Raw genomic sequence first — 144179 nt, 5'->3', positions numbered from 1 at the left:
GTTGTGGTCAGAAAAGATATTGATATGATATCAATTTTTGTAAATTTACCAAGGCTTGATTTGTGACCCAAGATATGATCTATCCTGTTCCATAAGCACTTGAAAAGAAAGTGTATTCTGTTGTTTTTGGATGGAATGTCCTATAAATATCAATTAAGTCCATCTTGTATAATGTGTCATTTAAAGCTTGTGTCTCCTTATTTATTTTCATTTTGGATGATCATTCCATTGGGAAAGTGGGGTGTTAAAATCCCCTACTACGATTGTGTTACTGTCAATTTCCCCTTTCATGGCTGTTAGCATTTGCCTTATGTATTGAGGTGCTCCTATGTTAAGTGCATAAATATTTACAATTGTTATATCTTCGTCTTGGACTGATCCCTTGATCATTATGTGGTGTCCTTCTTTGTCTCTTGTAATAGTCTTTATTTGAAAGTCTAGTTTGTCTGATATGAGAATTGCTACTCCAGCTTTCTTTTGCTTTCCATTTGCATGGAATATCTTTTTCCATCCCCTCACTTTCAGTCTGTGTGTGTCCCTAGGTCTGCAGTGGGTCTCTTGTAGACAGTATATATATGGGTCTTGTTTTTGTATCCATTCAGCCAGTTTACCACTTTTGGTGGGAGCATTTAATCCATTTACATTTAAGTAATTATCTATTATATATTCCTATTACCATTTTCTTAACTGTTTGGGGTTTGTTATTGTGGGTCTTTTCCTTCTCTTATATTTCCTGCCTAGAGAAGTTCCTTTAGCATTTGTTGTAAGGCTGGTTTGGTAGTGCTGAATTCTCTTAGCTTTTGCTTGTCTGTAAAGGTTTTAATTTCTTCATCAAATACGAATGAGATTCTTGCTGGTTAGAGTAATCTTGGTTGTAGGTTTTTCCCTTTCATCACTTTAAATATGTCCTGCCACTCCCTTCTGCCTTGTAGAGTTTCTGCTGAAAGATCAGCTGTTAACCTTATCAGGATTCCCTTGCATGTTATTTGTTGCTTTTCCCTTGATGCTTTTAATATTTTTTGTTTGAATTTACATTTTGATAGTTTGATTAACATGTGTCTTGGTGTGTTTCTCCTTGGTTTTATCCTGTATGGGACTCTCTGTGCTTCCTCGACTTGATTGACTATTTCCTTTCCCATATTAGGGAAGTTTTCAACTATAATCTCTTCAAATATTTTCTCAGTCCCTTTCTTTTTTGTCTTCTTCTGAGACCCCTATAATTCGAATGTTGGTGTGATTAATGTTGTCCCAGAGGTCTCTGAGACTGTCCTCAAATCTTTCCATTCTTTTTTCTTTATTCTGCTCTGAGGTAGTTATTTCCACTCTTTTATCTTCCACGCACTTATCCGTTCTTCTGCCTCAGTTATTCTGCTATTTATTCCTTCTAGAGAATTTTTAATTTCATTTATTGTTTTGTTCATCATTGTTTGTTTGCTCTTTGGTTCTTCTAGGTCCTTGTTAAAAGTTTCTTGTATTTTCTCCATTCTATTTCCAAGACTTTGGATCATCTTCACTATCAGTACTCTGAATTCTTTTTCAGGTAGACTGCCTATTTCCTCTTCATTTGTTTGGTCATTTGTTTTTAACTTGACCTTTCATCTGCTGCATATCTCTCTGTCTTCTCATTTTGCTTAACTTACTGTGTTTGGGGTCTCTTTTTCGTAGGTTGCAGGTTTGTAGTTCCCATTGTTTTTTGGTATCTGCCCGCAGTGGGTAAGGTTGGTTCAGTGGGTTGTGTAGGCTTCCTGGTGGAGGGGACTGGTGCCTGTGTTCTGGTGGATGAGGCTGGATCTGGTCTTTCTAGTGGGCAGGACTGTGCCTGGTGGTGTGTTTTGGGGTGTCTGTGAACTTATTATGATTTTAGGCAGCCTCTCTGCTAATGGATGAAGTTGTATTCCTGTCCTTCTAGTTGTTTGGCATAGGGTGTCCAGCACTGTAGTTTGCTGGTCGTTGAGTGGAGCGGGGTCTTAATGTTGAGATGGAGATTTCTGGGAGAGCTTTCACCATTTGATATTACGTGGGGATGAGAGGTCTCTGGTGGACCAGTGTCTTAAATTTGGCTCTCCCACCTCACAGGCTCAGGCCTGACATCTGGCCAGAGCACCAAGACCCTGTCAGCCACATGACTCAGAAGAAATAGGAGAAAAAAGAAAGAAAGAAAATAAATAAATAAAATTATTAAAAAGTAAAAAATATTAAAAATAAAAGAATAAAAAAGTACTAAAAAAAAGAAAAGAGAGCAACCAAACCAAAAAACAAATCCACCAATGATAACAAGCACTAAAAACTATACTGAAAAAAAAAAAGAAAAAAAAACCGGACAGACAGATCCCTAGGACAAATGGTAAAAGCAAAGTTATACAGACAAAATCACACAAAGAAACATACGCACTCACAAAAAGAGAAAAAAGAAAAGAAAAAATATATATATTAAATAAGAAAACAAAGGAAGAAAGCAACCAAATCAATAAACGTATCTACCTATGATAATAAGCTCTAAATACTAAACTAGGATAAACATAAAACCAAAACAAATTAGAAGCAGAAAGCAAACCCCAAGTCTACAGTTGCGCCCAAAGTCCACCACCTCAATTTTGGGATGATTTGTTGTCTATTCATGTATTCCAGAGATGCAGGGTACATCAAGTTGGTTGTGGAGATTTAATCCACTGCTCCTGAGCCTGCTGGGAGAAATTTCCCTTTCTCTTCTTTGTTCACACAGCTCCTGGAGTTCAGCTTTGGATTTGGCCCCACCTCTGCATGTAGGTCACCTAAGGGCGTCTGTTCTTCTCTCAGACAGGACGGGGTTAAAGTAGCAGCTGATTAGGGGGCTCTGGCTCACTCAGGCCGGGGGGAGGGAGGGGTACGGAATGCGGGCCAAGCCTGCAGCAGCAGAGGCTGGCATGTTGCATCAGCCTGAGGTGTACCGTGTGTTCTCCTGGGGAAGTTTTCCCTGGATCACAGGACTCTGGCAGTTGTGGGCTGAACAGTCTCCCGGAAGGTGTGGTGTGAATAGTGACCTGTGCTTGCACACAGGCTTCTTGGTGGCTGCAGCTTCAGCCTTAGCATTTAATGCCCATCTCTGGGGTCTGCGCTGATAGCCGCGGCTCACACCTGTCTCTGGAACTCCTTTAGGTGGTGCTCTGAATCCCCTCTCCTCACGTAGCCCAAAACAAAGGTCTCTTGACTCTTACGCAGTTCCAGACTTTTTCCCGGACTCCCTCTCGGCTAGCTGTGGCACACTAGCTCCCTTCAGGCTGTGTTCACGCAGCCAACTCCAGTCCTCTCCCTGGGATCTGACCTCTGAAGCCAGAGCTTCAGCTCCCAGCCCCCACCCGCCCTGGCGGGTGAGCAGACAAGCCTCTCCGGCTGGTGAGTGCTGGTTGGCACCGATCCTCTGTGCGGGAATCTCTCTGCTTTGCCTTCTGCACCACTGTTGCTGCACTCTCCTCCTTGGCTCTGACACTTTCCTCCCTCCCACCCCCAGTCTCTGCCAGTGAAGGGGCTTCCTAGTGTGTGGAAACTTTTCCTCCTTCACTGCTTCCTCCGAGAGGGACAGGTCCCGTCCCTATTCTTTTGTCTCTGTTTTTTTCTTTTGCCATACCCAGGTACATGGGGAGTTCCTTGCCTTTTGGGAGGTCTGAGGTCTTCTGCCAGCGTTCAGTAGGTGTTCTGTAGAAGTTGTTCCACCTGTAGATGTATTTTTGATGTATCTGTGGGGAGGAAGGTGATCTCCACATCTTACTCCTCTGTCATCTTGAAGGTCTCCCCCAGGAGAACTCTCTGTTGCTGCTTCACGTTACGGACTCTCAGTGCCTTCTTTACGACTTTACAGATGAATTGCACAGGCTGCTGGACCCAGCTGGCTTTCTAAACAGTAGCAACCCAGACGTAGCTGACAGTCTCTTGGCTCTTGGGGTGTGAAGGGTTCGGAGAGGCAGAACAGGAAGGAAGATCACACCCTCAGCAAGTACACATGCACAAAGATGAGTGCTTGACCTTAAGCTTTGCACAAGGTGAATTATAAGTTCCATCTTGATTTTGGCTATTTCACAACTTTGCAAGCCATCTGAAGGTGCCCAAAGAAAGTAGTCTTTGATGTCTTTAAATAAAACTCAATTCAGTGAAAAAATAACATATTCAAATTGTTGAAATCTTTTCAGTTATCTCACTCTAAGCTTTTATACCTTACTTTACCAATCTAAGGCATTTATTATCATTTAGAGCTATATTTTAGCTCATTAGTATCAAGACAAGATTTCATATCTTTTTTTCATTTTTTTTGAATCTTATTTTATTTTTTTATACAGCAGGTTCTTATTAGTTGTCTATTATATATATATTAGTGTATATATGTCAATCCCAATTTCCCAGTTCATCCTACCAGTACCACCCCCCGCCCCCACTTTCCCCCCTTGGTGTCCATACCTTTGTTCTCTACATCTGTGTCTCTATTTCTGCCTTGCAAACTGGTTCATCTGTACCATTTTTCTAGATTCCACATAGATGTGTTAATATATGATATTTGTTTTTCTCTTTCTGACTTATTTCACTGTGTATGACAGTCTCTAGGTCCATCCACATCTCCACAAATGACCCAATTTCATTCCTTTTTACGGGTGAGTAATATTCCACTGTATATATATACCACATCTTCTTTATCCATTCGTCTGTCAGTGGGCTTGCTTCCATGTCCTGGCTATTGTAAATAGTGCTGCAATGACCATTGGGGTGCATGTGTCTTTTTGAAATATGGTTTTCTCTCGGTATATGCCCAGTAGTGGGATTGCTGGGTCATATGGTAGCTCTAATTTTAGTTTTTTAAGGAACCTCCATCCTGTTCTCCATAGTGGCTGTATCAATTTACATTCCCACCAACAGTGCAAGAGTGTTCCCTGTTCTCCACACCCTCTCCAGCATTTGTTGTATGTAGATTTTCTGATGATGGCCATTCTGACCGATGTGAGGTGATACCTCATTGTAGTTTTGATTTGCATTTCCCTAATAATTAGTGATGTTGAGCAGCTTTTCATGTGCCTCTTGGCCATCTGTATGTCTTCTTTGGAGAAATATCTATTTAGGTCTTCTGCCCATTTGTTGACGGGGTTGTTTGTTTTTTTTAATATTGCACTGCATGAGCTGTTTATATATTTTGGAGATTAATCCTTTGTCTGTTGATTCAGTTGCAAATATTTTCTCCCATTCTGTGGGTTGTCTTTTCATCTTGTTTACAGTTTTCTTTGTTGTGCAAAAGCTTTTAAAGATTTCATATATTGCATGAAGTCATACCAAGGTGGAACAAAGGTCTCCCTCATTCCATTAAAAGTGATCTTACCAAACTGCTTCTCATACCTGCTCCAAAGCTACCCCAAACCAGAGCAAATTCCCTCAAACCAATTAAACAACCAAACAACCCACCCAATATCATACACACAAAACAAAACTCTCCTAATTCAAACCATCCAACAAATCCACACAATATCCACACACCCAAAACAAAGCCACCAGAGCAGACATGAAATGTCCCCAAACCAACCAACCAACCAATTAACCCAATACACTGCCATCCACACATATACAAAGCAACTAAAATACTATCTGGAACAAATAATACAAAAGAACTAGATGAATTCCCAAGAATAAATATGAATCAAGAGAAGAATGACCAATAGATTAGCTATTTTAAATTTAATATTAGAAAACCAACCCCTCCAAAAAAAGGTCATAAAATAAAAGTGTATGTTTTAGAACCTGTTGTTTTCCTGATTGAGTTTGATTCTATCATACCAAGTCATTAATATGAAATTTACCTTAATTTCATATTAATTGCCTGGAAGAAATCTGAAATCTTCATTATGTCTGATTTATTATTGATCCTCATAAGATACTGTAAAGCTTTACGATTTCCTGTACATCCGTTTCCACAATCTATAAAATCCAAATAGGGTCAGAATGAATAAATTAACATTTATAATTTTTGCTTTCTGCCTCAGCAAAAAAAAGATACAAAGCATAGAGATTATAAAGGAAAACACATATATAAGAAAAATTTGTATGGAATATTTAATAAGTTTAATTTCTAAAGTGTCCCCAAATATTATTCTCAACAAATGTCTGAAACAGACTTAAAAAGAAAACAACAATAATAAAGACTATTTGAATCTATATTCTTTCCTATTTAACCACCATATAAAAAACTGATAGCTCCTCATCTAAATTAACTAAGTTGATCATCTTATAGCAATTTGAAACCTAGCAAATTTGTGATTTAAAGCACAAGCCATATTAACTGTCCTTAGTGGGTAATTTATTAGTGGTTACCCCAGCTAACATATGAAAAACAGGTGAAATAATAAATGAATTTTATTTACAACCTGATGCACATTTAAAAAACAAAAGAACACCATCCTTGCATATATTCCCATATTACACAAGGTTAGCACAGCCAGTAGCTTGTACTGTATCTGTTTAAAATACAGCATGTATGAGAAAAACCTCTAGGAATGGCCACTGAAATGTTTTCTGTTTTCCAGACAAAAGCCAAGATGTATTTTTAAGAACTCAACAATGGATGATTACTTTGCTAAATTTGATTACTTTGCCTTTTCCCTTTCCTTTCTTCCTTCCTTTATTTAAAGGAGAAATTTACCTGTATTGTACAACCAGATAGTTACACATTGGTGTACTCCCATGATGCGTCTAAACAGAATATAGAAGAATTATAATAGAATCACCAGCAGCAGTAATAAGACTCTGGTCATTTTCTTTTTTCTTTGCGACTGTTACCTTGGATGCTGAATCCCTCCATAATTTCTGATAGTTTTAGAGATGGGAATGCTGGCATATCAAGGAGAAATTAAATTTCGTCATTTTGGCTTTAACACGTACGCTATAAAAGTGACAGCTTGGTGCACTGTAGCTGACAGCTCCCATTAACTAGAAGCTAATGTTGCAGAGTCAGTCCAAACACTGAGTCACGGCCTCTGGCTACAGGAAGGTCCCCTTCATACTAGGATTCTCACACACACCCCCCCATGGGAAAGAAAAGCTATAAATATTTTCCACTCGTTTCCTCCTCAAAGTGATATAATGAATATTTACACATTGGGACCTTTTTCCTATCCTGAATCTTCTTGGATAAACCCCTCCACTGACACATTTTATTGGTCTGAGCAGTTGACTCAAACTGGCCCTCCTTCCCTTCAGAGTAAAGAATAAGCATGTATCGGGATTTAAGTTTTTGAACCACTGGTAAAACAATAAATAAAACGTTAGGAAACATGTTTTGAACCTTTACACAGGTTTTTTTTTTTTTTAATGAATTGGTGGAAAAGTAACAAGTATCAAGAAAAATTAACTAAAATATTTTTAAAATGTTAGAAAATGGATGTGGCTTAAGGAATATTTTGAATGAGACTTCAAAAATAAGATAAATGCTAAATTGACTTACTGGAAATTGTACTGTACTGGATAGTACAGGAGACTATCAAAAGAAAGAAAACTAAATCCATTTTTTGAGTACATTTACGTTCATTTAACAAGTTCTTTTGAGTATTAGTTGTTGGCCATGGGTGCTGTGAGTTTGTATGTGTATATAGTGGGAGGGGAGGGAGAGGCAGATGGTACAAAGAACCTGCCAGTGTTTACAAAGTGCTCACATTATAATTAAGGAAGCTTGCAAATCACAAGTTTTCCAGAACAGAGCACAGACATTAAAAGCAGAAGCACGAGAGCTAGACTGCCTACGGTCAATTCTAGCAATGCCATTTACCAAGTGGGCAACCTTGAATAATAAGTTATTTAACTTCTGGGTACTTTAGTTTCTTCCTCTGTAAAATGGGAATAATAGGACCCAGGTGAGTTTGAGAACTAAATGAGTTAGTATTTGTAAAATGTTTAGAATAGTGCAAATAGTGGCACAATATGATATTTAATAATGTTATTAGGGAAACATATAGGAATATAGTGATAAATAAAAGATAGCTCTTGCCTTCATGGACCCCATTGCCTACTCAGGAGGAGAAAGATAAATAACTTTTAAATTTCCAAAAACATAGGTAATTGCAATATCCAAGCTATGCATACAGTACCATGGGAACACAAAGAAGAGATGTACCCAACTAGAATAAACTGAGGGGTTTGAGGAGTGTCCAAAAAGGGTGGGACAAATTAATAATAAATATCATTATTTAAGCACCTTGTATGGAAGAGTTAAAGTAATCAATAAAATATTTATTAAATAAAATATACTTCTATTGGGGATACAGAGATGGTATAAATATGACTCATTCTCAACACCTGGTGAAGAGATACATCTTATATATGCAAAGATAAATAACAAGGTGACCAATTATGAGATGTTTGTTTGTGAGTCGGGTTATTGGGCAACTATTTGAAGAGGGCTTTGAAAAGAAGGGGAGTGGACAGAGATTCCAGGCAGGAAAGGCTACAGCTGTAGAAATACATGTTAAGATGCTGACACGTGGACTGCACAAATGGTGAAGACAATTCAAACAGGAGGCCTGTGTGAGCTTATCCTGGAAAAGTGACCTGTGCCAGACTGTGGAGTGTTTTGAATGTCCAACCAAGGAGAGAAGAGCATGTTGTCTAAGCACTTGAATATGACCACATGATAATTTCAGTGGGAATTTAAAGGGACTGAGGAGGCCATTGTCGTTTTTCTAGGAAGAATCTGTAGGATTCAGTGACTGAAGGAGAGGATAATGGAATAAAGAGGGTCAAGGATGACATCAAGGTTTTTAGTATGATTGACTGGGAAAATAAAGACATCATTTCTCTGTAAAAAAAATCTTAAGAATATTTCCCCCAATGTACAGCTAGGAGGAGAAGTTTCAATAGAAAACTCACTTAAAATTCAGAGTGAAAAAAAAATCACTCTAGTCACACCAGTGATTATGTGAAAACAATCACAACTGTTAATTTATAAATACTGACAATGACGGCCCTCAGGGGTATAGTGACAGTGTACATGAATTGCGTTTCTGAGTGTACATTTACTTAGCCCTCTTGTAATTAAGTTTAGAATTTCTACATGTAATGTTAAACATGTGCACTTACACTGCATTTTATATAATGCACAAAAGTATTTATAAGAATTCTATGCATTTCTGAGAGCTTACCTAAGCATATAATTTAAACTACTTTTGAGCACTTAAAAGTTTGAAAGTTTTAAAAGAATAAAGACCGCTGAACCATAATTAAAAATTCTAAGAAACCTACAAGGAATACTTATTAAACATTAAAGGAGGAGTAAAATAACTCTAGGACCATGATCAAGAAGAACAGAGAACAGTGAAGAAAGGAAGAACAAATGGAGATTTAAAGAGTGAAATGCCTTAAGATCAATCAAATAGCAATACCAGATGTGAACAGTCATCAAGCTCAAACAAACGTGAAAGGGCAGAACTCAGGAAATAAGTGTTAAACCCATGAGCACTGCACGATAAGGTATTGGGGACAAGAGTTAAAGACATCAAATAAAGCCAATCAGATTTAAATAATAACTATCAATAAGGTGTTCCAGAATAACATGTTACCCCAAGTGTAACTAGTTAAGCTTTAGCAGGCCATCCAACCTGAATAAAGATAAAATGGCTTGTCTTTGGATATAATTTAAAAGATTACACAAGAGAAACTACCATGAGAAAAATGAGTTTCATTTAAAATATGGTTGAAGAATTCCATACTCCTTTTTCTTACGAAGAACAAGTCTACTACCATTAAGAACTCTTTGCCCTGAATTTGCTCAAAGCCAAAATTTATCCTGGACTTACGTACACATACATGAAATATTCTCTGCATACTGCTTGAATACAGAAATAAACACCCTGCACTGTTCTAAAATTCTCAAGGGTAAATAATAAACCTATATAACACCATGAAATAACTTAGGCACTGGTTGTTAATGTGAGTAAAATATATGCAAAATAAGTAGATATCATATATCTAGGAGATACTGTACATGACTAGTAGCTCAGACAGACAGCCTCAAAAGTAGGTAAGTCTGGCTTTTTTGAGCTTTATTTTACTAAGTACTTCTGCTCTTGATCACAAATTGCCTTACAAACTGTCTAATATGAAGAAGGCATATGGTAAATGTTATAAAGTGACTTATTATATATGTGACTCAGATTTGGAGAAGCAGTGAAGATGGTTGTAATCTTAAAAACTAAAAAAAAAAAATTTTTTTTGACTCTTGCATTTGGTAGAGTACATTACATTTTCCTGAAGGGGCTGACAATTTGAGAAGCCCTTGTAGGGGTTAAATGGAAATAACTTTGTCACCATTTCTATATTCTGACATATCTGAACTTATGAAGCTATTATAAGTCAGCTTCATAATTTCATTTTAATTCACACATCCTAAGGACAGGTAATTTTTCTTTATGCCAACTATTGTTGAGTTCTTGTTTTAAGAGTCTATGACTAACGGCTAACTTCTACTTTAATTTTTTTTCGCAAACCTCAGCCTTCTGGAGAGCTAGCTTCCCTAACACAAGGAATTGAAACCCAATCTCAGCCATCTTCTTTTTTGTTCCTGAGCTTTTTAAATATGATGGACAAAGTCATCTTTTATATATTTCACATTACTGCATTTTCATTTAGCCCTTTACTAGCAGGATCATGTTTTAACTTTAGAGAAGAAAAGAGAATGCTGATGGCCCTGTAGAGCCCCAGACAATTGAAAGTATTTCTAGAAAAGTGTGTGTGTGTTTAATAGCAAGAGGCAGACATCATCCTGGTTCACAATACACTATACACATTATAGACATATTTATGAAAGTAGAAAGTAGAAAACTTGCCATGAGGAATACCAGATATTCCACAGTATGTCGATGTTACATATTTAAATATACTTTATTGAACAAATCAACAGAAGGTAATTTTAAATAATATGTTTTGATCTCTCTTGGGCTGTAATCAGGAGGTTCATGTGAAAAGAAAAACAGAGCCAAGGTGTAAGGGCAGAAACAACCACTCTGTAACCAGAATATGGTACTTACTCCTGATCTGCGATCATTTAAGCACTTGTATAAGTCAGTCTTGTTTTTCCATTTATTTTAAGCAACATTAGTGCATAAAGATTTATGCAAGTATTTTACTGGAAGTTTCCCATATGAAAGTATGACAGAATTAGACCTATAACTATTGCCTTCTTCAAGGTCAATTCCAGTAACCACCACAAGAAAAGGAAAGCCTACACATTACCTAAGGGAAGAAAACAAGTGAGTATTAGCTTCATTGGTTAATGTAGCTACTGGCATTCCTAAAATATACAATCAAACTATTGGTTTAAATTAGCTACATTTTTGTTTTCAGAAGTTTTATTTACCAGAAAATCTATGACCTAAAAATTTTATTCTAAATTTTCATGCCCCCAAATTCTAAAATCAACCATAATATAATTGTACATATCTTTCCTTTGCAAATGCTCAATTAGTAGTAAGATATAAAAATAATACAGGCAAAAAAGTATAACATAAATAAATTATATGTCAAATACTGTGAGAAGATTTGAATCAGAAATATAGTAAGGGTGCATTTTCACTCTTTTACCACATGAAATATTTTTGATACTTCATATGTGAACCTGGACAGCTAAAACACAGGTAAATGTAGCAAAACACATCAGGAAAATAAAAGTGCTTATAGAATTTACCAAATAAATGATTTTCTTAGATGCATGCAAAATAATTGAGGCTAATTAAAGCCACTGCAAGAAAAGCTAAGTATTATATTTATCAATTATTCACACAGCAGAATTTGTGGTTGTTTCTAGTTTATACTTTATAAAAATCAGCCTGGATTTTCTATAGTACCATTTTAAATTAATGAGGATAATTTATGTAATGAAATTCACAGTTCTTAAATATTACTGCTCTTTGACATAAGAATGAAAAATTATAGTAACAATTATTAAGCCCCTTATAAAAATTCATTTTATATGGTAGCTAATACAATAAATACGATATCTTTATATTGTAAAAACTATTAAAAAAAACTCTTTGGGATATTTTTAGTGGCATAGATTAAAAGCAATACAGATTTTTAAATTAAATTTATAGTGTGGCATAATCAAGAGTAACTCCTGGATCAGCTATTTTTAATTTGTATTCCTGTGCACCCTTTCAATTGAGTGATGAAAAATAAACGGCTAATAAAACTTTTTGTAACGTTGGCCTCTGAAATAATATGCAATCCCATTTTCTTTTATCTCAAAAGTCTTTATTTTTTTGCCTTTCATTTCCAAACTCGGGAAAGCGATTCCTTCTTCCTCCCTGACCCCCAACATCTAACATGAAAGATCTGGTATTGCCAAGAGTAACTTTTTTCTAAGAAAGGGCAGCACTGCCCTCTAGTGGACATACAATATACTAAAATAGTTTCGCAAAAGGGAGAAATACGAAGTTTTAAATAGAACAATTCAACAGCCGAAGTTTTACTGCACTGATAGCTCAGTTTTAGAATTGTGCCTGGATGCCATCCACCTTTCAAGTAATAGTGGTCTGCTACCAATATCATTATTGGTAGTCACACATGATTTCTTAGAGCAAATGAAATCAAAATGTCAATGAAGTTTTTTCAACTTCAGTACAGATATAAAATGTATGTTACTGTTGCCATTGCTGTGAGCACCAGAAATGTCAGTCACTTCATGGCCTGCTGCTTGGTGACAATCATTTAAATGTAAGCTCAAATAGCTAATCCCACACCCACCACTAGATCATATATTCTTATATGTTCTTACAGCATTGCTCCTTTTCCTTCATAGTACTTGTCACAGTTCATAATTATATTACTGTGATAATTTGCTTAATATCTGTTTCAGAGGGCAGAAATGACCTCTTAATATTCATTACTATATCCTTAGTACTTAGCACTGTGCCTGGCACAGGGAAGGGACACTGTATAGTCTTATGAATTAATAAATAGGCCAGAGAAATAATTTATTAAGAATAGAGGATCAAAGTATAGTGTCATAGTTTCATGCTAATTTCCCACTTAATAAGGTACTCCTGTACCCACTCAAGTAACGATGAAGCACCAAAACAACACACTCTCAGGTCTCTCTTTACTTTTTCAGGTTTCTGCTCTTAACAATATGTTTCTCCCTGATTTTCTTAGTATACTTGTCCTTCAATACAACATCATCATTTAGCTTTTGCTTTACCCCTCTTATTAGGCTTTGAAGTATTACTGTTTTGGGTGAGACCTCTGTTACTGGTGACTTGATTTCATAAGTTATATTCTACCTCTTTTAGAGGGAATACAGTCCCAATTTTTTTTGCCGTGATGACTTCACAGTATCCATGGTTATTTAAAATTCTGCAATGACTTCATGGTGTTTCCTTACAAAATACTTCCTTTTTTGGAGTATGCATAAGATAACACCAAAAGTTCAGTTGTCCCCTTCCGTGAAATATGTTCTGCCCATAATGACTGGCTCACAGTCATGAGTCATTGTCAATGACAGTAAATTGACATTCTCTTGGGACTTCCAGGTAACCTTGACTTAGGTTATGACGCTGAGCTGGCTTTGCACTAAGTTTAAGCACTGCAACACCATCTGCTTTTGGAAATACTAAAGGATTCATTCAAATGCAGTTGGTAAACAGGGGAGATTTTGGTATAGCACAAAAATCCCTTTGATTCTTACACAATTTTCTCAGCATATTAATGGTTTCACCTACCAAGTAACAAAAACCAAACACTAAATGACAACACAACTGAATATAGAAAGCAGTAGTGGTGATAATAAAGTATTCTACGCATGACTTTTTTGAGCCATCATTCTTCTTGGTTCAGCTGGGCCACATTCTGTGTGACTACTGGAAGTGTTTATTATGTGATTTTCCTTGTTTTTCCCACATTTTGCTTTGCCTTCATAAATCAGCAACTTCACCAATTCCTTACACCTGCTTCCATCAAGATACATCTCTCCCAACCCTGATTTTTAAAATAAGTCCTTTATTTAAAGTAGTGTATATTTATCGATATTAGAAATTCAGTATGTCATTTAAACTGGTACTTTATAGGATTATTATTTTTGTTAGTGTTCACTAAATTGCATAGGTTTTGCATTGTCTGTTCCAACCCTGTATTTTTTTCCTACATGCCCTATTATTTTTTGTGTGTTACTTAATATAACATGAGGTTTTTTTCAGGAATGCACATATCCTATGTAATAGACTATGGTAAATTTTGAGGAACTATTGGCTCCCCAAAGACGTCCATGCCCTAATCCCTAGAACTTATAAATATGTTATTTTACATGGCAAAAGAGAATCTTGATACAATCAAGATTACTAATCAACTGACCTTGAGATGGGGAGATTATTCTGAATTATCAGTGAGTCCAATCTAATTTTTGAGTCCTTAAAAGTAGAAGAAGGGTCAGGAAGAAAAGGACTCAATCCACCATTCTTGGCTTTAAAGATGGAAGAAGGGGGCAATGAACCAAAAAAAATGTAGCCAGCTTCTAGAAGCTGAAAAAGGCAAGAAAATGGATTCTCCCTTAGGGCCTCTAGAAAGGAATGCAGCCCTACCAAAGTTTGATTTTAGCCTAGAGAGACCCATGTCAGACTTCTGACCTACATAACTGTAAGATAATAAATTTGTATTGTTTAAGACACCACATTTGTGGTAATTAGCTTACAGCAGCAATAGAAAACAAATACTTAGATACATATTTAAATTGCTGCTTTTATTGTTATTATTAATACAAAATATCTAATATTATATACTTGCATCTGAAAAAATTAAGTTAGAATTGATTTTATTAATTTAGTAGGAAACAGATATTTAAAAATCTCATTTACAGGTTTAGTTTGATTCAGGGATTACAAATAACAATTAGATCTAAATTGTCATTAATACAATATGAACACTCCTTTAGAGTAATGAGGACTAACCTAGGTGAAATGATTTTATATATGCATTTATAGACACACACACACACACACACACACACACACACACACACACACACTTGAAGATAAGCTAAAGCCCCTCCGCTAAAAAGAAATGAACAGCAAGCTTATCATGTTAGTTACCATCACCAGCTCATACCCTGACATCTGCACAGGGGCCCCATAAAATTTCCCACCTGAAGTTCCCCTCAGGCAACAAACTGAAGGGAATGTGTGAAATTCCTCTCCATACTCCTCTAGATAAAAACTCTTCTGTCCTCTATTCACTTTTCTCCAAATCCTGATAAGGAATCAATTGCTGTTAATGAATTAATGGGAGATGATATATTTCCCCTAAATTAAATAATTTAATTTTAATGAGATTTTTCAGGGGATAATCACTTAACCCTTAGCTTTAATTGATATGAATTTCAGTAGATAATATTGAGCAGGTGGGATTTTTTCATCCTTCAAATCACATGTGTTCAACCTTAATTATAAGGCTGGGTCCCGTGCATCTAACAAACTCACTGTGAAACCCCAGCTAATTAGAAGTATTTTTTCTGTGTCTAAAACATGATAAATGGGATATAAATGGGATTACTGTTGAAGTTCATTGTTATTAAAAGAAAGTACAAATCTCACAGTTTTGGGGGGATGATTTAACTGGAAGACTTACATATTTATTTATAATCTCCTTAACTGTAGCTGTTTTACCTATAAAATAAAAGACACAGAGGATAGATACTATATGTATTTGATGAGCTGCCACATAAAAGAGATATTAGATTTATTTGGTTTATCACCAGAAAGCAAAGATAGAATCAAAGGAGAAACTAAAAAGGAAGCAATTCTATGTTCACTACAATAAAATTTCTAAAACACATTAATGCTGAAAATGGCACTGGTTTCCTTACAAGGTCCAAAGCTCTTGTAGTTTGAAGTATTTAATCAGATATCAGATTGCACTAAACAGGAATAAATATTGCAGAACTTCAGTTTTCAGTGGCCCTTATGTGTAGAGCTCAAAGAGTTCTATCCTGGGACTCAGACAACTTTATCCAGACTTGATCTCTTTCCAACTTTTGACTCTGCTTTCCAAAGCACTGGCCTTATTCGCATAAACTCTCTCAGACTGAGGTTGGCAAGATAGATACCAACAGTTTAAAGCTAACATCTAATCTTCACAACCACTCCCACTGAGATAGAAGTTCACTTTCCCAGCAACAGTTCTGAAATTGAATCTGCTTGAGCTGGTATGAATCATATGACCTGAATCAGTCATGGCCAGGAGCATTCGACTGAGGAGTCCCAGATCCCATACTGAAACAAGGGGTTGAGAGATCAGTCCCACCCAATCACAAGGACTGAGAGTGGGCAGTAGGAAAGTCCCTAAGTAAACCAGAGTGTTATTAGCAGAGGAGAGAATGGATGTTGGGCAGCCAAAACCAAAAGATACTGTTTATAGTGAAACTTTGATTTCTAAAGTTTCTTTCAGTTCAAAGATTCTATGGTTTATACATTTATTTCCTTCTCAACATGCAATTGATGTAAATAAGTATTCTCTGAGGACTTCAAATTATTTTTAATTTTGAAAAAAAAGTTATTGTCCTTTTTCCAAATTTTCATTGATAAGAGATTTCTAAAGCACTCAATACTAGTAAGGATAATTTAGATGCATCATCTTCAGAAAGGAGATACTCTAGTAACATTATTTGTTATATCTTAATAAGCAATATTGCACAACATCTATTTTGTATCAGGTGGAAAATATTCATAATATTTCTCCAAATTTGTATTTGTGCTTCTTTCACAGAAAACCATGAATACTGCAAAAAAGAAAGTGATAATCCTTCGGGCTTCTATTTGTCAAAATAAAATCCCTTTTCAAACACCTAATAGAAAGGACTTAAAAATCTTGTTACAGGGTTCAGTTGGGACGACGTGACATGGGTTGTTTAACTAGATTCAGAAATGGCCTCCAGGAAGTCTCAAGATGTTATATTCCTTATCGAAAGAGCTATGCCAATGAAAGAAAACATTAATACTGAGAAAGTCAAAGACTTCCACTACTTTCCCTAGTCCCACACCAAAATAGTCATCCTGAACAATTGATGTTTAATGTTAGATAATTGTTAAGACATCTATAAACACTGCTGAAAACTTTAAAGGTCATTGATTTCCCTTTTAGACTAACATTGCACAGAGGCAGCATAGTGTAGAGATTAAGAGTACAGAGCCTGGTGCCCAACTGTCTAGGTTCAGATCCCAGCTCTAACACCTACCAGCTGGCTAACCTCCAGCTGATGATGATAATAAAAGAAATGCGTGAAGATTAAATAAACCAAAATTAAAATTCATAAAGCATTTACAATAATGTATATTACATAATAAGTGTGAAATGAAACTAGTTCATTTTCTCTTTCCAACTGTCTTTCTGTGGTTTGTGAAGAAATAGGTAGCATTTACCTGATCAGTGATTAGCTCAATTTTGTCATCCTTATTGTCCCTTTAACAAATGACCACTTAATGTAGGACATGGTCTGCTCATGATAGTCTGCCTCTGGGGGTTAATTGATACATATGATATGACATGACATAACATGACAGAATTTATAAGGAAAAGAATATAGAACTCTAAAAAGAGTTCTTTTATTTCTTGTACTTCATTGCCTCTTCAAATAGATCTGCTTTGCAGATTAGATTATTCATTGAATACATTATACTCAATGCTTTGAAGTATGAAAGTAAAATAATTGACTATATCCATCTTGCCTTTTTGTGTGTGACTCTGGTTTTATAAATAAGTACTCTGTCACCCTAGAATGAAGAACTCAACAAATTCAATTTCACAGCAAGAAAATATGTTTTTAACATTAGATGCCATTTTTAAATTAAGTATTGTTTTAGCCTACTTTTTAAAATATTAGCTGAGAAAATCAGGAAGTAAAAGAAAAAAATTATATTTGATGTGCATAGGTTTACCTATTCTTGTATAGATAAAACCAAGTTAGGAATTATCAGTAGATTTTTTCGCAATTCTCTTGATTCTCATCAGTCTAATTGCATTGCAATCATTGGTCTAGTCTATATGAGTAATTTGGGAGTAGAGGTTGGCACACAACTTGGTGAGGAGGGGCAGAACAGGTGTCGGTATGTATTCATGAGATGAGCTGTGAAGTTAACTGCATTCACATCGTTTTATCAATGCTTATAATCAGAATTATTATACAGAATCCTGGCTATTTGTTATTCATAAAAGCTGTTAACTCCTGCCAATCTTAAATCATAGAATACCTTACCCATTAAAATTTAACAAACAAACTAATAGAGCAGCCAATGTTTTATTGTCTGTTTTATAGTTGTTTGATTTACATTAATTAGTCAGGATTCATTCTTGGATTTGATAGGTCTTGTTTAAAAATAGGGATAACCAATCCAATCCTACTTTCATACAAGTCCTAAAAGAAATTCAGCTCCTGGAAGAATAAAGAAAATCTCATGATGCAAAAGGGAGCACATTACCTGCAAATTACATATTAAATTGTAATTGAGACTAAATAGTACTTCAAATATATAGTTTAACATTTTTCTTTTAAAATATTCTTATATTTAAAATAAATATTGCTCTAAAAATTGCTCCTTTTGAATATTGCTAAAACACCTAGGCCAAAAACGCTTAATTAGTTTGAAAATTGAGTTAAAATACATTTTGTTTTCTCAATGTAGGTAATAACAATGGTATAGCAAAAAAGGAAACTTTGACTAAATTATAACAACACATAAATATATTTACATAACACATATTATAAAACATATTTGCTTATATAAAATGTATTAATCCCTTACACTCAATTGTGCACTAAACTGTGCATATTACCTATTATAGTTTGATACTTAAGTATTTGCAATCAAAAGTCAATGCTTAGATATTAAAATTTATTTTACAATGTAGTCTGAATGGTACAATAAAAAAACTGTTATTTTTAAAAGTAAATGAACACATATGTATATAAAAAATGACAAGAAAATATGAAACGTAACAACATCTGAATAAGTTCTAAAAATATGGTTTAACTATTTTATAAAATAATTTTTAATGATGTAAGTGACATTTACAGAAATTTCAAATAATGTTTTTAGTCTAACCAAGATTTTGTATACCAAGTTTCAGTCAAGGAGAAAAATTTTCATAACTGAATTATAATCTCCAAAATATAGGAATTTAACATGAAAACTGCAAGAAACTCCTTAGTGACAACATCATAAATAGAAATCTATAAAAACTTGATGGTTGTATATGAATTAGAGTTGAGTGTACTATGCAATTATCTCAAACTGCCCTGCTGCTTTCTGAGTTTCTGTCAAGAGTAGGACAACTGCTCAGAAAAACTAAGCACAGCTAAATACTCAAGAATTCAGATATATAAAACATTGCATTTCCTGCCTTGTGATCCAACCAATTTAGTATGTGTATTTTGGGTTCTAATTTTTTCTTTTGAAAAATGAGCTATTTTTCTGAAATTATTTAATATCTTGCACCATAGTGTAAAATAAGCAAAAATTTGAAAGACAGATGAAAACTTACCTCAGCTGGCCACCACGTATTCAGGAAAAAAGGCCTTCAAAAAATTCAATTGACATGTTCATATTGCTGTTAGATAAAAGAAAAATTATTTAGCTTGGAGAATACACAGTTTAGAAAAGAAAGACTACAGGATCATTTGCTTGGCTCAGGAATCATTATTTTTATTTATTTTTTATTTTTTTTATTTTATTATCATTATTGTTATTTATATGTAAGTTCTCTCTATCCAACTGGGTTGAAAGACCTTATAAGATGAAACAACCTTATGTACAGCTCTGTTTATACAATCAATAACTGCTGGTGATAACAGCCTTAGGGACACTAGTCACCCACTCTGTCAAGTTTTTTCATCTGTTAATTGTAGACAACTTCTATCTGTATTTTTGTGCTTTCATAATATTTTTCTAACAAATTTTTTCTTTATTTGTTTTCCTGAGATGTCTGTATAGGGTTCTATTCTCATTTATATGTCTCCCTTCTAATTTAGATTTAATTGTGAGAGGAAAATACTGATTTCTTCCCAACTTGGCATTTATGGACCCAAAATATGATTTCCTTTGCTTTTGCTCACCTGTGTTTCATATCTCAGGTTTATTAGAAAATCAGATATAGCAGTAACAAGAGAGTAAAAAAAATGAATCTAGTATACTAAATGCAGATTTTTTTTTTAGATTAAGGGAAAATGCTATTCTATTTTTATGGGTTGAAATTTTATTTCTAAAAAACTGTTAGACAATATCAGTTTAATTTTGTAAATAAATCTCTTTGATAGCTCAAAAGGCTAACCTGATACATTTTTTAACAGAACTAAATATATCCTTCTGTACACTGAATCTTCAAATTGAGAGGAGCAACATTTTTTTTTAATGTTTGTACAGAAAATACATTGTACACTAAATAGTGAAGCAATTCTTACCTGGGTCACTGTCATAGAAAGCTATGCATGAAGAGCAAAGAGAGGTCTTCAGTAATGATTACTATTTGATCTATAAGCAATAATTTTTCAATAGTCTACATGACGTGTACCTAGAAATATCGTTCATCAGTAAATCACTGGTGGCATAATAATCTGTTATGTGGGTTAAACAATCCTTGCCATTTTTTAGTTACTGACATTAACATTTTATTGGGAAAAGGCAATTGAAACCTGTTTCCTGTTTAGAGAACAATTAATCAGTCAAGTCCTCTATCTGTATATATAACACGAAGTGATGGAGTTGATCTCTGTAATTCCTTGTCGATCTTTAAAATCCTGTAATTCTCATAACTGAGCAATTCCTATGTGCTCTGCAGTCCTAGATGTCTCAGAGAATCTACTTTTATTGAGTACTCATGATGGATTAGGCTTATAAATGGAAATCTAGCTGGCATGATTAATACCTATGAAACAATTAGTGAGCAAAATGGCACAGTTTAGCCTATAAAAATCTTTACATTTACAATATAATGAGCTAAATTAAATGGACTGCTGCTCACTAAAGCTATGCGTGCACAACTTTGAGTTTGTAAACATACCTTTGAAGAGGAAAAAATAAATTTGAAAATGTGTACCTATTATGACTATGAGATGGCCCTTAAACATGTTTCCCCAACTACTAACCATTTAACACAGGCCTTTAAAAAGCTAGGAAGTAAGGTGAAAGAGTGTTTTTCTAAACTTGAGCCATTTAGATTTTTTGTTTTATTTTTAACTATAAGATACTAAGAACTATCAGAAATGATGCTCCTAATACCTGGTCACAGGCGGACATGTACCTATGTATCTTCTCCAACCAAAGTGTTTGCGCTTGTTTTTGTTTGCTGATGAGAATAAGACTGATCAATGAGAGTTCAAGTCCTTAAGGCTTCAATCCTACACCAAATAAGCCACAAGAAAGATGATGCTACACAGCTATTCAACTGGTTACAAAAAATAAATAAATACTGTGTCTTCAATAGAAAGGGGAGGGCTGTAGGTAGGAATCTTTAGAGCCCCAAACAAAATCTGCCGACTCCAAAAACTCGTTAGGCAAACCTGCTGTGCTTGTCTAGGTAAAAGCAAAGTATCAGTTGCTAGCATACTGAGAATTTATGTGCATGGTAAACTGGGAGCAGCCAACTCTTGTCTGGGTAGTAATATAATCTTTAAAAAGGAAAGGAAATTTTAAAAATTTAAATCTCCTTTGGCAATCCATTTCAACCTAGCATTTTCCTTCTCTTAGTTATTAGGATGGCAATAAAAAATTTAAAATCTTATTTTTTTTTAAAGCTTGTAGTAAAGTAGGAATAGAAGGAAATTGCCTTAATGTGATTAATAATTATTATTTCTTTATAAGAATAAACATAATCCTAATGTTTTATTAGTATTATGGTATTTAGTATTAGTGTTAGTATAATGGCACTAAAGGCATTCTCACTAAAGGAATAAGAAAGGAATAAGAAAAAGATAGCATGCGTTGCCAAAACATGCATATTATTTTGGAGATTCTAAACAATATGGCAAGAAAAGAATTAGGAGTGGTAAGTTTTATAAAGGATGGGACAAAACTGTCATTGTTTGCCACACGTGTATTTTTTTAATTACAAACATCAACTGAAGAGCTTTAAGAAGCAATAAAAAGTTTAGTTAAGATGTTCAGAATCAATCAGTCAAAAACATGCATACACACACATAATGTGTGTGGGTATATTTCTCCTAACAGCAGTAAAAGCAAGTTAAAAAGTATAAAAAATAAAGGCCCTATTCATGGTAGCAATGAATAAGCAATAAATGAAGTCTGAGAACAAATAAGCAATATGAAAGAATCTAAGTGAAGAAACCTCTTCGGCTTTGTTGGAATATGTAAGGAAGACATAAATAAATTATAATAGTGAACATTACAAAGACATTTGTCCTAATGTATTACAACATACTAAAAATATAATTATTCAAACAAAGTATCACTAGTGCAGGAATAGAAAACTACATAAAAGAAACACAGGAGGGAGTCAAAAATAGACCCACATATGTATGATAAAGGCATCATATCAAATCATTGTGAATGTACAAATTACTCAAAATATGGTATTGGGATATTGACTATTTTTATATATAAAAAAGATTTAGTTAAAGCCCTAGCTTTCAACATACGCAAAAATAAATTCCAGAAGGATTAAAAGGTGAAAAGTAATAAATCTTAAAAGGGGAAAAGTAATAAATCTTAAAAATTATAGAATAGGGCTTCCCTGGTGGCGCAGTGGTTGAGAGTCCGCCTGCCGATGCAGGGGACACAGGTTTGTGCCCCGGTCCAGGAAGATCCAACATGCCACAGAGCGGCTGGGCCCGTGAGCCATGGCCACCGAGCCTGTGCATCCGGAGCCTGTGCTCCACAACGGGGGAGGCCACAACAGTGAGAGGCCCGCGTACTGCAAAAAAAAAAAAAAAAAATTATAGAATAAACCATAGAATTCCATCTTAAGAATGAAAAACTTTTCTAATCATGTTACTAATTTAGAAACCATAAAATAGAGGAAGGCCAGACTTGGAAAAATAAGGACTTTAAGACTTAGGCACAAGAAAAGACACTAAATGCAAGGTCAAAAAGACAGTGTCAAACTGGGAAAAATAGTACTACCTGTATAAAACATTAAAACCTTTCAAATACATATTTCTCTTACAAATAAATAACATCAATTTTGTTGAGTAGGATGCTTGGGCAATTTCAATTTTATATACTTTAAAATATTTTAATTTTTTAAAATAATTATTGATAAATGCTTAAAGACCTGAAGATTCTGTGAAGGCTAGCTGTTAAATAAAAGAAAATTCATGAACAGGGCAGAAAAGAGAGGATTGGGCTTTGAGATTTTGCAGTGTTGATCTTGATCTTCCTTCCCCAACTCTCTGACTTTCTCTACTTGTCCTTGATATCACTCTCACGCCCTGTCCTCTGCCATGGTCATTACAAAATATTGAGATATACACCTTTTCAGTAATAATTTAATTGAAACATGTATATTTCTTACTTTACATTTAAAAATATGTTATTCATCCAGATAGTCTATGCTTAGCTATAGTAACAATGAATCCTGAAATCTAAGTGTCTTTATATATAAAGGTTTCTTTTTTAAAAAATATCTTTATTGGGAGTATAATTGCTTTACAATGGTGTGTTAGTTTCTGTTTTATAACAAAGTGAATCAGCTATACATATACATATGTCCCCATATCTCCTTCTTCTTGCATCTCCCTCCCACCCCCCCATCCCACCCCTCTAGGTGGTCACAAAGCACCGAGTTGATCTCCCTGTGCTATGTGGCTGCTTCCCACTAGCTATTTTACATTTGGTAGGGTATATATGTCCATGCTACTCTCTCACTTTGTCCCAGCTTACCCTTCCCCTCGCAGTGTCCTCAAGTCCATTCTCTACGACTGTATCTTTATTTCTGTACTGCCACTAAGTTCTTTAGAATCTTTTTTTTTTTTAGATTCCATATATATGTGTTAGCATACGGTATTTGTTTTTCTCTTTCTGACTTACTTCACTCTGTATGACAAACTCTAGGTCCATCCACCTCATGACAAATAGCTCAATTTCGTTTCTTTTTATGGCTGAGTAATATTCCACTGTATATATATGCCACATCTTCTTTATCCATTCATCTGCCAATGGACACGTAGGTTGTTTCCATGTCCTGGCTATTGTAAATAGAGCTGCAATGAGTATTTTGGAACATGACACTTTTTGAATTATGGTTTTCTCAGGGTATATGCCCAGTAGTGGGACTGCTGGGTCATATGGTAGTTCTATTTTTAGTTTTTTAAGAAACCTCCATATAGTTCTCCATACTAGCTGTATCAATTTACATTCCCACCAACAGTGCAAGAGAATTCCCTTTTCTCCACACCCTCTCCAGCATTTACTGTTCATAGATTTTTTGATGATGGCCATTTGACTGGTGTGAGGTGATACCTCATTGTAGTTTTGATTTGCATTTCTCTAATAATTAGTGATGTTGAGCATTCTTTTATGTGTTTGTTGGCAATCTGTATATCCTCTTTGGAGAAATGTCTATTTAGATCTTCTGTCCATTTTTGGATTGGGTTGTTTGTTTTTTTGATATTGAGCTGCATGAGCTGCCTATATATTTTGGAGATTAATCCTTTGTCAGTTGCTTCGTTTGCAAATATTTTCTCCCATTCTGAGGGTTGTCTTTTCGTCTTGTTTACGGTCTCCTTTGCTGTGCAAAGGCTTTTAAGTTTCATTAGATTCCATTTGGTTATTTTTGTTTTTATTTCCATTTCTCTAGGAGGTGGATTAAAAACGATCTTGCTGTGATGTATGCCATAGAGTATTCTGCCTACGTTTTCCTCTAAGAGTTTTATAGTGTCTGGCCTTACATTTAGGTCTTTAATACACTTTGAGTTTATTTTTGTGTATGGTGTTAGGGAGTGATCTAATCTCATACTTTTACATGTACCTGTCCAGTTTTCCCAGCACCACTTATTGAAGAGGCTGTCCTTTCTCCACTGTACATTCCTGCCTCCTTTATCAAAGATAAGGTGACCATATGTGCGTGGGTTTATCTCTGGGCTTTCTATCCTGTTCCATTGATCTATATTTCTGTTTTTGTGCCAGTACCATAGCGTCTTGATTACTGTAGCTTTGTAGTATAGTCTGAGGCCCAGGAGCCTGATTCCTCCAGCTCTGTTTTTCTTTCTCAATATTGCTTTGGCTGTTTGGTGTCTTTTGTGTTTCCATACAAATGGTGAAAATTTTTATCCTAGTTCTGTGAAAAATGCCATTGATAGTTTGATAGGGATTGCATTGAATCTGTAGATTGCTTTGGGTAGTATAGTCATTTTCACAATGTTGATTATTCTAATCCAAGAACATGGTCTATCTCTCCATCTGTTTGTATCACCTTTAATTTCTTTCATCAGTGTCTTATACATTTCTGCATACAGATCTTTTGTCTCCTTAGGTAGGTTTATTCCTAGGTATTTTATTCTTTTTGTTGCAATGGTAAATGGGAGTGTTTCCTTAATTTCTCTTTCAGATTTTTCATCATTAGTGTATAAGAATGCAAGAGATTTCTGTGCATTAATTTTATATCCTGCTACTTTTCCAAATTCATTGATTAGCACTAGTAGTTTTATGGTAGCACCTTTGGGATTCTCTATGTATAGTATCATGACATCTGCAAACAGTGACAGTTTTACTTCTTTTCCAATTTGGATTCCATTTATTTATTTTTCATCTCTGATTGCTGTGGCTAAAACTTTCCAAACTATGTTGAATAACAGTGGTGTGAGTGGGCAACCTTGTCTTGTTCCTGATCTTAGTGGAGATGGTTTCAGTTTTTCACCACTGAGAACAATGTTGGCTGTGCGTTTGTCATATATGGCCTTTATTATGTTGAGGTAAATTCCCACTGTGCCTACTTCTGGAGAGTTTTTATCATAAATGGGTGCTGAATTGTGTTGAAAGCTTTTTCTGCATCTATTGAGATGATCATATGGTTTTTCTCCTTCAGTTTGTTAATATGGTTTATCACATGGATTGATTTGTGTATATTGAAGAATCCTTGCATTCCTGGGATAAACCCCACTTGATCATGGTGTATGATCCTTTTAATGTGCTGTTGGTTTCTGTTTGCTAGTATTTTGTTGAGGATTTTTGCATCTATGTTCATCAGGGATATCGGTCTGTAGTTTTCTTTTTTTGTGACATCTTTGTCTGGTTTTGGTATCAGGATGATGGTGGCCTCGCAGAATAAGTTTGGGAGTGTTCCTCCCTCTGCTATATTTTGGAAGAGTTTGAGAAGGATAGGTGTTAGCTCTTCACTAAATGTTTCATAGAATTCGCCTGTGAAGCCATCTCGTCCTGGGCTTTTGTTTGTTGGAAGACTTTTAATCACAGTTTCAATTTCAGTGCTTGTTACTGGTCTGTTTACATTTTCTATTTTGTCCTGGTTCAGTCTTGGGAGGTTGTGCTTTTCTAAGAATTTGTCCATTTCTTCCAGGATGTCCATTTTATTGGCATATAGTTGCTTGTAGTAATCTCTCATGATCCTTTGTATTTCTGCAGTGCCAGCTGTTATTTCTCCTTTTTCCTTTCTATTTCTGTTGATTTGTGTCTTCTCCCTTTTTCTCTTGATGAGTCTGACTAGTGGTTTATCAATTTTGTTTATCTTCTCAAATAACCAGCTTTTAGTTTTATTGATCTTAGCTACTGTTTCCTTCATTTCATTTTCATTTATTTCTGATCGGATCTTATGATTTCTTTCCTTCTGCTAACTTTGGGGTTTTTTTTTTGTTCTTCTTTCTCTAATTGCTTTAGGTGTAAGGTTAGGTTGTTTATTTGAGATCTGTCTTGTTTCTTGAGGTAGGATTGTAGTACTATAAAGTTCCCTCTTAAAACTGCTTTTTTTTTTTTTTTTTTTTTTTGTGGTACGTGGGCCTCTCACTGCCATGGCCTCTCCCATTGTGGAGCACAGACTCCGGACACACAGGCCCAGTGGCCATGGCCCACGAGCCCAGCCACTCCGCTGCATGTGGGATCCTCCTGGACCGGGGCACAAACCCGTGTCTCCCGCATCGGCAGGCAGACTCCTAAACACTGCACCACCAGGGAAGCCCTAGAACTGCTTTTGCTGCATCCCATAGGTTTGGGGTCATCGTGTTTTCATTGTCATTTGTTTCTAGGTATTTTTTGCTTTCCTCTTTGATTTCTTCAGTGATCTCTTGGTTATTTAGTAGTGTACTGTTTAGCCTCCATGTATTTGTATTTTTTACAGATTTTTTCCTGTAACTGATATCTAGTCTCATAGCGTTGTGGTTGGAAAAGATACTTGATATGATTTCAGTTTTCTTAAATTTACAAAGGCTTGATTTGTGACCCAAGATATGATCTGTCCTGGAGAATGTTCCATGAGCACTTGAAAAGAAAGTGTATTCTGTTGTTTTTGGATGAAATGTCCTATAAATATCAATTAAGTCCATCTTGTATAATGTATCATTTAAAGCTTGTGTCTCCTTATTTATTTTCATTTTGGATGATCTGTCCATTGGTGAAAATGGGGTGTTAACGTCCCCTACTATGATTGTGTTACTGTCAAGTTTCCCTTTTATGGTTGTTAGCATTTGCCTTATGTATTGAGGTGCTCCTATGTTGGGTGCATAAATATTTACAATTGTTGTATCTTCTTCTTGGATTGTTCCCTTGATCATTATGTAGTGTCCTTCTTTGTCTCTTGTAATAGTCTTTATTTTAAAGTCTAGCTTGTCTTATATGAGAATTGCTACTCCAGCTTTCTTTTGATTTGCATTTGCATGGAGTATCTTTTTCCATCCCCTCACTTTCAGTCTGTATGTGTCCCTAGGTCTGAAGTGTGTCTCTTGTAGACAGCATATATACGGGTCTTGTTTTTGTATCCACTCAGCTAGTCTATGTCTTTTGGTTGGAGCATTTAATCCATTTACATTTAAGGCAGTTGTTGATATGTGTGTTCCTATTACCATTTTCTTAACTGTTTTGAGTTTGTTATTGTAGGTCTTTTCCTTCTCTTGTTTTTCCTGCCTAGAGAAAGAAGTTCCTTTAGCATTTGTTGTAAAGCTGGTTTGGTGGTGCTGAATCTCTTAGCTTTTGCTTGTCTGTAAAGGTCTTAATTTCTCCATTGAATCTGAATGAGATCCTTGCAGGGTAGAGTAATCTTAGTTGTAGGTTTTTCTCTTTCATCACTTTAAATATATCCTGACACTCCCTTTTGGCGTGCAGAGTTTCTGCTGAAAGATCAGCTGTTAACCTTATAGGGATTCCCTTGTATATTATTTGTTGTTTTCCCTGCTGCTTTTAATATTTTTTCTTTGTATTTAATTTTTAATAGTTTGATTAATATGTGTCTTGGTATGCTTCTCCTTGGATTTATCCTGTATGGGACTGTCTGTGCTTCCTGGACTTGACTATTTCCTTTCCCATATTAGGGAAGTTTTCAACTATAATCTCTTCAAATATTTTCTCAGTCCCTTTCTTTTTCTCTTCTTCCCTGGGGCCCCTATAATTTGAATGTTGGTGCCCTTAATGTTGTCCCAGAGGCCTCTGAGACTGCCCTCAAATCTTTTCATTCTTTTTTCTTTATTCTGCTCTGCAGTAGTTATTTCTACTCTTCTATCTTCAAGGTCACTTATGCGTTCTTCTGTCTCAGTTATTCTGCTATTGATTCCTTCCTGAGAATTTTTTTTTTTTTTTTTTTTTTTTTGTGGTACCCAGGCCTCTCACTGCCGTGTCCTCTCCCATTGTGGAGCACAGGCTCCGGATGCGCAGGCTCAGCAGCCATGGCCCATGGGCCCAGCCCTCCACAGCACGTGGGATCCTCCCAGACTGGGGCATGAACCCACGTCCCCTGCATCAGCAAGCAGACTCTCAACCACTGCGCCACCAAGGAAGCCCCCTGAGAATTTTTAATTTATTTTGTTGTTCATCACTGTTTGCTCTTTAGTTCTTCTAGGTCCTTGTTACACATTTCTTGTATTTTTCTCCATTCTATTTCCAAGATTTTGCATCATCTTTACTATCATTACTCTGAATTCTTTTTCAGGCAGACTGCCTATTTCCTCTTCATTTTTTTGTTCTGGTGGGTTTTTACCTTGCTCCTTCATCTGCTGTGTGTTTCTCTGTCTTCTCATTTTGCCTAACTTACTGTCTTTGGGGTCTCCTTTTTGCATGCTGCAGTTCTGTAGTTCCTGTTGTGTTTGGTGTTTTCCCCCAGTGGCTAAGATTGGTTCAGTGGGTTGTGTAGGTTTCCTGGTGGAGGGGACTGCTGCCTGTGTTCGGGTGGTTGAGGTTGTATCTTGCGTTTCTGTTGGGCAGGACCACGTCCGGTCGTGTGTTTTGGGGGTGTCTGTGACATTATTATGATTCTAGGCAGCCTCTCTGCCAATGGGTGGGGTTGTGTTCCTGTCTTGCCAGTTGTTTGGCATAAGGTGTCCAGCACTGTAGCTTGCTGGTTGTTTAATGGAGGTGGGTGTTAGCACTGAGATGGAGATCTCTGGGAGAGCTTACACCGTTTGATATTACATGGAGCTGGGAGGTCTCTGGTGGATCAATATCCTGAACTCATCTGTCCCACCTCAGAGGCACAGGCCTGACACCTGCATGGAGCACAAAGACACTGTCAGCCACATGGCTCAGAAGATAAGGGAGAAAAAAAAAAGAAAGAAAGAAAGAAAAAGAAAAGAATAAAATAAATTTATTAAAATATTTTTTTTTTAAATTTTAATAAAAAAAATAGAAATAAAAAAAGAAAAAAAAAGAAAGAAGAGAGCAACCAAACAAAAAAAATCCACTAATAATAACAAGTGCTAAAAACTATACTAAAAAAAAAAAGAAAAAAGAAAAAAAAATGGACAGACAGTACCCTAGGACAAATGGTAAAAGCAAAGCTATACAGAGAAAAGCATACACATACACACCCACAAAAAGAGAAAAGGGGAAAAAAAAAAAATATATATATATATATAAAGAAAAAGGAACAGAGCAACCAAATCAGTAAACAAATCTACCAATGATAAGAAACTCTAAATACTAAACTAAGATAAACATAAAACCAGAAACATATTAGATGCAGAAAGCAAGCCCCAAGTCTACAGTTGCTCCCAATGTCCACTTCCTCAATTTGGGGATGATTCATTGTCTATTCAGGTATTCCAGAGATGCTGGCTACATCAAGTTGACTGTGGAGATTTAATCTGCTGCTCCTGAGGCTGCTGGGAGAGATTTCCCTTTCTCTTCTTTGTTCTCACAGCTCCTGGGGTTCAGCTTCGGATTTGGCCCCACCTCTGTCTGTAGATCATCTGAGAGCATCTGTTCTCAACTCAGACAGGACAGGGTTAAAGGAGCAACTGATTAGGGGGCTCTGGCTCACTCAGGGCGAGGGGAGGGAGGGGTATGGAATGTGGGGCGAGCCTGTGGCGGCAGAGGCTGGTGTGACGTTGCAACAGCCTGAGGCGTGCCGTGCGTTCTCCTGGGGAAGTTGTCCCTGTATCATGGGACCCTGGCAGTGGTGGGCTGCAGAGGGCCTTGGGAGGGGAGGTGTGGATAGTGACCTGCGCTTGCACACAGGCTTCTTGGTGGCTGCAGGAGCATCCTTAGCGTTTCATGCCCATCTCTGGTGTCCACACTGATAGTCACAGCTCGCGCCCGTCTCTGGAGCTCGTTTAGGCAGTGCTTTCAATCCCCTCTCCTCGCACCCTGAAACCATGGTCTCTTGTCTCTTAGGCAGGTCCAGACTTTTTCCTGGACTCCTCCCGGTTAGCTGTTGCACACTAGTCCCCTTCAGGCTGTGTTCACGTAGCCAACCCCAGTCCTCTCCCTGGGATCTGACCTCTGAAGCTCGAGCCTCAGCTCCCAGACCCCACCCACACCGGCAGGTGAGCAGACAAGCCTCCAGGCTGGTTGAGTGCTGGTTGGCAATGATCCTTTGTGCAGGAATCTCTCCGCTTTGCCCTCCGCACTACTGTTGCTGCTCTCTTTTCCGTGGCTCCGAAGCTTCTCCCCCCGCCCACCCCTGTCTCCACCAGTGAAGGGGCTTCCTAGTGTGTGGAAACCTTTCCTCCTTCACAGCTCCCTCCCACTGGTGCAGGTCCCGTCCCTATTCTTTTGCCTCTGTTTTTCCTTTTTTCTTTTGCCCTACCCAGGTACGTGGGGAGTTTCTTGCCTTTTGGGAGGTCTGAGGTCTTCTGCCAGCGTTCAGTAGGTCTTCTGTAGGAGTTGTTCCACATGTAGATGTATTTCTGATGTATTTGTGGGGAGGAAGGTGATCTCCACGTCTTACTGCTCTGCCATCTTGAAGGTCTCTCTAAGGTTTAGTTCTTACTTACGTAACGTTGCTGAGGGGCTGCAGTTACTCTACAACATCAGGAACATAGTTACATCTTATAACTCTGCCATCTTATACAAGTTACTTCCAAGGTTGCTATTACAAGATAAGAAAACAGTGGAGGGGGAACATGACGTCTGAGAGACGGATGCTGGGATCACAATGTAAGAGAGAGGGATTCTGGGAACATTATCAGAGATTGAGAGAGATGCTGGTAACATGAAGTCAGAGAGAGATTCTGGGGACATATTGCCAGAGGAAGGGATCCCTGCAACACCCTCAGAGGGATGCTAGAACACCCATCAGAGAAGGGATCCTGGGAACATCCCTTCAGAGAAAGCTGATGTACCAAGGCCTGTTATTACCTATCCGTGGGGTCCTTATTCAGAAGTTTAAGTGTGCAAAGGGAGGATCCTGAGATGTTTAAGGTATTAAATGGTACAGACAGTAAATGTATTAATTCTCTGAGTAGTTGTGATTGTTTTAAATCTTATACTTGTTTAATTAAAGTTCATATTGTCTTTCTTTGGCTGGGGAAAAAAAACAAAAACTGGCTTTTTAACTGTTTCAGCTCAGATGCAACACAAGCCACTTCTGCTCATAGTTCAGTAGTCAGAACTAGTGACATGGCCCCCACATAACTGAAAGGGAGTCTGAGAAATGTGGAGGACCACATGACCTGTTGGATGAGTGCTGTTTCTCCCACAGTTGAAAATTACAAAATTCTGTATTTCTTTTAGAAATCCATCTAATTCAACAAGTATCTTTGAGCTCTGCAACAACACGTTGTTGAATGTACAAAGTTACCTAAGACTTCCCTTTCTTCAGTGGATTAATTACTGTTATTTTAACATGCAGGTAATTATTAACCATTAATAGAATCACAAAAGGATCCTTTTTTGCCATGACAAACCCAGTCTCACTGATATGAAAAAGGCTTGGTTTTCTATAGCTTATAAATTCCAAAATTTACCTGGGCAACATTCTACTCAGAAGCTGAGAAACAGAGAATACTGTGGTGATAAGACCTCAGGACTTATAGCAATAATTAAAGTTTTAAAGTATTTATAACCACAAATGAATATGTGCTGTGATTAAAAGCAATGTTTTGGGCTTTAAAATTTTCAGATGCTATTTACCATGTGGAGACAAAGATGCTTAATAAGAGTGAGTGACATATGGGATTTGTTTTAAATTTTTTATTTGGGCAAATAAAGTAATGCTAGTTGCAGAAAAGATGACAGATACAGGTTTAAAGGGAAATAAAATAAAAATCTCCCTAATTCCATCACCCAAATATGACCTCTGTTAACATTTTGGCATAGTTGATATAATTTACTTAAATGGGCTCCTGTTCCCTCAAACTGTATTTTTCCCTGTCCCCTGAATAGTATACCTTTCTATGTTACTGAATAATCCTTTATTGTTTCCAACATAATGCCATTGTAGGGATTGTTATAATATATTTAAGCATGACCCCCAAATCCTTCAATATTAAGGATGTTTGATGGATACTTGATTTTTGGCTGCCCATCATCACCTCCATCTTCACTTGGTAACAACCCATATTGTCTTTGGGGGAATTTCCTTTCTCCCAACTTTTGCAGGCTTGTTGAGAATATAAACAAAGGTTCGTGCTCATCCAATCTCCAAATTAGGTGAGTGTGTTTTCAGTTAATACATATAAAGTACGGAGAACATTATGTGACACTTAATAAGGATTCAACAAAAAATATGAGCTATGACATGTCAGATGATCAAAGCCACTGCTCTTTCACAAATGGCAAACTGATGATTTCGCACATGGTGTCAGTCTAAATTAATATGCTTCATGGTTTTCTTAGGATTCCTCTCATAGTTTACTGTGGAATAATTTAGGGAGGTAGAAAATTAAGGAAGGAAGCAAGAAAGTGAGGAAGGAAGGAAAGAAGGAAGGATTTATTGATGGAGTGAAAGATTTAATGTCATTAATTAACTTAATTTCAGAGACATACCTTGTAAGGCCAAAGTATTTTCTGACCTGTTTCAATTTCTTTATCTTACCTATATCTGTACATTGTTGTAAATTGTCTTCACTCTTCTTACTCAAATCTATAAAATAGATTTAAGCTTCAAGAGCAGAAAGCAAGTTCAGGGTAATATTTTCTTGTTATATTGTGCCTCTTAAAGCAATAGCTTCTTTTCTTGTCCATTTCAAAATCCCTGTGTGAATATTTCATTTTAATGTCTTCAAATTCCACTGAATAAAAAAGGCTTTGGTGTTTTTCCCAAGACCCTAAATCTATTTTTAACTTAGAGCTACTAACTTTTATCATATCATTTCATATATTTTAAATGGTTATTGTGGTACTATTTGCCAAATAATACACTAAGTACTGGCAAACCCCAAGTGTTCCGTATATTTGTCTCATGAAGGTCCTTCCTATAAATAAAATTTCTTCTCCCTTACCTTTCTCTATTTCCCCCCTATTTTTCCACATAAAAATATTTATTCAATACCATATTTGACCATGATAATATCATAAATAATCCATCACTTGGGTGGCACTCATTGAACTATGTTTCGGGTGCTCAGAGGAAGTAGGACAGTGACTAGAGTAATATATCATATTCTGAAGTCCATGATCAATAACACCAAACTGCAAAGGGAATGAGAGCCACTAATGCTCAGATGTTCTGGACTTTTGCTGAACACGGGACGTGGAATGAGATTAAATATTTAACAACCATTATTGCAAACCAAGTCTTCCAGGACCCCAGAGACAATAGTATTCAATAAGTATTTTTTAACACTTTCTATGAGCAAACCTTGGTGTTCATGGTGCTATAAGGTAAACACTGAAAAATATAACCTACCCTCCATTTAAAAACAAGATTACAATCCAGTAGTAAGATAAGTAAGTGACTATCTAAAGATAGACCATGGTAAATACCATAAGAGAGATGCTTATAACTTGCCAGTCAGTAAGAGATCAAAGGAGGAAGCAAGTGCATCTGCTGAAGGCAAGGAGAGAGCAGGATTCAGCAGCAGCATGAACCTCGAATGACATTGGCTCCAGCCTCAAGTCTGATCATCTAATTTTACATGAGGGCTGGAAATCTGAATTTCTATGTGTAATATCCTTCTACAATGTTGAAATTTATTTTTAAAAAATCAGTGTGCAACTTTAAGACAGCAGAGGCACTATATTCAGAAATATCATTAGAAGAAGCAGAACAGGATTTGGAATCAGAATGTGGAAATCTTTGCAGCATTTAGGATTTTATCCTTAAGAGAGTAGGAAATGGGGATAATTGAGGGGTTATTAAAAGAGACATGAAATGAAATGGCTAAAACAATGCTTAAGAAAGCCAAGTTTAGCAGCAGTAGGTAGATTGGATTGGAAGGCTGAACTGAAAGGGAAGAAGTCGATTAGGAGACTGTTGCAATGGATCAATAAGAAAGTGATCAGGGTGATAGAAGTGACAATGGAGAATAAGGCAGAGATGGTGGTTAGAATGTAGAAACACATGCAAAGTTCACAGGATGCTGCTCACGCTAACTCTTTCTTCCTAACATAATGTAATTTCATTTGAAAATTCATTTTTTGAAAAGCAGGCTAGCCCCTTCATATATATATATTCCCTGGTACACAGTAGCAATTAAAATAAACGTTCAACTATTTAAAATAATACTAACCATTGGAGTACATAATCACTTATTTTTTATATACAGAATTTCCCCCACTGACTTCCCTTGCCAATCCTATTCACCTCCCTCTTCATGACTGCTCCATGAAAAGTAAGACGTCAAATTACATAGTGCCAAATGTTTACACCGTATCAGAGATATTTTGCAGAGGAGAGAGGATTTCCACCAAACCTTTGGTGGAACAATTATTTGTTGGAACAACCCTTTGGTGAGAGTTACTCTGTCTTCATTGCCCTTGTAACTGTTTACAGCTAACTTTTGGTCCTGATATAGGTAGAGAAATACAGACATATTCTCTAGTAAATATGTTTATATACACACGCTATAAATATACTATAGATAAGCTATAGCTACTGTTCTAACATCTAAGTTTTTTTTTTTTCATTTTGTTGATTTCATAGTACCAAGTAGGGCATGTTTTCATTACTACCACTTAATAAATGTGTGTTATGATACAATTAATTTCTGATATTCTAAGTAACCCCTCCCCATTAAAGTGAACTTATTCAGAAACATAAGTGAGGGTGAGACAAGAAAAGCTGTATTCTCTCATCTAACTCTTTTTATTACCTTTTAAATCTGAAGGATCTAACTTCCTCCTCCCTTCAGGTGGCCTGAGCCATGACTAAGGCGTCATGGTTGTTTGCTATGTACCTTCAGGTATGCCCTCATGGGGATTTGCAACTCAATAGCTTCGATTTGGAATAGGGAAATCCTACTAGTTTTTTCATTTCATTTAATTTGCATCTCTTAGGTGTCTTCTATATCCAAGAGAGTCAGGCAACTTGGACAGACAGAGGGGTAAATCAATTGCCTGGATTTTGTACTATATAATAGAGAAGACAACTCTAGAAAAGTTTAAGAACAGATGTTCAGTGTTATAATTAGCAATTTTAGCCATAAAGAATTATAGTTCCTATAGGACTCTTGGACAGAGTCAAGAAGATAAAATGGCTGCAAGAAGTAGCTGAAAGTTGGTGAAATAATTAACTTGTTGCCCTCTCTATCCAGAGGTTTTACTTATGTTGATTTCCACATGAAAGTTTAGACACCTGCCAAAACCCCACAACTTTTCCTCTGACATAGTTGCTGTAGATTTTCTCAGACGAGAACCAACCAGTAAACCAACCAAAAGGTTCAGTTGCTTCCTCAGCCACACCTGGTTGAAAGAAACCTGACATCCTTTATGAAACCTGGCTCATCTCAAGTGCATCTTATCTCTCAACATGACCGTGAACTTTGTAGTTTCTGCCTTTATGCTGAGTCAGGCATTCTCTTCATATCCTCGCTAGTTAAATTTGCTGTTGTGCCTTCAAAATTTCACGCTGTACAATTCTAATCCAGTAGCAATGAGTGATCTAGAAGAGAAATCTTCCCATTTTAGTTATAGCAAAGAACTTTGATTGCATAACCATCCATTATTTTTCATGAAAGTTACTGGACCTTTAAACCGTGAAACCACATCTCTTTTAAGTAGCAGCTTTTTAACATCTATAGCAGAAGAAAATTTAGGGATCTCAAACTGTTGCAGTTATTAAAGTAGTTAGCTCCCTTTCGAATCTTTACTTTCGCAAATTTTTCTCTGCTTGATGTTTTAGGTGCCCAAGTACACAGAACATAAAACACTGAGTAGCATTGAGTGGTACAATATAAAGGGTATAACATAAACAAAGAGAAATAAAAGGAAATAATTAAGGAAAAACAATAGTAGCGTATACCAAAACAACTGCTTGTTTTTTGTTGTTTCAAGCCAGATAATCTTGGGAAAGAGACAAATAATCTTGGGAAGGAATGGTAATATGGGGGAATGGGGAGTGGGGTGCAGAGGAATAAAAGAGTTACCCTAGAAAGTACAAACCTCTCTGGTCAACAACTAGAGTTGACTAGACTCTAGTCAATTTGTTGACTAGACTACAAATTCTATTTCTTGGAGGGAAATGATAACCTATTTTCCAATAAACATTGATATATTAGTTTAAATTTAAGAATGATAAAACTAAGTTACTTTCTGTGACTATTCTGTTTCAGCGAATTGAATAGCAAAATAATTTTCTGATGAATGAAAGCTGTTCTTTCTTTGTAAGTCTATATGTGTTGTCATCAGATAACCTCCTTTCCAAAATAATTTCAAGCAAAGGTAGCAAAATAATGAGGAAATAACTCTGAACTTTGAGACCAGAGATTTCCTTGAGGCTGGATCTCTGTCTATTATTGTATAATCTTGGCTGATCATTTAAGTTCTTCAGCTTCAGTTTCATCTACTAGATCAAACGGAAAAACCTTCAAAGCCAGGAAGCCAAGCGATACCCACCTTTGTTTCCCCAGCATCTAACAGAGTGCCAGGCACAAAAAGGATTTTAATAAGTATATATTTAAAAAATAAATTTAAAAATGGGGATAAAATCATTTACTTTACAAGGTGATTATAGCAATCAAAAAAGTAATCAAATGCAATCATTTTTAAATCTGTAAATTATGCATAAATATAAAATATTTCATTATTATCTCATGAACAAAAAAATTTATTTTGTATTGTATACAGTTTTATAAGCAACCTGATTTATTTTTCCTGAATAGACTCTCAGCACATGTGTGTGTATTTGTGTGTGAATATATATATTATATATATATATATATATATATATATATATATATAAAATTCAATTGATCTAAGCCTGCATGTCCTCACCAGTAAATTTAAGAATTGTAGACTTGTGTTAATTATCTTCAATAACTTCTGGTGGGCAATCAACTTATGATCTAATGTTTTATATGAATATTAGATACACTTACATCAGATGAAATATTAAGTAAGTTATTAGAATTTCTTTTTATCTAAGTGATATTTTTAAGTAGACATCAAGGTCATACAGCTCTTTTTTTACCTCATGGAATGCTCAGTTTATTGTAATGCAGAAACAAACATTTCAATAAACTATCAAAATACAAAAATCAAATTACAAAAAACTATAAAAATTTACCAAAATAAATTATCAAAAATTACAGAAAACCAAAACTTCAAAAATCCTGTCAAATATTTTTATTGATCATTGACTGACATCCTCAAACAATTTGAAAAGGGTGTTTAGAAGTGTAGAAATTCCCTGAACTCAAGGAATTTGCAGTCTAATTGATGAAACCAAACCATCCTATAAGAGAAGTAGCAATTAATTCAAGACAGACTATAACTAAATATCAGGAGTTATATAGACTCTAAATGCTATAGAGATTCAGATAAGTGCTTTGGAAAAACAAAAAAAAGGGAAGACATGTCAAGAAAATGAAACCTGAAAGATAAATAAAACTTGACAAAAGACAGTGAGAAGAACCTTCCAGGCAGAGGGTATAAATCAAGTTGTGGAAGCAGAAAAAACCTGATTTGTTCATTGAAAGTGAAGAAATCAAATCTGACCAAAAAACAAGCATATGTTTTGGGAAATAATAGGAAATAAGATTGGTAGGAAAAAGGGGGAAACAATATAGGAATTCCTTGAAGAACTGTAAATAGGGGAATAATATATTGGCATGTGGTAAGCCCAGAATTGAGGAGAACAGCTAGGAAGGAGGTGTAATCACTAATGTGGTAACCATGGGAATGGAGAAAACGCAGTGTAAGAGACGAATCTCTGCATATATAACTAATAAATGATCCCTCATTCATCTTCAGTCAAACTAAAGCCATGTCTATTCTTATCTTTCAACCCAGTGACATAATTTTTCAGGCACTAGATGTCACTGTTCCACCTAAGCAAAATAAAATCTAGTCATTCTGAAGCCACAATTGCATCTACCTAATAATTACATCTACCTCTATGTAGATCTGAGTCTGCTTTACTTGGTCCAGATAATTTCAAAATAAACCTAGGGATTAGTACCTACTGCAGTCTGAAGAAAAACCAGCTCTGAAGTTCTCTTTGACATTTTCTTAAAGTCTTCCTTTTTTGTAAAGAACAAATACAACAAAATTGTTAAAATGTTTTTAATTCAACAGGGAAATAAAGAATTTATACCATTGAAGAATAGGAAATTTTCTACTAGTAGAAAATGGCTTTGCTAATTTCTATAAAAACAAAATAAAACAAAACTAACATCATTTCTTCACAATGAGTCCATATTTGATTTGATTATAAACCTACCTATAGAGAATCCTATATAATTTTCTTTTATCTGTTCAGCATCCCACAGTTGGACATTTGACCTCCTTTTTGAAATTCCTCTTTGGGCTTACCATGAAAGTATAGTCAGTCTCACACTAAAAACAGCCTAAAGGACTAATCTGTTCGCTGTCTGCTGACTCAAGTTTGATCAACGGGACACTGGAACTTCTGACTCTTGAGTGATGCAAGGATATGGGATTGTTGGAGGTATTTCTTTAGAAGCCATGGGGGTGCTATCCTGATACTGACCAGACTGACTGTTCCCACTAAAGGCTGTCTCTGCACTTCCTGTGGCCGATCGCTCTAGTGTCCCCGTGACTCCTGGGTGTTCCCAAGCCTGGCTCTCCAGCTTCTGGTTGACTCCATGAGACTCCCACCCCAATACCACCACAACCCCAAGACACACATACAAACACATACAGACCCACACACATAATAACACTACAATAAATATCCTTTTCTTTATGGCAGCCAGGGTCAGTTTCTGTTGCCTGCAATCACACAAAACAAAACAAAAACCTAAATTCACAGCATGCAGAACAATGCAAATATTGTGCTGGTATTAAACTACCAGCTCTGTCTTGTCAAGTTCATGCTTACTGAACCTCTAAGGACTGGGAGAAATACAAAGGAAATGGTTCTCAAAAAAGAAATATTTTATGTACCTAAAGACTGCAATTCTGAACTCTAGCATCCTTTTCTTCTAGAAGTGTTCAGGTACTTAATTATCCTCAACCTCTAAGGTTCTAGTTTTTGGACATCACTCTTTGGACACCCTAGTTGGTATTTCCATGAGAAATATGAAGTAACTGAAAGACTAGAATTTTTTAAACTACTGGCAATATAGTCAGTTACCAAAGCATCCCCAGAAGCTGCAGGAATGCAGGTTGGCATTTTAGAATTGACAAAGGGCCCAGCAGCAAAGAAAGAAAATTAGTTTAGAAGCAGTTTCCTGCCCCAATCCTAGATGTTATGATTTCTTTCTGAGAGATGACCTGGTATGGTAGAAAGGTCACAGATTTTACCTATAGGTTTTCTATTCCTAACTCAGCTATTTGTTAGATGTATTAACTTTGATAATTTAGTATAATTCTCAGTTTTGTTTTTTCAAACAGAAAAATAATGCTGCTTCTAAGGGTGGCTGTGAAGTAGATGTAAAGTTCCTTGCAAGGAGTACGGTAGAAATGCAATCTCATGTCCTCTTTTCTGTCTCTCCCCTCACTCCTAACCCACCCCAAGGAACCTGTTCTGGAGGCCTCAGATGTGGATACCTGGAAATAGATGACTAAAAGTGAAGGGAGCATGAAAAACACCCACACATTAAGCACCTGGAGACAGTCATAGAATTACTAATTTTTGGAGCTTGAGAGAATCTTATTGATCTTATACATATGTGAAAGGAACCAATGCTCAGAATTTTAGATTTTTCCAAGGCCACAGCTAATTCATAACTAGAAGCATATAAGTGCCTTATTTCACAAAAATTTCCAATCAATAGTTTTATATTACTGAAAAACACGACCTGAAAATCTGATGCACTGAAAGGTACTTGTGCTATAATGACACTTGCCTAGAGAATCTGCATTTTAAACTACTGACAGAGAGATAAGTATACAATATTATATTTGGGTGATATTTTTTTTTTTTGCACGGGGTTCATTCCTACCTGTCCTCAATTAACATAAGGCATGTGTCCGCCTATGTGAACAGGTGCAGCTACTTGAGTCTGAAGAGACTGCAAAGACAGAAGCGTCTGGAGGCTCATTTCTTTTCCTTTTCATACTGTTTTGGTTTAAAAATATTAGAAAATACAAAAATATAAAGAAGAAAATAAAAGTCTTTTCTAATTTGACCACCAAGGAATAACAACTGTTAAATCATTGCTTTCCCTTGGCCTCACATTCTCTTTTTCCTGCTCTTTCTCTCTCTGTAATATATGAATATTTCACAAAAATGTGATCTTTCACAATTTTTCCACTTAGTCCAGACTTATGGAAGGCTTAATTTGAAGTGAATAGTAGCCAGCAAACCTATAGGACTTCATAGCTTAAAAGTACTTTCTGGTACATTATCTTTTACACTTTATGACCACAGGTCTTTGGGGGAGAAGGGACAGCAGATAATGTTTAGAAAAGAAAACAATGGTAGAGTTACATCAACAAACACAAGTCCTTCTTTCTATGCAAGAGGATCATTCTGGAGAAGAAAATACTAGCACAGTGCAAAGACTGGCTATGTGTTCTTTACATCAAAAAGTAAGGTGTCCTTACCCAACGAAAATTGATTTTTTCAAGGAAAAAGATACCTACAATACATGTTCAAATAAAGACTGCAAGACAGAATTCAAAACAGAATTCAAAACAGAATTTATAATGCCCTGCAGCCCTGAGATCTCCCTATGCTGTATAAATGTGATATTAATCTCTACAGTAAAGTAATATTAATGGTCTCAGAAAGGAAAAATAATTTTAAATCTTATGTGCATACTAATTTAGAAATATAGAGATTAAAAAAGGAGAGAAAGAGTGGAAGTCAAAGGCATTAAACTTTAAGTGTTACTGTCTAGTTGATTATTGGAGTGGGTACTGTTCAGTGTTGCCTTATTTCAAATCTTTTTAAAAATGTGGATATATTCCAGAGGCTAGGAATCACATCTATCTTGTACACTGGTGTATCTCTAATACCTCAGTGTATCTCTCATACTAAGCACAAGCCTGCAAAAAAGGAGCTTAGCGAATATAGTCAACCAATTAAGATAACTTAATTAAGATAACTTGGTAACTTATAGTTACCAATTAAGAAGAACAGAAGTACCTCAAACAGCCCATATTCCAAAATTAACATTTTTATGACTTTGAAATGAATGTTTAATTTGTTTTAATTATGCATCAATTAATGAACATACAATATTTATTGAGACTCTATTTTCTGCAATATGATATATCCGAAGGGAAAACACACACTATTCCTGCCCTCCAAGAGCACATTCCCTAGTTAAGAAATGTGTCTGATAGGCTGAAAAATGCACATCTGAAAGGAAATAATGAACCCATTATTTTGCTTTTCATTGACGGACACTTCCCTAACCTTAACTTCATTCGGGGATTGTATGACTATGTATGACTACGCTTTCAGGTCACTTACTGTAAAGTAGCTTTAAATTTATGTGAACAAAATGCATCCAGGACTTCAAGGGAAATCGGGTCAAACTATGTGTGCCAAATGGACCTCTAAAACTATGATAAAGAAAAAAAAAGGTGGATAAAACACTGTGTGTCCTGGAGTGGAGACACCCAAAAGAGGCAGGAAACACAAAGAGAGAAGATCAAAGGTTATAAAACACATACTTACTTATCTGATAATTTACCTATGATTTTCCCTGCTGGTCGATGTGGGTTAGCTGACAATGAAATGGGATAAAGTACCTAAGGTTCTTAACTCTTACACAGGGCCTTAGTGGAAAAATGTTAACTTGTTTTATGTGTGTTAGAGCATATAAACTGTGTTGAAACAGGTATTAAAGTCTAGGGCCAGGAATCATTTTGAAATGGTCTTTAAGTCTATACTGTTTCTCTTATCCTCTCAAATGAAATTTCTTTGTCTTTTCTGTTTTTTTTTTTTTTTTTTTTTTTTTTTTGCGGTACGCGGACCTCTCACTGTTGTGGCCTCTCCCGTTGCGGAGCACAGGCTCCGGACGCGCAGGTTCAGCGGCCATGGCTCACGGGCCCAGCCGCTCCGCGGCATGTGGGATCTTCCCGGACCGGGGCACGAACCCGTGTCCCCTGCATCGGCAGGCGGACTCTCAACCACTGCGCCACCAGGGAAGCCCTGTCTTTTCTGTTTTTATGTGTATTCATCATCTGTTCTGCCATACTGAAGACCAGACCAAATGGCCTTTTTTGATTAATGGCATAGGGACTAATGGCTGATAAAGAAAATCATTTATTAATTGCTACAGATAGAAAGCTAAGTATGGATTTTCAGGTACAGTAGCCTGTACTAACTCTGCCCACAAGGAAGATAAGGCCTTAGAGAGAAGTTGATGGAACATTTGCAGAAAAAGATCAATGTTAACAATGTTATGGTATTCCTTAGCACGGGTGGTACAAAGGTCATATAGATTCTCAGCCAAAGAAGAAAATCATAAAAATTTCCTGAAAGGGCAAGGCCAATACTTATTTTTAAAATTAAATATAAGGTAATGCTGAAGACTTTTATATGTTCTGCCAGTGGATGTATGCATTTGATGTATTTGTGTGCCTTTGTCAAGACGAATACAGCCAACTAAACAGTTCTGTTTTCTCAGGTACCTTGTTTACACTGTTTTGTTCTAATCTTTTTAAGATAATGACACAGAATCTCTTAAAATCCAATTTCCTGTTCATGCTTCTAAAAACCCTTGATGTTTGTCTATGATCAATTTATTCAAAAGACAGAAATTTATTTATTTATTTATTTATCACAGCTTTTCATGCATAAAACTCAAAATCATTAGAAAAAGATTGAGTTAAAAGAGTTTAAAAAAATCCACCTCTTGGGAAATGAAGTTTAGCCTTAGAATGGATTCTATGGGAGATAAGGAACATGATGGTGACTTACCTTCTCATGCCCAAGCTACATTTAGAATCAATATTTAAAACTTTCTAGTGAAAATTCGAAATACAATGATCAATCATTGATTGTGGTATGAAGAAGGAATTAAAAATGTGTGTTTCATTTTGGGATTATGCCATATACATTTCCTCATATAGGGTTCCTTAGTTCCTCAATTACTCTTCCTCTCCACCTTTCAATCAATGCTATTGAACCCAATGCTATTGAACCCACTGATCTCTGATGAGTTCTTTTTACTGGACTCCTTACTTGGCCCAAATTGCTCCTGTCTATCTCTGGAATTATAGGGACTCTGCTATGGGTCAGGACACTTGGTCACAAGCAAATATCAAGGCCAGAAAAGAATGGCCAGGAGTATTCGGGGAGAAGATAGTTAAAATCTCTGTGGTCCTTGAGAATGTACCCACTACATTCCTCTATAGGACTCCATTCTTCCCACCATAAGTAAATTCTTTATCTGTGTATAAATTCAACCACATCAGAAAGTCCCTGATGGGGACTTCCCTGTGGACCAGTGGGTAAGACTCTGAGCTCCCAGTGCAGGGGACCCAGGTTCGATCCCTGGTCAGGGAACTAGATCCTGCATGCATGCTGCAACTAAGAGTTCGCATGCCACAACAAAGATCTCGCATCCTGCAATGAAGATCCCACATGGCGCAACAAAGATCGTGCATGCCGCACGAATACCTTACACAGCCTAAATAAATAAATAAATATATATATATATATATATATATATATATATATATTTTAAAAAGAAAGAAAAAAAGAAAATCCCTGATGGACCAGGTAGGATTATCTGGTGGGGTAGCCTATGAGGAATACAATTTAGATCAACTCAATGAGACAGACGAGATTTATATCTTTCAAAACAAGAAATGGAGGTGCAGTTTCAAAGTTTTAAAACGAATTGTGAAATCATTTTAAACAACTGTTCTAAGCAGTAGGAAAGAATAAGCAGAACTAATTGGTGTTTCCTGCCTATAATCTTATGGCTTAATTTACACAGGCACTAGAGCACTAACCTATGGCATAAATTTGACATACAAAATTGTTCAATATGTGCATCCACAACATCCACATGAATATGTTCATGTTACATAAACATATGGAACACATCAAACAAATCCAGAAAAACTTGGAGTTCAAATACCATATTGGGATCTTTTTTTTCTGACCTAAACAAATGTTGCTTATGAACAGCTGGTGAGTGGGTTATTAGGAAGGAAAGTATGGCAAAGGAAATACATGCAAGAAAGTTTTCAAGAGCACACTAAGGAGCACATTCAACCATTTGAATATATCAAATAGTTAACTTGTAAAGAAATGACTCACCTCTTCTTTGTCAGCGTCTGAAGAATTTCCTCAGCACTCAAAGTAGTCTTTTTTTTTTTTTTTTTTGTGGTACGCGGGCCTCTGACTGTTGTGGCCTCTCCCGTTGTGGAGCACAGGCTCCAGATGCGCAGGCTCAGCAGCCATGGCTCACGGGCCCAGCCGCTCCGCGGCATGTGGGATCTTCCCGGACCGGGGCACGAACCCGTGTCCCCTGCATCAGCAGGCGGACTCTCAACCACTGCGCCACCAGGGAAGCTCCTCAAAGTAGTCCTTTTTAATGGCAATAATAGGTACCATTTAGTGAAAACCTACATCATAGACAGCACTAGGCACTTTATAAATATTTATCTTGTTCTCACAGTACCACTCTTTAAAAGTTATGATAAAATGCTTTAGTTTTCAATTTTCAGTGAGAAGACCACAAACTAAGGGACAAATAAAAAAATACTTGATAACATTACTACAGCAATTGCCGGCTGATAGCGTGATCTCAGCTATGCCAATAAAGATACTCTACACCACAGTGGAATAATAAAACTGGGCCATTTTTATTATTCCACAAAAAAACCCCACAGTATGTGTTGTGGTAGGCTGACCCCAAAGTAGTAAGGATCTTAGAAATCATCTGATCTAATGTTTTCATTTTACAGATGGGGCAAGCTAAGGCCCAAAGAGTTTGTGTAACTTGCCCAAAGTCAAACAGTGAGTCAGTGGAGTGAATAAGATTAAGCATTATAGTTTATTAATTAAATCTGAAACGCAGATTATTTTCAATGTAGAATATTGCCCCTAAGGCTAAAATTCCTTCTATTTAAAAAAAGTAATAATTCAGATCTTCAGAAATTGTGTTTTTGCTTTGATTGATTTTTGTTTATTGTGCATGTTTGTGTGTTTGGGTGTGTTTGTGTGTGTATTTTGTGTTATGAAGGATTAGAAGTATCACCGAAAGATCAAAAAGGTCACACATCAGAAAAGATTCTCTTTTCAGTTTTACTGATACATTTGAACAGTTTAAATTTATTGAAATTCTCCTTGAAATCTACATGCTTCAGTCTACATATCAAAGACAAATGATATACTCTTTCTTGCCTGTATAATACTGAGTTCCTCAGCCATAAAGGAATACCAAGTGAGGTATGGTTTATTTCCTTTATAGCCAAGTGGATAATTTTAAGGCTTATTAAAATTATAATTTCATTTTGAATGGCTGAATGAAGATGGTGGTAGTTTCCCCAGCTGGTTTCTTTCAGCCTCACAGTGTTACCACAAAAGCTTTATTAATTATCTGCTGAGGTTTTCATCATGATAATGTTAATCAAGGAATAACAATTTTGTTTATCAAGAAATACATGAAAGCTATTAATTTGGCCAAATGATTAAAATAAAACAGCAAGAAAGTACAGTAATATTTATTTATATATAAATGAAGTGGAAGTTAGATGGAAACTTTGAGATGGTTGATATGCTAAAAAACTTTGTTATTCTTCACAATGAAAAGTTAAAATATAAGCATCAAATTATCAATGTAACTATTAATTTAGAATTAATCTTATGATAGAATATGGATATTGAGTTTGAGACTTTTTTCCCATGTAATTAAGTAATGTTATAGGCAATAAGATGGCAAGCTCTAGAGTTGAGTTACTAAAATAGCATCCTGGTCCCACCAGTTACTTACTATGTGACCTTAGATAAATTACTTGAGCTTCCCATGCATCAATTCCAGGGCAATATTATTAACAATATCATTGATTTGGAGTGTGAATTAAATGTAAAGCATCTAGAATAGTGACTAGAACATAGTAAGCACTCAATAAATGCTGGCTGTAATTATTATTATTAGAATATATTTACTGTTACACATACTAATATCTGCAAGGCTTGTATACGTAGTTTTACAGAGATTATAGTAACAAGTGATCCACAAACCTAATGATGTTTACTTTTACTACAGTAACCCTCATTAAGTTACTAAATCAACAACAGTAAATAATCCAATTTGACTCATTTGTTACTATAATTTTTGCTAATGGCTGCAAGGAAGCTCTTTCTTTTGAACTGGACAAAAGTCCCAACCTCTAGGATACTCCAGCCTCTAGGGTATAACATTATTGAATACATAGATGAGAGTATTGATATGATAAAAATGATACCCTTAATACTACCAGAAGGAATAAATTGTCACATCTTTTCAAGAAGAAAGTTTGGAAACATATGATAATCACCTTTTGACTTAGTAATTTTACTTCCAGGAATCTACTCTGCAAGAGTAGACATGCAGACAATTTACACCCAAAGATACTCATCACTGTAATATATACAATAAAAAAAGTAGAGAAAATCTAAAAATCAAACAAGGCAAATTCCTGAATTAATTAAGATATATCTACGTGATAGAATAATTTGTAGTCATGAATAGATGTATTCATGCATCGTGAATAGATTTTTTTCATTTCTCTACCTTTAATATTCTCATTATCAATAAATCAATACTGAATACTTCTGTATCCATGGCTCTGTAAAAGGTGTTACAATTAGTAAGAGATAGAAAATCCTGCATCAGATCCCCATTTCCTGCCCCAGAGTATTCTTACTGATTTTAAAGGAATAGGCTTTACAAGTTAGAAAATAATATGGTATAACATATGGTAGGTTTCAAGTAAGTGGCACAATACAACCCTCATTTCATCCCTAAATAATGTGCTTCAATATGATACAGTTAACTTATATGTCTTTTAAAATTAGCCATAGAACACATATTGTTATCTTATAAAGAATTCCTGGAGAAAAAAATCCTGTCTTGTCCTAATATCCAGAAAACTTATCCATTCCATTAGTGATTGGCAAGTTTTTAATCTCAAAAATATTGTAAACTTCAGAATTAATCAAATTTTCCCTCTTTTAGCTTTTAGCTTTTGGAAAACTTAGAGCCATATATGTGGCCCACTATGGTGGGTATGTATTTTTTGCTTCATCTTTCATCCTACTCTATTATTCCCATCTTTGTTTTCATTAATTTGCCTAGACTTTAATTGGGGCTGCTTTATTTATTTTATATGTCTTTGTAAACCACCTTATATCCTTGCTAAATATACACACATATATATATATATATATATATGTATATACACATTACATACACATTAATAGAAGTAATGCAAGGAATTAGGAGAATGTGTCAGACAGTTTAGGCTAAGTTATGATGTCCTAACAAACTACCTCACTTTTTCAATGGCTCACAAACCAAAAAGGTCAGTACTTGATCATACCACATGTTCATCAGAATAAGCTTCAGTTAGGTTCAATATTGTCTTTATTCTAGGATTCACACTGAAAGAGTAGCCCTGGACTAGTATACTGCAGGTCTCATGGAAGGGGGAAAAGCACAGCTCGTTGAAGCTTCTGCTCATAATTGGTCCATATCACTTTCACACATACTTCTTTGGCCACAGCAAGTAATTTACCAAACCTGATATCAATGGAACAGGGAGGTACTCTTCCCATAGGGAGAGACCACAAATAAATGAATAGCACTATAATCCAGTCCATGGAAGAAGGAATAATTGTGCTTTGAGGTTTTTGAAGATGTCTACAGCTAGAGGACAGGATATATGATGGAAAGTGCTAGATGGCATTCCTCAGTTTCTCTACCTGCAAAATGGGGATGATAACATCTTTATCATGTTGCTTTTAAGAGGGAATGAAATAAAATATGTAAAATATTCAATTAATGTTGGTTCTCATTACTTCATTTTGTAGATCCTTGGGAAGCCAACAGAAGGAGCAGGAAAGTAATCATGTCAAACTGAGCTCTTGTCTTTTGTTTCCAATCATCTTGCATTTAGTTTCCCCATCTCAATGGATGACTAGTCCATTCTTCTAGTTGTTCAGGCAAAATCCCTGCAGTCAACATGATCTCCTCTCTTAAGTTCCACATCCAACCTACCAGTAAATTCTGTCCGCTGTCACTCTGAAACATATTCAGAACCCAACCATTTCCTACCACCTCCACTGCTACCACCTTCACCTGAGCCATCAAAGCTTTTGCCTGCATTACTGCAGTAGCCTCCCAAATACTCTCTCCACTTTACCTTTCCTCCACCAAATTCTGCTCCCAATATCACAGCCAAGTTTTCTGTAAAACACATAAATGAAATCATTCCTTGCTCAGAACCCTTCAATGATTCTGCATTGCACTCAGTAAAGACCACAACCCTTTAAATGAGCTCCAAGGCCCTAAATGAGCTTATTCCCTGTTATCTCTCTGACCTCACTTCCCACTCCTCTCCACTTTGTTCAACCTCTGAACCTTTCCACATTTCAGCCATTCTTTCTATCCCTAGAATGTGCCAAGTACACTCTCACTTTTGGATCATTGCAGGCTCTTCCATGTGCCTGGAGGGCATTATCCACAGATTATCCTTGCCTCCTTCAGAGCTTTGTTCAAATGCCACCACCTCGTAAGACCTCCTGTGGACACCCAATACCTCAGAAATCCTCCCTCACCTTATTCTACTTTGTCATTTTTCATGGCACTTTTCACCTTCTATCATCCTGTATAATGATTTGTTATATCCATTGTTCATCATCTCTCCCTGCTGGAATGTTTGTTCTATGAGAGCAGAGCTCTGCATTTGATTCATGGATGTATCCTGAGCACCTAGAAGAGTACAGCACTCAGTAAACATTTGTTGGATTAAGGAGTGTAATATCGTGAAGATAGTATCTGCAAGACTTTGGTGAGTGACTGGGTGTGGTAGAGGGGATGTAGCACTTAGGGTTGGGGACGAAGGGAGGAAAACAGATACTGCAAGGTTCTTAGCCTGCACTTTTGGAACTCTTTTCTTATGAAAATAGGCCTTGGTGTAGAAATCTACTGAAAAACTATCCATTCAAGGGTAGTTGAATTTTACAACTCAACCAGTCAAATTTATGCCTAACAAAAAATTACCCAATAAAACATGAATTTCATAGTTAAACCAGTTAAGTTTACATAATAGAAAGGACTGATAGATTTACCATGAGGTGTTTAAAAAATAAATAAATAAAACTTGGAGGGGATCACTATGAAAGGACCATGCAGAAATAATTTAACTCTTTTTTTCCCCAGTTTGTGCTCCACTTGGCCTTGGAAGGAGGTGAAGAAATGGCACAATACAGTTAATCTTTAAATAATAAAATATCATATATTCTCCCCTCTCTATAATTTTCTCTCTTCCCAAATGGACAGGTTGGCTAAGGAATGATAAGCAGGATTATTGTGCAGATTAATAATTCATTTACTATTTTACTATATAGGGATATTTAGAATAAGGTATATTATTTAATTAGTACATTAAATTTTATTATATCTACACCATATATATTATATATGTGTGTGGGTATATATATATATATTATATACATATGGTATGGCTCATTAGACTAGTGACAAATAGGGATTAAAAACAAGGGTCTGAAAGACTCAGATAAGAGGGAATGTGAAAGCATCTTAAAGGTAGTTGCCATGTTTTATACTGCTATACTGTTATCTGCATCAAACACAGGGCAACATACATAGTAAGAGTTTGGAAGTTATTTGTTGATAGATTAAACAAGAGACGAATTACTTGTAGTTTAAATACCAGCTATACTGTAGACTTGGCTTGAAGGCCAGATGTGCTCAGAGAGACCCTAAATCATTAATCTAGAAAACTGCAGAAGACTAGCTTTATTAGAGCATAAGTATCTTTTTCTTTTTTTATTAGTCACAGCAATTCTTTCTAGAGCATAGCTTGCAAAGGGCATTATGTTAATCAAAGTCCTGGAAGAAAACATATTGAAACTTGCTAATTGAAGAGAGTTTAATAAAAAGGATTAATTTGAAGGTGTGGATAGGGTTTACAGGAAGAGATACAGCAAGTGATAGTGCAGTCTCCCAGGGGAGCTATCCCCACACTTTCCTCCACCACACCCCCACCCCCAGCCTGGGCCTAAAGGATCTGAGGATGGAGCAGTTACTGAAACCTGGAGAAAATAATTCTATGGTGAAGGCCACTTGTCAGGAGTTGCAGCAAATTGCCTGAAGATATAAATACCCTGACTAAATCCAACTGGAAGCCAGGGGCAAGAGAACCCATGGAAGTAGTCCATGGAGGTCCACCTCCCAGGGCACAGGACAGCCAGGAGAAGAAAGAAGGTAAACTGAATTGAAAAATGGAAAACATCAAGCACAGGTACAAATCACTCACTCCACTAAATGTGGTAAGAAGCAGATGTCACAGCAATTCCTATACTAATGAATAAAGCAAATTAGAATCATGTTTCCTTGACATATGCAAATGAACACTGACTTCATTGGGAATTGTGTATTTAGTCTCTAGAAAAATTTTATATACACAAAAAATACATATTTTTATTATGTTAATAGATTATAGAAATAGGTAAAATATGATCAATTGGAAGTCAAATGAATAAATCTTTTAAAAATTTTATACTGGAAATAGATTTTGAAACTTTCTTCTATGAATTGCTTACCATTTTTGCACTTCTACAAAAATACCATTCCCATTAATATTATATGAATATTTTATGGCTAATTTCACAATTACAGTTCCACTAATATGTTGCTTATAATGTTTTCCATTCACAAAATTCATTTTTGTGAAGTACATTGATCTATTTTAATTTTACATTGTATGATATAAAACCTTTCTATTTGCTTTATAATCACCAGACTTTTATCCATTTTATTTGTCAACCTGTTAAGTATCGTTTGACTCACTGACAGCTTCAATTCCTCCTCAAAGTTTATTCCTTAGTTTTGTTACTATAGAAGTCTCATTCTATGAAGTGTGCTGACAAAAATATAGTGACTGCACATATACTTAAAAATAAAAACTACTGTTTAAATTGTCTTTGGTAATTTGTCATTTTCTCCCTTCTATGGTCTGTACTGCAGGAGCTAAAAAATTGGAGCTAAATTTCCAAGTATCCCTGCCATTAGAATCCATCAGTGAGAGTCTCTTGCATGGGATTCTGAAGGTAAAAGAGAAACAAAACACAAAACTATTGTTTCTCCAAGTTGAGCAGCTGTGACCATCACTGGTATTTCCTATGGATCCTGCAATCTCTGGACTGCGAGAAATGAACACAGATTTAGAAGCAGGATTTCTGACTTTAAATCCTCCTACCTTTCCTATGGATTTATAAGCAAGCACCTAACTTACTGTTAATAAATACTGCTCTACAAATATACGTTCTTGCTTGAAACACTTCAAGTTGTTTCTGTTTTCCTGACCTGATATGAACAGACACAAAATTTGGCTTAAAAAGGGAGAGGGCCACTGCCAAACAATAACTAAAAATATGTAGCACTGCTTGTTGGATGGGTAATAGGAGGTGAAGAAATTATCAGAGAGCCTGCAAATACGGATATGCAATAGAAAAAATATTTGGGTAAACTGTCACATGAGATAATTTGGAAGGTGTACCCACTGAACACCTCCATAGAGAAGACCATGAATCTAGAGAACAATGGTGTGCAGAAAAGAGTTAAAACAGCAGAACAGAGATTGCTACCCTTAGAAAAGCCTGCTTGCAAAGTTGGCCCCAGGCTGGTGTCTGAAAACTTAGATTTCAAGGAGGGTCCTTCTCACCATAAGAATGGCTTGCTGTGCCTAAAATATTTGTGAAGCAATATGGTTTATGCTAAATACCTGCTTTCCTTCTGGGAGACTGAAACTTTGGTACGTGCTAGGCAGAAGGTGCTTACATGACCAGTTCCCAGTGAAAATCCTAGGCAATTAGTTGCTAATGAGCTTCCCTGCTAGACAACGTTTCACATGGATTATCACAGCTTGCTGAGGGAGTTAAGCACATCCTATGTGAATCCACTGGAACAGGGCTCTTGGAAGCTTTACCTGGTTTCCTCCAGACTTTACACCATATGCCTTTTTTCTTCCCTGATTTGGCTTTGTACCCTTTTGCTGTAGTAAATCATAGCCATGAGTATGACTATATCCTGAGTCCCATTAATCCTCCTAGTAAGTCATCTAAGCTGAGGACAGTCTTGGAAATTGCCAACACAAATGGGAAATCAAGTTCCTCCCAGATTGTGTAACAGGGGCCTAATTAAGAAATTTCCCTCATTCCTAAGGTACAGAGTCTTCATGCGTCCTACCCAGCTGACTGAATCACCTCCCTGGTTATGGACCAGTGACTGCTATGTGTCTCCCATTCTTCTCCTTTCTGAATGGGCAATTTTACTGTAGTTGTCTTGTGTCTGCTCCACCATGGAGAACTGTATAGGTGTCTTGTCTATCAGCCTCTAACCCACCCTCCTATACAGTATCTTCTTTGTGATGTCGTCCTGAGGCTCTGAAAACCACATTTCTGCTTTGCCAGCTTGTCCCCTGGCAATGCTATGCCCAAAGGGGATACTTGTGGCAGCCCAGAAGGCTGGAAAAGAAAGAAGAGACACTATACTTCCCGTTTGTTCTTGTTTGTGTCTGTGCCACACCAGCCGCACTGGAAGTGGCAGTTCATTTCAGTAGCAGCAGTTGAATCCATTTTGCAGTTTTCTCCAATCCCCACAGAACCAGCTTCATTGCAGCTCCTCAGAGGCATCAACACCAGTGGAGCAATGTCCCTTCCTCAGAGGTTGGGGTCCCAGCCCTATAGAGCACCTTCCTCCAAATTTAGAGATACCAGCAGTGGTTGATCAGCAACTCTTTTATGAATTCTACATTTCAGCTTCACAGAGTCTCTTCTCCAAGCTTCTAAATGTTAATAATTCAAACCTCTTCCCTTTACTCCCTATGTCCTAGTGGTGGTAGCTACAACTTTCTGTGACCTCTTAGAATTCTTATTTTTGACTCCGTTTTTCAAGGACCAGTTATTAACACTTTGTATTAAATCCTCTTTTAAAATAGCTGATGTGATCTCTGACTCCTGATTGCATCCTGTTTGTGGCAGGTGTGGGGGGGAGGCAGTAAAGTGGGGAAGGTAACAATTTGTCTTACAGTTCATAGGTCACCTGACCATGAAATGCCCCACCCAGACTTAATGAAGAACACTGCATCATCTAGAGACCCTGGGCTACCAGCCTGCTGCAGTGATTGGAAAGAACTTTCTGTTGTCTCTCTTGGAGAGTGTGTAAGCTTCAAATGTGGCAGGAAGTGTGAAATGGGTGTTAGGTGGACAGAAGGGCAGACTGTGGCAGAGACCATTTAGCTGTTCACCAAACTTGTTCCCCTTTCCTCCTAGGTAAATAGCTAAATTACAGTTTCCAGAGACTTTGCTTTTAGGTGTGGTCACTTGATGGCTCTGGCTCAAACTGGGTGGCTTAACCAAGAGTAATTTATTGTCTCCCAGTTCTAGAGGCTAGAAGTCTAAGACCAAGGTGTTAGCAGGGTTGGTTCCTTCTGAGGGCTGGGAGGGAGAAGCTATTCCATGCCTCTCTCCTAGCTTCTGCTGGTTGGGACAATCTTTGGCATTCCTTGACTTGTAGAGGCATTACTCTGATCTCTGATGTCTGAATTCATGTTGACATGGTATTCCCCCTCGTTGTATATCTGTCTCCAAATCCCCCCTTTTCATAAGGACGTCAGTCATATTGGATTAGTTAACTATGTCTACAATGACCCTATTTCCAAATAAGGTCACATTCAGAGATAGTGCGGGTTAAGATTCACCATGTGAATTTTAGGGGGACACGGTTCAACCAATAACACTGACGACAAAATGTAGTGTGATGTATACCACTCCCAGGTTGGGCCCATAAAAACACCCATATTATATATGCTCTCTTTCCCATGCCTTCCTCTTAGATATCAAACTCTAGGGACCTTGAAATCCACATACTGAAGAAGCCTGGAACCTTGAGTGATGTATAGAGCAGAATCCCAAATGCCACCTCATCCTTATGCTGACTGGACTCTTTGTGAGTGAGAAACATCTGCTACATTGAGACACAGAGGTTTCTGCAGCTATCTGTTATAGCAGCTAGCATTACCTTAGCTAACACAACTACTTTGTTGAAAGTAAGTACTCTTTAAAAAGAGTATCATTATTCCACCTAGACTTTTATCTACACTTCTGGGACAGCACTTTAATAGAATAGTTACCTTATATATGCCTAATCTTCCTCTAAGCAAAGAGCTCCCAGAGGGTAGGATTTATGCTTCATTTTTTATCTCCTACACTGTCTAGCACAAGTTTTTGAATTAGCACTGAAAAGTATTTGTTCAGTTGAATAAAGGAAAATAAAGGTCCAAGCAAACAGGGAAATTATATTAATACAGAGTCCATATGCATTGATTCATTGTGATTGTCAAAATTCTTAACTAATCAATTTAAACAATTTTCTTTAAAGTAAACCTATGCATTTTAATGAAATTTTCCATTCAGAAGAGTGAAGATGATTCATGCCTAGAAAGCCTAAGGAAAATGATTCTAAAGAATTTCACCTGGTCATCAGACCACAAAGCTGATGCAGTCATTGAGAATATTTAACACTGAAAGAGGGACAGACATGTGCACAGACCCAAAAGTCACAGAACATAAGCCAGAGAATCAAACGACAGATTTCTTGAGTAAATAGAAAAAAAGAAATATTATGGACATTTGTAGAAAAGCACTGGTGAAATTTCCTGAAGGAAAAAGTATGTCTAAACTGCAGTTGTTTCTGAACTTAAAAGTAAACTGTCAGTTCTTCAAACTAGTGGTTACCAGTCAGGAGAGGAAAGCAGGGAGGGGCAAGACAAGGGTAGGGGATCAAGAGGTACAAACTATTACGTATAAAATAAGCATTAAGAGGCACAAACTATTAGGTATAAAATGAGCTATATTGTACAACATGGGGAATATAGCAAATATCTTACAATAACTATAAATGGAATATAACCTTTAAAATTGTGAGTCACTATATTTTATACCAGTCACATATAATATTACATATCAACTATAGTTCAAAAAAATTTTTTTAATAAATAAACTGTCAGTTCTTAGTGAGAGTTTGATATTGAGAAGCACTAAAAAAAGTCACTAAAAACACTATTCTCTGTATGAGGAAGGATTAGATTTTACAGTCATCTGAAAAAGTAAAAATTCCAGAAATTTTGGCAAAGGGAAAGATATTGTATTTCTCCATAAATTAGCATATTGAAAATACCTTCAGGAACTTCTCAGCTTTATGTATGAAAAAAAATGGTTGAAGTGAAAACCAACTTGAACCCCTGTATTTCTAGAGAATGCAAGAACGCTATTTTAATACATTATATAGTTAGCTGCTAGCAGGTCAGCATAAATCAACCATTTGTTTTGAGTATTCCAGGTACTTAGAAAGAGAAATGTGTTTAAAGTCATCAAATTTACTAATCTAAGACATTTTTCCCTGGTTATCTGGTGAAATGCAGTACTAATTGGAAGACTCATGTTGGCCTTCCACTATGTAATCATGGGTTTTCAACACAAATCTAGGAAATTGAGTTTCTGAAAATAGAATAATAGAATGATGTCTTTCGTTCAGATAGATAATGTTGACAGGAATGACTTTCCAGGTAACCATTTTGATGGAAATTACTGAATTGCACCCAAGCTAAGAAATTGAAAAAAAAAATTCATTTGCCACAATATAAGTTAATATTTATTTGTGATAATAGTACAAAAATAAGGATGATAAGGTACAAGAAAAAGAGAAAAAAATGTTGAATGTAAAATATCAATAGCGTACTTTTAGAAAATAATTTTAAAAGATAGGGAATTGAATGTGAATACATGGAAATTATATAGATTTAAATGCAATAGTATAATTTAGATACAGGAAGTACAACACTATATCTGGAAGGCAGAGTTACTATTCTTTCTCTTAATTGGGCAAACCAGAGTTACCATCTTATCTCCTTTTGAAATGAAAGAAATCCCAGGAGCTGAACCCATAGGAGTCAGCAAATATTTATTCAGTATTCACAGGAAATGAAATGTTAGAAGGGACTTTGGAGAAAGAAGATTCTTTATGAAAGGGAATAATCCAGCTGGCTCTAGATTCCTGAAATTATCAAAACAAACTACCTCAATAAATAAATTTAAGTAAAGTTCAGTAAAAATTTTTATGGACAATTTCAGCATGTAAGAGACCTTCTGCAAGTCACTTAAGCTCTCTGAATCTCAACTTTCCTTTCTGTGAAAGGGGAAAATAATGGCTAATTGCTGGAACCCGTGAAAAGTACAGGAGCGAATATATGCACATCCTCCAGAATATCTTCCAGCTAACACTTTCTTTGTAGAATGCCTTTTGGTTTAGAGTACACAAATTTCATGGAATGTACGTATTTCTCAAGATAATGCTTTTGGCTGATGTTTACAAAGAAACAATGTAATGCTCAAAACTCACTACACTTTTAACAAAATATTGTGTAGGAAATATCTCTAATTACCTTCCAAATACAATTGTTAGACCATCAAAATCACATTGAGACCTTTTGAAAACAAGGTGTCAACAAAGGAAATATATAGTATGCTTCCAAACACATAAACAACTGTATGGGAAACAATATATTGATTGATGATCAATAATTGACAGTTTAATTATTTTGCTTCTTAACATGGTGTGTGTAACTCACACATAGGCAGTTTACTTTGTCTTCTTTACCTTTTAAGAAACTGAATGGGGGCTATGAGTGGAAAAGAAACACCTTAAAATATTTCACATTTTTAAAGAAAGGGGAATAGTCTACCAGTCAGTACTATTGTACAGAGTATCAGATTTTCATGATTTTGTCACTGACACCAAGCAGGTGATGACTATATATCCAACATAACTGCCACTTAGTAGGGGATCAAAATATGTAAAGAATCTTATAATAAACCATGATAAGAAAGAGAAACCAGATCCTTTATCACTATATATTTTTGAGAATGTTGCTGTTAAACACAGTATAATAAAATACTTATCTACCAGAACTGTCATTAAAAGAAGTTCATACTCAGAATTACAATATCACTATTTTAAATCAAATATACATATTTAAAACCTATTTTTGATTGTTAAAAAGTTTTACTTTGTCAGAAATGTTTTAAACTGTTTTCAATATTTTTTGATAGATGTGTATAAAATACAAACACGTGCTCTTTTAATTGTCTGGAAAGAGTTTGTATTCATGCAGAGCTGCCACATTTTCATTTAAGACTTCCAATCTGTTGCCAAATTTTATTATTCTTTTGTATCTGCTGTGATTGCCAAGCATCATATCAATAAACAGATACTCTCTTAGAGAGAACCATACAGTGCTAAGAAAAATGAAGAAGCTAAACAGGGTCTCTGAGGATGCAACCACATTACAGTAGTTTTCTATTTTTGTGGAGATGCTAAGGACCATTTATTATTTAGGTTATAACTCCATTCACTTATTTGTGAATACCTCAAGAAGTATTTTGTGATATTTAATCTATTTGTAATATTTAACAATACTGATATTAAGGAACAGTGGTTAAGTTTTGAGCCATCTATATTTGAATTAATTTCTGATTATTTTTAATAACTAAAAATCAGATATTTTTCTTTTCTGTACAGATAACATTTTTATTTAAAACTCTTATGAAAGTAATATGAAGAAACATAGCTTGAAACATATCCAATGAAAGGAAAGCAGAAGTAGAAATGTGTCCTCAAGAGATAAAAGATTATAGTCAGTTGCAGTATGAACTCCAATATATTATTTTATAAGCCCCAATATTCTGTAGCTTCCACACTCAGTCATCTCTACTCTCTCTCTCCATTGGTATAATTATCTTTTTGCTTAAAATTGGCCATTTTGAAGTAATAGAAATAAATGATAGAATTTTAGAAATGATGTGTCACTTAGAGACTATTGAGGTAAAATTTTTATTCATCTCTATATTCCCAGAATGTATTCCCAGCTTCCCATAGTAGGCATTCAAAGCATATTTTTGTATAAATATATCAACCAATCTAGCCCACTGTTTCCCAACTTTTTTCACATTATAGAATACATGGGAAAAGATCATTTTGTATGGCACTCTTGGGTAAATGGAGCAGGCTACTTAAAGCAAAAGGTCACTGGCCCAAAGACTCTGGCCAGCCTAGGTGTTGTCCTGCTGCCTTGAGTGGCAGCACAGGGACTGGAAGCCAAATGTACTGAATTGAGATCCACTGGACGATGCCAATCCCAGCTACCCTGAAAAAAAATAATACCACTTCCAAATCAGGCTAAAGTTCTAAAGCCTAGCTCTTAATTTGTTCTGAAGAAAACTTCATCAGAAACACTTGAATAAGGTGTCTTTTTTCCAAAATAGTATTTTTAAAGTTACATATTTGTTTTGTTTTCCTGTAGAAATGAGTCTTAATTACACCCAAATATATATGTAGCAATAACATGAAATCAGAGACAATCTCTGGCATTTGCTTGTAGATGCTATATTGCCTTTGATATCTCCGTAGCCTATAGAGGTACATGACTACTATTTGACTTTTGGCTATCTGGTACACTATCTAGATGTTTGATGAGATTCTGCTTTCATACCCCAGGGTCATTTTCAAGACTTTAAGTAATTACCCATATTAAGTAATTCATCCTGTGCTCCATGATTTCCTTAGCACTAAATTCTGGGTCCTCACTGGATTTAAAATGGAAAGAAAGACAATAAATGGGTGGGAAAATAACACTTTTGGAAGTCTATGCAGCATGAGTGCCTTTTATCTTCTATCTTCTTTGCTCCATTAAGGATGAAACACCTCTTTAGGGCAATAATCTTGGGCTGAAATATTTCATGTTCTCTTTGGAATATTTTTGTCCAATTATCAGAAACATCAATTTATCAGCCAAATAAACAAGTTCCCTTGGTTAATATTCATCCTACTTCATTGATGAACAAGGTATAAGTCATCATTACCCTGAAAAGACTCTTAACATAAGGGTGTTCCCTGTATTATGTTAACATTTAAATGCGCTTCCTTCATAGAATCATCAAAGACAAAATCAACACCAAAAAATGCTGTCAAGCTTGCTCAGCAATCGTGAAATTACATGTGCGTGTATGGAGTGCAGCTCTTACATAACAGGAAATTATCTATCAACTATAACAACAGAATATTGTGGCAAGTGTGGGAATAAAGTGAATATAAACTAGCCTGTGAAGGGAAAAATATATTCATTAAAGAACCAGTGGAACATCTCGGATCAGCAAAGTTCTGACGCACATTGCAAAAGAGACCTTCCTAATTCTCATACTACATCCTTCTTCCTGGGTCACTAAAAATCAAATCGAGTAGATCTTCCAAGGACTTAATAGAGCATCTCATTTCTTTATTTAATAAATAACACTGGATATCTACTAATTATTTCAAGATCTATTAAAAAACAAAGTTTATGCCTTCATAGAATTTGCATTCTAAATATACAAAATGCCTGAAAATGCTATGAAGAAAAAAAAGAGGGGAGAGATAGAATGATGGAGTCAAGGTACATTTTTCGATGGGGTAGCCAAGGAAGATCTCCTTACAAGGGGGAAGTTTGAGGATCAAAGAGAAGGTATAAAATGACTGCCTGGGGAACTGAACTGGTAGAAGCAGGAAGGTTACTGAACAACACTGAGGAACCACCTCAAATCTGTGATCATTTTAAACTGTAACCAGTCAGTATGGCCATGGATTATTCTCTAGCTACACAGAGCTGCTGGAGAACAGCTGGAGAGGTGGAGAACAGGCAGAAAGATGGATTTCATCAGGTTTGGGGCAAGAACTTCAGGAGAAAGAAGCAAGGGAGCTGAGGGTGATTTCTATGACTGATCTTAGAACCTGACACAATGAAATGAGGTTGGGATGGTATGATGGAGAGTGAAAAGGAGATTGGGCAACGGTTTAAACCTCCTGGTGTGGTTGAAGTGAACTTGGAGTATTGCCTAGAGAGCTGAAAGATAACTTGAATTCTGTGCCAGAAAAGGCCTTGAGAAAGTCAGAAACTCATGCTAACTAAACATGGCAATAAAGTCTTTCTCCTGAGGGCCTAGTCAAGCTCTCAGGAGAAACAAGCAAACAAAAGAAACAAACCCAAAAAATAACTGCTTTATCCAGAGAAACCCAACCATGATCATTGCTTTTTGTCTCCTAGTGACTGGTGTTGGTGAGTTTAAAATACATATGTAACAGCCTCACGCTGCTAGAAACTGAAATCAAAACTTTACATTTTGGGCTTCCCTGGTGGCGCAGTGGTTGAGAGTCCGCCTGCCGATGCAGGGGACGCGGCTTCGTGCCCCGCGGTCCGGGAGGATCCCACATGCCGCGGAGCGGCTGGGCCCGTGAGCCATGGCCACTGAGCCTGCGCGTCTGAAGCCTGTGCTCCGCAACGGGAGAGGCCACAACAGTGAGAGGCCCGCGTACCACAAAAACTTTAATTTTGATTGATTTCCAGGTGAAATTCAACAGTGAACCAAACTAAAATATTCCATTTATCTGCATTCTTGACACAGATAATTTTTCTAGGTGAGTTACTTTCTTTTTTTTCCTAATCCTGATGGTTGGAACTTCTTAACCGGACTAAAAACTCATTGCCTGTTCTACATCACCTACCAAAATCACCTTTTTCTGTGATTATTCGATCCTAACAGTGGCAGTTTGCTTTCTCTCTCCTTTTCCTTCTTGTATACTTTAAGTCCCTTCTCAAATTTCATGTTTTGAAAGATAATTGCAATGTCTAGATTTTCTCAGCAAGTGGGGGAGTGACTCTGAAACTACTGAATAAAAATTACATATGCCTTCTCGACCTTTAATTACGGTTCTGAATATAAAGATTTATGTAAGTATTCTCAAGTTGAGTGAGATACGTAAGTACATTGTAATGACAGTGAGTCAGCTCACCACACCTCCCCTCGAAAGCTACTTTGAAATTAGATGTTCTTCCAAAAATTGGACGGATGTTCTGCTCATTATGGATGAGACTAACTAAACATATGAGTGCAGGGTTCTATGTACTCCAATCACAGTGGGTTAAGTCTCATCAGAGAGTATGATATAATTGTAGCCGAAAAAGATGTGCTCTAATCAGTGCATTATTTCAGGCCTAAAGAAAAACTATGTAACAGAGAGATATACCCTGGAACCCCAGCAGTGACTCTCACCACCCCCCAACCGCCTGCCCTGTTGCAATATCTGACAGCAAAACAGTGGAAATTTACCCTGAATTTAAAAGGCAAACACTAAAAGCAAACACACATATAAGATAAAAGAATTAAGGCCCCAACTACCTTGTATACATAGTTGCAGTGGTGGTCTCCTTCACCTTTTATGAGAAGCCTCTGTACCCCTGCAGAACAAAGCTAGTCCTAATGAAGCCTTTTCCATTTTACAAAAGTAAACCTATGCTAGTTTTTATAAAATATTTTTTATGATAAAACAAAACAATGTATAGAAACAATAGAAAATCATATAGTAGGCACGTAGGCAAGTAGGCACGTATCGGGACTGACGTGACCTTTTTGTGCTCCTTTATCTCCCTCTCATTCTCCCTCTCTTTCTCTCCCCCGAACCCTACTACCCTTTCTCTCCTCTCTTTTTCCTCTCCCTAAAATTGAATCCTGGGACTTCCCTGGTGGTCCAGTGGTTAAGACTTCACCTTCCAATGCAGGGGGTTGCAGATTCGATCCCTGGTCGGGGAGCTAAGATCCCATATGCCTCCCGGCCAAAAAACCAAAACATGAAACAGAATATTGTAACAAATTCAATAAAGACTTTAAAAATGGTCCACATAAAAAAAAAATCTTAAAAAAAATAAATAAATAAAATCTTCTTCTCTCTCCTTGCAAATATGGCCATCCTCTTTCCCTCTGTTTCCATATTCCATACTCAGAAATAGTCTCCTCCACCCCAAGGTTGTTATCTATTATTCCTCTGTTATGTTTTTGTTCATTTACTACTTATGGATTACTCCATAAACAATTCGACCTATTGTTTCGTGTGTTTTTCAAATATGATCAATTATATCAGATTGTATGTATCCTTTTGCAACTTAACATATTATTTTTGAGATACACGTACACATATTATGGAAATATATAAAAGTGCTATGGACTGAATGTTTATGTCCCCGCAAATTTGTATGTCAAAGTCCTATAGTCCGCAGTGTGATAGTATTTGGAGGCATAGCCTTTGAGAGTTAATTGGATTTATATGAGGTCATGAGAGTGGAGCCCCCATTGCAGGATTAGTGCATTTATAAGGAGAGACCAGGGAGCTTGTCCTCTCTCTTCATCATGTGAGAATACAGCAGGAAGGCAGCTATCTCCAAACTAGGAGGAAGGTTCTCACCAGACCCCAAATTTGCCGGCACCTTGATCTTAGACTTCCCAACCTTTAGAACTGTGAGAGATAAATGTTGTTGTTTCAGCCACCACTAGTATTTTGTTACAGCAGCTTGAACTAACACAGAGAGGAACACATTTCTATCGAATTCATTCATTCTAACTGCTGTAGTATAATATTCCACCTTATGAACAAATCACCCTGTGTTCGCTCATTCCTTTTTGAGAAGGGGTGCCAGGTTTGGCATTCTACTTCTTATGGACAATAATGTTATTTCCACATTTTTACTCTTATAAACAATGTCATAGTAAACATCCCTGAACCCATGAATAAATTGGTTGAAGACAGACACCAGAAGAGAAACTGCTGGGTTGAAGTAAATGAATATCCCCCTATATTAAGTATCATTAAATGCTGGATTTAAGTGTATGAACATCTTCTTATACTTGGTATTCTAAAATTGCTCTCAAAAGGGTTTGTAATTGATACTCTAACAGCAAAGCTAAGGGTTCCTGTTTCCCCCCATCTTGACTAATATGGTTATTATTATTAAATTTTCCATTCTGTTGGAAATGAAAGGGTATCTCATTGTTGTTTTACTTTGCATTCCCTTGGCTGTTAGTGAAGTCCAGCAAGACACTTACCTAAGCAATGTATTAAGTACTTCTATAGAGTAGTTACATGGGATGGCACATCAGGATATTATGCTTCTCCTGTTGTTTCATTATGTGAGCACTACGAATGGTTCCGGGTAGAGGAGAGAGATGGTCATAGTCTCTGAACTCCAAGTCTTAGGGGATGTTGACTAAATGAGAACCTGAAGAAAGGAATGAAAATTTAGTTGTGAAGAGTCCCTCAATTCCCCTAACAACCTCAAAGGGCTTGCATGACCATGTGAATGGTCTTTAATACATTTAATTTCCAGGTTGTACAGAAGTGAACTATTACAGCTGTCTTGCTTGTACAACAAAGACTAATAATTAACTCATAGCTACATATGGGTGACAATAAGCCTGATGTTACCTAGAGATTCCTGAAGAGGACAATGGGCTTTTACAGTTTATCAAGGCACGGCATAAACTAGGCTGTTGGTCTATATCAGTTACCATCAAGCCCCTGCCTCGGGCTCCAGCTCAATTCTGAAGAATTTCCTTTCTCATTAAAGTCAGCAAGTATGTATGATGTAGGAACATGGAATGGACTCCCCTCGTGCATCAAAGCAAATCTTCTTAGCTTCACGTCTTATTTTAGCCACTGCCACAGAAACCAGGTGTGTAACAGAGGGGCAACCCGACCACATCTTACATCAGGCTTAGATGGGGGGGTTCTTTAGCTTTCATCCAGCCAGGGGTTTCTTTGATACCACGTTGTGGGACACCTGAGGGAACCCACTTCTTACGCATGCACTCGCATCTTGGAATGCAGACGAGATGACGATTTATGGGGCAGCGCTCGACCAATGGGGATGGGATCCAATGGATAAATGCTTCTCTCTTTCTTTCCCCAGGTGAACTCTCTTGACACATACTTTATAAGGATCTAGGAACTAGTCTTATCTTTAAGGTAGATAAACGTTGGGGAATCCAGCAAAGCCAACTATGAAGGTGATGCAAGTGAGATAAGAAGAAAACCAGGAGAGGGAAAGGAATCATTGTGGGAGCAAATGCTTAAGGAGGTAGGAATGAGATGCAGTACATAAGTGGAGGGGATGGCTATAGATTGGAACAGGGGAGTGCGTCCATTGTATGACGATGAACGTTAAAATGTATGAGGTAAATATGGTGGCAGAAGGATAATGTTCTCTTCTGATTTCATTAATGCATTCAGGAAAATTTAAAGTATTGTCATCATCTAAGGGGTAGAAGAAGAGGTGAGGTTTTCAAAGTTTGAGAAGAGAAAACATGTGTAATAGTTGATGAGAAACAGAAGTCCTAGAGAGGGAGTGAAGTGATTAGGGAAAGAAGTAGAATTAGTGGCAACATCTACCTTCTTGATTTATTTCCCATGCACTATCCAATTTAAAAAAGACATTTTCATAATTATTACAATTTTAAATCCTGCATTCTTAGAACATATTAGGCTACTGCAGTGGTTCTCAAAGTGAGAACCCTGGACCAGCACATCAACATCACCTGGAAACTGGTTAGAAATGAAAATACTGAGGTCTTCCCTAGATCTTCTGAATTTGAAACTGTGGGGTGGGGTCCAGCAATCTGTGTTTTTAAAAGCCCTCCAGGGGATCCTTATGAGAGCTAAAAGTCAGAATCCACTAGCTACCGTATGTCCTTACTCAATTTACCTTTACACAACTTAACTGTGTATATTTGCTTTATAAAAGTATTCTTTTATAATAAAAATGCTACAAGATGAACACAAACTTTCTTTTTAGAGTATGTTAATATCTAGAGCCGCCCACTTTCTTTAAATTATAAAGTCAAAATATTTAATAGAACACCAACGATACTACTTTTCAACCAAAGCTATTATAACTACTATGATTTGAGTTTGAGGCATTCCAAAATCTTATAAAATGTAAAAACATTTTTTCTATATGTGTTAACTGATGTACAGCCTAATTTCCTTATTGCATTTTTAAGAACTGACAGCTGTTGCTTCACATTAGATCACAATATTGGAATTAATTCTGGATGTTAATGAGGCATACATTTGCCCAGATTTTACACTGATATTTTATATTGGAATTGAAATGAATTTATTTTAAAAAATGATGATACTGAACATTTCCTTCTATTATTTGACCTTTTGTTATGCTAAATTACTAACCAATTTATATGTGTTTTCAATGCCATCAATATGCTTAAGAACAAAAACACTTTTAAAGATAATTAGGCACATTCTACAACATAAAAAGAACTGTAAAGTAAATAAGACATTTTTATTACCATTGAAATGCATGTTGAAAAGAATCTTTATTTCAATAGCTTGACACTTAAAGGCATAATAAAGGTGCAGCTCTATTATCAGTAGTTACTGATGAGAAACACAAAAGTATATGAATCTAAAATACCCGTTTTATCAATCTCAATAAAGTGGTTTCAATGTGGGAGTTATTTGGCTACTACATAGATTATCTTGAACATAATATACAGCATACAAAAGAGTTCTGCCAAGAGCACCTCCCACGGTGCACTGTAAGGAAATGCCCCCTGTATTTGATCAGTAATGAAAAAAACAAAATAGTGCTTGATATCACAACATCATCAATGATTCCCAATTTCTTACCATCTGGGGACTGCTACAACCTAGTCTATCTCCTTCAGTGTCTGATGCCCACTCAGGAATTATTTGCCACACATTGTAGGGAAGTCATCGTCAACATAATCATCGTAAAGATATATTAAATATTGATTTCTGTACAAAATGAATAAAAGAGACATGTTTTTTGTCTTCTTTGAGTAAAACAAAAATGAGGACTTTTCACTGCATTTTGCTGGGCTTTGTTTCATATTATTCCTGTGTTCCTCTTTTTTTTTTTTTTTTTTGTCTAACTGTTTTTATGACATTCTAACATAAAATAAAGTTTAAAAAAGACCAGGATGATCTGACACAATATCTGATTTGCTACAAAATACTCCTGTGGTGGGCATGGAGCAGAAATGGGAGGATATAAATGAAATAAGATTTGACATTTATTGATAACTGTTGAACCTGGATCAATGGGTCCATAGAGGTTCGTTGCTCTTTTCTTACTACTGAATATGTTTGAAATTTTCCACAAGAAAAAGTGAAAACCAACTTTAATCACATTTAATTTTGTTTGGGAATTAAGAACTTTAATGCAATCTTTGAAATAACTGGAGGCATACTGGAGTGTTGCAAAACAAAGATTGAGAATTAATGTTGAAGCTTGTGGGACAAATTTTCACAGTAAGAATTTTTAAAAATATCTTTCTAGAGATTGATAGGGAAACAGCACCAATTTTCTCATCACTTTCAATTGGTGGTAATTATGAATAATTCCCAAGTCTCTCCAGGGTGTTTCTGGTGTGATTTGACATCTGAACTGAACCCAGTCTCAGATACAGCCGGTTACCATGGAAAACAGCTCAGCTCCAGCCTGAGATTTTGCTGTCTACACAGGCATGGTCTTAGACAAGGCATGGGTGGGTATAAAGCATAGTGGAATGAGATGACAGAATTTTGAGAGAGAAATACACCAACGAGCTCAATAACTGGATGAAATCACAGAGCTTTCACAGGTATCCTACAAAAGCGTACTGTACACAGACTTCAGCGACAGCAGGCCTGTGTTTGAATTCCTTGTCTGTCTCTTAGTTTCTGTGTCACCAGGGATAACTTACTTTTCCTCTGAAGCTTTGTCTCTGTTTCTGTTTTTCTTTCATTTGTAAAATGAAGATGATGATACATATCAGAAAAAGGTATTGTAAGGATTCAGTAATATTTGTGCATGTAACATTCCTGAAACATACTAGACAATAAAGCAGATGGTAACGATTCATCCTAACATGTATTCATGCCACTACAACTGAAATCGACTAAGCTCTGATTCCCTGACATTCATGGATGCAAGTGATAGGAAGAGACACCCTATTCCCACATATGACTGTGCAAATTCCAACTATCCCTTCAGTGAGACTTTGTTAACCAGAGGTTCAACCAGACAGTTCAGAGCTGGCCATGGTAACATTGTCTGGAAATGCAGCTTTTGGATGGTTTGGTTAAGTAGAAAGGGGAAAATCCTAATGGGAACACTGGACATCTCTCTAATATTGACAAATCTAGACAGATTAAGGAGGCGCTGGATGGCAGACAATAACTATCTTAGAATGTCATGGAGCTATAAGGCAAATATTTTGTTTTATGGGTTTTGTTTTTTTAAAGACCTACTTACTTTAGACAATAAGAAAGTAGATGGTGATCTTGGTGTGAATAATTTTTGCTTACACCTTAAGAGTGTCTTGGTTGTTGTATACCCAACACCTAATACTGGCATTTAGATCTTATCCATTTATTCATTGATCAAACAATTACTAAGTGTGTACTAAGTTCTAGGCACTGCTCCAGGCACTGAGGATACAGCAGGGAATGAAGTAAAGTTCCCTCATAGAGCTCATATTCTGGAAGCAAAGGCAAAAAATCAATGTTGGGAGTTTGGTATTAACATATACACACTACTATAATGAAAATAGATAACCAACAAGGACTTACTGTCTAGCCCAGGGAACTCGGCTCAATATTCTGTAATAACCTAAACGGAAAAAGAATTTGAAAAAGAATAGACACTTGTATGAGTATAACTGAATCACTTTGCTGTACACCTGTAACTAACACCTCACTGTTAATCAACTATACTCCAATATAAAATTTAAAATTTTTTAAAATTAACCATCAGAAAAAAATCAGTGTTTTCTAAATTAATGGGTACTTTAAGAAGCCCCTCCAAAACAGGCTCAAAACTTTCCGCAGAAAGTAAGTTGGAGCCTGTTCAAGACCCAAATTTCTGCACTATCACATGAAAAGAATAATCTTTGTCTGAAAGATTATTTTCCAGCAGCATTTTCCCAATGCCTAACTGTATGATTAGATTTTGAGCAGAATTCTCACTTGTTTAGTAAATCAAGATAATGTATTTCAGGTACCTACATAAATAAGTAAACCCCTCGACTACTACCTTTTTTAGTGTAATTCATCTAGATGCCAAAATTTTGCTAAATATAAATTTAGGGTTGTCGCTAAATAAAATGTACATGATCAGAAAAATGTGAGAAAGTTAAAATAGACCTTCTTTTAATTTAAAGGTGATAACTATTTGAAACCAATATTTACATAGTCACTAGTAAATATAAATAATAGTATTTGTTAATATATATGATATTTAATTACCAAGTAATAGGTATTGTTTTAAGCACTATAGATACATGAACTCTCCTAATCCCCACAAAACCCTATGAAGTAAAGACTCCTATTATCTCCATTTTATGGATGAAAAAACTGGGGCACAGATGGGATTAAGTTATGTGCCCGAGCTAAGTAAAGGGATGAATCAGAGTTTGAACCTAAAGTTTGTGCTTATAATCACATTATGTATCCTCTAAGAAGATAAACAAGTACATTCCAACTGGTACATCCACAGATCACAAAGGAAGTACATTTTAACTTTAATGTGATAACAAAACAAAATATGTTTATATTGGCTTCTCTGGCAATGACTCCTTGGTAGATGTTGTTTTACATGTACTCTTAAATTATTTAAGTGGCTTTAGTAAACTGCTCCAGATTTAGAATTTCCCTAATTATTGAGTTTATTTTGAAAATTGATAATGTACTCTAATCTAGAAACTTGTTTTTCTTATTCAGAAAGGAAGAGAAATTTTATTGAGCATGTATTGTATGTTTACACTCAATTACCTTATCTCATTTAATCCACAAAACAGTACTGAAAAATAGGCACTGTTCCCTGTATTTTATAGAGGAAGAAAATGAGACCCAGAAATATCACAGAACTTGCTCAAGATCATACAACTATTAGTTAAAAGGTCTGAGAGCCAAACATAAGTCTTATGCTTTGCCTGAGTTTTTGAATCAAATAAATTTTAAACTTTGGTTATATTTTACTTACATATATTGTATTATAACTACACAACTGTTGCAAATTTTTACCAATACACAGTTACTCAATACTAAGGCATCAGAATTACACAGAAGAAATCTATGATCTTACAATTGTGTTATGCTGATCATTTGAATCCTAAAAACATAAAGATGAGAGTTTTGCAATTACATTGTACATTTGAGGGCGGCCCTTTGTATGATGTTTGATTCCCCAATTTTTAAAAACATGTTATAGAAAATACTAGAAGTGGTCTAACCTCTCAACATGTTTCCAGTCAGCATGGAAATAATTTGCTAGGAGTTTTGGGGAAATGGTCATTTTCATAATTCAAACACAAACTTCTACATCCCGCTAAATATTGAACAAAATGAATGAATTGATGAGACTTTTGTCTTATTTGAAGTCAATAAAACTGGCATCTCCTGACTACCAGTTATATTCCCTAGAAGATTCAAGCATGAATGAAATTAAGCTCGGAGTTAGAAGATTCGGTTTTTCATTTCAGTTCTGCTGCTAGTTGGCTCTATGACTTTGGGAAAATATTTCAGATATTTGGGACTCAGTATTCTCCTCCATAAAAGGAAGGAGTTAAATAGCAGATTTGAGGGTTTCTTTCATTCTATGCTGCCTGCAGTTTACTTTAGTTTTCATTTTGGAAAATTATCATGCTCAACTTCCTGTTGAAAATGTATTTGATATAATGTGACCAGATCTACAAAATCTATGTTAGTCTGTCAGATTAACTTCCTACTCAGTTCTATCCAAATATTACATCTGTAAAAACGTGTCCCACAGATATGCACTACAAGAACGTATGACGTATATTAGAATGTGCAAAACAAGAACACTGTTTAATTGTCTAAGCTCTATTTGCTCCTTCCCCTCTCCCTCCTTCATCCCTTCCTTCCTTCCTCCCTTCCTCCCTCCCTTCCTTCCTTCCTTTTTTCTAAAATAGTTAAGTATCTACTCTGTGGCAGGAACTGAGAAAACCCTGAAAATTTATATATAGTTAAAATTCACCACATTTTGTGCTTTTATCTGTAGTTCTTTTCCTTCCTGCTAGAATGTAAATTCCAGGAAAGCAGGAATCTTAGTTTTGTTCATCGATGATCACTGGTGATACTTTTATTCTATGCTTTAGTGACTTATTTCTTAAATAACTGCTCTGAGCCTTCTCTATTAGTCTCCTTGTTCCTGGCAGTTTCAAGGATGATTCACATCACACCAATAACTTCAGGGTACCTGGTATTATCCAGAGTCAAAAGTCCTTTCCCATGCTTGCCTTTCACACAGTGAAAATTCTTGGCCATTTATCTCTTTTTTCTTTTCTTCATGATTTTATCTACCAAATCACCATTTTTCATTAGTTGGTGATTCTTAACGTTTTGAAGGTCATTATTCCTCTGATTAAAATTTGGGGTCATATCCTTTGAAAATGCACATATTCATATACATTCACAAAAATTTGGCATTTGATTTCAGGGGTTTCAGTGAACCTCAAAAGCCTCAGAACCATGGAACCAGTGTAAGAAGTTCTGATTTAAAAGTATGGCATGGTATACATAAAGACAAATGAAGACAACAGAAAGAGTTTTACACACACACACACACACACACACACACACACACACCAGAAATCTACAGTATGTTACTTTCATTTTCACAAACTTCTACTTCTTCAGTAATGCAAAATTAACCCTTGACAAATGTAAAACCACTCAATTCATGGTTCAACTTGTATATCTAAATAGTTTGGAAGCAGTAACTATTAACAATTACAGTAAAGTTTATATTCACAGCTGCTCTGATTGATGTGAGATTCATTTGTAGTTGTCCATGTATGAAAGTGATATTGTATAAAGCACTGTTCTCTGTTGTACCAAATCCATTTAGTTTGACGCTGTTTCCTTCAAAACTCCTTTGTCAGATACTGAAAATGCTTCTAGTGTGATTCAGACTGATACTCCAACTGATATTCCTGATAAGAATTACAACAGGAACAACTTAGTTACAAAACACTAAGGCACTCCTGTTTGTTCAAAGTGCCCTAATGTTTCCATGGTAACTTTCTCTGCTGTTTCCATGTTCAACCTTCCCCACCCACTAATGATACTGTGAAATTTGTTGATTTATTAGTCATCCTCCTTTTCCTTATTTTATTGGCTTTTTTTCCTTTTACTCTTCCCTCCTTCCGTGTCTTCCATGTCCCGACCTCATCCTCACATATCTCTTTCCTACTCTGATATGTATTGATATTTGTCCCCTTTCTCAGTCTCTAATATTATTTCTTTTGTTTCTGTTTTTGAAACAGTGTTCAATTTTCTACGATATATATATAGATACAGATTCCAGTAGAAGTCCAATTATTTTCAAACCAGTTTAACTGGCAAAATGACACTTCATTCATGAAGTCAGATTGTCATGTTGCTAGGACAACTGCAGACATGATAAAGCTCAAATCCTTCCTCATGGAACACTACTCATGCTGCCATGACAACCTATAAAACTCGGTTTAAGTGTCATTTCTGTATGGAAGATCTGCATATACTTTGGTTAAAATCAGGAACATTTGACAAATTTCTGTAAATTTTTACACTTCAGATTCACTTCAAACTTCCAAACTAAAAGTAATCAAATCTGATAGCAGCTTAGAACATGCGGATTTTTACCATTCTACAGAGTCAAAAAGTGATATGGTTGATATGGAATATATAAAGCAGTGGAAGTTATGACTTATTGTGATCTTTTAAAAGCTACTGGTAACTTGTGAATTGTTTTGCCTGATTAATATTTGAAATTTGGGTGTGTAATGATGAAACCTGTGGGTCCTTACTATCTATATAGTAGTGGAGTAAGTTCTGAATCAGTGGTACCTATTTCTTAAATCCAGTGATCCTTCAAATCATAATACATAATGAACATTAAATGTTTAAAAAAAAGGAAGTTTTGATAAGAGTGAAATTTTATTGCTCTGCTAATTGTGTCTCTCTCTTCTAAAAGGTTTCAATGATTCATTGATTCAGAAGGCTTTACGTGCCCTTTTTTGTGATCTAAAACCTTTCTTTTCACTTTACTCAATCTTCTATTACTAATATCTACATTGGATACTGAATTGCTGACAGAGTAAAAACTGCATTATAAATCTTTCTTCTTAAAAACAATTTTTATTCTCTGTTCTTTATCATCTCTAGAACATATCCCATGTCACATTTCTTTACAAATAAATCAACAGTGGCTTTTGACTATTCCCTTTCTTTTTTCCTGTTTTATAAATCTCAAATTAATACCATCTCCAATCCTTTAGCATCATTTCTTTGGCACTGATATGGAAGAATTGTGATTCAAGTAATACTCAGTGAGTTTTCTAATGTCACACTCAACCTTATGCTCTCAAGATCCTATTTACATGAATTCAGAGCAGAGCTCCTGGGAGAGTTCGTGGATGGGCTTCAGAGTGTCCAAAAATGTGCCTAAAATTGTATACAAAGTTTTAAGTGTATGTTCACATGTACATCTTTAAGGGAGAAAAGCCCACAACTGGCATAGCATTAAGAAAGGAAGTATTACTAAAAATTATTAAGGAACATTACTTTAGGGCATAATATGGCATTGCAAAGTATTCATGATGAAGTGGAATGAGCTGATTTTGAGTCAAAAGAGCTGGTTTTTAAATCCCAAATTTTCCCTACCAGAGTGACACATATGAGAAAACATATAGGGATTATGTATCCTACTATAAATTTTAGAATATACTAATGACTGATAATTCTGGAAAACAGTGAAGTCTATTACAGGAAATTAAAAATTAAATGCAGGTAAAATCATTAATAGTAATTCAGCTTAGAGTCTTTCATTGATGCAAATTAACTTCCATATAATATTCCTCAAAGAACTGTCAAGGAAGATGTTTTTTAAAGGACTGCATTGTCTCCAAGGGACAAGAACAGAAAAAAAAAATACTGGAAAAAACTGAAAATTTTAATATGGTATATATTACAGATATCTTTTTTTATATAATTTTATTTATTTTTGGCTGCAGGTCTTCATTGTGGTGCATGGCTTCTCACTGCAGTGGCTTCTCTTGTTGCAGAGCACAGGCTCTAGGCACATGGCTGGTTTCAGTAGGTGCAGCACGCAGGCTCAGTAGTTGCAGCATGAGGGCCCTAGAGCGCATGGGCCTCAGTAGTTTTGGCTCGCAGGCTATAGAGTGCAGGCTCAGTAGCTGTGGCTCATGGACTTTGTTGTTCCATGGCATGTGAGATCTTCCCAGACCAGGGCTCAAACCCATGTCCCCTGCATTGGCAGGTGGATTCTTAACCAGTGCGCCACCAGGGAAGTCCCTATTATAGATCTCTAAATAAGTCATTGCCCCTCGGTTATAAATTCCTTAAAATGAAAAACTTTAACATCTTTATAACTGCAATGTATGATTAGCATTAATTGGTTTAGTAGGTTCCCAAAAAAATCAATGGACATACTTCCTAAAGGATCTTCAAAATCAAATTAGGTGTCGTCTCCCTCCACGTGAACAACTTCTCTTGCACATATGAAGAACGACTGCCCTTAAGTAAACACAGAAAATGAGCTTCAGGTAAAGAAAACTGAAGCAATGGAAAATCGTGTAACAAATACCTACTACAGTGCCATAAACAGATACCAAACCAAAGGAAATAATATCTCAAACTCAGTGGCATCTCAGTGGATATGGTGAACATTAAAAAAGCAAAAGATTGGGCTTCCCTGGTGGTGCAGTGGTTGAGAGTCCGCCTGCTGATGTAGGGGACGTGGGTTCGTGCCCCGGTCCAGGAAGATCCCACATGCCGTGGAGCGGCTGGGCCGGTGAGCCATGGCTGCTGGGCCTGCACGTCCGGAGCCTGTGCTCCGCAATGGGAGAGGCCACAACAGTGAGAGGCCCGCGTACCGCAAAAAAGAAAAAAAAAAAAAAAAAAAAGCAAAAGATTAGCTAATGGAAAATATATGCCCAAGAAAATGATAAATCAAGAAGAATACCAAGTTAAGGAAATATTACTTATATGAAATAAATACTCCTCTGAAAATTTTATTTACTAGAGGATTAAGCTAATGTTTAATTTAGCACTGAACTTAGAACTCCACCCAAGTAAGTTAGTTTGGAAGGAGAAAACTTTTGTCTCAAATCACCTGGATTAAGTATCTCATAAACATGCAGGGGTTTCAAGAACAGGTGAATGACTGAAATCATAAGCAGTTCGGTGGTGAAAACTGAAGGGGGGGTGTTTCCCTAACACCATCTACACTATTACTATAAACATTTGTTCTTTGTCTCTAAAATGTATTGGGTGCCTCCTACACATATAGCACTGATATAAACAATTGTTAGAATGTATCACAAAAGGTGATGTGAGGCTGGAAGGAAAACGGGAGCACCGAGAATACCTTTTACCAAGCAGAGTCAGGCAAGGATATTGACGCCCTAGCAGCCAGCATACATGGGGCAGTTGACTCAGGGGCTGAGTCAGACTAAATTAGCTCTCAGCCTGGAAAGCCCTGACAAGGAGGGAAGACTGAGAAAGCCATGGAAATGGTGCCAGAGTGTTCCAGCTCAGGCATGACAAGTCAAGCTAGCCTGGGCTGAGAAAGATAAATACCCGGTCAAGTGGACTGTGACGGTAAAGTGCAAATTAGGAGAGCACAGCTGGCCAAGGAATGAGAGCTTCTGCAGTGGGTCAGATCCAGGGCAACAGTAAATAGAGGAAGTAAGTTTCTGCAGCAAGGCCTGAGGTTAAGAAACATTCACGACAGTATTTTTAGTGGGGAATAACTATACACAATGGAAGCCCTCCTTGTCTTAAAGGAACCACTTTGTAAAGGTGAACGGGACCTTAAGATAAATTTCTTTTTTTTTTTTTTTTTGAGCTCAGAGAACATCCTTTTTTATTTTTTTAATTTACTTTTTAATTTTTTAAATTTATTTTTAATTTTTTTATAGATCTTAATTGGAGTATAATTGCTTAACAATACTTTGTTAGTTTGTGTTGTACAACAAAGTGAATCAGCCTATTCATACATAATCAGCCTATGCATACGTATATCCCCATATCCCTCCCTCTTAAGCCTCCCTCCCACCCTCCCTATCCCACCCCTCTAGGTGGTCACAAAGCACCGAGCTGATCTCCCTGTGCTATGCGGCTGCTTCCCACTAGCTAACTATTTCACATTCGGTAGTGTATATATGTTGCTGCTACTATGCGTTAGCATACGGTATTTGTTTTTCTCTTTCTGACTTACTTCACTCTGTATTACAGACTCTAGGTCCATCCACCTCACTACAAATAACTCAATTTAGTTTCTTTTTATGGCTGAGTAAAATTCCATGTATATATGTGTCACACCTTCTTTATCCATTCATCTGTCAATGGACATTTAGGTTGCTTCCATGTCCTGGCTATTGTAAATAGAGCTGCAACGAACACTGTGGTACATGACTCTTTTTGAATTATGGTTTTCTCAGGGTATATGTGCAGTAGTGGGATTGCTGGGTCATATGGTAGTTATATTTTTAGTTTTGTAAGGAACCTCCATACTGTTTTCCATAGTGGTTATATGAATTTACATTCCCACCAACAGAGCAGGAAGGTTCCCTTTTCACCACACCCTTTCCAGCATTTATTGTTTCTAGATTTTTTGATGATGGCCATTCTGACTGGTGTGAGGTGATACCTTATTGTAGTTTTTATTTGCATTTCTTTAATAATTAGTGATGTTGAGCATCTTTTCATGTGCCTCTTGGCCATCTGTATGTCTTCTTTGGTGAAATGTCTATTTAGGTCTTCTGCCCAATGCAAGGATTCTTCAATATACGCAAATCCATCAATGTGATATACCACATTAACATATTAAGGAATAAAAACCATATGATCATCTCAATAGATGCAGAAAAAGCTTCTGACAAAATCCAACACCATTTAAGATAAAAACTCTTCAGAAAATGGGCACAGAGGGAATCTACCTAAACATAATAAAGGCCATATATGACAAACCCACAGCAAACATCATACTCAATGGTGAAAAACTGAAAGCATTTCCACTAGGATCAGGAACAAGACAAGAATGTCCACTTTTGCCACTCTTATTCAACATAGTTTCTGAAGTCCTAGCCATGGCAATCAGAGAAGAAAAAGAAATAAAAGGAATCCAAATTGGAAAAAAAAGTAAAGCTGTCACTGTTTGCAGATGACATGATACTATACATAGAAAATCCTAAAGATGCCACCAGAAAACTAATAGAACTAATCAATGAATTTGGTAAGGTTGCAGGATACAAAATTAATGCACAGAAATCTCTGGCATTCCTATACAGTAACAATGAAAAATCAGAAAGAGAAATTAAGGAAACAATCCCATTCACCATCGCAACAAAAAGAATAAAATACCTAGGAATAAACCAACCTAAGGAGGCAAAAGATCTGTACTCAGAAAACTATAAAACACTGGTGAAAGAAATCAAAGATGACATAAACAGATGGAGAACTATACCATGTTCTTGAATTGGAAGAATCAATGTTGTGAAAATGACTACACTACCCAAAGCAATCTACAGATTCAATGCAATCTCTATCAAACTAGCAATGTCATTCTTCACAGAATTAGAACAAAAAATTTTACAATTCATACAGAAACACAAAAGACTGTGAATAGCCAAGTCAATCTTGAAAAAGAAAAATGGAGCTGGAGGAATCAGGCTCCCCAACTTCAAACTATACTACAAAGCTACAGTAATCAAGACAGTATGGTACTGGCACAAAAACAGAAATATAGATCAATGGTACAGGATAGAAAGCCTAGAGATAGACCCACGCACCTATCATCACGTAATTTACAACAAAGGAGGCAAGAACATACAATGGAGAGAAGACAGCCTCTTCAACAAGTGGTGCTGGGAAAACTGGACAGCTACATGTAAAAGAATGAAATTAGAACACTACCTAACACCATATACAAAAATAAACTATAAATGGATTAAAGACCTAAATGGAAGGCCAGACACTATGAAACTCTTAGAGGAAAACATGGGAAAAACACTCTTTGACATAAACCACAGCAAGATATTTTTTGACCACCTCCTAGAGTAATGAAAATAAAAACAAACAAATGGGACCTAATGAAACTTAAAAGCTTTTGTACAGCAAAGGAAACCATAAACAAGACAAAAAGACAACCCTCAGAATGGGAGAAAATATTTGCAAATGAAACAATGGACAAAGAATTAATCTCCAAAATATACAAATAGCTCATGGAGCTCAATATCAAAAAAAAATGAACAATCCAATTAGATAAATTTCTAACAGACATAAGTCACTGCCCTTGCTGCCACGAAGTTCCAGAGACAAGACACATACATAAAAATGCAAATAAAAAATGTTATTGTGTTTGTACTGCATACAAGACATCATGTGAAGCCTTTGTAGAGGATACAAAAAAAATGAGATTAACATGATCACTACCCTTAAGTTTTTATAGTTTAATAAAAAGGTAAATATGAAAACTATGTTCATGGTTTTGCAGAAGTGCCAGGTACGTGGAAGTAAGTGTAAGGCCAGGTCTAAAATGACAGAACTGTGAACAGCTAGGAAACTACAATGGCACTTAGATCACATTGGCAAACAGTACTTAAACACAGGGTTAATCATTTCAAGCACATGTTTCCTTCATGAAAAGAAAAGTTCTGCTAATAGCAGATTGATACCTGAAAAGACTGCCCATTTAGTTAAGCAGTAATGGAAGCTAGAGCTGTTGACTTATCACTTCAGCCACACCTACATCAAGAAACATGACACCTGAGCACAAAGTGTGTGTGTGTGTGTGTGTGTGTGTGTGTGAGAGAGAGAGAGAGAGAGAGAGAGAGAGAGAGAGAGAGAGAGAGAGAGAGAGAGAATTCTTAAAAATTGACAGTCTTCCTTAAATACTTCCATTCCTGTTCTCATTATCCAAGAGAGATTTTCTTAACCTCTAATTTAAAGACATACAGTCAGTTACTGTATGTTTGCTCCCATTTACTTTCTTTTTTTTCTTTTTCCAGAATGGAAAAAAATTTTACCTGAAGATTCACAAGTTAGTTTTCTTTGCCACTTCTCTCCCTTCCACCAAGAAACTATCTTTGTGTTTGTAAGCAAAGTATAAATATAAAATGCCAATGAAACTCAGATGGACCATCTGAAAATCAAAAATTGAATCTACATAAAGCATAATTTCTAAACAGAAATTGTGCTTTCCTACTAGTTTTATACTGTACTAGTGTCAACATATACTAAAGAAAGAGTGGAAACTTGGTCAATGTGATTTTATATTAAAAATTCTAATTAAGTAGTTGAAAAACTGGTTCTGAAGTATGTCCTAAAGGAATTGGTTTAACCATAGAATCTCTAAAGACTTCAAGTTCAGCTGTTCAAGAAAGTCAATACTCTCATGAATCGGAAATTATGGGTGCGGTAATGGAGAATTATAAAAATTGGAAAGAAAGAAAAATTATTTCAGAACACATAATTATATAACTGAAAAATGCAAGCAAATCAACTTAAAAACTTCTATGGATGGAAAATGGAAAGGGAGTTAGGACTCACATACCTGCTGTAGTAACTGAAAAAAAGTTCAAGAATTGTCAAGTGAGCCTGTGTGGCTTATGTGGAGGTCTGATACCATGTCCACAGATCTTCACCTGGTCAGTTCATTAGTTCCTTGCCATGGTCATATTGACCATTTTACGCTTTTTGAATTGTTTTTATTCTTAGCCATATATTAATTAACATATTCATGATGGATTGTGTATTAAAAACAGGAAACATGAATGTTGAAACACAACCTCTTTTTTGAAGGTTGTAGAAAATTTGGTATTTTTGCCCATCTACTTAAGATAATTCATTCATTTATCAACAAATACAGAGTGAATGACTTCTATATATCAAGTATTGTGGTAAATTTGGGGCCTAAAATGAACAAAACAAAGATACTCTCATGGATTTTATAGTTTAGTTGGTGAGGAAGAAAAAAAAGGAATAAATATATAATTATAAACTCTTATAAGCACTATGAAGAAAATGAGTAAGGTACAATAAGAACATAACCTAAATTGGAAGTCAAATAAGATGTCTCAGGGCTTCCCTGGTGGTGCAGTGGTTGAGAGTACGCCTGCCGATGCAAGGGACACGGGTTCATGCCCCAGTCCAGGAAGATCCCACATGCCGCGGAGCGGCTAGGTCCGTGAGCCATGGCCGCTGAGTCTGCACGTCCGGAGCCTGTGCTCCGCAAAGGGAGAGGCCGCAGAGTGAGAGGCCCGCGTACCGCAAAAAAAAAAAAAAAGATATCTCTTGATGAGTCTGGCTAATAGTTTATCAATTTTGTTTATCTTCTCAAAGAACCAGCTTTTAGTTTTATTGATCTTTGCTATTGTTTCCTTCATTTCTTTTTCATTTGTTTCTGATTTGATCTTTATGATTTCTTTCCTTTTGCTAACTTTGGGGGATTTTTTGTTCTTCTTTCTCTAATTGCTTTAGATGTAAGGTTAGGTTGTTTATCTGAGATGTTTCTTGAGGTAGGATTGTATTGCTATAAACTTCCCTCTTAGAACTGCTTTTGCTGCATCCCATAGGTTTTGGGTCGTCATGTTTTCATTGTCATTTGTTTCTAGGTATATTTTGATTTCCTCTATGTATAGCTGATTCACTTTGTTATAAAGCAGAAACTAACACACCATTGTAAAGCAATTATACTCCAATAAAGATGTTTAAATAAATTAATTAAATAATAAAATAAAAAATAAATTGCAAGTAAGATATCTCTGAAAAAAATAAATATTTAAGATGAGATGAGAATGATGGAAATTTGGAGGCTCTGGAAAAAGGAAATGGAAAAGAGGTTGGCACAATTGGGTAACAAAACAATACCACTGGGGCTAGAGTGTGGTATCCAGATGAAACTTGCACTTAGAGAGTTAGGCAGTAGAAGATCTTTATTGTCCCTAGTAAGTAAATGAACTTTTATTCTGAGTATACTTGGAACCATTAAGCAGTGGAATGATGTGATTTGCATTGTCAATGATTATTATAACTTCTATGTAGAACTGGCTAATGGAGTGGCAAGGATGGAAGGATGAATAACACATAGGAGGCTACTGCTGTATTCCAGGGAAGAATTTACTTTGGTAAGTGCAATAGGCAAGTCCACAGAGTGACTTGGACTATGGTGGGGTCAGTGGGGATAGAGAGAACTGGATATATTTGAGAAAGTTTTGGCAGTGGACTGAACAGGATTTAATGATGGATTTTGCAAATGGAGGATAAGAAAAATGAAGAGGTAAAGTTTATCTTTCGTTGAATGTCCAACACCTAGAATAATACCTGGCACAAAATGCTTAAAAATTATTTGTTGAATGAATGTATGAAGTTCTTGTCCTGTACAACTAAATCAATGCAGGTGTTATTTACTAAAATGAAAAACACTGGAGAAGTTTTTTGACAGACAATGAGTTTGATATGTCTGTGAGACTTCAGAGTGGACCATTAGAAATATATCTGGAGCTAAGAAAAGAGATCAGAATCCAAGGTATGAGTTTTGGGAGTCACAGATATAATGATGGTATTTAAAGCCAGTGAGCACACACAATGAGAAAAGCAGAGGACTCTAGATTGAGCCTTGAAAAAGTCCAATATTTAGAGGATGGGCAAAGAAAGAGGAGTTTATAAAGAAGACTGACGAGGAGTACCCAAGTAGGGAGGCAACATCCTGGATAGTGCAACATCAAGGATGCGAAGACAGACAGTGATTTAAAAAGGATGGAGTAGTCAACTCTGCTAAGACATTTAGTTATACGAAAAATTTAACGTCCATTAGATTTTTGCCACACTGAAATCCTTGATAACCCCTGTGAGAGCAAGGTTTATGAATGATAGAGGCTGAATAGTGAAGGAGGGGTAAGGAAGTGGGAACCACATAAGTGGCAACTCAATTATGTTACATTTATCTGATTCAGACTCTTACCTAGCATATGCAAATGTTTCTAGAACTCTAGAAACTTAATGTAATGAGATAATATAAGAATGATTATGTGTAGCTTTTATTTATTGGGAAGAACAGCTATCCACATTTAAAAACCGTTTTTATTTTATTATTTAAAATCAAATCTCAAGAAAAATAAGGATCTATTTATGTTCTAAAACAAAATTTCAGATTTTAAAATATCAATCACGAATGCTATTTTTGTCTATTTTTGATGTTGTAACTTATAGAAAATAATAAAGCGTTAGGGGGTGGAGGAGTAAAAATAGAATGACTGTGGAGCAGAGCACGGCTGCTTATTAGAATGCTTGGCTCAGAATATCACATATGAGAGACATACACTTACTGAATTTTGAAGATTTCTTCATAGTCACTGAGACTACGACAACTAATACACTGACCTCAAAATAAAATACTTCTTACTTAAACCATTTGCTTATCATATAAAGTGCAAAAATAATTTGAACTTTTTTTTAATTCTAGAGTTTCTGAGATTTATTTTACCATGAACTGGTTCAATCAATGGTTGGGAAACTTAACTCTGGAGGAAAAGCTACAATTTTCTACTGCTGAGATTCTAGGAGATGCCCTGGTTCCTATCCTTTCTGTGACCTCTCCTCTCCCTCAAGTCTGTCCCCCTATTTTTTCCACATAAGCTAACTTGTGTTGGCTCCTTGCACTGCCAAAAATTTAACGAATGAATTGTTTTTAGAAGCAGCCAAGAGAAGAAAAACAGAGAGGCTGCATTCTTTAATACTAGCATTTGGGAAAAGGAATCCTAAGAGACTAAGTGACAACATTTGTGTTAAGGTCTAAAATTCCTCACACATACACACCAGATGGAGAGCATGAGAAAATGATCAGGAACTGTGGTGACACTGAAAATGAATTAGTTGAATTGATCTTCATGATAGTAAACTGATATTTACTTCCCTCAATTTAGTTAACTTGTTTAATGACTTCTTAATCCACACTTCTAGTTTAAATTTTCATTTAAATGGAAAGATAAATTTTAAAACCAAACTGTTTCCTCTTAGCCTTATCTTGTGGCGTTTTAGTTCAAGTAAAGGCACATCTATAAATAAGAACAGACAAAACAGAATACACTAAAAAAATCCCTTCAACCATGGTTTCTTCAAACAACATCAAAGAACAGTTAAGGGTTACTGAATCAAAACAACTTTTTTTCTGAAGTTCTACAACAGGAGAAAAATGAATTACCTGAAAGAATTAACCACGCTATTTTACATTCTGCTTGGGTGCAAACACAAACACACATACACATAACTATCCACGCAAACACACACTCACACATCACACTATTTTAAAGTTTTACTAAAAAATGATTGTGAATAGTCCAACCTTTCTTTCACTTTAATTCAAAAGATTAGGTTGCTTAAACACAGATGGTAAGAGCAGTACTTCACCAAGATCAGACCACACTTGGAATATTTTGCCTAGTTCTGGACTCCAAAATTTGGGCAGACATTGACAAAATACACATGGTTGACGGATTATGTCATGTACGAACTGATTGATGGGACTAGTGCCATTTAGTCTAAAGAGGGGATATAATAACTATCCTCAAACATTTGTGAGGCCATCATCTGAAAGGTGTCCAGCCTCTCCGGCCCCACAACAGGTACCCCAGGGAAGTGAGGTCCGAGTACACTATTAGGGCCCTCAGATTCTGGAAACACTTGTTTTAAGACTGCAGCACTTAGAGCTGACGGAGACAAATCAAAACTTGTCAAAGCTTGGACCAGTGCTGGTGGCCATTCAAACAAGGCGTTAATCTGAATAGACTACAAGTAAGAATAAATTGAACACAAATGTTGGAGCTCAAATGAGGTCAAAGTTTAAAGTTAAGACAGAGGTGGAGGCCTGGCTTAAAATCGGCTCGATATTTAGAACCAATTATCGCTTTGCTGAAATTTGATTTTTATGGTTTCAGAAAGAGGTGGTGAGGGAAATCCCCAAGGTCTTAAAGGAATGCTTGGGCTTTGATGGAATAAACTCAACACTTTTTATAAGTTACTAATTACCAGGCATTTTACATGTATTACTTCATTTAACCCACACCACCATTTTAAGGTCACTTGCACTATTATGACTGTCATCCTCATTCTACAGATGAGGCTTAGCTACTACACCACGCTACCTCTCTACAAGGGACTGAGTGATTACATACGACACATGTGAGGAGAACCAGGGCCCTATCCACAGCAGTACAGAAAGAGGCAAGTTTTAAATAACTGTAATTCTCTGTAGAACTTTCTGAAAATGGAAGAAGCTGCCTCAGGATGGAATGAGGTTCCCATCATTTAGTGGGTTCAAGAAGAGCTAAGAGATATGCAGAGAAGTTATGCATTAGGTTAAATAAGAAAGTCTTTAAGGTTTCTTCCCATTTGAAGATTCTAATTCTACAAATGGAGTAAAAGGAGTTAAGTGTTTAATTATTTTAAGCAAAGGAATTAGGTTAAGGTAACCTGGATCCAAATCTTAGGCAGTCTATCCACTGCCAGCTGTTTGATTTTGATCGAGTTACATAACATTCTTAAGCACCAGTGTCCTATCTTTACTGATGGAGAGAACAGTATTGACCTCACAAAGGTGTATATAAAACTATGAGAGACAGTATAGGTAACGTGCTAAGCACAGTGTCTGACACACAATGAGCATCACTAAATGGTAGCTGGAGTTCATACAGTTCAACAAATTACACATGGTTTAAATTTTGTCAACAAACAAGAACTTTCATGACTTTTTCATGATTAAGGAGATGTAAACTCTGGCTTCAGAGTGTCTAATTCATCATAAAAGTTGAACTTGAAGAGATCTGGGGTAACGAGGGGAAGAAAGAAGAAAGAAAATAATAAAAGACAGTAGGCCTTTGTGAATCTTCCCATCACCCATCTTGTTCAGATTCCCTGAGTTACCTAAATGGTAGTTTTCACTGATAAGGTAATCAGATGACACAAAACAATGTGAAACAATGTGGAAGCACCACAATGAGAACCAGAATTCTTCCATCCAGAAATTAACTATCAGGACTGATACTATATGACAGCAAGATATTTTCAATTTTTTAATAAAAATCTTGTTCCAGGAAGAAATCATCTTATTATTCTATATCAATTTTGATCATCCCTTTTTTAATTTCCTCTCTTTTTTCTTTCCAGGATATCTGTAATCACAGAATCAGCCTTTGCCCTGAATTTTTTTTTTTTAAAAATTGCAACTTGAGGGAAGGGAGCTATAGAGATCTGATACGCAGGAAATATGAAGTAAAACACTTCATTATTAAATACCATAAAAAAAAAGAGGGCTTCCCTGGTGGTGCAGTGGTTGAGAGTCCGCCTGCCGATGCAGGGGACACGGGTTCGTGCCCCGGTCCGGGAAGATCCCACATACCGCGGAGCGGCTGGGCCCGTGAGCCATGGCCGCTGAGCCTGCGCATCCGGAGCCTGTACTCCGCAACAGGAGAGGCCACAGCAGTGAGAGGCCCGCGTACCGCAAAAAATAAAAAAAAAAAGAATTACAAAGGAAACAATACAGCAAGCAATTAATCCACTGATGTTAAAGAATTCCAAAAATGCCTGTCTTTGTAGATATTTAAACAAAATCAAATATAATAAGGAAACCCAAGCATCCAGCTGAGAATAAATGTTTAATTTGGAAAGGGGAGCTGGGTAGCAAGTAGTTTTAATATGTACCCTAAGATCTCTGGAAAAGATCTAAAGGTGCATCCTTGGAATTATACAAAAAGAGTTCAATTTATTCTGTTTGACCATAGTGAACAAATCAAATTCTAAAGCACAGAGGGGCCTCATTCTGATAGGCCTCCAGGGTAGTAGTATGGTCACTGACTTAAAGAGGTCTACTTGTGTTGGAATTTTAGGAGAGATGAACAGTTTAGAAACCCTCTTTGGGTGGCTTTAATAGAGTTTATGACTTTAGAGGCTCTCAGTTCAATGGAGATACTATAACAATCCATTATAGTTCACTGAACCTCCTCTGCTCTGTACGTACACTTGGTTATTGTTGAGTTTCTCAAATGAGTGTCCCCAGGGACACTAGCTGGCCCTGCAGACCATTCTCACTGGCCCTGGTCTATACTGACAGGACATAGTTTACTTTTGACAATTTAAAAATCATTATTTAGGGGCTTCCCTGGTGGCACAGTGGTTGAGAATCCGCCTGCCAATGCAGGGGGCCACGGGCTCAAGCCCTGGTCTGGGAAGATCCCACATGCTATGGAGCAACTAAGCCCGTGCACCACAGCTACTGAGCCTGTGCTCTAGAGCCCGCGAGCCACAACTACTGTGGCCCGTGCCCCTAGAGCCTGTTCTCCACAACAATGCAAAGCCCACGCACCACAATGAAGAGTGGCACCTGCTCACTGCAACTACAGAAAGCCCACGTGCAGCAACAAAGACCATTGGCCAAAAATAAATAAATAAAAATCATTATTTAATCAAATTGAAAAATTCATAACATTGAAAGAAAACTATAAAAAAAGTATCAAATAGGAATGTGTTTACTTGTAAATACCAAAAATTAATAATAGTAAGTATAGGGACTATAGAAAAAGGAGGGTGTTATTTATCTCACAATCAGAAGGTCTTACCCAGGTATCTAGGGCTAGCGTAGCAGCTAAATGATGGCATCAGGAATCTCGGCTCTTTAAAGTTTTTACAATCCTTAAAAAGTGGCTTCTGAAAAAGGGAACCTTCTGGTACTTGCTTTAGGACTCAACCTAATGATACTAAGATTGATGTACAAAGTTGCTGTGTATTAAGTGGTTTTCACTTTTATATAGTAAAATGAATATACCACTATTTATTTATTCATTCACATATTAATGAGTATTGGGGCTGTTTCCAGTTTTTATATTACCAACAGTCCTGCCATGAACATTCTTTTCCATGTCTCATATTGTTCTTAAGGACAATTATAGTATTTGTTCATTTTTATCCTCATTATCCAAGGTTTTGTCACCTAGTGGAAACTCAGAGAGGAAAAAAATATATATTTCCATTTACTTCCAACTTAAAAGAAAATAAAACTATGGGGTAAAAAAAGATGCTGTATTCATGGAAACTCTGACATGGTACAAATAAAAAGAAAGACTAATGGAAGCCTGAAAAGTGAAAAAAAATCAAGTGAAAAAAAATCAATCAAGGTAATCTGTATTCTTGTCTTGTGGTTGTTAAGATACAGTCCCATGCTAAATAAATAACCTTATACATAAATATTCTCATAAATATATGAGAATAACCTTGAAATCTTTTCAAACATTTCCTTCTCATTAACTTCTAAGAGTCTTTGGCATTAATGCAAATATGAAGGACTGTCACATTCCCATGCCTGTTCTGCACTTACTGTACAAGTACATCCAGGAGGTCATAGAAACTTGGAAAGTACTTTATTAAACCATAGGAAAACCCTCTTGTTAATCCTAATACAATTTAATGTGCTGCCACTGGTCTTCATTTAATTCAATTTTTTTCTTCACTGATTTTTGTTCTATACCATCTACAGTTTTATGAACCTCTGTCATGTGAAATAATTTACATCTGAATTCTCAGCAAGCTCACAGTGAAAGCTTTTCACTTTTATACCTTCCTCCTCAGAGACTGAACAATAAATTAGCTTCCTTAAAGTACCTATGTCCTTAAAGTACCTTGTTTCTTTTTCTGCGGTTCGCGGGCCTCTCACTGCTGTGGCCTCTCCCGTTGTGGAGCACAGGCTCCGGATGCGCAGGCTCAGCGGCCATGGCTCATGGGCCCAGCCGCTCCGCGGCATGTGGGATCCTCCTGGACCGGGGCACAAACCCATGTCCCCTGCAACAGCAGGCAGACTCTCAACCACTGCGCCACCAGGGAAGCCCGCACACATATTCTTGATTGAATCATTTAGTGGCCTAACCCATTAGAAACCATGGAATTCTTTTTTCCCAATATACAACATTTCCAATCATGTTAGGTTAACAGGAAGGAAGAACCATGTGACTGAATGCCACCAGTATATTGCTAGGGAAAGGGAAACTACTTCTAAGTTGTTGGCATTTAAAAATGTATATTTTCAACAACTGTTAAAAATAAAAGCTAACTTGGGAATTCAAATGTCAAGGCTCCAAGAATGATGCCGCGAGGGAACACAGTAACTCTGTTTTCATTACCTTCAGTAGATGTTCTCTCAGTCTCTAAAAAGAAACAAGGTTAGATACCTCAATTTTAGGTAAGACTTAAAAAACTATTGCCTTTTGTTACATTAATTTATACCTACCAGTTGGAAGCAAATTGTGTCAGATGTACTTCAGAAAATCCCATTTCTTTTCATCAAATGTTCATCTTACTGTAAAGGGAAATCACTTACTGTAAAGGGAAATCAAGAAACTTCTATATATTCATTTTTAAAACACAGCATCCTTTTGAAATTGGGCAATAAGAAAACCAGACATAAACATTCTGAGAGAATTAAATTACCCACTTGTACTGCCTAGTACAAAGTTTTTTGGGGTTTTTTTTTTGCGGTACATGGGCCTCTCACTGTTGTGGCCTCTCCCGTTGCGGAGCACAGGCTCCGGACGCGCAGGCTCAGCGGCCATGGCTCACGGGCCCAGCCGCTCCGCAGCATGTGGGATCTTCCCGGACCGGGGCACGAACCCGTGTCCCCTGCATCGGCAGGCGGACTCTCAACCACTGCGCCACCATGGAAGCCCCTAGTACAAAGTTTTTAATCTTTAATGCTGACATACAGATGGTATTCTCTTCTGTTTTCTTAAGGGTCAGCAACGTAGGTATAATTCTTCCTAAGAACGATATTAAGTTATAAACTTTTGTGATACTCAAAAGTCTTGTACTTGTAATAAGCCTTGCCAAAAAAATAAACACAAAAACAAACCAAACAACCAACCACAAACAGACAACCAGGAAAAAGAAAGGAACATTCACATTTGAGTCCTATTAGAGGGATTTAAACTTTTTTAACTTGATAGTGTTTTGCAGTAGCTAGTGTCCCTCCATTTGATTATCTGAGATAATGTGTAGGTAGGAATTGCCTGTCTCCTAATAATCACTCATTAAATGACAGGTATTGTTACCATTTGTTGAGTACTTATAATGTACATTATAATTTAAATTTGTCTTTCCAGATACGACTATAGGACACGCCTATTATATCTTAATTATATAAAACAAGAAACTGAGGCTCAGAGACATACACTGCCCAAAGCCTCACAGTCTATAAGTGGCCCAAAGTCATAGTAAAAACTCTAGAGCCCTAACACAAAACAGATTTTAGTGCTTTCCCTATACACATCCATGATACGCTGAAAATTAAAATTCTAGGCTATAAAATAAGTGTTCGTTCAAAAAAATCTTACGTTTTCAAGATGATTTTTTTCCCTTAAATATCAAATTCTTTCATCTGGGAGGTGAGATTGAGTCTGGACTTTGGATTCAGATGCTTGAGTCTAAATTCCTGCTCTGCTGCTTCCACTTACTCATTCCGTGACTTGGACAAGAAAAAAACCTCTCGGTGCCTTTGTTTCCTGAGGGTAACAATAGTATATGTTTATAGGACTTCTGGGAAGGTTAAAAGAGTTAACCTATATATCAAGTGCTTAGAGTGGTACCAGGCACATGGTAAGCCTTGAATAAGCGTTAGCTATTATTAGGAATTTTTACACTTCGTCTGATGTTTGAGGGACCCAGCTTTTCCCATGCCCCTAACCAGGTGCCTGGTCTGCCTGTTTATAATCCACCTGGAGCACCGATCTTGCATGCAGCCATTTGGTCTTAGCTGATCTACTAGTAGCTGAATATTTTGAGACACAGGAACTCAGGGGCTGTGGAAGATTCATCGTCATATTTCAGGAAACTACAGACTAAAGGTGAGATTAGGAAGTGAAAGAAGACAGGAGTTGGGTTGAGGTTGACACTTTCCCAGGGTGGAGAGAAGCAACAGGTGAGGACACGATAAAGAAGGACTTTCAAGACATTTCCTTGAACCTGAGAGTTCCAATGTGACTTTTCACATCCATCCTGAAATTTAGATCCTCTGATACCAAACCTTCCAAACTAGGTGTCTAGTTGTTCGAGCTCTGGAACAAATTCTCATAAAAGTAAAACATTTAATTTATGGTGAAGGAAAAGATTAGGATAAACAAGGAGATGAGGGTGAAAGATGCTAACTTGTTCAATTCATCTGTTCAATCTGTCTGGTAGAACTACGAACCCCTTACCCCCCCACCCCTGTACCCACCCCTCAGGCCACTGTATACAATTAGAAGTAGACTACGGTGGGGGAAAGAACAAAATAATAAGAGGCTTCCTTTAGCTTCTTCAAGGCTGAGTTAGATAGTATCTGTAGGCATTCAAATTTATTTTTCAAGTCAGGTCAGTGGACCAGTGAAGGTAGAAGGTAGATGAAGAGTTAAATTATATAACTTTTCCACTAGCTCTCCATGTCAGGCACCCTGACCTCCAACAGCATCTCTCCAAAACACTACTCTTAAAGCACAGGCTCCAATTACTTATTACTTCTGAGAGCTCTAACTCATGGGAGTGATGGACCAACAGAACAAACTGCAAAGGGACACTCTTGCTTGAATTTCTGTTAAGAGACGTGTAAACATCTATGTATCTTGGGAAGAAATACCCTGACTCTGGGTATGTGTAATAAAGCACACATAAGTTCCCAGCTACAGAATCAGAACTATATGTGGGGATGGAGGGGTATTGCTGCAAAGGGACAGGATGGTAAAACCCACTGAGAGAAGAAAGAGGCCTTTAGAACTCACAGGAGTTACCTTTCTAGCTGAAGACATCAGAGCACGAGGCCTTCTGAATAAAATAAAGCCTTCTTCTGTTATCTATAAAACCATGATGTTAGTGACATTGTAAGGAGAATATTTTGCTTCAGCACTGCTGATATCAGAATATTTATTACCTTTCTATTATTTATTGACTGACCCATTTGCTATATATGCTTGTATATTGGAAGAATACAAGTTGATCCAATAGAAATAATTTTCCAAATTATTGGTACAGCTAAACCCAGGAATGATACAGTACAAAATGATATTAGGAAAACACTCGATTACTGGTATCAAACACTCCCTCTAGCAAGCTTGTAGAAAAAGGGACATTCTATTCAGCGAACACAGAAGTGCTTCAGACTATCCACAGATAGAATAAAAACTAATCTCAATTAGAGACTTGAATGAGAAAATGGAAAATTCTCAGGAATCCAAGAAGTATGTCTTTCTTTTACTACAACTGGTTGATTCTTCTCTCTCTAAACCTTGACTGCCTTTGCCTCTCTAATTATTTGGTGTAACGTCTGTCTTGCATTTGCAAGTTTCCATGTTCCAGATCCACAGAGAGTGAACAGCTCTCTCTTAGTCCCAACTCCAGCTTCTGGAAACAGAATATGGACATCCCAGCTTGAATCTGATGTGACCTCTGGTCCAGTAGGTTACGGACTGAGAGGAGAAAGTGTTGAAATCACACACATACATGATATCTCTCTGACTTAGGAAAGTGTGCCTTAGAAAAGAGAGGAGGAAATAAATAACTCATTGGCAAAACAGACCAGCTAATATTGTTAGCAATGACGGTAATGATGTTGTTGTTGGTGGTGGTGATGATGATGATGACATGACGTTTAAGAATTCAAGCACTCAATAAAGTTTCACAAACATATTACCCCTTAACCCTGCAATTTAACTCCTGAGTTTCTATTCAAGACAAATGAATGGACATTCTACCAAAAGACATAAACAAGAATGTGCACAGCAGTTCTATTTATAAACGATGAAACCTGGAAGCAACCCAAATGTCCTTCAACAATACACTGAATAAATTGTGATATAATCACAACGGATGTCTGAAGATATTTAAGAACACCTCTGAAACTATAGGACAATGTCTTTAATCTCAACAATGAATTGGAGGGAAAAAGTTTTCTAAATAATATAAAAGTAATTGATAGTACTTTTCCTCTCTGCCTGGCTCTAAACGTTTTACATTTATTTAGACCTCACAACAGTTTTCACAGAAATTCCATTTTATAGATGAGAAAACTGAGGCACTAATTACTTGCACAAATAAGTAGTGGGACCAGTATCTGAATCCAGTTGAGACTCAGTCAGAGTTGGGATGAGTTTGGAAGATTTCTACTTTGTACTTCCATCTACAGTTATGGTTTCATCTAGTAGTATGTGACATCATGTGGAATAAAGAGTTCTTATTTTAATACATAAAAAAATCCAAAAGACAGCCAGTAATAACTGGTCTCTCTTTTCCCAAATTATTCCAGACTCAACATAATGCTTTCCTTTCAAGGACTGTATGCAGGGTCTTAGGACACAAATGTTTAGGAACAGATAATGTCTCACCCAGAGTCATGGGGTGATGACTGCTATGCCTGGTGGCCACAGGGTGTACCAAGCTGCAATATTCTAGATGCATGAAAACTTATGCATCCTGTCCATTCTACTAGGGACAGATATAATTAAGGAACTAATTAAAGTGCATAAATATAATCATTCTGCTTATTTTAAATTTTCAGATAATAAATATATGGTTTTTCATCAACATACAAAAATATGTATATTATATTTCAGAAAATTTTTTATTTTTGAAAATAGTTTGTGATGTAACTATACATACTTTAAAAATCTGTCAGGAAATAAGGAAATATTTCAAGAAATTGTGTGACGCTACTGATGCTTAGCACTCTCTTTGGGGCAATGCACTGTGCAGTTTCCTACCTGTAATTCTGCACTGCTTTACCATCCACCTCAGGCCCACTCATCTTTCTCTCAGCCTCACACTGACTTAGGCATTCAGCTCCTTTTAGTTGCACTTGAATTGAACTTGGGCTTTTTAGGTCAAAAGACCCACGGGGCATTTAGACCCTTGATGTTGCCAAGATCCTGGGACAGTTTTATGTTAAAAAAGTTGGCATCTCTTCCTCCGCCTTTATGAGCACTACCAAAGGGTCTTTGGGGCTTTCTCCTGGTCCCAGGAGATGGAGGAGAAAATAATCTATCCAACATATACAGACAGGTGAATAGACACAGCTTCATATACATCATGTTTAATGTATTATCAATCACTTTACTTCAAACATTATTGTAAAAGATTGTGCTTAAATAAATTTCAAAATATACACAAAACTGTTATCTATAAACTTATCACCTCTACTTTGGTAAACGTGCCTTCCACTCTCTCTTGCCTCATTCAAAATGTTTCATGTCAAGATACTTCAAAAATATTTGACATCTCTTTTAATTCTGTGTGGTCACTAAATTGAGCAATATTCCATTTCACTTAAGCCCCAAATACTGACCTCTCCAGCCATTATCTTGGAGGGAAGCCACTCAAATGGAATTTTCAAACGTGTGTGCATTGTTAGAAGCCATGCTTTTGCTTCTCACTCATCATTTTAGCCCTCTGGACCATGCACACAATACAAGAAAAACAGGAAAGTCTGCATAAGGCTCGATCAAGCACAACATGTCAGTGGAAATATTTTCAAATTCAAACTACCAATCACTGCTGGATATGACTTGTTGACACCCAGTACCATCCCTGCCTTCTGAGCTCTCCTCCTGAGCTTGCAAGGAGTATAAAGCCTGCAAACTACATTTCCAGATTCTTTTGCCAGCAAGGATCCAGGGAGAGTCCTTCAGTGAGAGAAGCTTGTGTGAGAGCTGGAAGGCAGAAAAGAAAGAGAAACCCTTGTTCTCAGGTCGCAGTTGGGGCAGGTGTGGTCTGGTCAGAGGGCTCAGGAGCTTTTGCCCAAGGCTTTGGGTCATTTCCTGAGATGTACGCGTGTTCGTTGCTACAGGTATCTGAGACTGTTGGCCCAGCTCCTCTCAAGTTCCGCCCTTTCAGATTCCCTACATTACACCTCCTTTCTATAGTAAAGACCTAGGGTGGTTTTTACTTTCCTGACCCAAATCACTTACACATCAAACAAATACACAAATATTCAAACAACAATTCAAATTATGATTTTCCTTTCACATAGACGGTACTGCACTGCTACAGAATTACACTCACCGTGCTGTACATAAGATCCTCAGGACTTACCCTTCTTCCAACTAAAAATCTGAGCCCTTTGATCTGCATCACCCCACTTCCCCTGCCCCCCAGGCCCTGGCAACCATCATTCTGTTCTCTGTTTCTATAAAATCAGCTTTTATTTTTAAGAGTCCACATATAAGTGATACCATACATATTTTCCTTTCTCTTTCTGGCCTATTTCACTTAGCATAATGCGCTCCAGATTAATCCATGTAGTTAATAATATATTATATACTTGAAAGTTGCTGAGAGTAGATCTTAAGCATTCTCATCACACACACACACACACGAAAAAGAGTTAGCTATATTAACTACATGAGGTATGGATGTGTTTATTATCTTGATCTTGGTAATCATTCTGTAATGTGTGTGTGTCTGTGTATAAAATCATTATGTTGTATACTTTAAATATATGCAATTGTATTTGTGATTATTCCTCAAAAAAGTTAAAAAATAACTTTCAGTTCACAGATTTCACAACACATCTTCATCCAACCTCACAACAATCTTACAAAATTGATGTAGTTGGTATTAGTGGTCTTATTAGTGGTCTTACATGAGGAAACTTAGACACTTCTAGGCCACACTGAATGCGTGCTTCTCTCCTTTTTCAATGCCTAACCAGATTAAATGATAAAGTATATAAGATGCAATGCAAGGATCCACCTGCAATTTCATCTAAGCTCTAACTTTTAACCTTGTCTTTGTGAGCATTCCCCATAAGGTAGAAGCCCTCTTAACTGACCTTCCTTTAAGTGGCCCACTGGGTTCACATTAATTAACAATTTCCATTTCCATCAGTAGTGTCTGATATGATTGCACACTGAGTGATCCCAGCTAGTACGAATCCCACAAGTTAAGTTTATCAACAATCAGTTGTGTTTATTCCCAACCTTGTTTTACCAGCTGCACCCGCTATTAGACTTATGCAATTCAATAAATATTACATAAATAATTACATTGTTAGCAAATATTTATAGAGAAGTTCCTATGCTCCTGGCACTGTTCTATATACTTTATATAAATTAATCCACTTAACAACCATCCTATGTAGTAGACAGTATTATTATCTCCCTCTTAGAGGTGAGAAAACTGAGGCCCAAAGACTCTAGGAAACTTTTCCAAAGTCATACAGATAGTAAGTTGCAGATTTAAACACAAACAATCTAACTTTAGAATCCATGCTTGCTCTTAACCGCTATGCAAATAAGAGTTCAAAAGGAAAGAGTTATTTCTATTAAGACTAAACCACAAAAGCTCATAAAGAAATGTTCATAGCAAAATTATTTATAATTGTCAAAAGTGGAAACAGTTCAAAACACCATCAACTAATGAATGGATAACAAAGTATGGCTTATCTGTACAATGAAATATTATTCATCCATAAAGGTGCAGGCAATACAGACACATGTTACAATATGGATGAATCTTGAAAACATGCTAAGTGGAAAAGCCAGGCACAAACTCCAATCATATAAAAGTTATGACTCCATTTATTCAACATGTTCAAAATAAGCAAATCCATAGAGGTAGAAAATAGACGGGTGGTTGCCTAGGGCTAGGGATTTAGGGACAAATGGAGAGTGGTTGCTAATGGATATGGGAATTCCTTTTTGAAGTAATGCATATCTTCTAAAATTGACTGTGGTAATGGTTGTATAATTCTTTGAATATACTAAAAACTACTGTATTAGGGGAAAAAATACCAATTAATTGCTTTGGAAAGGCTTTAAATAAAGGTGACCTGCTAAGAGAAATATCAATACAGTGGAAATATAATGCAAAAAAGACGTGGGAAAAAAAACATAAAAAATCTATAAGGACTCTGCCACTGGAATATTTCAAAAGTATTCTTACCTCTTGCTTCATTTTAAAGAAGCTAAAACTGGAAATAATAAACATTGTATTACAGATGTGGGTAATACAAAAAATAAAAGTCAAGTCCTAAAAAGCAATTCATGAAGCCCTGGGGGAGCCCTGAAATGGGGAAGCATGGGAAATCAGGAAAGGTTTCACAGAAGGGGTGACACTGAATGTCTTCTAAACAGTGTTCACGAAACCCTGAAAAGTGCAGATGGTTTTTCAAACAGGAGCATGAAAGTCATGTGATCAGAATATGGTTAAAAGCTCTTATGTGCCTGGAACACGAGGCAGGTGCAAGAGAAGGAAAGAGGAAGGAAATGCAAATGGAGAGGTAAGTCAGGGCAAAGATGTCTTACTAAGGATTATACACCTTATTTTGTCAGTCCAGGAGATCCAACAAAGAGGTTTAAGTGAGGATCAAGCAGTGATGCAAACCTGCATGCATTAAAGAAACAGGAGGTTCTGTCAGCAATGCAGACTGATTGGAGGGAAAACAATGGAGGCACAGAAACCAACTTTGTGGCTATTCACTATCAAAGCAGGAAATGCTGAGACCCAAACCACAGCAGTGACTATGAAGACACAGAAGAGAGGATGTGTTGGTATCTTTATATAGAATAGAAAGAGCTGAGTGACAAGAACAGAGGATAAACTCCATGAGGACAGGAAGCAGGTGGTTTTGCTAACAATTTTACCCCCAGAGCCACAAGTGTTCAATATTTATGAAGTAAATAAGTGACTTCTGAATGTGAAGGGGGGAAAGAGAAGGATGACCATTTTCTTCATTTTCTAGTATTATTTTCTAAGTTTGATGATGAGATCTTCAAATGGAAATGAAGATTGCAAGAGAGAGATTTCAAAGGGGAAATGGTAAGTCTGGTGGGACAGTTTGGGATTGAAGTACCTGAAAATAAGAAACTGGTGAACATGTACAACATACAACTAACTGAAAATATGGGACTACAGTTCCAGAAAGAAAGGAGGGCTGGTGGATATAAATCTCAGGAGGCCTTGAGGTAAATGACAGATAAAACTGAGAGAATGAATGAGCTCGAACCAGCTAAGTCTTCAATGAAAGAGAGAACGTTAGGGGTGGTAGCTTGAAAAGCTAAGGAACAGAAGACCAACCAAGGCATGTAACCAAAAGTGAGGTCTGGTTGCTCACCGCTCAAAAGCCAATAAAGAGACCAGGTTGGTGGAAAGGAAAGTTTGCTTTATTTTGGAAGCTGACAAGCGGGGCAGTGGGGGCGCTGATGCCTACCCCCGCCCCCCGCCCGGACAATCAGGGGGCAAGAGCTTTTATAGACAGAGGGAGGGGGCCGCATGCAGAAACAATACAGTCAGCTCTTACAGTCATCTTGAAATTGGTCATCAGTGGTCTGACCAGCATCATCTTGATCGTTTTAGGTACAGTTAGTCTTCAGTTCCAGGGTCAGTTTGTTCCCATTTCTTTGAAGCCAATTCTCAGAATTGTGGCAGCCTATGTCATGGCTACAGCCTGGTCATCATGTAGTTAACTTCTTCTACGTGGTGGGAGTTTCAGTATCTATAAGACAGCTCACAGGATATGGCTCAGAATATTATCTACTGCCCTTAAGGAGGAACTAAAGGTCCTTGACTATGCTCAATGACTAAACTATTATTATTTGGTCTCTTTTGACTGTTTTCTCTTTTGACTGTTTCTGCATTTTCTCACTTCTCTGATTAAACTTATTCTTTGGCTAAAGTTTTTCCACAGACAAAAGTAGGCTGAGGACATGGGGGTGGGGGGGTAGGACCATAGGGTCCTGCTCCGTTTCAGGCAGACTGTAGAGGAATGCTCACTGAATTAGTGCGGGATGATGTGAGAAATTTTGAGAAGAGTGTTAATATTGGGGTTTCTAATCCTGAATGCAAAATTAGGATTCTCTGCATCCACTCAAATCTACATGGTAGAAAAGACTTGTATTTATTTATCATTCCAATCATGACAACTCATTACCAAATATCAAGGTTAATCCAATTCTTGGATTTGAGAACCCACTGAATAAATTCCGGGTCATCATCCATCAGGAGTATCCTCAGCTAAACGGTTAGATTTTTTTTTTCTTTCCAGTTGATAAGTTTGCTGACCTTATATTAAAACAGTGCCTACCGTAAAGCATCATTTTTTGAGATTTTCATGTTAAGTCAGAAAACAATTCAGTAAAAAGACTAGCCTCTTTGCAAATTAAATCATGATGACCAGCATGTATCCACAGAAACAAGAATATAACTGCAGTAAAGAAACACACTGTCAGACATGTTTCAACATAAGGAGATAAAGATGGGCTCAGAGAATGGAAGCTAGAAAAGGGAGGACCAAAGGACAATGAAGTTCAGCTTCTCTCTAGGCCAGGCCTAAGGGAAAGTCCATTGCTTCCAGGTATCCATTCTCATCCTATAGACAGAAATAGTTTTGAGGTAGGGAGGAATAATTCATCACAATGCCTACAATTGCTCTCAAGATCGTGCAATTTCCTTCATTATTATTTGGTGGCTTCCAGCCAAGTTCTTTACCTGTAATTGTTTCTGGAAGGACCTGCCCATGTCTGGTAAGTTTCTGGTGAGGCTCTGCAGCATCAACCATAATCTCCTTCTCTAACATCTTTCCATAGGAATACACAAATCTAAAAGCAGCCGCACTCCACCTCATGTCCAAGTTGAGTCATCTGTTCTCAACATCAGTAGCCTAAGAGAAGAGTCATTCATCAAACAATTTTCTTGGCTGTCTACTATGTGTTAGGCATTGTGTCAAGTGCTTTGGATACTGGATACATCAGAGATTAAAAAAGAAATCACTCCTCCCTCATGGAGATCAGTGAGAAAGAGAGACAAGGGGGGGGGAAGGATTAATTAACTTTCATATTGTGGTAAGTGTCGAATCAAAAGCTGAATCCACTCCACACTCACTGGCCCTTCACTGTTCCTCAAACATACCAGGCACATGCCCACCTCAGGGCCTTTGCATTTATAGTTTCCCTGCCACTGTCTGGAATGATCTTCCCCCAGTTATCTGTATCATTCCCTTTCTTCCTTCACATCTTTATACAAATGTCTTCATATCAGGGAGGACTTTTCTTACCATACTACTTAAAATTGCAATTTTCACTCCTGAACTTTTCAACCTTATTCTCTGCTTTATTTTTCTGCAAAGCATCTACCACCTTCTAGCATACTATACAATTTATTTTATTTTCTATACTAGAATGTAAACTACTTTTGATTAGAGATATTTGTCTGTCATATGAATTGATTTATCCCATGTCTAGAATAGCTGCTGGCACATAATCGATGCTCTTTCTAAGACAGATAAAGTGAGAGTAAAGAAGGAACGACTAGATTGGGGTGAGGATCCGAAGGCTTTGCTGAGAAAGTGATATAAAGAATAAAAAAGAGCTAGCTATGCAAAAAGAAGCGGTAGTGCTTTCAAGGCAAAGGCCCTGAGGCAGGGAGAGGTCAACAAGGTAAGGACCTGAAAAAAGGCCAATGTGAAAAAGTATAACGGGAGAGGGGCTGGTGGTCTGGGGCAGGGTCCTAGAAGTAAGCAAGGGACAGATGATGCAATACCTTGAAGGTCAGGATAAGGAAAATAGATGTGCAAAGAGAAGGATTGCAGGGAGAAAGGAAGGGAAGTAGACAAACCCTGACTGTACTATGAAAGCACAGATTGGAGGAGGCAAGAATGAAAGGATAGAGGGCCAGTTAGGAGACTGTTGAAAATTCCAGGCTCAAGATGAAGGTGACCTGGACAAGCACACACCAGTGGAGATGAGAGAACTAGAAGAATTTAAGAAATGTTTGGGAGATATAATTGACCACATTTGCTGATGGATTCTACCAAGGCATAAAGAAGAGTGTGGAATCGAGAATGACTCCTGGGTTTCTAACTTACGAATCAGATTTTAGCTTCAGCATCTAGAGATTCCAGCAAGAATAAATTGCTCTGACTGTCCTGTAAAATGAAAGGGACATAAACGAAATCAACCATTTGTTGAATGCATTGAACGTCTTCGAAGTCTACTGTCTAACTTCATTAAGTCTAAGTTAACTTGCGTTTCTATTTTAATCTAAAGATTTCATTGAGTTTAAGCTCACAGCCCATACATAGTGTAGTCTGTCAATGTCTTTTATTCTACTGAAAGGAAAGATTAAATGTTCAATATGTGTTCCTTGCTTCCTCTTTTATTTTGTATACACTCGTTGCTTTACTGATGCTATTTCATTCTTCCTTCTCAGCAACCCTGTTGTGTCTATATTATTATTACTTAAGAGAAAACCAGGCTCTAATATTTGCCAAATATCACTGAGCTAGTAAGGGTTGAAATCAGGATTCAAATCCAGGCATGCTCATTCTCAAACTGCTTTTTCTTTATACTATGCTACTTCTGATGGTTTGAATTATTTGAAATTCCAAACAGCAATTCATCCCCACATTCCTGCCATTTTACCTTCAAATGCATTATTTCATTATTTTCACAGTACTTTTATTCACATTTAGATTAAGATTAAAATAGTTGTTGGGTTTTCCTGGGGGAATGCCACCTGCACTAGGTGGAAAAGCAGCAGAAAGCTAAGGATAAACCTACCCTGAGATTAAAGATTGACTCTGAGTCTGACGATCCTTTTATAAAAAAATCTAGAACAGACTGTGGCTTATTTATTAATCAAATCACATAGGATAGTACCATCTTATTAAAGAATTTTCTCCCATGATCTGATTATAAAAGAGGATCTCTCTATTGTCATTTAAATAGGGCACTTTAATTAGGAGCAAATGATATTTTATCACCTTATTTTCATCTCTAATGTCTAAATGTCTATAAAAAGATATCTGATTGGAATATAATAGCTCTTAGCCGCGGGAGCATTCGCTGTTTATAGGGTTATTATAGCTTACACATACGAAATAAAGGAGAAAAGAGTTTCTTTCTTCATTTGACTTGGGATATAGTGTCATCTGATTCCATCCCTTTAGATTTAAATGAAAATGTTCAAATTCAGAAACACATGGTGTAATAACAATGTCTGTCATTAACATAATGCATATCTTAATTCTTTACCTAAATTCTATAAATGTTTAGTCTGACCAAAATGAAGCAAAATTAATAGAAAACTGTGCCTTGAGCTGTCTCCAAATTTGAAAGTTCCATCAATCAGTTAACATTTCACTTTCTTTTTACATGCTTGTATTATGAATGGTATAGAGAACCTTAATACAAATATTTATTAATTTTTAAAATGCATATTAATATTAAAACAAAAACACCTGGAACCCTGGATACTGATCATAATATGCATTATTCATTGAACATAAAAGATTATATGTGAAATAATTTATGCTTGTGTTGTCTTAAATGACACCTGAACTAACATCCCTTTCACAAGTGCAGGCTGGGGGGAGGGCAGGAAAGATTACTTATTATCATTATTATTTAAATGACAAGTAGTACTTAAATTACCAAAATAAAATAAGGCATACAAGCATATAATATTGTTTTGGGGCATCATAAATGTATCTTAATTATAACATAATAACTAAGAAAACATAACAATGGGCTTCTAGTAGTTTAAAATTATATTGCTATTCTAATTCATCTGATTCTTCTAAATAAAATTTAAATATGTGAAAAAATTGCTTCACGTTCCTAAAAGACGTGCAAGTATATATTATTCCACAAGGTGGTGCAAGCATGCCATGCGTTGTTCTTTTGTTCTGGCTCAAAACGTGCTTTACTTTTTAATCCTCTTTATTCCGTGATCATGGTGTTTTCTGTTATAAAGAGTTCACACTTCAAAGTGCCATCTTTTTCTTAGGCAGTGCTTGCTGGTACACAAGCTGTTCATGTGACATGCAAAAGGACAATGGAATCAGAGCAATTTTAAGCAAATAAAATTGCAAACCTATTCAATAACCTCTTCCGAGAGACTACAGTTATCGCTTTGACTTTATTGTTCTGGACTCTCTCTGAATCCCAGTGCAGCAAATGGTTTGCATTTGCAGTTTTAAAACATATTCTACTAAAGGTATTTAGAATATTCTCCTTCACTTGTGTCTCAGGTTAATATCGATTATGTTTCCTAATAACTACAAACCACAGGTCCTCAGAGGCATTGTGATTTGAAGTGACCAGAAGAAAGCTACTTTTCTCTACTGTCAAAAAACCCATGTTTGTCCCAGCTAAGGGGGATAAAGTGCCTAACATCCCTCTTTTAGAGAGTGATTCTTTTTTTTTTTTTTTGCGGTACGCGGGTCTCTCACTGTTGTGGCCTCTCCCGTTGCGGAGCACAGGCTCCGGACGCGCAGGCTCAGCGGCCATGGCTCACGGGCCCAGCCTCTCCGCGGCATGTGGGATCCTCCCAGACCGGGGCACGAACCCGTGTCCCCTGCATCGGCAGGCAGACGACTCTCAACCACTGCGCCACCAGGGAAGCCCCAAGAGTGATTCTTTTAGGTAAAATATTACCTTCTGTACTCGCTCTTCTTTAAAAACACAAACCCTTCTGTTAGGGTAACACTAAATCTCTAGCATCCCCCCACTCACCAGCTGTGTGACGCTAGGTGAATTACTTAAACTCTCTGTGTTTCAATTTTCCCATATGAGAAACAGAGGAAATAGTAGAAGCTATCTCATACAGTTGTTCTGAAAATGCATGTATGAATAATTCACATAAAACATCTTGCTCAGGACCTGGCATACAGCAAGGACCCAACAAACAGTAGCTATTGTGATCATGGCATTTTTCTTAAGAGATCTTTTGTTCAGTGACTGCAATAGGGCAATGGAAGATGAGAGAGAGGCAGTAGAAGACTGAAAAGTAAATTCTGTGTGGCAGTTTTGTTCAGTAGTGACCTGTGTGCTATGATGTTCCTACATTGCTATGACTTCCGAAAATCTCAGTGAAGCCCCTCTTAAACTCCCATTTTGAGGTCGGTTAAGTTTCCTCTCTTCAGATCCTACCTGCACCTACTCAGTAAGAAGCCTGAACTCATCTAGAAGAGCCCTGTCTTTCTATGACCCCTCTCCCCAATCTAAAATTCAACCAACAGCCTCAAAGGTCTCTGAATTCTGCAGGCACTCAGTAAATGCCTGCCAGCTCAGGCATTTCTATTCAACATGCACCAATAGCTAAGAAGGCTTTTGTCTCCCAGTCTCTGCATATATCCAAACCAGTATATAACGTCAATCCTAGCAGTTCGTCTGTATGCTCACATCTCAGTATTAGTTCTGTCTCACTGGGTGCTAGCTGTTAACTTTACCAAATAGGGGCCATTGATTAGCCTTATTAAGAAGCCAGCTGTATCCTCCAGAGCTACAATAACTTGGAAACTTGGATTTACTATATTGTTACTCTTTTAAATAGGGGCAATATGTTACAGTACCAAGGAAGGGGGATTTCATTTTCATGTCTTTATAAGATACTTCATATAATTAAGCTAAACAAATAAGCAAAAGAAATAAACCTATGTTAGACTCAGCCTCCTGATTTTTGAGCAAGAAAATAAATTCATAATGTTATTTCTTCCATGATAATTTTAAAAACATGTAAGAACAATGGTAGAAGAAATTTAACTGCTGACGTTACATAATTAAAGTGGTGACACTACTGTAATCTGAGATGAAACCTGCCCAGTGAGACTGACCATTACACGTGCTATTTCAGGGCTCTGGATAGGGAACTGGTGCGAGTCTTGCCAACATAAGTGGTAAAACACTCTAGACCTGCACACAGTTCTCAAAGTATGATCCACGGACCTTTGGAGTCCCCAAGACTGTTTAGGGGGTTCACAAGATGAAAGTTATTTTCATAATATAAAGACATCGTTTGCCCTTTTCATTCTCACCTTGTCACAAATGTACTGTGGAATTTTCTAGAAACTGTATCATATGAGTAATGGCATCACTCTGACAGTTAACGACTGTGCTTGTGTATTCTCACATTTTAAAAAGTTTTCAGGGCTTCCTTGGTGGCGCAGTGGTTGAGAATCCGCCTGCCGATGCAGGGGACGCAGGTTCGTGCCCCGGTCCGGGAGGATCCCACATGCCGCGGAGCGGCTGGGCCTGTGAGCCATGGCCGCTGGGCCTGTGCGTCCGGAGCCTGTGCTGTGCAGCGGGAGAGGCCACAGCAGTGAGAGGCCCGCGTACTGCAAAAACAAACAACCCACCCCCCCCCCAAAAAAAAAGTTTTCAGTTTTAATTTCTAATATGGTAAATATTGCTAGACATAATTTATATAAACTACAAAAATCTACATAATCTTCATAATCTATATGAAGTTCTTTGAAGTCTTCAATAATTTTTACATGTTCCTTTTTTTCTGCTAAACAGTAAATTTTTTCTCTACTTTTTGTACTTACATAATTAACATCTGTCTTGCTAAATTTCCTTCAAAGAAGCTTCTACCTCATAGTATTCTATAGATCCATCATTTTAAATCATTCCCATATTGACAGTTGTTTCTAATATCTGCTATTTTCAATAACAGTAAACATTCATATTTACATGCTTATTTCCCTAGGATAAATTCCACTAAGTAAAATTTTTTAGGGCAGAGAAATGAATTTAGTTAAGCTTCTTGCTATAAATCAGAAAATGGATTTCCAGAACGAGTGTACCAGCTTCACTCTCTCCACCATCAATACAGGACAATTCTGTCAGACTACACTCTCAGCAGTTCTAAGAATCTACCTATTTTCTTGTCATTCCAGTTTGATCAGAAAAGTATGGAATGGGAATTCCCTGGAGGTCCAGTGGTTAGGACTCTGCACTCTCACTGCCAATGGCCCGGCTGGGGGACTAAGATACCATAAGCCGCGCGGCGCAGCCAAAGAATAAAAAATTAAAATAAAAATAAAGCATTTAGGGCTTCCCTGGTGGCGCAGTGGTTGAGAGTCTGCCTGCCGATGCAGGGGACACGGGTTTGTGCCCCGGTCCGGGAAGATCCCACATGCCGCGGAGCGGCTGGGCCCGTGAGCCATGGCCGCTGAGCCTGCGCGTCCGGAGCCTGTGCTCCGCAACGGGAGAGGCCACAGCAGTGAGAGGCCCGCGTACCGCAAAAAATAAATAAATAAATAAATAAAATAAAGCATTCAGCACAGTGCCCAATTCATAATAACTGGTTAATAAATAGCAACAACTACCATTATTATTTTTAAAAAAGGAAAAAAAAAGCATGGGATCACATTGGTTTTCTCAATTTTTATTTCCTTGATTACTAATGAGGTCAAATGTTTCTTCATATTTTTATTAGCCATCTGAATATCTCTTCTTGTGAACTGTCTGAACATGACTTCACGCCATGTTACTCTTAACATGTCAAGACATTTTTATAAGCAGAGCATTCTGGTGTAGTAAAGAAAAGGGTGTTTTCAATTAGCCAAATATAAACTATGAAGATGAATACCGTTTATGTAACCCAAATTTTAGACAAAACCTTTATCTCCAAATTTGGAAATAAAGTAAAAAAAAAAAAAAAAACTTAAACACTTTATGCTGATCATTCTCCATTTGCCCCCAAATCTATTCTCTGTCCATCTCAGCCCTGCTCCGTGCCCTGGGAGGCTGACCTCTACAAAACGCATCACCTACTCTCCCTGGCTCTCATGCTCCTGATTGGGTCTGGCCAAGAATGTTACCAACAGGAGGTCATAGTGCAGGAAGAGAGAGGTTAAAGTATTCAGTCCTGTCACCTCTTTCCTGCTTTCACTCAGTGCTGGTGTGGCTACTTAGACCACAGCTTCTGTTAGCACCTCCTCTTGCTGGTTCCAGCTCTCAGCTGGGCTCAGTAACTCTTGTTTCTGCCCCTGACCCCTTGGCCTGCACAGGTAATGGCTTCCTCTTCTTGTTAGTCCAAAGGTGCCTCAACCACACTTGGGTCTTTTAAATCTGGCTGCACTTCTCTAAAGAGTAACTGCATTAAAACATTTCTTAAACAGCACCACTGAATGTGTTTGGTTTTTGCTGGAACTCTGAAAGATACACTAATTAAATTCACTATTCAATTTATATTTAGGACTGTCTCTGATATTTCATTTATCAGAAACATCTTATTCGGTGTTAGCTGAGTATTTACTTTGAATTTGGCCCGGTGGTAGGGTCTGAAGTCACATAATTCACATAAACGTGCCCTTCCTAATTTGGGCACGTTTTTTGTTTAAAAGTTAAAACCGTTAACATTCTCCAATTTCCACAGCATCAAATGAGATGACATTTAAACTCTCCATAACCTACCTCTTTCTTACCTATCTGATCTGAATCTCCAGCTCCTTAATCGTGCCTGTCTACCTCATAGAACCCGTCTCTGTCTACTGAATATGTCAAATTTCTTCCCCACCTTCAAAGCATGTTCATGAAGTTCTTTTTTTCAGTTGCTAGGACAATTTCACATTTTTTTCTCCCTAAACTGACCTAATGTTTAAAATACTATTCTTTTCCTACCTTCTCTTTCAAGTTTTAAACATGCAATGGTGGTTTTTCTCTTATATTTTTCATCTCTAGCTTTAATCTGGCCTTAATCAAGTGCAGTAACATGTTTCATGCTTATATCTTGGGTGTCTTTACAGTTAGAGAATGAGTTTTTTTTTATATGCTTTACCAAATTTGGTATGATATTGAGCATATAATAGTTGTTCACAAAGACCTTTTTAGCTATTGTGAGAAAGGAGTTAGTCAATATATAAAATAATAGAATAGGAATAGAAAATGTAAATTATAAGAATAAATCAGTATTCAGCAGAGAATTTAAGGGAGTAAATTCTGACTTAGTGTAGTATAACATCAAGTATATGATTTAATTTTCAAAGATACATGAGCTGATAATTTAAAATAATTGATAAAAGGGAAATTCTCCAGTCCCCAAATACAGTTAGAATCACACAGGTTATGGATGTGGTTATTCATATGGAAACTGACTAACATAATCTGGAGGCTATTTTAATAGAATTATGATTTTGAGACTTAAGTGAGACCCTTCATGAAACTACAGTAGCTAACGTATCACAAGAAACCTAGGCCTAAGATTTTTCCTTCAAATTCCAGAGCACACATCTGTGTGTGTTCAGAATATGGAGGTTACAAGAGTCACACAGTCACCACTGAATCCTGACTCAGGTCAGATTTCAGAAGATGCTACAACCAGAGGCCTCTGCAGCTGCCTCCTAACAATTTCCTAAGCAGCTCCCACAGCTGCATAGTAAAATGTTGGAGGGTTCAGGGGAAGCACAGCTGTGCTCCCAGACACAGCTGTGCACCAGAAAAATTACTGGGTGGGGCTATACTTAGCAAATGCCACCCATTGTTATAGACCCCAACTAATGGGACCTGGTAACTTTGGTTTGCACGAGCACAAATATACCTTTGAGGTTAGTAGCAAAGGGCGTAAACCCACAAAGTTGTATTATGAGCTACTGTTTTGTTCAGCTTCAGAATAGAGAATTAAGTGCATTTTCTCTTTCCCAAACAATACCACACACACACACACACACACACATACACATGCTCTATTTTGTTTTGTTTCTTTGTGGAGTTAATCTCACTGGATTATCACTTGAAATGACACTAGTTTGAGTCTGCACTGACCCTGAAGGAAGCTTTACACATTGATCAGTTATATCAAAAAAAAGGGGGGGTAGGAAGAAAGCTTAATCCTTCCATGTATGTAGCCAAGAAAGCACAATCTAAAATTGTGCAGATAATAACCACTAACTCGGCCTTTAAGTAACAGCTAACTTTTCTGGAGAACTCTTGAATCAACACTGATTCAGCAAAATATTTATTGTGTGTCTACAATGTACAAGGCACTCAGAAACAAGTCTTAGATTTTTTTTTTTCCCATTGATGAAAAGAAAGAGCACTAAAAAGAAGACTGGTAAAAATACTTCTCTCACATTAGTGAATTTAAAAGCTCAATCTGTGAACTTTATGAAAAGATACCTTCCAGATTAATTTTTACATGTTTTAGCTATTTAGGCTTTCAGTTAACAAACTTGCAGTTCATATCTGTGCTGCTACTAGTGCCAAAAAAAAAAATCATATATGGTATACCTGAAGTTTTGGAAAGTTTAAAAGAAATACTTACAGATTTAATTTATTCTGGAGCCTGCACTTTTAAAATCAGTAAAACAACTAGTGTTTCCTTCATGAAAGAATCCCAAACATGTGACGAATGTTAATTATTTTTTTCAAAATCTATTTGATGTGACAACTTTAATCACTAATTAATACGTGTGTAAAATATATATAAGTCAAAGGATATAAATGTTGAAAAAGTAAATGGAATACTGGATTAATAAGATTTAATAATAAAAGCAAAATAACATTTACCTTTTTTCTATCTGGTAACTATTCCCCATCGTTTCCTAAAATGCTATTTGGCATTCACCTTGCCTAAAATTAGTGTCATGACAATTACTGGATTTATCATGCTGATCTGTGTACCGATGCCTCATTTGGTCTTTATGCAAGGTGCATGAATAGTGCTAGGTAGGAAGCTGGCTATGTGAGACTGCAGAAGAGGTCTATGTCAGGATTAACCTATCAGTAGCTGTGCAAAAAATTATGCAGAGGGTCTTGCAGATCAAAGCAATTTTTTAAAAAGATTGATAGTAACTAGTAAAAACTCCGGTTATACACCCAAAGAAAGCATTCATTTGGCAATGCCTACATTTTATATATCTCAATTGACATTAGCATTTTTTCTCTATTCTGTACCCACTTTAGGTAGTGCTGTCATTATGAGTTCATCAGCCATTACATTAACAAAAATATTCTTTCCTGCTTTTTCCTGGCATAGGCTTCTTCCTCCTCCCTTCCCACATATGCACTCTTCCAGTAACTAATCTCTACAACCCTGGCAGTAAGAATCTGAAATGTTTAGTGGGAGATTTAAAAGAAAGATGGGAGCATAAGTGCCAGTGTTTTAGCTCTAAAGTACAGAATTAAAATCATATATCACTCTCTCCCACAAAAGTCTTTACTCATTAAATTTATTTTAAACATATCTGTTCTAGAAATAACCATGTTGCCATGCATCAGAATGTAGATGAGATTTGAAGAGCAGACTCATATAACTTTAGCAACAACTTGAACTGCACACTGCTCTATGAATGAGAGCATTACAGGGATGACTGTTTTGACACAATTGAAATAAAAAACTTTGAACTTTTGCCCCTCTCTCAAACTGATGATCATGCAAGAGGAGATTATGATGGTCAGAAAGAAAAACAGATGTCTATAACTAGATCTTGATTTCAATGGAAGGCCACAAGAACATTTGAAACCAACATCGGGATTGATATATATACACTAACATGTATAAAATGGCTAACTAATAAGAACCTGCTGTATAAAAAATAATAATAAAATTCAAAAAAATAAATAAATAAAACCAACACTCATCACCTGGAGAACAGTGACTTAGTGAAATAATTAAATCCAGTGAAGAGGGAACATATGTATAACTGATTCACTTTGTTATAAAGCAGAAACTAACACACCATTGTAAAGCAATTATACCCCAATAAAGATGTTAAAAAAAAAAAAAAAAAAATCCAGTGAAGAATCCATGTTTGGCTTCCAGTGCAGTATTAGGTGCTCTCCTGTAATGACTACAGGATGCTCCGGGTGTGCGCAGAGTGGAAACCTAAGGCTTTAGTTCAGTGAATTTCTATAATAAACACAAATAGTAACATAACTTGCTGAAAGAAGAAAGGGAATAGAAAAGACATAAAATGACCATTAGCAAATGAGGCAAGGAAAGAAAGCATCAACTGACATAATGGCCTAGAAGAGAGAAGGCTTGAAATTTTTAATTAACCTTTTCACTTAGATGAAGATTTAGAGCACACATTCTTTATGTCTTTTAATGCTCTTTTGCTTCATCAATGGAAAAAGACACTTACCCTAATATATGTATTATATATAGTTTATATATATAATATATATAAAATAGTGTATATGTATATGCACACATCTATATGCATATATACTACCTATATGTATGTATGTATATATTATATAGATAACTTAGTATGTATGTATATATACTTTGCTAAAAGAAAACCTTCCCTATTGGTTATGACTGTTAAGTACTTAGAATGTATTACCATAAGGGGTGGTCAAAATTTATTTTTAGTATTCTTTTTTTAGTTTCTTATCTGACTGAATATATTGAGATCCAAAGAGAGGGATGAAATGGTTAAACTTCAGTGTTTTCGGTTAAATTATCAGGGGTATAATGATGTTCTGAATCATAAGATCCTGAAGGTACATGTTACCATGAGCCCCCAGTCAAGACAGGAAAGCAGTTACATATTGGGCCAGAAGACAATTTAATCCACATGACGTGGTCACTTAATGAGTTACTTTCCACACTTTATAAAAAAGAACCAGAATAGACTCAAGTAATTGCATTAATGTGCTGGGACATTTTGGGGTCAAAATCAACATACACAAATGTCCCGCTGCATTAAAAAAAATAATAATAACTCTTTAAATGGTTAAGGGTAGCTTATAGGTCTGAAAGTTTCCAACCAATTCTTTGTGTCTTTCACCCTAATTCATCACTACCCACTATTAAAACACTTTCACATCTAAACGTAAAGGCCCATATCCTGACATTGATCCAAGTGCAGAACTCCCATTGAAGTCGATGAGAACGTTGCATAGAAATCAATGACAGGATATGGACCTCAAGGCTGGACCATCTCTCCCCTGGAACCTTTTTTTTCATTGACACTCGGAAATTTGAGAGTATTACAAGAAACAAGACACGTAAAGCAGAGCATTTGCGGATGGGCTCCAAGGTTCTCTGTTCCTTCCCTTGCAGAGTTTATTGTGGGCCAGATGCCAATTGTATTTTTAAAAAGGGGGGACTGTAAAAGTGTCAACTTCAGCGGCAGTGATGTGCTTAACTAGAATTTCATCTCTCACTATGCAGGTGAGCAGGCCTTGTTTTAATCACAGCCTCTGTTTTGGCAAAGACACTACCTTACAAACTAAATGAGTTCTTTTCCAGCTCTGATGTCTGAACTGGCAATCATAAAATTTTTTACAAAGTATACTTCCTATTCAAAACTTGAATAATATTGAACATTTTATAGTCTAATTTCCAATAACAAACTATATGAATTATTCTGCCATGCCATAAACACTAGAAATAATCCTTCAGATTTAAATTGAGTCTTTCTTCCAGTAAAAATGCAAAGCATTTCAGGCATATTGAAGGTTATTCTTTCATTTTTTCAGTCTTGAACACGGTTTTCAAAGATCTTCAAGAAAATGCAAACATCTTAAAATAAACTCAAAAGTCATTCCTTCCTTACCACCACTATAATATCCTCATTCTCTTTACCTACAAATATGAAGGGAATAGAAAATTACAATATATGTTTGGTCTAGTTCAAGTTTTAAACAAGTCAGGAAGTAGTTTTCTAAAAGGACAGCTTTGATTTATGTTGTTGCTCATAATATTAACTCATATTTAAAGTGAACAAGCCAATTACTCACCTTGGCCTTGATTCCCCTCTAGGTTAAAAATTGGATAGATTGTCTGGAATCAGTGGTTCTCAAATTTTAGCTTCCTTTAGAATCAACTGGACCCCACCCCAGCAGTTTCTGATTCAGTAGGTCTTGGGACAGATGGATAATTTGCATTTCTAACAATTCCCCTGAGGATACAGATTCTGCTGGTCTAAAACTACAATTTTAGCCTTTAGTAGGTGTAAGAATCAGCTGGGAAGCTTGTTAAAATTGCACTGCCCATCTCCCTTCACCCCTAATTTAGACTGAACCCCTAATTTAGACTGAACTGGTATGGAGGCGGGGAGTCTGGGTATTCTCTCCGTAAGGGGCAGCCACAGCTAATTCGGATGTGGTTGATCTCAGAATACTCAGAAAAAAACTACCCTCTAAGTCCCTTCAAGCTGCGACCAAGTATGATGTTTTTTGTAAGTCAAATTAGGAAGACTAAAACAAATAGCCTAGGGACAGAAAACAAACACCAGAGACAAAGACATCACAGAGGTAATGCCATAAGAGGCTCTACACAGGTAATCTTTTAGATTCTTTATTTAGTGGCAAAAACCAATGACCAGACCATCTTCCATTCTAAGCTTATCCTTTGTAGCATTTTATGCATTTGTAGTTATATAACTGCCTATTTACAAGAAGGTATATAATGTCTATCTTGTCAATGGCAATAAGATGACCAGGTTCCATCATTTTTTAAATTTGCCATTATATCTATTAGGTCTGACATATGGTGATACATTTTGGTTGGGACTACTTTCTTTGGTATGGGAACAGTGAAAACCTTTCTTGCTACTATATGGAGAAATCCTATAGACAGAAAGAGAACTCAGCAGGATTTATAAAATTACTTTTGAGTAAGCTATCTACTTAGCAAGGTATAATGCAACTATATACTTCATTAACAATATTCCATACACGTTAGGTTTATAGAAATCTAATGCTCCTAATTATTATCTGTTACATTGAAAAAAGTTAGTCCACATGAAAAACAGAAATACTTTGCCTCACTGAGAGCTCTTGTTTGAGGAACTAGAGAACTGTTCAATACCCCTGGCCACCTTAGTTCTTCATAAGAGCACCATTTGTCAGGATCATTGTTTTTGACTTAATGGTGAAATAAAGGGTTCCTTCCAAATTCAGGGCACTCATTCTTCTGGTAAGTCACTGAACACTGAGAAAATAACAAAATTTTCTGTAATTCAGCTCTTTATTTGCAAAGGGGAAATGTTTTTGGATTAGGAGATTTCTAGGGAAGGCCTCTTTCAGTTCCAAATTTTTTATGGTTTATGAGTTAGAACTACAAAGTGGACCCAAATGTCTATCACGTCAAAAATTCCATAATGATACATGGTTTATATTTAGTGTTAAATTTCTTATTTTTTTTTAAGCTGGAAAAGCAATAACTCAGACCCTTATTTATTTGTTCAAGTCCGATGTGAGCAACTACATAGATTTGATTCCTGATTTTGAAATTCAGTCTACACAGCAGAATATGAGAAAACAACATATATTTAGTGTTAAATTGATATTATAAATTATTTCATTCTCACTCAGCCTTCTAAATTCTTTCATATTTCTTTTTATCTGAAATTAAATTATTTCTCTATGGGTAGATCTCCTGTTAAGTGTTCTTACCACAATACAAACAAATGATAATAAAAAATAATGTTTCTCTTTGAAATTCAAAAAAAAAAAAGTGGTCCTCTTTTTCAACCACTTATTAGCATTCTTCACATTATGGTTACCTAGTAATTAGTTTTTTTTTTTAATTAACCAGAATAACTGGGTATAGGAAATTAATTTCTCTGATTTTTTGTATATTTTTCATATACTACGTAAGTCCCTGTGAGTGCTATAATTGTAACCCTTTATAATTGGCAGACATTAATTACTGAAATTGTACTAGAATTTCCATATAATTTTATACCAGAGCCACATGAATACTGAATACATTCATCATGTTTAGAATACCAATGGGAGAAATTAATCTCCAATTATTAAGGTATGCAAGAACTTGTATGAATATGATAAGGATGAGATATGCATATTCCTGAGTTCTATGTCACAAGTAATGTGTCTGCGTATGTTCAAGTGTATTAAATCTAGAGCAGTGGTTCTCCACTCACTAAAATTAATCCAATCCTCTCTTGCTAGAGGGTTCAGACGAGTAGAAGAAGGCGAGAAACAAACCATGAAACAGCTCCCAAGAGTGGAGGGTACAGAGTAAGAGGTGATCACAGCTGTCCTCAAGAAACTCACCTCACAGATATCCCGACTTTTGCAGTTCTCCCAAACAGCCAAGCTTATTACCTCAGAGGCATTTTCAACTCCCTACTCCATGGCACACATGCTATAGATTCAACCTCCATAATCTCTTTTTAGATCAGGATTTCTTACCTTGAGGTCCATGAATTGCCTCACAATGTCTGTAAACCTACTGGAATTACATGCAAAACTGCACACCCATGTATGGACACCCTTTCTGAGTGACGCGTCTACAGCTTTTATCAGATTCTCAAAGAGGGCTGTCACGCAAAACATTCAAGGGCCACTGGGCTAAACTGTTTCATCCTTTTTCAATTCCACTGCCACCAAGCAAAGCCAGGTCCAGGGCTCCCTCTTCTGAATATCAGGGTTCCTCCCATCCAGTCTCCTGGCTCGTTTCTTGTCATCTTACACATGGTGCTTTCAAAGTCACCTTCCTGAAGCGTATGATCAGTCATGATCAGTAAGCTCATGATTACTCCTGTTCACTAATTTTCAGGGCTCCCCGCTGCCCATTGAATAATGTCTGAATTCCTGGGTGCAGACACCATGTCTTATTCATCTCTGTATCTTCTGTATCTAGCTAGCCCAAGAGATTCATGTTTTCAAGTTCTCCTGAAGTCAGAAACCTTCTGTGTCCCAGCCCCTACCTCTCTACTGTGTTACCTGCCCCCATTTCCTTTCATGAAGTCTATGCTACAACCAATTCAATCATCTGACCTCCTGTCAGTTCTCTGAACATAATCCGCATTTTCTCTCTCTCTCTGCATCTTTTAATCATGTTGGGTATTTTTTTCCCTTTGATTGGGGTGCTTTCCTGACCTCTCCACACCCAGATCACTTCTATCTGATGAAATCTCATGCATCCTTCAGTGCTTAAAAAAATGCTTCTCCGTGAAGCCTTCTAAGCTCTGTCTCCCTCGTGAGAAATTATCGCTTTCCTCTCTAACCTCTTTGAGCATTTCTTAGGACTTTACTTTTATTAAGCACACAGAACTCAAATTTTAATATTGAATAAATCATTTATATAGTTTATATATTACAAGACACTGTACACTCCTTAAAGGCAAGGCTGTATTTTTTTTCTCTTTCCCACAATACCTAGCATTGACTCACACACCATAATATGTATTTCAAGAATATTTGCTGAAGAAATAAATGAAAGAATAAATAAACACAAAGTCATTGATTTTTCAGATGCTTCAGATGTTGATGAGAGGTCAGCACTGGTTTTACTGATGAAGAACATGAGGTTCAGAGAGGCAGAGAGAGCAGCACAAGATCACACAGCAGTCACATAGTGACTGGCCAGTTTGGGCCGGTGCTCAGATCAGATATTTGAATTTGATCTAAGTCTCTGCCCACCACACAAGGATGTCCCTTTTCCGGACAAGAAAATGCACTTAGATATTTTATTTTTAAGCAACTACAATCCTGTAGATTTTATAATTCTAATTATTGGCTTTACCATTTATTACCTATGTGACAGTATTTTACTTAGTTTTCTCATCTATAAATTGAGGGTCTAAATTTCACGCTCTCTGTGCTTCCTTCCAGCTGTGAAGTTTGAACTGCTTCTGTCACCTCACCCTTCTTTCTCCAGCAAAGAAGGTAACTTACCAGGTTTTCCCAAGTTTCAAGGTGCTCCACCTTCCATTCTGTGTTCTAAGTGACAGCTGGTTATCAGTAGATGGTAATGACAAATACAATGCAAGGGAATAAAGAATTCATATGCAAAAATTAGGCTCGATAAAGGTAAGAGCTTAAAGAAGTTTTTTTTTTTGTTTTTTTTTTTGCGGTACGCGGGCCTCTCACTGTTGTGGCTTCTCCCGTTGCGGAGCACAGGCTCCGGACGCGCAGGCTCAGCTGCTATGGCTCACGGGCCCAGCCGCTCCGCGGCATGTGGGATCTTCCCAGACCGGGGCACGAACCCGTGTCCCCTGCATCGGCAGGTGGACTCTCAACCACTGCACCACCAGGGAAGCCCAGAAGTTTTTTTTTTTTTTAATAAAAGATCCTTTAAGATATTTAAAAATTCAAATAACTAGGTAAAAGAAAGGATAGTTCCACAGATCTGATACTTAACCTATAAGGTTCTACTATGCGAAGCTCCCATATGTTTCTTCATTGTGACAAATACGAATAGCAAAATAAGGTTTAAATCTGAATGGCTCTGAGTGCTGCCCCAACAATCAAAAGTGAAACTATTTTTCTTTCATTCTTAATATTCCAAATATTTTCACTTTGTTTCCCACACACGGCATTGTTGTTTCTTCCAATTTATATATTCTACCCTAAAAGGCATTCTCACCCCTCTCAATTCCAACACAAAGTCTTGGGCAAAATCTGGCATTACCACCAAGTTCTGTAATTCCCTATCCTGTCTTTCTTCTAGTAAATCTTATGTGAAAGACTTTAACAGTGCCTGCATTTGTTCCTTGATAATATGAACGTTTGTCATACATATAGTCTCCAAAAGAACATGCTTTGTCTTCTTTAAGTGCAACATACACTGGAGGGAACAGTATAATCCGTGTTCCAAAAAGAGGGTCTCAGAATCCGATGAGGAGAAGTTACTAGATGAGATAAGCATTATAGAGAAACAAATTGGCCCACTTCTTAGTCAAGAGACCAAGCGAATCCCTTTAAGGCCTCTAGATTTAGCAGAGGGCACAAAATCTCATGCTTTCTAAATTTGCTTCACAGATTTATTACTTTCTCTCAGGATACGTTGATTTTCAGTTGACTTGATACCAGAGTCTTTAACTCAAATCTAACTTACTGTATTTTTCTGTCATACAGAAACCTGAGCAAAACAATAACAGGTGATAGTAAGGGAAATTAATCTTCAGAGTCATTTTAAAATAAACGGCCTTATAACTCAAAACGCTACCCCATTCATAGTAGCTATTTTGCTATTATATTCTCCCAGAGGAGCAAATAATAATGAAGATAATGTGACAATGTATTACGATAACATGGTGCCTATGCACACACAGGTAGCTTAGGGTATTACATATGGGTATTTTGGATATTCTTCACCCTCTTTAAAGTACATATATATGCATATATGTATATTTATGTTATATATTATTTATAAATTTGCATAAACACACATACTCCATAGCGTGAACAGAAGAGGATAACTATGTTTCAAACTGTGATAAGCCCTATGCCAACCAATGGTGTTCAATTCTTGTTAAGCCCTGTAATACAGGTTAACTCCTTGTTACTTTCTTACAGTTGTTGCTACATAGTTGCAGTACTGCCACTCAATTCTGATTTGTACTAGAAATTGTACTAGAAGTTGAGATATTGGGGCCAGGTGACCTTGTGCATTAAAGGTAGTTGTGGCAATGATATACAGTAACTCCTGGAGTTTGGGGGTGATGATGTTGAGGTACAAGAAACTTAGTAAGTCCCATGTAGGCTATAGAAGACCTCGTAGGACCTCACCCCAGACAGGTGAAATGCCCTGCCCACAACCCAAGCCCCCTCCCTGAGGACACGACGGACACTTGAGATTCCCACTCTCTGAACTTCCCCAACCTTACGTCCTCTGCATTCTTTCAGCTTTGCACTGTACAAATAACGTATAGAAAGCTATGTGTTGACACACCCACTTTTGTCAAGCCTCTGCAGGGCTAATTCACTACTGGTTTTAATTAAGAACACATTGCTAAAAAAGAAAAAAAAAAAAAGAACCAAAATATCATCAGTTCAGTAAGTCAGCAAGGATTATGCATTTTACAGCTCTAAGATACTTCCAACATTTGAGGTATAATTTATATTATATAAAAATGGGCAGTTTAGTTTAATTCTATTAAGTTTTCAGCTGGGTCCATCATATATATATATATTTTTTCTGCTTCTACAAGGAAATATGATTCTCCCCTTAAGACTAAAGCAAGTTAGGCAGCAAGTATGACAAAATGGTTCAAATCATCCAAATTACAGCTTTTAATGAATGCAATGTTTATGTAAACTCTGAGAAACACAGCTGAAAGGAAACTGTAGGGAGATGTGAGGAACCCAGTGCCACATCAGCTGACTTGAAGCAGTTAAAGGGCCTTCATTGCAAACAGAATTCAAAGACAGGAGCCTTGGCCTTGGGTTGGTTATAGACCTGAACCTTGAGAGACAGTTGGAACTGGGAGGTAAGTTAAAAGGTAAAGGAGAAAGTCCAAGCAAAGGTTTGAAGACAAAAGAACAACCATACTGCACAGAAAATCCCAGAATGTCCAGGCTAAGGAGTTTGGATTTTAATCAATCGTAAATGCGGAGCTATTGATGTTTCTCAGCAGAAGGGGGGATATATTCCGTTATAAAGGAATCTTAGAAAACATATAGAATGAATTAGCAGGGAGAAGGTTAAAGACCAGGAGGCTGCTACACTTATCCAAGTGTAAGGAAACAAGAGCCGAACCTAAACCATGGCAGCAGGAAGCGATACACGTTGATGAATGAAAGAACAAAGAATGTGAGTCAGTGTTCATGAGTTCACTCCAGGAGGGCTGTAAACTTAATCTGTGCCTCCCATAAAGGAACTATAAATTGGAAATTCTAGGGGATTTTGGACTGAGTGTATTTGATATGAAATTTTGACTTCAGTTAATAAACATGTCTCAAAGAGAGAAATACCTACGAGATTTTATGTTATAACAAATTCTATTACAATTTCATATTGGACCCACATAATATCACAAGAATTACACTGAGATGGGACTGGGCTAAGTTCTCTGTACCTCCTTACATACAAAATGCAAAAGCTGTACAAAATAATCACTGTATCAGTTAAGGATTGTGTTCAGTGGCTAATAACCAAGATACAACCAAAAGAGAAGTTAATTTTGTCTCATGAAAAAGAAGTCTGGTGCAGGTATTACAGTTTTACAATATTCCTCGTGTCCCACAGTCCTTATTCTTCTGTTTCATCATCCTTGTTGTGTACCTTGAATCTTCATGGATGTAAAATAACGACTGACATTCTGGCCAGCTTATCTGTGTTCCAGGTGGAAGGAAGGCACCGCCCTCTCCCCAATGACTTCTACTTAAGATTCATTGGTTGCGCCTGTCTGCAAGGGAAGGGTGGACAGTATATTCTTTCACCTGGGTATATCGCCACCATGACTGAAACTGGGTTCTGTTAGTAAGGCAGAATAGGGGGTATTGGGTGGGTCACTAGCAGTACCTCCCACAGTCACAGAAATTCCTCCCAGCTCTAGAATTTTGTGATTACAACTCCACACAGAACTCATGCACAAAGAAATAGCTACTAATTTTTTTCTAGTGTCTTCTTTGAAACATTAGCCTTCTTTTTTCCTACTGAATTATGGAAAGTAAGTCTGTTGTACTCTAAACATTAAGCCGAAAGAAACTCCACATACCACATTCTACCTCCTAACGTGGGATTTTTTTTTTTTTTTTTCACTTATGGGCAAGCCACTCTGCCCACAGATAAAAGACTGCCGCTTTTCTAAACTGTGCTGGACACTGATACATCATGATGCAATGCAAATGTACTGTGAAAGCTGTCAGGGAATATCCATTATTTGCACGTGGCAAATTTGGAACTAACTATATAGTTTCTCAGCATCAAAAGCCAAGGTCTTTGAGTTAAAGTCATCTATTTAGGAACTTCAGGTTCCTGTCAACTTGCATATCTCTAAGGTCTCTTGTCATCTGAGATCACCATTGCCTTTAATATTTAAATAGAATGCATGACTACCCACCTCAGAGTTTGTGGGAAACCTGTCCTCCCTCACTGCATACACAAACCTATAGAGTTTGTCGAAATGCTTATCATCTCCTGGTCACCTCTTGATCTGATTTTTTGCTTTCATTCAGTTATCAATGTCCTCTGTTTCCTGTACTTTTGTGTCCCCTATCGCATTCCTTTGCAGCTTTACCCCATGTGGACACTGCCTCTATTCATTAAATCCCCCAAAGTACTATTCACAAAATGCTGTCACTGGTAACCAATTTTTCCTAATGATTTTGAGTAGCAGAGAGATGTCAGAGTGCAGGACGGTACAGATACCAACTGAATGTTTGACAACATTGCGCTAACAATGCATCAGATTTTCCCTGGGCGAAGAGAGATTTCTTTTTGACTCAGTCCATCTTTCTACCTTGCTCATTGCCCACATCTCTTTGGCTAGACCCTTCATTTTCCCTTCTCCTCAGCCTCCCTATTCTCTCTACTCTCTTATGCAAAGGAATTTAGGTTTCACTCCCTGCCTTCTTAAAAAAAAAAAAAAAAAGAAAAAACCCAGTAGCATGGTCTATATCTGCAGACTGAAAACCGTGTTAAGATGCTCTGCTAAGTACAGGACCATTGATGCCAGGCCTCTCCTCTTTTTATATAGTAGCAGACATTTTGAAATTGTCAGCTTATGTTTCTTTTTTTTTGTATAACCACAATAAAATCAGAGACTGATATAGCACAGCCTAGGACAAACCCAAGTTCTGAGAATTGGACCAACAACAAAAAGTAGTTCTAAAAGCATTAAGACATTTATTTTCATCACTCAAAAACCATCATTGTGAATCTAATTCATAACCCATAGCACTATCTCACCAAACCCTCTATTTTCCTTCTCTCCAAATCTATTACACCCCAGAGATGTATTTGGGTCTTTTACAATTTAAATTCCAAAGTCTCTCCCAGAAACTCTGTTCCTGGTAAACTTCCTATCACTTTCTTTCCCTTTTTCTTTCCTCCTGCTTCTCCAGTTCTGCCCCTCTACCTATTCTTCCAATTGTGCATCACAAGCCCCCCAAAACTGGACAGAAACAAGTGAAAGAAGCTGACAACCACACCTGCCCCTGAAACAGGTAGTCACTAGCTAGAAATATCTCAGTATAACACTGATGTGCCCAGAGCCACCTAAGAAAGTGACCAATCCTTAGAAAGAAAGCCAAGAATGAATAGAAACCCACTGGTAAAGAGGAAATGACAGAGGACCATTCAAGAAGTACTCATGGCCAGCAGAGAAAGCACATAAAACATATTAGACCCAGTTATAGTCCAGCTTTAAGCCATGAAAAGTCCAAGGGACAACAAAGGTAGCAGGAGAGTTTAGAACTATTCTTCAGTTCTTGATTGTTGGCTTTGGTAATCACAAAATCAAATAAACAAAACAAACCTAAGAATAGGTTGGGGAGAAATTTTCCTATTGCCCAGGAACTGGCAAATAATTTGGTTTGTTTGTCTTTTTGCTTGTTTGTTTTTTTTCGGTACACCGGCCTCTCACTGTTGTGGCCTCTCCCGTTGTGGAGCACAGGCTCCGGACGCGCAGGCTCAGCGGCCATGGCTCACGGGCCCAGCCGCCCCACGGCATGTGGGCTCTTCCCGGACCGGGGCACGAACCCATGTCCCCTGCATCGGCAGGTGGACTCTCAACCGCTGTGCCACCAGGGAAGCCCCTGGCAAATAATTTAAAACAACAGATTCAGTACACTTCCACATTCTAAAGAGAGCAGTCAGCAGTTGACTGTCATGTCCCAGTCAACACCTATGAGCTGTTATGAGAAAGAGTAGAATCAGCCCTACTAAAATCAACTACTGCCCTGTCCTCCCTCTCCCCATCCATAATATATAAGAGGGAATAAAGAGGGCAACTGAGAAGTGAAGTCTGGGTAGAAGTTATTAGCCTATACGAAATGCAGTGATCATTGTTAGAGGCCAAGTGAGGTGGGAGCCTCCAAGAGAATCATTTTTAGCATCTGGGGGAGGGGCCTATAAGAATGGGAGAATGCAAGAATGCATCTTTTTCTTCAACTGAATGCTTGCTGGAGGCCCTCTAGGGGCTGCCTTCAGAGGAGAGTGTAAGGAGGGCGTTCTTAGAAGAGCATGTCAGATTCCCAAATTTGTGATGTGTACATTTCCATAGACAATGGAGCTTCCACTTCTAAGGAGAGCAGGCTTGCTGCAGTAGCCAGGTGGAAAAGAGTTACTAGTTCTGCGACACAGGTTGCCTATGAAAAAAGTGGGGTAATCCTGAACCTTGTTCTATTTTTCTGCAACTCTCAGAGGACAGCAGTTCCAGCGGTTTCACTTCAGTTAAAGAACCCAAGAGAATTGGAGCCAGTAGACCAAGCAACCCTACATCTACATTTTCAAATGCCTTTTTTCTAGATTTTTCTAATATTCTCCATCTTTCCTTTTTATCTTTCATCTTGGCTCTGATACATCCGCTTAAGTGTGCTAGAACCCATGCTCAGGTGGTCTGCTAGGTAATCCAGCATGGCTTCCTTTAGCATTTTGCTTCTTGAGATCACAGATGCAAAACTGGCCCCCATATGTGTCTACTTGTATCCAACTCCACCTTGGCCTAGATCATCACCATCTCTTACCTGGAGTTCTTCAACAGTCTCCAGAACAGCCTTCCTGCTTCTAGTCTTGCCCATTCTCCTCCACCTCCTCTCCATGTTGCAGTAGAAGTAATTTTCTTACAACACAAGATGGATCTTGGCCTTGCTTTGGGCATAGAATAAAATCCAAACTCCTCATTTTGCCTTATAATACCTAGCATGATCTGGCTTCTGCATTCCTCTCTGACCTCATCTCCTTGACCAAATGGCTTATTGGGTGACCTTCTAACTCTTCCTGTGCCACTCTCCAGCCACAACTGTCTTCTAGGAGCTGTCATATGTGAAATTCGTTCCTACCTCAGAGCCTTGATTCAGTCTGTTTCTTCCATTTCTCTCTTTCTCTCTCTCTCTCTCTCTGCATAACTGACTCCGCTTTTGGAAGGTCTTAGGGTCTTTGGAAGACCCTTTGGAAGGGTCTTCTTCTCAGACCACCCAATCAACAGTAAGCTCCTCCTGCTATCCTCTGCCATAAAATCATGGAGTTAGTGGAGAGAGGATTGTTCATATTATTCATCACAATTTTTAAATAAATTTTAGAACATATATATTTATTTTCTCATCTTTTATTTCTTATCCCTAATAGATCATAAATGAAATGAAGATTTTTGAAAATTTGAAAGTATGGGAAAAAGAGAATGGTGATGGATTCGCTGACTGATGGAAGAAGGTCTCTGAGAAATAGGTGAGATCACCAGAAGAGTTCTTCAACATGAGTAAGGAAAACGGAAAAAGAAAAACAATGCTTTAGATGTAAATATGCCTTTCAATGAGGGTGCTGGGGAAAGAGAAATGATTAGTATGGATGATTGCCAGCTGACAACTTCTATCTCTTCAGTGAGGGAGGAAATAAGAGTGAGCATCAAAATCGCAAAGCACTGGGCTTCAGAAGGATGAAAAAGGCTAAAAATAGCTGCTGAAGTAAATGGGACAGAAAGCTGATTAGGGACGTTGCAAATGGATTTGTAGTGCCACCAAATCAAGTCTTCATTAAGTTATCCACTCAATAAATATATAGCGGGTTCCAATTCAGTACCGGGCACTGTACTTGTTTCTAGCATCACAAAGACAAATAGGCACCACCTTGTGAAAATTTCTCTGGATTTGAATTAGAGGATGCTAATTGTGTAGCCTCCAAAAGGTCCAAACAGCCAGCCATCTCACTTGGTTCCCCTTGGCTCTGGTCAGAAATGAGGCATTGGTCACCGACCTGCCCTTGCTCAAGGTGGGCTCTTGCATTTCATGAAAGTCTTTATTGTATGGAACTTACTCTATGGAATTTACAAAGCCTTCAATACTGGAGCTTGTGATTTTTGAGGATTTTGCAAAATATCCCCATTCCTCCTTCACAGACCTACCTCTCCCACCATTTCCATGGGACACAGGGGCCTTTTGGTTCATGCCATCCAAGGAAGAGGAACAACTTAGGTGACCTCACAGTTTTCTAAGAGAGATATCTAAACTAAATTACAATAGCAATATTCAATTCATAAAAGTAAAACAATTATGCATATTACACTTTAATATAATTTTTTTAAAATAGGTAACACTGATACAAATCCTTCTATAATCTGGCCATCACTTCACCTTTTCAATGGATCTTAGCTTTGCTGCAGCTCAGGTTAACTTCTCCTAGACTCTTGAACGAGCCAAACCATTCTTGTGGCTGACTAAGGCCATATGACACCAGCTGGGAATTCTCTCTTCCTCTTCTCCTTTGCAAAGCCTCCTTTTACTTAAGTTTGATCTCAAGTGCTACATTTTTGAGATTCCAAACAGTTCTGGATTATTTGATAATCCTAGAATATCCAAAATTGTTTAACATCTCTTTTAATAATTAAATTTTGAATTGATGGTCCCAAGCTTAAAAGATAACCCACGCCCCCGGAACCTCACAAAATAATAAACCTACATAAACAATTAAAATACACAATCCCTTGAAAATTTAAGGCTGCAGATATCTGGGTAAGTAGTCTCAGACTGAGATTTAAAAATAAAAAAATAGAATTCAGAAGACCAAAAGCACCTAAAGTTAAAAAGGGGGATATGTCTAGATCTTATGGCTAGAACTTAAAGAAACATTATAATTATGTTACTAGGTTTAATAAATACTTATGAAAACGCATCAAAAAGGCCACACTGATGTTTAGAAATAGCTGAGGCTCTGTTGACTCAGATGGCTTATTCCATCTCTCAGGAATGCAAGTTGTTAATGGCAGCATGAGAGACGAGGTGATCTACCCATAAACACAGGGCTCTGATTCAGCCTGAATGCTAGTGATTTTAATGCCAGACACATCCACTTTCAGCTGGAGGGTATTTGTTGAGAGCTGCCGTGGAGAATGGCCACACTTAGAAAAAAATGCACACCCTTAGCAACCACTAATGAATAAAATACAAACCTACTGATCAGAATTTGGAAGTTGCAAAATACAATATGATTAGGTATTCTGAAGTAATAATTCGGGTATATAAACAAAAATAGATCTGGCAATATAGGTTGGGTTCTACAGGTGTTACTCAAGCTACCCTTTGTGATCCTCGGAAATTTTTTCCCAAATAAGCTCTGGAAATTCAAATCTTATTTTTTCAAAATCTCTGGAGTGTCTTCCTCAAACCATGTGAACAGCATTTAACAGTAGGAATTTCTTTGGGTTGGCGTATTGAGAGCCCTTTGTCGTGCCAACTGATATTTGTCTGTGCAAAGAAGATACACACCTCCGAGAAACACATATAGGAAAATGAGATACCAGTTTGGTGTCTGTCCCAGTATTTCTGACCACTTCCACCTGCTCACCCACCCTAGATATTGGCCCAAATAACTATTTCATGGAGATACCAGGGACTGCTATTAAAGAAAAAATGAGAGAAAGTGCCCTGCCGTTAAATTATAAGCAGAAGTCATGGTATCTACTTCCATTTCCACCTCTTAAAATGCCTGTGACAGGGGGTGGGTAAATCAAGTAACTTGAGTCTCATTTTCCCGACTGCTGAAGCAGGGACTCAAATGTTGCTTTAGTCAACATCTGCTGAGCATTTACTATGCACCAGAGACAGTAGTAGGTGGTGTGCTAGGTACAGTCACTATTTTCAGGCAGCTTACCATTTATTTAGAAAGGAAGACAAACGTCTAAACATACACATAATATGCACACTACTACACGATACACTACATTTCTAAAAATTACCATGAAGAAAAAGCAAGGAGTACAAATTAAAAATAAATAAATAACACAGAAATGTAGCTTAATCTGGGAGGTCAGAGAATATTTCCTTAGGGAATGATATTTACGCTAAGACGGTGGGAAGGTAGGGGGTGGAGAGAACATCCCAAGACAAGGGAATAACATATGCCAAGGCCCCAGGCAAGGAGGAGTTTGAAGTGGTCCAAGAACAGCAAGAAGACTCCTGTGGCTATACTGAAGGGGAGAGTGGCAGGAGATAAGGCTCTTTGTGTTGTTATAAGAACCAAAGAGAAATGTGTGTGAACATGCTTTGCAGAGTGCAAAGCCCAGCCCAGTACCACTGTGAGAATGAACACAGTCATCAGTGTTTCAGAAGTCCTGTTCTCAGCAGCAGAAGCAGCAGGTCAAAAAGAAAACAACACCTGAACATAAGTTTTACCTCTTCTTCCATCCTTCCTAAATTGACTATTTCATCTTTGCCATCAACCGAAGTGTTAAGTAGATTTTCGATTTGCATTATCATAAGTCTTAAAACAAGACCTAAATTTCTCTCCTTCATGTACCCAACTGGGCTTCTTTAAAGCCGGAAGACAAAATTACTGAAGCTTTTTTATATCTGGGCAACAGAAAGCAGAGAGAGAACCTTAAAAATCCAGGATTCGTTTATATTTCCATTTGTGCCACATAGTGACATACAGGAAACAAAACAAACCAATGGAGAAGAACAGGACACTTCCTCTAACCCGTGTCTCCATCTCTGCCACTCATTTTCCAGTGGAATTTATTTATTTATTTACTTACTTACTTATTTATTTATTGGCTGTGCCTCGAGGCTTGCAGGATGTTAGGTCCCGGACCACAGGGATTGAACCCAGGCCCAAGGCAGTGAAAGTGTGGAGTCCTAAACACTGGACCGCCAGGGAACTCCCTCCAGTGGAATTTAAAAAATGGAATGTGGGAGGAAGAATGGTGGGGATTATTTCCAGCAAACTCATTCATCCATCCATTCGTTCATTCAATCAGCACATATTTATTGAGTATCCATCAATCTCTGTGATGTCGTATATAGGAATTCTCAGAATTGAATTTTATTATACTGATTAAGTTTCACAATTGCCCAGAGACATCAAGGATCTGGGGGAAGATTCCCGTTTAAGTTATGACCTTATCTCCTTTACACAAACATACTGTTAACCCATAAGGATAATGTGGACTCCGGCTTCCTGGACGAGGCATCAGAAAGGGACTCTGGCATCAAGATGGCATAAAAGCCAAGGGTCAAGAATGGAGGGAGGAGAGGAGGAGAGACAGACAGACACCAGAGGGGAGCAGTGACAGGACCCTGGTGTGGGCGTGGGGATGGGCATTGATGTGTACAGATGGCATACTGATGACAGTGTGCGTGGACAGTGTACTTGAATGTGAGCTCACTTCTCTTCTCCGAAAACTGTATCAGGAGGCAGCTTTGTTTGGAAGAGTTTTTTTTTTTTTAATATATATATATTTTGTCTGCATTGGGTCTTTGTTGCCGTGCGTGGACTTTCTCTAATTGCAGCGAGCTGGGGCTACTCTTTGTTGCGGTGCACAGGCTTCTCATTGTGGTGGCATCTCTTACTGCGGAGCATGGGCTCTAGGTGCGTGGGCTTCAGTAATTGTGGCACGTGGGCTCAGTAGTTGTGGCTCGCAGGCTCAGTAGTTGTGGCTCACAGGCTCAGTAGTTGTGGCTCACAGGCTCTAGAGCACAGGCTCAGTAGCTGTGGCACACGGGCTTAGTTACTCTGGGGCATGTGGGATCTTCCCGGACCAGGGCTCAAACCCATGTCCCCTGCATTGGCAGGTGGATTCTATTTTTTTTTTTTTTTTGCGGTACGCGGGCCTCCCACTGCTGTGGCCTCTCCCGTCGCGGAGCACAGGCTCCGGACGCGCAGGCTCAGCGGTCATGGCTCACGGGCCCAGTCGCTCCGCGGCATGTGGGATCTTCCCGGACCGAGGAACGAACCCGCATCCCCGGCATCGGCAGGCGGACTCCCAACCACTGCGCCACCAGGGAAGCCCAAGCAGGCGGATTCTTAACCACTGCACCACCAGGGAAGTCCCGGAAGAGATTTTTAAACCAAAGTCATCACTAAAGCTTGTGCCTACTTCAATAAGTGCTGTCTCCAGAATGTTTCGTCTTCTGTCTCCCATACACTGAATACCTTGGGAAAACTGAGCTGACAGTGATGCATAACAAAATATCAGGCAATTGCTACAATGAGAAACAAAATAAAAGGATTGCTTCTGGGAAGTCGCATATAAGAAAGGATACAGAATGAAGTAGAGAGGAATTATCATGAATGTGGTTGAGGGAAACTAAGAATGGGGTGCTGTTCCTAGAGAAGAAGTATAAAATCATTTGAAGATGCTTAGCTGTACATGATAAACCTGACTTTTAATTGAACTGTCTAGAAACCAACCAGAAGCACAGAGATATAGAAGAGTTAATACATCCCAGAAGAACTTCTCAGAAAATCAGAAAAAATCTCTTTTTATAAGGCATCAAGGCATTTTATCAGCCAATCAGTTTTTGTTCATATATGCAGCTGGAATTAGTGGGGGAGGGAGAAGTTGGTAGATACAGAATCGGACATTTTTTGTTAAGTTTTTCCAGAAAGAAAAACAAACAAGGTGAAGCATGGCAACTGGGAAAAACTGTTCAAGGGGAATGTCAAGAGCTAAGCTAGCTAGAAATTTGCTCTTATAAAGGGGGTAGTCTCATATTCCCTACAATATCAGGAACAAAAATTCAGATATAATAACACATTTTTAAAGGAGACACAAAAAGTGTTTTGCTAATAAACACATCACGTACACTTTACAGAGCTCCTTTCCTGAACACGGTGGGAAGAATACAATAGAAAATCTGAAAGAAGGATTGCTCTTCCTCTGATTTCTTTCTTGCTTTGTCATTTTTGACATTTCAAACACCAGTTACTCTCCTTTTAGTTATACAATCACTGTAAATAGTGCTGAGGTCTTTACGGGACTCCATCACAGTTATTTCCCAATCTGTTCCAAATCATAATTTTGACTCTTTAAAGCTTAAAACAATTAGATTAAATGTTCCCTGAAAACAACCACCACTAGCATTACCAACACAACCACCATTCGTGCCCAAAATGCTTTCAATAAAATTTACCAAGTCAGTGTTAAAATGAGATTAAACCCATGTGAAAGACCCAAGTCCTTGCCACTTGAAGGGAACTGACATCCTCGGTCTCTTTTGGACACACATTAAATATTCATCTAGTTGGAAAAGCCAGTTGTAAGGAAAAAAAGGTCCAGCTGTAGATGTAGCAAATTTAAAAAGTCAAACTCTTTCGTATTTAAATATTCATTTTTGTCTCACCAGCTAATAGAATTGAGGACTCACTCTCAGATATGTCTATAAAGCAGTTTCAGGTGCTAGTTCTAGGTCACCCTGGGTTGTGGATAGAAGAAGAATCATTTATGAACATACATACATATAAATGGTGCCCTTACACCAAGACAGTACTTTGCTGGAGGCATCTACCTATTGCCCAGATACATTTAAAGCACAGAAAGCAACTGTGTGACGATTTCCCACCAGTTTTTGAATTGCCTATTCAACTCAATCTCATAATGGAAACAAAGGCTTTTTAAAAAATTTGATAGCAATTTGTTAATGATGAAATATAATCCTGGCCTCTTTCATCAAAACCTAACTTCTCCAATCAAAAGGCACATTACCATTCCCTAGTTCCAGGCTTCATTCTCTCTGGTTTAGACAATTTAAATAATCTCTTAATTGGTCTCTCTTCCTCTAATCTCTCCCAACTTAATCCAGCCCTCACAGTGTCAGGATACCTACCTTCCTAAAAAAAATAAAAATAAAAATCTAATTAAATTTCTTTTCCTCCCTATTCATACTAGAGGATAAAATCCAACTCATCAACATAACATTTTTACTACAAACCTATCCCAACCTGCCTGGCCATCCCATTACCATTTCTTGTCTCTGACCACTCAACCCTCTAGAATACTCATTCGCTTCCAAATGTCCCCACCTCCGCTCTTGCATTCCCTGCCTGGAATACCCTTCTCCTCACTGCACCTGTCAAAACCTTACTCCTTCACGACCAAAATATTTGAACAATCTCTCTCACCCTCAGAGCTTATAAAATGTCATTTCCTTTTGTACCCTTTGTCTTTAAACGTTTGGGGTTTTGTTATTGCCGAGGGATATGCCAGGTAAGCCTTTAGGTTGAGCGTGCCATATAACAGCAAGCCCCAAAGCCCCTTCTGCACACCTCATGTAAGGTGCATTCTGTTGGGTTTTTACATCGCTTCTATCTACCATTTGTCCCCCAGGGAGGCTTTCTGACACAGAAATTCATCCCTTCTGTGTCAACCCCAGTGCTTGAAAAAGCATAAGCATTCAAGTGTTTGTTGGATTTTACTGATGTGGAAACATCTGCATTGGTAGGTTGGCCAAATTCAAGCTGATTCACAGTCATAGGAGGCGCCCATAGAACAATTTTTGAAGACCATTCAGTCTAACGGTTTTTAAGCATTTTCTGTTTCTTTGTTTTTTTGGCTTGCTTTTAGTAGAGCAATCCTGTTTTCAACAAGAGGTTTATCTGAAAGCCCAAGATGCGGAACAGATAAGAACCATTCATGTTAAAGCCTGAGGAAGCACAACCACAAACTTCCCCCTCCCATCCCCTGCCATTAAAGGGAGTCTGAAGAACACAGTTTAAAATGTACGGAGGAGGAAGATACCCCAAATTCTAATACCCAGACCTTACATTATTTCTAAGTTTTATCACAAGCAGACATTGCACACTTCATATTGTCAAGTGAAGTAAGTTCTTACGAGTATGAGAAGTACCTTATGGCTTTCCAGAGAAGTTACATGGTTTCTAGTAACACCCAGTCTCTAATATGCCTATTTCTCAAGTTATTCTGGAAAGTGACTTGCTTAAAGGCAACACATTGCAGTGTTTATGTGTCGGCCTTTTTGCATGAGCTCATTTTCTGGGGTGGGAGTGAAGCTAGGAGGTCACAAGATGGGGAAATGCTAGACTGCTAGATGGTAAAAATTTCTCAGTTTAGTAAAAATATAGCCGTGTTCCTTGGCTGGATGTAAGGCTGAGTGATCCAATGAACTATGGGGTTATGGGCCAGGGTACTTAGGAAGAAAAGCAATAGTAGAATTAGACAAAATAGTATGTCTCAGCCCCGCTGAGAGAGACAGCATTCTTCCCATTTCTCTTCAGACCACACTATGACACTGAAGCAGTTAAGATCTGCAAAGAATAAAGCAAGTTCTTAGGACCCCCAAGGATGTCCATCTTTAGAAGCACAGGAAGACATTAGTCTGGCATGCTCCTTGAATGGCAGTGGTGGACACCAAATATTTGTACGTGACTTTGTTGGTGATGGCACTAACGTGGCCACCAAAGTATGTGAACAGACTTGTTCTTGGACATAGTGGAGACTCAAGGCTGACGTCCTCTGATGGATGGGAACAACAAGCTGGTGACAGAAACACCAAGCTACTCACAAAATGTGGGAATGTTAATGGTTCACTTTCATATTTTTATCAATTATGAGAATTAGGGAATGAAAATAAAGCTGGTAAGTACTCTCTGTAAAACTCATCTCATTTGAAGGAAAAGTTTTTCTACCTCAGCAGTCTCAACCTTTTAGCTTTTGTCAAAAGTTGGTCTGAAGCAATTAATCATGGCGAGGGGCTTCCCTGGTGGCGCAGTGGTTGAGATTCCGCCTGCCCGTGCAGGGGACACGGGTTCGTGCCCCGGTCCGGGAAGATCCCACATGCTGCGGAGCAGCTGGGCCCGTGAGCCGTGGCCGCTGAGCCTGCGCGTCCGGAGCCTGTGCTCCGCAACGGGAGAGGCCACAACAGTGAGAGGCCCGCGTACCACAAAAAAAAAAATAAAAAAATAGAAAATAATGGTGAGGAACAGTCTACGGTGCATGCTAAACACCTATCAACATATTGTCTCAAAGTTTTGCCCTTGAGATAACCAGAGGGTGCCATCTCGAAGTAACTCACTCTAACTCCCCCACAGAAATGCCTTCACAGAGAGCTACTTTAATTTTGTACCCTCGTTTTTTCTTTTCTTTTCTTTTTTTTCTTGCGGTACGCGGGCCTCTCACTGTTGTGGCCTCTCCCGTTGCGAAGCACAGGCTCTGGACGTGCAGGCTCAGCGGCCACGGCTCACGGGCCCAGCTGCTCCGCGGCATGTGGGATCCTCCCAGACCAGAGCACGAACCCGTGTCCCCTGCATTGGCAGGCGGACTCTCAACCACTGCGCCACCAGGGAAGCCCTCGTTTTTTCTTAATCAAGTGTTGATGTCGATGACAACATGCCTACTAAAATGTTGATCACTAACTTTTATATAAAAACTTTGCAATAAATTCACCTTAGAGTTTAGAAACATGGTAGGAGGTAAATGATTTTACTGAAAACATCCATGCATTGTATCTTTTTTGGTTTCATTGTATTCTTCACCAGATGTTCATGAGGAGGGAAGTATCCATTTTACAGATAAACAGAGCAGAGCTCAAGTATGTTACAATTTGTCCAAAGTAAATGATGAGTGAAAGGCAGGACAGAGATCAGAACTGACCTCTGTCTACCCTCACTGTCCATTCTACTCTCCCATTGCCTCTCGACAAAATGTTAATTTCTCCTGTACAGATTCTGAAAACAATGGGAATCTACTGGATTTCTCTTTTTATATGTCTTCTAGAGAATTCTTAAGTGCCATAGCTCTGGGGTTCTAATATAAGTTTTTACCCTTATTCTATTAGCTAAATTGTTCTTGTAGCTTTTCACATCGTTCCTAAAATATTTTTGGAAAGTAGGAGGACATAAGTAACCAATTTACTAAGCATTTACCCTGGAAAATTCTATTTTTAACCTTATGATTCAAACTAGAAAGTAGGAGCTTTATATATAGTAGATAATATTGGAAGTCACTTTAAAGTCAGAATTTTTAATATACATTTTACGTTTGTCATTTTTATCCATCTTTACTAAGAATGGTACTACATATGCAACTTAATGTAGGCATTTTTTAAAAATCTGGAGGAATAAGCAGAGGTGGAGGCCAGTCAGAATCCATCTCAAACCAACACGTCTGCTTGCTCACAAAAACTTACCCAGGAATCCTGCTTGGTGTCCTGGTTATCACACAGCTATCCTTCAGTAAGAGAAAGTAGAATGTTCCCCACCAGACTGCAGTTTTCATTGCATCATATTTTGAAATGAGTCCATGTACAATACGAAAGACATCTGCGCTGACAGTTGTGAAACACTCAGAATCCCATAGGCATACACTGAGAGTTCTATAAGAGAGGGACACGGCTGACTAATGGACAATGTCAGAGCCATTCAGCCTCTGCACTTGCTTAGCTGAGTAATGAGTCAGGAACAGTTAAGCTGGTCTGTTAGCAAAGGTGGACAAACCAGTCTCAAAACACCAAAGACGCATCATCTAGGAATCTGGACTCAGTGGATTGCTGAATACCAGTTGCTGCCTATAAAAACTGAGTCATCCTGAGAAGTTGTCCAGGGAGTGTATTGTCTAAGGGGAGCTTGAACCTGAAATGCCATAAAAAGTTTGGCAAAATTCATCTGATCCAAAGATTACACTCTAGTTACATGTGTGCTAAAGAGATTTCATCAGCATCCATAAAGATGAGTGGTTCTAACACCTACAAGGTCTGAGATGACATTCTGGAAACTACCCTTGTAGAGGAACGGCTTCTATGTGTAAGACATATATAAAGTGGGTGTTATCCAAAAGAATGTTTCAGGAGACTCAACAGGATAATTTCTTTTGTTTGTTTAACGAACCAGGATTCTTCAAAGCAGAAGTAGTATCTAACACAAATAAACATTTATATGTATTTAAAAGCCTTGGTATTTTAAAAGTTATACCCCAGTCTAATAAAAGGAACTGATTTTAAAACAAAACCCAAACAATTCTTTAAAGACAGAGCTTATCATTTGGTATAGGTTAAGAATGAAATATATTATTTTTATTTCTAAATTTTGATTTCAATAAACATGTGTTCCTTTCTTGGGCAAGAGTTTTGCTTAGGAAAATACAAGTTCAATAGCCTTTTCTTCATTATTCTAATCAAGACATTGCCAAGGGTAGAACCTTTAGGAAATGCAAAAAAGAAAAAAGAAGAAAACAAATTTTTTTTTTAAAAGGCTGAAAGAGAAAAGTGAATCCATAGGCTTATGTTACAAAACCACAGACATAACTGGGGAGAAAACTTGGGGACAACAGAGTGCCTTCTGGATTCTCTCTCTCTCCCACGTGCCTGCCTTGCTCTGGGTCAGCTTTAGTCCCTCAGCCTGGCTCTGAACGGGACACATCCGTGGGCAGCTCAGAGTTCCCAGCTCAAGAGCTTGTAACCAGAGACGATAAGAAGGCTGCACCACTAACTCTGGTTAGACAAAGTCAGGAAAGGAACCTGGGCAACTCAGCATGGGTAACATACTCATGCCTAGACCAATTGCCATAGTATACTCTGCTTAGAACAGCCAAAATCACAGCTCTCCCTGTGACCAGGGGAAGAGGTGAGTCCGATCGGCAGCCACCATCAGAACCACATCATCAGAGTTGAGCAGAAATTCTTCTGAGTAGGCAAAACAATCAATATTTACTCCCCAAAGTATTTACAGTTAACACTGCGATTACCCCAAATGTGTCCTTTATAAGTCTACATACCAGTTTTACATATCCGTGAGTGTATATGTACATATATATATACCCTAATATATATATATATATATATATATTCTGTGTGTAAATACATATACATCCTAAGAAGCACTCTTTATATTTCTGCACTTAAAATAAATTTTCAAATTATACACATTTAGTACAAAATGAGTTGTGAAATGTTGTGCTGGCAATCTCTCAAAGACACAATAGAAACATTTTTACGTACAGGACATTTCCTTTGGGTACAAAAATCACTGAACTTTAACATTCAAGATTTCATTCAAAGGGGAAAAATGTGAATTTGGGGAAACAGGCTACTACAATTGTCTTCGTAAACAATACAGAAAAGTATGTATTTCTGGCAAATAAGTAAGGCCATACCTTCAAAATCTGCTTTAAAATATTTTGGAAAAGATTATGTTCTATAATATTCCAAACTGAATTCTAAGCTGAGGAGATAAAAAAATTATTTTAATTAAAAAAAAAAAAAAAACATGGGCTTCCCTGGTGGTGCAGTGGTTGAGAGTCTGCCTGCCGATGCAGGGAACGCGGGTTCGTGCCCCGGTCCGGGAGGATCCCGCATGCCGCGGAGCGGCTGGGCCCGTGGGCCGTGGCCGCAGGGCCTGCGCGTCCGGAGCCTGTGCTCCGCAGCAGGAGAGGCCACAGCAGTGAGAGGCCAGCATACCGAAAACAAAAAACAAAAAACAAAAACCAGTAGATGAATCAGTAAATCCAACTTGGGCTGTGTTGAAAGGTGTCAAATTAAGAGATTATGCACAGACTGTCATGATCTTCCACGTGGGTCAGACTGCTCACAGCAGGCATGTGGACTCTGACCAAGCCATGCTCTGGAAAGCAAGTTTCTGACCTCAACAGGAAGTATATTCTGAACTTCAGGCCAGAAGTAGGTGCAAGTAAAAACTCTAGGTAAACTAAGGGTACACCGTGAAGCCAGAGGTCAAAAAAGGGCCCTGAATTCACATCAGATAAGGTGCTTGGAGTCAGGGGCAGCCCAGACACTAGAGGTCAGTGGAGAAGGCAGCAGCCCAGAGGCCGGAACAGACCCTGTTACTGGAGAGAAGAGCAGAGAGTCCCCTGTTTGGCATACCACTCATACAATCCTAGAGATGAGCAAGTTATCATATGCATTATGCAATCAGAGTATTTATTAGCAACAAGTACAAACCTGGTGTAAGAGTTCCTTTAGTTGAAAGCTGAAGTACCTTCTAGGGGTTTTCTCATATCTTTTCTGTATCTTTTCAGATCTTCTTCTGTTTGTGTATGGACCAAGGCAACAGGGAAACTGGGAAGCAAGGCAGGGCACCAAATGGCAAAAGAAGGATTAAACAACAACAGTGAAAATGCTGGCCTCTAGCCACTTGCACCTAGTAGAGGGTGTCAAGAAAAAAACCACAGATGTATGCCTTGAGCTTTTGCAAATCTAAAAAAAAAAATCTATTAATTCTTTCAACAAATATTTATTGAGTATTCATACCTGTCAGGCAGTTTGCTAGGAGGTAAGGATGCAAAGATGCAGAAGACACAGTTGCTTCCCACGAGTAGATTTCAATACCTAGGGTGAAGCCAGCAAGTAAAATGTATATTATGAGTAAATGTCTAACCAAGGTATATATTACTATAAAAACCTAAATGAGGGAGCATGTCACTCTAACTGATGAAAAAAAATCAAAAGGCTAAATTTAAGTTTAGAAACTACAAATGGATAAAGAAATCATGTCCAAACAGATTTCTTGTACATGTTGAATACTTCCTGCTTTGGGATGGGCCAGAAATACCAAGATAACAAGTTGAGTGTATTCTGCTGAAACCAGGAAGTAAAAAGGACCATGAAAAATAAACCTAAAAAAATAATGAAACGAATACTTGAAAGATTTAATACACAAAAACGGGGCTGAATTTGGAATGAGACATAGGAAGGAGACAGGCGTACTTGTTCCATAGGAAGGAGACAGGCATACTTGTTTATTTTCAAGATATCGGTTCACCAACTCAATTTAATGTTTGCTCCCTTCAGTCTAGAAATCTTCCAAAAGAGTAACAAGAGTCCTAATCTGTCCCTTATTCAGCAAGACTTGCAATACAGAGAACTACAAAAAAAAAAAATTCTTCCAGGCTCCACCCGCCCCCCTTCTTTTCTCCTTCCATGACCTCTTGTAAGTCTTTGATCATTTGAAAGGAATGTGTGGGTGGTGTGTAACCTTTAGAAACGTTTTTCTGCCAATTTACTATAGGAAGTTTTTCTTTTTTTCCCTTTGCCCTAAGTTCTGCACAAAACCGTGCCCCACTGCATTGTGCAAAGCTGTTCAGAGTCGTCCTCGAAAGACTCCAGTGAAAAGAGAATGGAGTTGAGGCTGTGAAACCAGACAGCACCCCCTCAAAACCAGATCTTTGCGGCCCCAAACAATTCTGTCTCTTTGTGTGGGATAGCTAGTGGTTGGTGAGTCATGTTACCAGGTGTATTTATAGACCATGAATTAAAAATAAATAAATAGAAAAGCAGTTATCGCCTCTTGAGAGTCTCAGAATGAGCAAAGAGACTAGCCAAAGGAATGTCTGAAAATCCGAAGTGTCGCTATTATGAGAGAGCAGTCTAAACTCAACAGACCAGCCTAGGATAAAAGAGTTCATTCAAAAGACAGGGATTCTGGCTGAGTCCTCTGCAGAGTCCACAAGATTATTCACACAATGGCTTGCACTTGAAGGATGATCAATAAAATTTGCTGTGGAGTCACTAGCAACGAGTATCAATGAACTAGGTGGTTCTCGTTTGTTTCCTGCATCTATTGCTCCTTTAAGTTTGAAACATGCATGGTGTGTAAGAATGATATTCCTTTTCATTAAATTTTCTTTTTTTATATTCACTGCATATTTGTTTTTTAAAATTAATTTTATTTTTGGCTGCGTTGGGTCCTCGTTGCTGCACGCGGGCTTTCTCTAGTTGCGGCGAGCAGGGGCTACTCTTCATTGCAGTGCGCGGGCCTCTCACTGCGGTGGCTTCTCTTGTTGAAGATCACAGTCTCTAGGTGTGAGGGCTTCAGTAGTTGCGGCACGTGGGCTCAGCAGTTGTGGCTCGCAGGCCTTAGAGCACAGGCTCAATAGTTGTGGCACATGGGCTTAGTTGCTCTGCAGCATGTAGGATCTTCCTGGACCAGGGCTTGAACCCATGTCCCCTGCTTTGGCAGGCGGATTCTTTTTTTTTTTTTTTTTTTTGCGGTACGCGGGCCTCTCACTGTTGTGGCCTCTCCCATTGTGGAGCACAGGCTCCGGACGCGCAGGCTCAGCGGCCATGGCTCACGGGCCTAGCCGCTCCGCGGCATGTGGGATCTTCCCGGTGAGGGGCACGAACCCGTGTCCCCTGCATCGGCAGGGGGACTCTCAACCACTGCGCCACCAGGGAAGCCCCAGTTTCAGTTTTGAAACAAGAAAAGTTAGGCAGTGGTGGAGAGGTGGATGTAAAGCATAAATACACACTTCAGGAGAAAATGGTATCGGCCATTGAAGCCACTAGGTTTCTGCAGTCACTTAAAAGTGGTCTGTGAAGTGCGATGCACTTAGCCAAAGGATGTGCAAAATCACCCATTTTAATGAGGGAGAAAAAAATCGGAACTTAGATTTATATGTATTTTGTCTAAGAAAAGAAATTAGACTTTACTAATATTTAATATATGGATAAAAATCAACATATATAGAAAATATAGACATGGTTGTGTGTTTTGTGTTCAAATATCTTTTTCTGTTTGGCTTTGGTTACTCACTGGCTTTTTGTATCATTTTGTCTGTTTCACTCATCAATGTTTCTAAAGTTTTAGAAGAGGGCTGGGATATGGAGGCATTCAAAATACTGTGTTTTCTTGAGTGAATTGGAATATATTTGATTAGAAAGACTGAAGACTACTGGGTTAAAATGGAGTGCAATAAAGGTGAGGTTTTTCAAATGATTAAATCAGATTCAAGCATCAAATAGTGCTGATGCGTTTATCAAATTGTATAGATCAGAAAGGCACCCAACAATGGCTCGCATCAGGCATCGAGTCCTTGGGATAAGGAAATGATTAAGCAAACAATTCAAGGTCCAAAACAGGCCTCTCTGCCAGCCAGAGAGGGAAGCATCTTTACCTGCAGTTGGACACCAGAGAAGACTGGGGAGGCTGAGGTGATGGAAGTGTGTCTGGGGGAGCCTGTTGATTCTAAGAGATCTGAGACCCATAAAAATCCCAACCATCATCATCAAAAAGACATTAAACTACACAAAATCCACCTTAAACCAGACTTGAAAAGTTGCCACATCTTCTCAATTTAAAAGAAAAAGGGAAAGTCTTAGACACTGGGTAAAATAAAAATAAAAACCACAGCTCCTATTAAGGAAAAAAAACCATGGATTTGCTAGTCATATACAAATACCAAGTCACCTATTTATTACCTGTATAATCTTGAGCAAACTCCTTGACTTCTCCCACCTCACTTTCCTTATGAATTAAAAAAAAAATCACTAATACATCTCACAGGTCTATTGATTAAATAAATTAATGAAGCAGTCCCCAAATCTCAGTCTTTCTTATAATATTTTAAAACTTTGAATCTAACAGTAATAGTATTATTTCACTGTTATTTTTCCCTTAAACACATGTATTTAAAAAGAAAACTTTGTATTATTATACACTATCATGTATCATTAATAGTATCATAAAGATAAATTTATAGCTCCTAAAAGTAAGGGAACCACATCGTTCAGTTGCCTGAACAGTTTATTCCTGTTGTCCCGGTGTAATTATTAATACCTTTTCTTTTATTTACAAAAGTATTTCAGTCTAGATAAGAAATGATGGGGTCACTCTGCCTAAAACTATCTGTGTACCCCCAGGGGTGTACTTAGCATTGGGGAACACTGACTCACGTGTAAGACATGCCGCCCAGAGTACCTGGCATGTGGAAATCAATCAACCGTGAGAGTTTTCATCCTTCCCTAGAGTGCATGTGAGATGGGAATCATGGCCCTAATAGCTCTAGAGGCTACAGAGAGTGGTGGTGGTCACAGGGGGGACAAATGCTGTGGGAGAGCAGGGCACAGAGCCAGCAACAGCTGTGGTCACCATCCTTTCATGTCCTATCCTCCCAAGTGAGTTATGAGAAACAGATATGTATTGGATACTGGGTAATTTGTGTGTAGGTATATTAATGAGTGAGCACAATTTAGCATCTCCAAAAGTGTGAAAGTGATCTGCAACAGAACACCTGCAGACATAACAAACTTCCAGTTGTAAGATAAATAAGGATATTAAGTACAACATGATGACTGTAGTTACCATGGCTGTATGGTATACTTGAAAGCTGTTAAGAGAGTAGATCCTAAGAGTTCTCATCACAAGGAAACAGACGTTTTTTCTTTTACTTTTTTTTTTTTTGTATCTATAGGAGATGATGAATGTTAACTAAACTTACTGTGGTAATCATTTCACAATATATACTAATCAAATCATTATGCTGTACACCTTATATTTATATAGTGCTGTATGTCAATTATATCTCAATAAAACTAGAAAAAATTAAATTTAAAAAAAACACCTGAAAACATAAGACAGCAAGGTCTTTTTCTCTCTGTTTGTGTTTATATATATATATATATATATAAAAACAAGAATTTGTGAGACACTAAAAATTGTGACGAAAATCCAGTTGTCTTCCTCTGAGCTCAGACTGAGTTAACAAATTTTGGTGGCGATTGGGGGGTTGATTTCAGATTCTCTCTTAGACTTGCTTGAATTTCATGGATGATAAGTGCACAAGAAGCAAGCATGTGTATAAAACTAAAGTTTCCTTAGCATTTGAATCGACTTACCTCGTATAGTCTAGAAAATATCTTCTGGAAATAAATGAATGATCACTGCTATTATAGTTAAAACTGAAAATATTATGACAATAATTATTGAAAGAAACAGTTGAATTGTGAGTAGGGATATAAACCAACCCTGAGAGACAGTGTTTGCATACCTCCTGTCTTCCAGTGAGAGTTGAAACCTTTACAAGTACCATCTTGATTTTGGCAGTGAGTACCAAGTACCCTAAGGCAAAAAGAATGTTTCTGAAAGTACGGAGTAAAATGAGTAAATCTTAAAATAAATCCCATGCGTCTAGGTATAGAGCTTATATTTTAAACTAGTAGGTAAATCCCTCTTCATTCAGTAACCATCTCAATTCCATGACAAAATCGATGCTGGATCGTTCTATTAATAAGGGTGCTGAGTAGCCCTTATCTACTTTTAATATATATTAAAAGTGTTACAAAATTTTGTTCTAAATAAAAGCATTGTCCATGTGAACATACTAAATATCAAAAAAGGTAACAGAAATAACTAGATGATTAACAAGCAAAGGCAGATAAAGGAAAATATGAGCCCTTTAAAAGGTCAAAGAAAATTTTCTACTAGCTAGAGTTCTGTGCATTTGCCCTCGGAGGCTTTCTGAAAACTCCTTTGGGGCAAAATACCTTTCCAAGTGAAGTAGTTTTGAAAGTGGTTTCAACTCTTCTGATGTGTTACTGTCTGAATCAAGAAAACACTTCCTCTGTCTGCTTATCAGTAGGTGCTTGAGTACGCAGAAAGGATGAGGTTCCAAGTGGAAGGTACTTCCCCAATACCTTGTAACCTGTAGTTCTAAATGCTGGTCTGTTTGCACATTGAAAAGGTAGTTTTTAAAACAAGCATAGGCATTTTGTGTAAAAAGATATCCTGTGTGGTTTTTCTTTAGAATAAAGGGGAAAAGATTGTAAAACATACTTCATTATAAGCTGGGATCTTGGGTATAGAGCAGTTTTTTGTTTTGGTTATTCTCTTAGAGGAAATTTTTCTTTAAGGTTAAATTGAGGTTACCTCTAAGCAAAATAATGAAAATATGGAATGGGATGAAATTCACACTAGACTTTTGTCTGCTTTTACTGCTAAATTTCACTCATTCATACAGTCACTATAATCCTTGTAATTTGTTGTTACCTTTTCCAGAATCATTTACATTTAATTTTTAAAAAATTTTTTTTAAAGTATTTTATACTAGAATACAACTTTTATTTATTTATTTGTTTTTTATATTTATTTTTGGCTGTGTTGGGTCTTCGTTTCTGTGTGAGGGCTTTCTCTAGTTGTGGCAAGCAGGGGCCACTGTTCATCACGGTGCGCAGGCCTCTCACTATCACGGCCACTCTTGTTGCGGAGCACAGGCTCCAGACACGCAGGCTCAGCAGTTGTGGCTCACGGGCCTAGCTGCTCTGCGGCATGTGGAATCTTCCCAGACCAGGGCTCGAACCCGAACCTGTGTCCCCTGCATTGGCAGGCAGATTCTCAACCACTGCGCCACCAGGGAAGCCCCATTTACATTTTAAAAGAGCATCCTTGCTCCAAATTGATCTAGAGATTTAATACAATTCTGATGAAAATTTCCAAAAGTGTTGTCAAAACTAACAAGCTGATTCTGAAAGTTATATGGAAATGCAAATGACCTAGAAATGCCAAAGCAATTTTTAACAAGAGCAAAGTTGAAAGAATTACACTACCTGATTTCAAGATTCACTATAAAGCTATGTAATCAAGACAATGTGGTAGCAAAAATTAGAGATATAGGGACTGGGATAGGAAGTCCAGAAACAGAGCCATGCATATAAGGTATTTGATTTTAAACAAGGTGCCAAAGCTAGCCTTGTCTAAATGAGAACAACTGTATGTCTGTATGAAAAACAACAACTTTGACCTTATCTCATACTATAAACAAAAATTAAATGGATTCTAGATCTAACTGTGAAAGTTAAGCTACAAAACTTATAGAAGAAAATATATGAGAAAAATCTTTGTAACCATGGGTTAGGCAAAGATTTTTATGTACACACACACACCATGAACCATAAAACAAAACAAAAAGTAAAGCCACAGATTGCTAGAATTCATTATCTAATAAAGGACTTGTATTCAGAACATACAAAGAGCTTTTACAACTCAGTAATTTTTAAAAAATGAATGGATTTATAGCCATTTCACACAAAATAATAGGAATTGCCAATATGACTGACCAATCAGTGAAAAGATATTCAACATCATTAGACATAGAAGAACATAAATTAAAACCACAATGAGATACCACTACAAACCCACTAAAAGAGTTAATTTTAAAAGACTGATAATACCAAGTGTTGTCAATGATGTGGAGCAACTAGAATTCTCAATGCAGTAGATGGGAATATACAATGCTACAACTATTTTGTAAAATTACATATACATATTTCCTTGTGGGAGTAATATTATTACCTGGGTTAAATAGGCCTTTACATCTGAGGTTTCACAGGACCTTAGGCTAACTCTCTATCCAGGTCAAGTAGATGGTCATGTTTACTATGTGACTCTAAAAGACAGGGAAGACCTTTTCTCAAGTTTTGGCAACTAAATGTCTTTCTCTTTCATTTGATTTCCTGAGCTAGTGTTCTAGAAGTCATATCTAACTTTTTCTTTTCCTTCATTTCCCACCCTTTCCACACTCAACAGCCTTTCTCCTACCCATCCCCATTACTAATATCCCTGTTTTACACCAGCCCTTATCATATCATGCAGAAACTTTTTATAGGTTTTTTCTTTTATAATTCTTTCATCTAACTTTCCTTCTTATAGCATGATGTTTGACCCATACAAGATACAATATGTAACGTGTCAAAGTCTAAAGCATAATACTACGAGGAACAGCATCTAACCCAAGACTAGAACAATGGACTTGCATCATCTACCTATGTGCCCCTCTCCTGGCCTATATCCTCCTTCTCCCTAGAGGTAAGAACTGTCTTGAATGTTGTACAGTATTATTTCTTTGTTCTTTTATTCTTTATAATTTTATTAGATATAGTGTTTTAACTAGACTTTCTGCTGCTAGAGCAAATTATAGCATTTCCCTGCTTCAACTCTTAACTGTCTATGTGATAAATTCAAACTCATTTGCATAAAGATTATTCACAATATTGTTCCTCTTACCTATGTAGTCTCAACTTCTGCCACACTTCCTGACCACAGCAAGTATTCTATATACTTTCATATCAGGCTTTCATTACTCACTGGAGCAACCTGTGTGTTGAAAACAAACAGCTCCCCAGCCTTACTTGCCCTGTTCTTGGCTTCATCAGAAGTGAATGTGGAAAATCAAGGACTTTTTTTAAGATGATGGGAAGATTACCAAGAAAATATATTCTGATGAAATTCTCAAAGCAAGTTCACACTTCAGTTAGCAATGTGTGTTTTGCATTCATCAGAGCTTTTGATCCCAAATCATAAAAATCTATCCTAGATATTGACACTAAATATGGGACAACCTTCTGTACTCCTATTTCCATGTCTTAGAGTCATATGGATTAGGAAGTGTCGAGATAGACACATATTTAACAGATTTGTCAGTTTCATTTTGTGGAAGTATCTTGAAACGAATCTTGAAGTTCAATGGAGAAGTTCGAAAATATTAGCTTTTAATTATGCTCTTCTTAACAGATAATAAACTTTGATTTATTACTAGCCTATAGCCTAGGTATAGGCTATTTTAAGTTAGAATAACATACAGAAATTTGGCAGGTGTCAAGAAATCCTGAATTACAAATGGACAAGAAAGGATGGGTAGGTCCTTAATTATAAAAATTCCGAATTGGCACATATGCAAATCAAGCATTACACTTAACAGAAATTGATTTACCTTTCATTACCTTTTAAAAATTTTAGTTCCTCAGTCAGTAATTCATATTTTTCCTTTGTGTAGTCATTTTTATTTCTACAAGTCAAGTGAATGATAGTCACAGCAATCTTGAGGGTGTTTTAATCATCACTGTTGTTACACACTCACCCCAAACAGGGAGTACCTAATGTGTTAGTAACTCTCTGTATGTGTGACTCTTTCTAATCATATAGTGACTATTCCTATACCATTTCAGATTTATATTTAGAGTAATGAGCTCATATATCAAAATGC

At 37.3% G+C, this 144179-nt stretch overlaps 2 long non-coding RNA genes across 7 annotated transcripts; one reads left to right on the top strand and one right to left on the bottom strand.

Moving 5' to 3' along the window:
* Positions 1 to 28330: 28330 nt before the first annotated feature.
* On the bottom strand, positions 28331 to 132970 carry LOC137226255 (uncharacterized). 6 transcript variants are annotated; one of them, XR_010944267.1, is made up of 7 exons: positions 132601 to 132970; positions 88365 to 88433; positions 68639 to 68678; positions 64093 to 64265; positions 45154 to 45423; positions 33400 to 33558; positions 29639 to 31385 (listed from the first exon to the last, which is right to left on the bottom strand). It is a non-coding gene; the product is annotated as an uncharacterized lncRNA (long non-coding RNA). The 6 variants fall into 6 exon arrangements; XR_010944268.1 differs by lacking the exon at positions 68639 to 68678; XR_010944271.1 differs by lacking the exon at positions 88365 to 88433.
* On the top strand, positions 48917 to 52520 carry LOC137225778 (uncharacterized). The gene is made up of 3 exons (XR_010944023.1): positions 48917 to 49892; positions 50264 to 51331; positions 52094 to 52520. It is a non-coding gene; the product is annotated as an uncharacterized lncRNA (long non-coding RNA).
* Positions 132971 to 144179: the final 11209 nt, after the last annotated feature.

The sequence above is a fragment of the Pseudorca crassidens genome, chromosome 6 (assembly GCF_039906515.1).
Source record: "Pseudorca crassidens isolate mPseCra1 chromosome 6, mPseCra1.hap1, whole genome shotgun sequence".
NCBI classification, from domain to species: Eukaryota; Metazoa; Chordata; class Mammalia; order Artiodactyla; family Delphinidae; genus Pseudorca; species Pseudorca crassidens.
Note: the sequence above shows the minus strand (reverse complement) of the source record. Positions and strands in the feature narration are given on the sequence as shown.